We start from the raw sequence: 144,179 nt of genomic DNA, 5'->3' as shown, positions 1-144,179 counted from the left end.
ATTTCCACAGAAATGACAACAAAGAGTACAATAACATTGTTTGATTGAGCAAATTCTCAGCTACTAAATGCTATTTTTCCAGTCACCACCATTAACTATGCATTCTTGCCACTGACGAACAAAAGCCTTAATGCAGTGCTTGTAAAAATCTGTACCAGCAGAGATGACACACTGTTGCTGTTACTGTCTTTGCTGAAATGCACCACCGCCTCACTGTGCTCACATACTCTGCTGAGTCTCCATAAACATTCAGCAAGCATCAATGAATATCGACGTCTGCCATTTTTTCCCCATGAAAGAATTCAGTGACACACCTTTGCTTCATACACACTCCCATGTCAGACACCATTGTGTCAGACTGCCCATCTGCTGCAATCTTTCACACGGCAACAACACGTAATGGAACACTGTTGGGAAAGTTCAAACTCTACTGCCATACCACCAACATCTGCCTCTGACGTTGTAGGCCAATATAACAAAATATAAGGCATTACTTTTTGGATCAGCCCTCACTAAATATATACTATAGTTAATATATGTAAGTAACAAAACTTATTTTAAAGTTTTTTTCTTTTTAAATTAAAACATACAAAAAAGAGAGCTACAAAACCATAAAACTAGTGGGCTATGTGACCCAGTTTTTCTGACAGTAGTGACCAGGCTGGTCTGATGGCAGAGGCTGCAATGCTCAGTGAGCTCTCAAGGGGCTTGTCATAGATTTTTGGTGAAATTTTATTCTTTCTGTACTTCATTCTTGGCAATAATTGTCCACAAATGTATGTACCACCCCATTGTAGTGACATGAGTAAGGTGGAATGAGGTGTGACTGTGAGGTGAGGGGTATTACTCTCTAATTAAAGAGGACTTATAAAAGTCTGGCAAAAAAAGATATGACCAAATTTTTAACTATACATTCCACTTGAAAATTCACAGCTAATGCATTTAGGTTAACTGAAACTGGAGTCACAAATAAACCAAAAAATTGATGATTTTCAGTCTTGAAACCTATTCTCAAATTCCTTTATCAAAATGAAAAGCATGGCTTCATATTCTTCTCTGTTCACAGATCTATGTTTAGCCGGTATATCAAAATGCATGAAATTATTTGCCATAACTTGAGTTAACACTGCCCTCCCCATGCCCTTGTTTCAGGCAGATACGATTAATAGTGCACTGATGTTTGGTTGGTTCTGAGCGGCTGGGCTGCTTGGCAGGAAGAGCTGCTGCCACGATGCAGTGGGGCAAGGGGCAGCTGCACAGCAAACTGGGCTGGGCTGCATGCGGCCAGCAGGTTGGAAATGCCTGGACTCTAGTCTGTTTTATTAATTCACTACTGATACACTATGCTGTTTCACATATCCATACATTAAGATTTATCAGTGAATACTACAGTATGGTTAACAACTAGTCAGTCACACATGAGGTTATGCCCCCTTGATGGCGATGTGGAAAGTTTAGTATAGCTTTCAAACAGAAACAGATCTGATAAAACATATTTAACATGGGAATTTATGTTTGAAAATGTTTCCAGGTGTTTCCTATTGATAGAATATGTTTGGGTGAAACAGAATAGACCTTTATCCACAGAAATACAACACTAAGGTGTTTGAGATATTTATACAGTATTCAGTGCTCAGAACTGATTGTTTCATACACGTTATTTCCCAGAATAAATCACAGAATGGCTTAGATTGGAAGGAATTTAAAGCCCACCCAGCCCCAATGCCCTGCCAAGGGGAGGGTTGCCTCCCCCAGTTCAGGCTTCACAAGGCCCCATCCAACCTGGCCCCAGTGCCTGCAGGGATGGGGCACCACATCTTCCCTGTGCAGCTGTGCCAGGGCCTCACTACATTCATCATGAAGACTTTCTTCTTTATATCTAACCTAAATCTATTTTCTTTCAAAGCTATTACCTCGTGTTCTGATAAAGCACTCCTTGACAAACAGCCCCTTCCCATCTTTCCCATCTTTCCCCTTTTAGGTAGTAGGAAGACCACAATGAGGTCTCACCATATGTCTTGACTCTCTGTAGGGGACTGCGACAACTCTAACACTTGCCATTTGCCTGCTTGATGGAAATAGCATTTTCTCTATCTCACGAACTTGAAAGCTACATCTCACATTTTACCTTCCAATTGAGCAGCAGAAAACTAAACTTTTGAGAACTTAGGAGCTGGACACACTGAGTCCTGAACCCATAGGAGAGCCGGCTCTGTATTTGTCTGGACTTACTCCGGTATTGTAGATTGGGGAACCAGAAAGACAAAGCTTGCAAATTCCATGTATTAAAAAAATAGAAGGCACTATTCTGATGATTTCAAACCATTTTCCCACCTCATTTACTACAGCAGAGGGGTAATACGCATTCAAATATCATTTATTTTTCTTAATTTCAGATCTTCCTGTGGAACTTGATTACAGTTGCCAAAACCTACCATGCTTGTGCGGCACGAAGACACAAACATTTCCACTTTGTGGTATTTAGTTATCTGATATCTTAAGCCATATAGTTAGCTATTAAGAACTTGTGGAAAATCAAGCAGCAGTTGCAGGTACATAAGTGACACCCTAGAGAGCTGCTGTGAAGATACACACGTACCCATACCCAGGCCACACTCCCACTGATCAGGGTGATCCAATTTTGGCAACGTGCTCCCAGATCTACAGTCTCTTTATGGAGCAAGGAGACTTCATTTCAAATGCCCTTGCAGTGACTGGGTGATACCCACTTGTAGCTACAAAAAAAGCCCACACCACACAAAGAAGCAAGGAGAGACAGATGAAAGGATGAAACAACAGGGCATCTCTTTATCAAATCCCTTTGATGTAAAAGGGAGATGTTATAGTTTAGGTACCTGTAGAGACAGAAAAATAAGAACAGAAGACAATAAGAAAACTATCCACTATGTGGAAAAATTAACTGTAGTGGCTGATTCTGATCTTTATTCTGCATTTCTTTGCATTAACAGAACAGAATATGGTTTAACTAGAAATATATCTTATAAGGCTGTCTTTCTTTTTATAACAGCTCAGACATTTTCAACTCATGTACGCACGTCATTTTTTGGCAGCTACAGATGTATCAATTACTTCTCATCCAGAACAAACTCATATTTTCCTAGTAAAACTTTAGAGAATCTTAAATGAAGAGAAAGAGCACCATAATTGTATCTGCCCTTTTATCCAAATTAAATAGCTGAGGACTGCTCAAGTAATGATCAGTCTATACTCATGCCCTGCAGGATGGACAGTCACCCTCACTGGGCTTTCCTGTGGAACATGGGCCAATGCTCATCTGAAAATTCCTGCCCTTTATGCCCTTTACCCGAACAAGAGAACTTCTTACCAACAGGGAGTCTGTTCATTAATATATAAACTTTAATTGAGTGAGGAAGAACAAATCGCTTGATTGCCTGAGAAAGCCATGCTGTGGTAGCTCAGTGAATTTCAGTGGGCAATGATCAAGCAGCTCTTTCAACAAAGGCAGGAACCCTTTTATGACTTTCTAAAACAAGCATATTGTAAATGAAGCACTTCAAACCTCATTCATCAACAAGAAATACGGCCCCATCCCAGGCAAGTAAAAGCAAGATATAAATAAATCCATGTTTTCCTTCTGATGGATACGAACCTGCTGCTGGCACATTATTCAAATTATTTTAGACTCCTTAAAAAATTAAGCCTTAAAATCACTTCCACCCCATGGCCCTTCCAAAATTCTATTTCTTTTCTTCTCAGTGGGGAGAAGTCTGACTTTGTCAGGATGGATACAAGTATGGTATCCATCAGTATGGTTTCCTTCTTTTCCCTGTGTCCAAGAATTGCTGTGGACATGCTCTACGGAAGTATTCCTTTCTCTGGTAAGAAGGAGGTCTGTGGCAGCATCCAGATAGTGATATGCATCCCACTCAGCCAGGATGCTCAGCCCCCTCCCTGAGAAAGCAAATGCTTTCTCTCTATTCCCTGGGAAGAAGATTGAGTGCTGTAGCAGTGGAAATTTCCTTGAGCTTCAAATTGCTATGAAGGGTACTGCTGCCCTGGCTCTGTAGCAGTGCTCTATCTACCAGCCTGGGAATGACTTCAAGAATATGTTTATAATTAGTACATAATGTAGAGTATCAAAGACTGTCTTGTGTACCTTCTGCCTTTCCAACTGTCTTGTCTAGTTAAACTAGTGATTTAAAGTTTCCCAGGGCAATAGCTGTCTTTTTCTCTGCATAGATTGGTGCCTCAGACAATGAGTCTTGATCTGCAAGATTTGAACACCAACACACCACAATCGGCAAGTCACAAGAAATAATTGAAGTGCAAATAAGCACTGAAACATGAGAGGGTGCTGTTAGAAAACCTTGAGGTTTATGTGTCCATCACAATGGTTAGCCAAAGATGAAAGGCCATTTCCCCCAAAGGGCTGAGAAAGGAAAAATGGAGGGATAGTATAAGGGCAAAGTATTGCACTGTTGCCCTGTTCTTACAGTTTCCCAGACGTCTACTTATGGCCAGTGTTGCAGACATATTTAACTAGATTCTTGTCATATGCAGGGCAGAAATATCTCATAAAATATTTCCCTATTTTAGATACTTTTATTTCAGTGACTGCAAAATATACATATATTAAAAAAATATTTGGACTTGGTTTCTTTAGTCTGTGTAGCTGGGCTGATAACTCATCTCCCGTGCTTTGAGCCAGGAAAAGCTGCAGAATGCATGAGAGCTGCTGACCTCCACCCAGTAGCAATGCAGGCTCTACCAGTGTTTCATGTTTTATTTACTATTTGAGCTCTTGTCTACTGAGGCTGAAACTGTAAGTAATGCCAAGTAAAACTCACAATTAACAGTACTTCACACAGCGATGTTCTTGATGTTAATGCTATCCATGTGTCTAGCTGACAGAGAATGGCAGGTTACATTTGAACTGCATTTATTTAAAAATAGCAATGTACTTTAAATAAGAAATAAAACAATGAAAAAGAGTACAGAAAAGTATATTCAACCTGAGCAGCTGCTGATTGATGTCTCTTCCCCCCTAATTTTAGATACTTTCTCTTCTATCCAATTGGTTTCCATCTGCTTATGCACACACTTCTACATCTAAGGTGACCTGACACTGACGTGTTATTGCTTGACAAAGCAAGAAATTTTAAAGCCAGTTTGTGCCATATAGTGAGTTGTCCCATATACGGAGTTTCCCCCCTTTTTGTCAAGTATAATGGATTGCCCAGTGAATGCAGATTCAGTACAGTTGTTAGAACTACAATATTACATGAATGAACTAGAAGAAGATAGCAATTTCATTCAATTAAATTATTGTACTATTTATTATTATTCTATTACTGCTTTCCATTTTTAAACCTGCAGGAGTGAAAATCACCACTGATCGGCCATGTGGTAGGTCAAAGGTGCTCATCCTGAGAATAACATCTTCACAAAGAACTATGGTTCACATTTGAAACCTGCTGGCTCACAGCAGTTAGCTATGAGTTTCAGCAGTTCACAAAGTTAACACAGCCCCTTTCTTGTAGCAGCTGCAGCAGATAGAAATAACAGATTAATGGTTGAAGGGGAGGAGAAAAACGTGAGAACGTTTCTTTATGTCTCTTCAGGGGTATGCTGTGTACTGGTGAAGCCCACTTCAGTACCTTTGGCACCAGTGGGGAGTAATGCATGTCAGGTGTCAGAGCAAACTCAAGATTGGATGCAAGTATGGCTAGTTCTACACTGTGACAAGTGACAAGAGAGGGTGAAACACTGGATGCTAACAAATTGGAAATTCCTCCAGAGCAGGAAAACAGCTCTCAGTGGCCAAAAGCCAATAAGCATCTCTGCTCCATCTAGTCACAAAGCCTCTAACATAAGGACAGTGGGAACAGCAATGTATCTGTTCCTACGTGCCAAAGAACCCACAGGAGGGGGTAGGAAGCGTAACTGAGGCAGTAAAGATAGAGCCAGTATAAATAAACTAGTTCAGAAACTGAGCTTTCTCTAACTTCTTCGGACATACATCAAAGAAATGATTGCTGTTTGTGTCATAACCACAGTCCATCTAGTTCTGCTTTCTGCCACCAGGATCCAGCCTTTCAGGTTGAGAAAGACTTTTGAAAGAGATATAGATGTATACTAATTTATTCTTGTTCTCATATTAGGTCTTTTACTTCTAAAACTCAGAAGTTAGCTTCTGAATAAAGAAAAATCCTTATTATTCTTCATAATAAATCTATTAGCATTCAGTATAGTTGATATGTATCAGTTTGTGTCTTTGCTAAACAATTAGAAAAATGAGAAAAAAGATGTTGGTCTTCTCAATACTTTGTAGTATCAGCAATTATTTCAGCAGCTCCCATGAATTACTTTAAATGTCATGTTAACCCTTGCAGATTTTTCACATATTCCTCCTTTTAGCTGTATGCCATGGAACTTCAAGTAATAAGTCCAAATCAACAACTTCCAAGTTTTAAATTAAATAAAGGCAGCCGCTGTAGCAGAAATGCTAAGTCATGGCTTGAAGCAGTGATTGAGCATCTGGTAGGAAGGTGGGGCCAAGCCAGGGGAGCTCAGGTGCATGTGATGTACTTGAATGACTGCACCTGGTGGAGCCAGGATCCACCCCTTCCCAGACTTCCTTTAAGGGTTGGCAGTGAAGGTAAGGGTATCTTGTTGGAGATCCCTGCATATCTGAGGCCTTCTGAAGATAAGCACTTTTTGTTCTTTTTATCTCTGTGCCTACAACTGTTGCGTTTGAGTAAATCCTCTCTTGTTGTAGCCTAGGATCTTGCTACTCTGCTGTCACTGCTGTGCTTTCTGTTCTGTTATAGCTACTGATGCTTAAATCTACTGAAAGTCAGTGAGGCATTGAAGGACAGGAAAAAAATATGTCTTTGGTTATTAAGGAAAAACTCAGCCAAGACTGAGACCAATAAGCTTTTGTGAGAGGAAAATTCTAAGTTGTGAAGTTAGTGTGATTGTTTTGTGTGTTATTGGGTAACAGGTATTTTAAGGTGAAAATAATGGTATTACAATGCTTCTCTCTTGAGTGACAGGCATAAAAACTTTCTGTGAGAATCCACATCACAGGCAGAAAGGGGGCAACCAGATACAAAGAGCTGCAAAAGCATTAAGAGTTTTCATTATCTTCTTGGGTCAGGATGCTAACACTGATCAGATCTTTATGATTGTATTTGCTTAAATGCAATTTCTTATACCACTGTGCTTTTCAGAAAAAGTCTTAGGTCTTCACATTTCTGGACAACCAACAGCTCTTATGTGAATGAGTTTGTTCAAATATGTAACCACTTTGTTTATTTAGAGGACAATCTTTATTTTGTTTTTCAAATTAATTAGTCAAGAAATCATCAGGAAACCTTTCTATGTATTTTTTTTTTTTCCCCAAATTCATTAAAAAAGGAAAGATGGGGGGAAAAAATGCTGTTTTCCATTTGCATCCCTGACAAAATTTTTTTAGGGGTTGGAAAGTATACGTGAACTAATTAACAAGTTTAAAATGACTAACGTGGATATACACTTTACTTTTGATTTTTCAATCACCATTTTAAGTTGCTTGTTCAAGCTCCCACTGAAGTCCTTAATGATTTTGACACTGACTTTAATGAAGTCACAGTTTGATCCTCTGGGAGCTCACGGCTGTTTCTGGGCACAAGGTATGAAGAAACACGAGGGGAAGTACATGTGTGTTGGTGAGAGCAGGTGGGCCACACCTCTGTTCTTAGTCCAAAAGCTACATACTCAGCAAGATTATTCAGATTCCATCAGGGCTGGGTGGAAAGAGGGCTTTGACAACTGAAGACTTTATAAAAATGAACCCTCTAAAATGTGCACCAGACCATTGCAGTCAAAACTTCTATCTTCTGGAAACAGCTATTTTCTACTAGCAGTACAAAAAAAAATACACCTGATTATAGTGGATCTCTTTGTAGTGGGATTGAGAATAATCAGATGCATGAGCATTTGCTGTATACTATTGGTTTCATCATGTATACTTGTTTTTTTTTTCTCCTCAGAAACAAAATGGTCTACAGTGAAGTAGGAAAGCTTCCTAACTTTTATTTATTTGCTTTTTCTTCTTTTAGTCTAATGACACAAGCCACATGTTAGATCAAAAATGAAGCAGAGTGTGCTGTAGGACAAAACAACACTGTTTAAAATTACAGCACTGTTAAACTACCAGGCTTCACAGGCACATGATTTTTTATTATTATTATTATTTTTTTTAACTGAGCAAGCAAAAGCATTCCTTTTACAAGGAGAAATTAGTTATCAGAGCAAGATCATACAGCGTAGTAGGGGAGCCTGCTGTTACTTGCTGAAATAACGTCAGAACTGAAAGGAGGAGGTATTAAATGTAATTCCCTGCTGGTTGCTCTCTTAAGGCACAGGCAGCTCTCAACTGGAGTTCTGCTAGTTGCAATCAAAGTTTGCCTTAAGAGACCTTTTCCACCATAAACCCATTTGCAGCTGCAGCAGCAAACCACAAAGCTCTTATTAAATTTAGGTGCACTCCTGGAAGTCTTTGCAAGGGAGGACCTTGAGTTCCATTGCTTCTACAGTATGTACGCATGGTCAGCAGGTACAGGGTGGTGATTCTACTGCTCTTCCCTGCTCTGCTGAGACCTTATTGGGACTACTGCCTACAGATGTGGGGTCCTCAGGACAGGAGAGACATGGACCTGTTGGAGCGCACCCAGAGGAAGGCTAAAAAAAAGTGATCTGAGGGATAGAAAACCTCTCCTACAGACTGAGAGAGTGGGGGCTGTTCAGTCTGGACAGAAAAAGGCTCTGTGGAGACCTGATAGCAGCCTTTCAGTATCTAAAGGGGGACTGCAAGAATGAGGGGGACAGTGTCTGTTGTGTTAGGGCGAAAGGAAATGATTTCAAACTACAGGATGGGAGATTTAGACTGGATATAGGGAATAAGTTGTTGTTGGTTTTTTTCTTGTTTGTTTGTTTTTTTACAACCAGGGTAGTGAGGCACTGGTGCAGGTTGCCAGGTGATGGATACCCCATCCCAGGAGACATTCAAGATCAAATGGTTGGGGCTCTGTGTAATCTAATCTGCTGAGGTGTCCCTGTTCATTGAAGGGCAGTTGGACTAGGATGGCCTTTCAGTTGGAAGGGATGATTAAATGATTCTATGGCTGTAATTTCTACTTCACAGCACTGCAGGCTGGCTGAGGTTGGCAGGGACCTGGGGGTCCCAACCCCTGCTCCAGCACTGCCCAGAACAGGCTGCCCAGGGCCACATCCAGGATGCTTTTGAAGACCTCTGTCTTCCTTGCACCCTCCTTCCAGGTGCACTTGATGATGCACTGATGAACGCCTCCTGAACCTGCTCCTCTCCCAGCTGCTCACTCTCAGGAGAGGTGCCGCGACTCCAGCTCTCCTTTCTCCTCTTGTTTAACCTCCCTCCCGCGCGCAGGCTCCAGCTGCGGGCATTGTTTTACCTCACGGATGGCGGGAGCCCGCTGACGCCCCCCCCCAAATCAGTGCCCCAGCCCGCGCAGCAGCAACGGGCCTCTGCTCGGCAACGGCGGCCTCCCGGGGAGGAGCCCTGCGAGCATAGCTGCCCGCCTTCCCCTCGGGGCTACCGGTGAAGACGCTCTCCCCCTCACAGCGTTTATAGGGCATTTTGAAAGCTCTTTCAACGGCTTCTATTTATAGCTCGCCTGTGTTAATTTTAGCTCTCAGCCGGCTCTCTGCAGCGGTAAAGGTTGTCGGAGTGCGTGTGGGGAGCCAGAAAGCTGCTCGCCCTCCCCAGGCACATCTCGGAACAAGAGCTGCGAGCGCTTTCAGAAGGTTGATGAGGGATGAAGGAGCGATAAAATGTGTCAGCCCATCAGATTAAATATTTAGATCTGCTGGGGCTGCTGACAAACATCGTGCTTCTGCAGACGAGCCTCTGTGAATGATGTGGTGGGGAAGCCTGGATGGAACAAACAGAGCGGTGATGTTCACTCAGGAAATGGGCAGCAGAATGCGTCCAGGGCGATATTTCTCTTGGAAGGTGCTATAAAAAAAAAAAAAAAAAGAAAGATTTAGGAAGCAGTAATGCACCCTGTGTGTTCAGTGCTAAGGTTATGATTGGTAAGGAGCCAGTAGGAAAGCAAATTGCTGTGCTGTAGGAATAAAATTCTAGCAGGGGAGTTGGACTTGATGATATCCAGAGGTCACTTCCAACACCCACAGTTTGGTGATTCTGTGAACAGCTGAAGCACAGGTGTCAGTCATAAAAGTGTGCTCAGCTATCAATATCTGATCTTTAACATCTTAGAAATGGGCATTAGGAGGAGGAGTGTGTGTGTTTTTTTTTTTTTTTTTTTTTTTTTTGTGAGAATGTGTGCATATCCTGAAGAATGTCCTCCCTCTCCTTGGGTAATTGAATTCACATTGTGCTTAAAGGGAGCTGCGTGTGTGTAATGAACCAGTGTACAGCCCAGAGCATGGCCGTTCCATCACCAAGTCCGTTATGTGCTTTAAGTGACCAAAAGATGTATTAGATTTTGTATGAGCACTACTCTGAAATTTTCTGCATTTCTTAAAAAAGTGGTTATTCAGATCTGCTTTTTGGATGACGTTATATCCGAAAGAAATTGTTGACAAGTTGTGTCACAGCTAAACTGAAACTGAGGAACTCTCAGTGGATGAATTGCAGGCCACAGTAGCAGGTGGGAATGTCCAAATACCACAGGCATATTGATCACTGATGTGTCTTAGGTACAGTTAAAGGGTTTTAAACATCAGTAGAACGCTGTGGAAAATAGTATAAGCTGCAGAAGATATATTACACCAGTATCCTGCTATATGTTTTACATAGAGTGATGCTGCTGTTCCAAAGTCATCCAAGTGACATCCCCCTTTGAAAGGTGTCTTGAGTATAAGTGGCATTTTGAGCAAGAATGTATATAGAATAAAGCAATAAAGTTGCATAGGAGGGGACTTAAACAGTTTTCTAAAACGTGGTTTAATATTTCCAGCAACTTCAAAAAAATATGTATGCCCAGGTAGTAAGTGGAAGAGAAACTTTATCTCCCTAACAGACTTCAGATGAAACCAAGCAACTACAAACTTTATCTGCTAGCTTTGTGTCTTCTAGCAGATAACAGGTGACAAATGCTTTGAAGGATGGGTACGCTATGTTTTAAATCTCACTGAGGCAGTGAGACCTTTAATTACCCCATGGTTCTGTTGATGATGGTGAAGAGCTATAGCTCATATTCCCTCAGTTATGTTGGTGCAGCAAGAATAACAAGCAACTTTTTTAAAAAAGTATTTTTGTTACTGAAGTCAGCACTTGCATCTCTGAATTCACACCAGGAACAGATGTGATAAGAAGACACCATTTATATGCATTCATTGTTTGGGATTGAACTGTACTTAAGAGAAAGTTGCGTGGAGAGAAGTCTGTGATGAAGAAAATCTCTTTTTAATCTGCTGATTCTTTGGAACCAGGACAAGGTTTTTATGCCTTTTAAGCAGCCATTTTTCCCTTATCAGTCATTGTTTTGATTGAAGAGATGGAAAAAATGAAGTGAGCAACTCACGAAGAAGATATAGAACTGTTTTGAAGAGCTTCGTTTTCAAATACTCCTCTTGGAATCAAGTCTGTCACACAGTTTGGAAATCAGAACCATCCTCTGTGAACAGGTAAGTTCTGATATTTTTATTGCCTTTTAATCTAATGAACAGATTTCTAGCTTCTATTTAAATTAACATATGCTGGCACTCTTGTAAATGAAAAAAGGTTTATTGGAAGCAGAGTGTTAAGGTAATCTAGAAGGTTGAATAAGCAAGAGATAAAGAACACTGAAGAGAAAATTGCTGTTTAGTCTCTATAGACAGGAAAAAAAAGTGTTTTTTATTCCTTTGCTTTCCTTAGACTTAGCTGCTGGTAGGCTGCTGGCCGTGATAGCATTTTGCTTAGATTCCTAATTTTTTTCAATGCTGTAGGAAGATTTTCTGATGACTCTGTTCTGCAGGAAGAAGGCAGTGACAACTTTGGTGCCTGTGCAGAATCTAATCTGATATGCATTTGAGCAATATTAGTTTCACACCTGAAGGGAGAGATGCAACTCTTTCAAAGTGATTTGATCAAAGTTATACTAAATGTTTGGTTTCATCATTGTAGCTCTGCATTAAGCAACATTATACTTCAACTCACACGTTTGAGTAAAAACTTTTGAACTTTAAACTTGGTTATTGTGATATTTCAGTTATGTTGTTTTCACTTTTTCTGGTCAAGCTCAATCAGGAAGCAAAAGTATGGTTCTGTAACCTTCAGTGAAGTAAGTAGTAGCACTGAGTTTGGGGGAGCTTCTATTGCTTTAGGGACCACAGAAATGGGCACTTATTTGGTTCTTAGAGATTTAATTATTTAGTAAAATACAAAGTTCTATAAAAATTCAGAGTTGTTGGATTTTTCATGAGGCAGAACAACTAAACAAACAATTGAATGATCTAGCAGCAGCAGGAGATCTGCTAATGCAAATACTTAGTGGGGTGACTCATAAAAACAAGCCAAAAGAAAAACATTAACCAGCTTGCCCTTCCTTTTCTCTCTCCCTTCCTAACACCCCTCTCTCCACCTCCTCTATCTTAAATGCACGAGCAGATCTACACCAGAAAGTAGGAAAAAACTTCTATGTTGTACGCTCAAAAAGATAGGTAAAGGAGGTAACAGTGAGATGCTATTCCACCTTAAAACCTAGACTGATCTTTGAGAGATGTCCTCTTGCTGTACTGCTGAAGAGGTCTGAAGTACTTCTGTTCTGACTACGCTCTTTAGTATATAGTGCTAATCCTACTATTGCTGAGAATACTGTAGTAAAACAAACATCAAGACTAAACTTTCAAATGGAGTTGTACTAGCAAAATTCTTCAGAGGCTTTAAACCATAATTTTCAGAAGTATAAATATCGTAAGCGGAGACTCTAAACCTTTGGCAATCTGGGATTTTCATAGGAATCCTTCTGCCTTCTTTCTTTCAGTAGACATTATCATAAGCTGGAGGTACTGTACTGTATTTGTAGTTTTCTATGAAGTTTTCTGTGGCCTTACTATTGTAAAATTTCTTTGCAGAAAGCTGCAGTTACATGAGTTTAACATAACTTCTATATCATGAAGTGGTAGCAGTAGTCAAGGATGCCATCTGAATCAGTGTGACATTCAATCTTTAGGTGTAGGCTACTTATAGTACAGGAATTTAAACATACTATTGTCTGTGGTTGCCACAAACAAATCTATCACTGAGGAAGTAGACCATTCCCTTAAGCAACTCTCTGAAGCGTGAGTTTTACTTTAGAGATCGTGCCAACTGCCAGCTCTTATGCTACCCTGTGAACATTAATGGAGGTTGTGCACCTTGCAAATTCAAGCACGCAATAAAGACTGCAGGCTATTTTTCAGACTGTTTTCATCACATTTCTTTTTCATTTAGTATAAACTACATGTTGTGAAAAATCTACATTCTCGCTTATAACTAAGCTAAGCTGATTAGTACTTACAGACATGTTCACATCTGCTCATTTAATTCCAGAATATGTCTGAATGGTGTAATTGTAAGTTACTCTTATTGTTGCTGAAATTTTAAAAGTAATGTCTATCCTTCTTGTTTCTCATCTAATATATAAATAGCCTGATATGCTTCTTGGAAACCTTTAAATTCAGCCAGTGATAAACTAGTATAGGAATATGTTTCTAAAATACATGTTTCCAACCACTGGAAGGAAGTTCAAACATCTTTATCATTAATTTGCAGTAACAATCTAGAAACTCAAACCTGCAGGAAGGATAAAAATATAGTGACTAGCCTTAAATAACTTGTTGACAGAGAAGTTTTATGAGTAAATTTAGCCTCAGTCTCAGCAACTGTGACCGTTTGCCACTCTTTTTTTTTTTTTTTTTGTGGCATTGTACTCAGATGTGTACTATTTCTGCGTGTGCCAGTATAATAGACAGTGTCTCTTGATCTTTCATAGAAGTCTATGTGTATGAATGCAGTGCTGTAAGGAAAAGCAACATTTGGGAATTGAAGCAAGAAATCTATACACCATGCTTAGGAGTACACCATTAACTCATTCTGTAGACTTTTTAAGCAGGGCTGGTAAGTTCTACACGCCCTGAAGTAATGGCACAAATTTGGCATTACAGATATAAATAAAGTACCTGAGTCAGGATGATCCTGTCCACCAGCATATGGAGTATTACAGTAATTTAGTCTCTATGCTGGCTCTCAAGACACAAATTTCCAATCTGGTAGAGACTACCTCTAGGCCCTTTGATAATGTTAGGCTTGGTCTACGGACTTAACACCTTCAGCTGGGTTACTGAAGCACTGCTTTCTATATTAACTGCAGAAGATACCTTTGCATAGCAAAAAGAACTATTAAAGTCTATTTTTTATTTTTTTTTTAAGAGAAAAGCTTGATCAAATATCATTTCGCAAGGTGAGAATCACGTTTCCAAAATTAAACCCAGGGCTCAGTGCTTCCAAACCCTTCACAGTCAAGGGAAAAGTTGCCAACATAGATGCTGATGGATATCTGGGATTTAATTCATGGTAGTGAGAGCAATTCAAGTCATTGCTATCATTATTCAGTAATGTAATTATTTTTATTGATTAGTTTAAAAATAACTATTGTTGAAAATCTTATTAAAAAACTCTAAATCTTAAATTGGATGCAGATGGGTGATCACTGTTGAAATAAAGTGCAGAAGTACCCATTTAATTCTTATTTAAAAAGCACGTTCCATGACACTGCTATGTCATGCGTTACCTTGGCTGAAACATGTTGCTTAAATCACTATGAAGACCTCTTCTCTGAATTGTGCAAGAGACCTGGTGATTGCTTCCCAGCAGTGATGAGAATGAGTTATGAGCCTCTCTGCCTCTTCCTAAAATAACAGGGAATGAATTTCATGTGGGCAAACACTTGACTCATTCTTCTTGGAATTGACAGCTTACCACACAGGACTTGGAGGCTGCTCCATGAACCAGTTGTAGTTCACAGGAGGAAGAAGCCTTCAGAGGAGTTCAGGCACTCAAAGAATAACATTCTTGGCCAAAAATAACCCTGAGCACTGACAACAAATTATATTATTTAAAAAAAAAAAAAAAAAAAAAACAAAAAAAAAAACCAACAAACTCGTTTATTTGTAAATCTGTTGCAGCAACACATACTTCCAGACATATCTGAGAGATGAATGGTACGTCCATCTTTGTTTCTTCACTCTTCTGTTTCCATGTAAAGCTGCTTCTCAGCTAAACCAGGGCCGCGTATGATACATTGCTTATGATCACATGAGCTATGTCAGCTGCTGCTGGTGAAGACCCTTGTGCAGAAAGGTAAGAATGGCTGCCCTAGGGTGGTTGTAAGGATACAGTAGTGACCTCACCTCCACAGAAGGACTGAGAAAAATGAGAGTGAAGGAAATGACAGAAATGTAACAAGGACAGTCCTGCAGTACGGAGAGAATGGTTAGTCTCTATTTGGGGAACGTGGGAAGGATGGGTCTATAGAATGGTGAGTAACAGTGTGGTGCACCCCATTGTATTGTGGGTTTCAGTACTGGTTTGTGTGGACATGTGTGAACACGGGTTTGGGGATGAATATCATTCAGGATGGTGTAAGTAATATCTCTCCTGTTTTGTTCATGCACTTGTGAACTGGAGGTCAACTTTTCACCCTTTTCATCCACTGCTGCTATATGTTCTTCCCTCAGTTCAGTAGCTGACTCTGGGAGAACGGCATGGCAAAGTGTTTTTGGATCCTGACTGACAGGCCTTCTGCTGACTCTTTGGCATGATGTAGGAAATGGCTCACTGGCAGCAGAAGGAATGTGTCCTCCTTGGAGATACGAATCCTTACTTGGATGAAGGAGCTGCTGTGTACTGCCAGCTAGCATTCTTGCTGATTGTTGTTTCCAAATTAAAAAATGATTTAACTCTGTGAGACAATATGTGCTATGAGATGATGCTATGCCTTGGATCCTTATTGCATAGAGAGATAATAAAAAACAAGCCTATCCACACACCTTATTTTCTTCTTGTTCCCTTCTGTAGTTTCTTGCAAGCAGTTCTTCCTGGCAGCTGTAAAGCATTCTTTCCTTCCTCACACTTTTACACAGGGAGATGAAGTGAGTGACCAGCCTGCCAAGGGCAAAGAGAATGGTCTGAAAACATTTGGTGGTAGTGGGAATTAAAGGAGATGAATCAACCATTCCTCAAAGTCATTCCCTGGCTTCTAAAAATATGCGATTCCAGTAGTGATACTACAGAAAGAATAATCTTTCCCACTGCTGGGAACACTTTAGGAATCCCTGCTCCAGAAAGTACACTTAGTATCCTGTCTGTGTGCTGCCAAATCAGCCTTCATTCCAGAGATGACAGGAGTCTCTAAGGAATGAATAACTTTTTTATTCCAGAGTATTAGTACCCTGAGGCTGATCTCTGTAAACTGTCTACAGCTGACACTCCTCTGCACTGGGAAATGGCATTCATGTTGGAACAGGAATGCAGGAAATTAATGTGGTAAGAAACACAATACTAAAGACAACTGTCTATATTTACAGTTGGGCTCTCATTTGTGCTGAGCACTGTTTACCTGCACAGGGAACTTTATAAAGGGATTGTGAAGCATATCTGTGTAAAAGGTATTTAACCAGACATTGAGTACTCCAACTCAAAAGACACACTTTATTGCAATTTACCCATCTAAACAGAGAGGTTGTGGACAGAATTGCTCATGGTACCTTCATGTTGAGGTCCAGCTTGTGCTTGATAACGTAGATGAGCATAAAGAAAACCCCTGTGAGCATCTTCGTGACGTAAAATAAGTTTATATTTTTATATTAGTCTATTGAAAGAAGCATTCTTAGCATAGTTATTTTTACCAGTGGATATTGGAATCAATAAACCTAGGAAATACCTAGCACCATTTGCCATTCTTGCAGATGTTTGGGAAGGATCACTTGCAAACAGTAGATACAGCTTGACATGAAAATTCAATTTGCTAAATGTCTTTAAAGAACACATTGCCCCTGTTCTACTCTGCTGCTATTTTTGTTAGGACCTGTGCATCACCTGAAATTCTTCCTGTCTTAATACATCATTATCTTTGAATGAAAATGAGTTGCTTTCCTTCTATGAGAATGAGAATCTGGGAGTACTTGTTTAAAAAAAATATTTGTACAAATCATAGTAAGACTGAATATCGAGGTAATTTTATTAATATTTCTTTGCTATTAAGTTAGTAAAAGTAATTGAAATGCTGATCTAGGGTATTTGCTAAGGCATGATACCCACTCTATATTCATATAGGTTAAAGCTAGATTCAGCATTAGAAAAATATGAAATTCTTGGTTCTCAGCAATTTTGACATAAAAGATAAGATTGAGCTGCATTGGCTATACTTACTGCCTGATCACAAGGTGTAAAGAGATGATCAAAAAGTTGGCAAGCCTTACATGAATTTGATATGGATGCATGCTAATAAAAATAAATATGTAGAAGCAGGAACTTCTCCTAAAGTTGACTTATTGGGTGACTGTTTTAGCAGGTAGAGTAGAGCAAGAGTTATAAAAAATAATGAGGGTGTCACCTTGGGGAATATTGTATTTGTCACTTTCTGATTCAGGTTGTAAGGTCCTTTCTGTTTATTTTGAATAGAGTCATAGGAAATATTTTTAAAATGAAATCATGCATCCAAGGTAGAAGATGCTGGTATTGTTTTGGTTCTGTTTTCATGCCACATTGGAAATGAGACAGCACTTTGGATGTTGTCCTGAAAAAGAGTAGTCAAGCAATTTGATTTTTACAGACTGATACTGACACTTATTTATGGCCAGAAAGAGTGAGGCACCTTCTATAGCTTTGACTTCTACCCCACTTTATCTGGTGGATTGTTAAATTACTTCTCATTACCTTATTTTCAAAAAGCAGAAAGAGTGTGTACGTTATGAAGATGGAGTATGAGAAATTGAAGGCAGTATCAAAGAAATTAAGTACTTTTAAATAGTACTCAGTATGTAATAACATATCAGACAGCTGGCTCCTGCTCCCTCTGCCTTGCAACAGTTTTCAATTTGTTTTAAAGACAGTAGGACGACCCCTAGAATTTCTTCAATGAAATGTAGATTAAATTTTAAGGCAGCAGTGCTTGATCCAAAATGACTATTTGTGTCCAATCCTAATTTCATGTAAAAGGTCCTATGGTAATTCAAGAGACAAAATATCTCCTTAGGTCCTAAGATCCTTTAGCATTTTAGGTGTATTATTACATCTAAATTCCAGCAGTATGTTGGATGCACATTTTCTCTACTTTTGTTGCTTTTCATCCATTGCTTAAAAAGAATGCTGCTGGTTCTGTCAGCTAAATACTTCAGTATGTGGATGTGACCAAAGAGAAATCATGCTTAATGATATAAGCTAATAATGAATAGCATAGGACCAGCTTGATTGTATAGTTGTGCACACAGTTTAGGAGAATGAAATGTGTGCTCACTTACTGTAGAGGACTGTTGTTTTGTAAGAATAATTTCCCAGCTACGGGAAAATAAATTTTAAATTCCTGGCATGTCTCTTCATCTGAAAATTCAGGGGAATTTAGAGCTGCATGTGAAGTTTGTGGCTTAAGCCCATCTCTGGGGAAAGTAGAAATGTTGATGGAATAAGTCAGGGTAAAACAATGATGGCTCATCCATTTAAAACAAGGTAACGTTATTGCGAGGTATCTGGGAGGATCTGCTGGGAGAGGGGATTTCTGCTGACCCAGTTTTTGTCCTCTGATGCATATCTCTCTGTTCTGAAAGGTAGGCACTGAGCTGGCTGACTTCTGCACCTTTTCTCCTCTGTAACTGGGGACGGACAGGATATGCTGTGTGTCATTCTCATGCTCTGGATCTGATGTCTTCATGCCAGGAATGGTGGCCAGTGACAGTGACCTAGGTCGCTTGTCTCAGCAGCTGCTGAGCCTCTGGCCTTCTAGCGTGGGCCATTTGCAGCTTTCACATCCTCCTGTCCGGTCCTCCAACTCATTTCATATAGCACAAGTGCATTCTGGCTCTTTGTTCTTGCACGAGAGCTTTTCTCACACTTCAGGTGCTGGGAAAAGGGGAGTGCATGGGCCGGGTTTCTTCATGTGTCACTGCCAAGTGCTACAGGTAGACAGGACATTCTATGACCTTATTCTTGCTGAGGGGTGCAGAGCTATGTAGGATGTTTCTCTCCTTCCTGATGCAGATGTACAGTTGCTTTCCAGTGAACTCACTTTTCCTGCAGAAATTTCCATGGCTACAGTGGTATGTAAACTTCAGAGTTGCTCAGACCCCTATTGCAGAACATGCTTTGTACTAAGTAAATTGTGTTGAATTTAGAATCTGCTGGCACTATTTGAAATAAAGAAGAAAAAAAAAACATGGAGAAACAATTAAATATATTGCTTGCTAACTGCACAGAAGATGTATGTGTTCTATTACATCTCATTCTATTATTTTTGTTCTTTGGTTAATAAATATAATAAACATGCTCAACTTAAATACATTACTGCAGGATGCTAATACAGTGAGGATATTGAATATAATAGTTGTCTTGGAGAAATAGTCCAACAGAACAAATGAAAAAATACATAAATAAGTTGGTATGATTCAATGTAATTATTCTGTCTAAAATTTCTAGAGATGATAATTATTACTCAATTCTGTTTCTCAGAAGTCTTGAATAGCAAGGTAGAGGATTGGAGGACCGTCAATGGAGTCACAGACCAGTAAATAATTTAAACCATCTGTACTGAATTTCACTACAGCTTACTTTAAACAGTCAGTTGTTTATGATATGGAAACTCTTTCCTAAAAGCACAGATATTAATGAGTAATGTATTTGTGCTTTATTGAGCTACATATTTGTTCTGATTTGTAACTATCATTATAATTTATTTCAACTTGTTTAGGCTTTGATTACCTGTTATTTGTCAAAAGATTTCTGCAAATTTTATAAGGGGGGAAAAAAAAAAGAAGTTATGGGAAATGAAGTATTTAATGCAAAGCAAGTTTGCTATACTTTCCAGTACAAAATAAAAATAAATCAGTGACCGTTCCATCAATGCAGAACTAATCAACCAACATTTTTTTGGTATTCTTTGATAAAGGTTTCAGTATTGCAATTGAAATCAGCGAGCTTACCTGTTCAACACAATTTTCAGAGAGATTGTACTTGAGCTCTGACCTGTAAATGTATATTCTTTACATAGGTTACTGCTTTTCTGCTGCAAATGCTCGAAGCTGGAGTGAAAAGGTGAAATCGTGTGCACCTGAAGGCATGGTTTTAGCTTTGCATTTAGGTTGTCTGAGTTCATTATAAATGTGGTACATGAACTCTGAAGTAACAGTGGAGAGGTGGACCACAGCCATATGTTGCTGTAAACAGGAGAAAATTTAAAGTATGCTTTTACTTCACAGTGCATGTACCGTGCTCTGTGGATGTCTTCAGTAAATCATTTTTGTTTTTTTAAAAGCAGGCTGCCGTTGATGCTGTTTCTTACTGTTTCTGTCATTTCTGCTGTTGACCATTGAAAGATATACCAAACGTGTTTAATCAGAGTCTGTTATATTTATGCGTATGGCAGATAGCCCTGGAAATTTCCTCCTTAAACCTTTGTAGGGGCTTGTCTTGTTTGTGTTTACCATATGTTTTTAAGGATATTATTTCTAAAGATGAACTTTCTTGAACTTTACAGGCTTCACTGGATTTGGGATTTTAAGCTGTCATTATATTCCATTTCTAAAATACAATTGAAAGAGGCCTGTGCTCTAATCTTTGTATTTTTATGTATGTTCCAAACACCCACTGGAAAACTTCACAGCAATACGTCTAAAATGTGTCCTAGCCTAGAGCTTTTTTGCAAAATTTGCATACAAATTCACAAATATTAGCCACGTTGAGAGATGGTACTCATTTCAATCCCAACAACGCTATGCCAAGTAACTCCTTGTCTGTACACTTGTATTGTTAATTTTTTTTTTTCCACTTAAGTGAAAGGCAGGATAGACGAGTCCTTACACGAAGCTTCATTTCACTTTAAGTTTAGTGCTTGAAGGCTGTGCATCAAAGCATTTTGTACATCATTAGTTTGTTCCTTGCCAGACTTCGTGATACCCACACAAATATTGCCATCTGGTAACTTCTGTTTAAAGCAGCTGTTGTTGGAGTATTCCAGAATTTTAATCGTTATCTAGATTTCTAAATGAAAAGCCAAGACACCTTTCACCTCAGTGCAAACAGAGGAGCTTATTGGATTACAGGGCTGCCCTACAGACTGCTTGTCTCTGCTTTGCCTTTTACCCATCCATGTTCTACTTAGGAGGCTCTCCAAGGTGATAACTGACTTGGCTGGGATAGCTTTCTGCGTATCATCTGCAAGGTAAGGAGTGTTTGCAATTTTGACTTAAATTGTATAGGAACAAAACAGGAGTGGAGAGTAAAAGAGGAGAGTTGTCCACTCTGCTGTGATGGTCTGGGAGTTGTTTGGGCTCTTAGTTTTAAGGCAGCATCCAACTGAATTGATAGTAAATATTATTTATTTTGGTGTAATGATTCTTAATAGCCTTACATTTCTAAAACAAGCTTTCAGAATTTAGGAGGTGTGGGTCAGATTACAATGAAATACTGAAGCAACTTGAACAGCTTTGAAAGAGGTAAAATTACAAAGAACCGGTATGCAGAATAATTTTCTTGGAAAGATGGAAACCATGGAAAGATACTGATTAAAAAAAAAAAAAAATGCAGGAGAGGGTCTTCCACAACTGATATGTAACAGGTGTAAGAATTCTGTCCTCCATTTTTTTGAATCACCAGGAATTTAACTTTTAAGGTACAGAAGTGATTTCGTAGGAAATGCTAAGTGATATAGCAGTGGGAAGTAGTATTCACTACAGACACTGAACTTGGTTATTGCTCTACCAACAGAAGAGTGGATTTTCCTCTAGGGAATTCAGCAATGGTACTTTTATTGCATTTTTTTCTCCCTGTCAGTGGAGTTTTGCCATTGATACAGCATGTAATTGTGAATCATAAGTTGTAACTATAGTGAACAACTGTATATTGCTGAAAATTATAATTTCTCCTAGGAGTCACTGGAGGGGAAAAAGCTGTAGGACTTGCTGCTATAGTAGTGGGTATTATATGGCCCACTATATATTCTTGTCATAGATGAATAATATTGGTGTGGGATTTCTGAAAAACACAGCAGAATGTATCTAAGAAATCAGTGGGTGCATTGAAAGCATGCTTAACATGAAAGAGTTTGTGTATCACTTCTCCATTGTCTGTTTGTACTAATGCCTGAAATTGACAAAGAGAAGCCCGCTCCCCTTCAAAATTCTAAAGATTAAAATTTGTTTCCCTAAATCTTAAAAGCTTTTTTCTATGATGGAGGTGTTGTTATTTTTCACATCTTTTCATACTGGGTGAAGACTGTACTCATCTTTGCCACATGGTGCTCAAAAATCTCCTGTTGCAAAGACTGGGATACTTTACTAGGAACTGCTGCTAAGGGATGTTCTTTGGGAGTGGTTTGTTTCCATTGTGGGCACTGATGTGTGCACGTATGACAAAGAGAAGTGATTCTTCTGTAACTTTAAACTTAAGGTTTTTCCACATTTGTGGCAGTTAAGGAAATTATGTGGGCTGGTTGTCTGGCTGTCCTATGTAGAGCAGGAGATAGATGGGATATGTGTCTCTGTAAATGCTGCATGATATGCCATTGCTGATGTCTTCTGTCATTGGGGCAATGCATTTTCTGTTCCTTTTTGTAATCTGCCCACTCACTTCTGGCAGGGCAGTTTGGATACCCTTTCAATTGAAGCTGTGCTGCTTTTTCACAAGGCATTAAGGAGCTGGATCTCAGTCCTAGGTTTTCACACAGCTATCATCACTGATTTTGTTCAGATGAGAATACAATTCAAGAGTGAGCCACATTTATCCATTTTTATCCCCACAGAAACAGCACAGGAGATGAATTTGGATGAATATTCTGAAACAGTATAGATGAAGACAAATGTTCTCTGTATTCTCCTTACTTATGTTTAATGCATATTATTTATTTTGTAAGCTTATCAGTCCAGGCAAGAGAATGGATTTCTGTAAAGCACTTTGTTTTCCCCCTTCTCTGGCTTCACTGAAGGCAGAGACATGCTGGAGGCACCCACACTCCTTTATGCATATCTACTGCTGTTTATCAATCAGAGCTAAAGTCAGCTCATCAAGGCACTTTGCAACCTTTGTAATTTGCAGTTGCTGGTGAATCTTTTCCCTTCTAGCATATAATTGATGTGTCCCTATTTTATTAGGGATTCAATAAGACATTTTTCTCAAATGTTCAAGTGCTTTTGCTAAAAAGAATAATTATAGCGATTATGCGAAGGAAGGCTGTGAGATGGGGAAAAAAAAAAAAGTATAAAACCTTGTTTGGAAATGAGATAATATTAATAATGCAATTTCCATGAAGTTGGGAACTTGACCAAAACAACTTAAGTCCAGTTTTTGGAAAACTTGAATATATTTTTTTTTTTTAATAAAAAATGTTGAAACAATTGAGAAAATCACAATGCTGATTTTAAACAGGAATTGGCTCACTCGCACTTGAGTAAATTAATAGTTAATTCAGTGAAAGAAAAGATAATTCTGGCAGTAGAAAGACAAATATAAATAGGAAGAGAACCAGCTTAAAATCTTATCCTTCGTGAAGCTCCATGCACATGTCAAGACTGACATTTCTTGATTGTTTTCTGTGTTGGAAAAGACAAAAACAATATGCCTCCCATTGTTTTTTTGTGTGCCTCGAGTGTCATCTTGGTATGAATTACACTGATGCATACACTCTGCTTGTACTAGAAATCACAGCACGTTGCAGGACATTCTGATGACTTATGAGCTCTGCAGAAAGGAAGGAGCCTGCAAAGGCATGGCATTTCATCAGTACTTAGCTTCCCCCAAAAGAAAACTTCTGATGGGCCAAACATAAACAAGAAGCTGTCTCTTTCAAGAGCCATTTGAAATTGAGTTTATATATGCTACACCAGTAGCATTCTGGCTTGTGGATTGAAATTAGACCATTGAAGATGCCTGATTTTATTAGATCCACTTGTATAACATTTATATTTCTGTGGGTTTTAAAATAGATAGGTACATATGACTTTCTGAATTGGATTAGACTATTGATTGATGAAGTCAGATATCTTGCTTCCTACAGTGGTCTTAGCCTAATACTTCAGTACTTCACAGCTGCAAATAACAGTATTCAGCTGTGGCCAATGGTAAAATATTGAAGACAGAAAGTAAGTTGTGCCTGCTCCTATCACAGTTTCAAGAATTTAAACAACCTAACCATATTCATTGACTAATGGCAAACAGTGCCTTACAAATGTAGCTCCAAATATTTCCTTTCCTTTTTAAATAATATAATTATATTTTATAGACTTTTTTTTTTTTTTTTTTTTTTTTTGGTAAAAGCACAGAAATATCTATTGAGTTTGAACTGCAGGTTAGAAAAATGGAATTTTTTTCCTCCCTCTCTCTTACATAATCAAGATAATGAGATATTAACCAAGTATATCTCAAAAATGAGAGAAGAAGAAACTACAGCTTGCTATGCCAAGTGGAAACATTTCAGGTAGTAAATTTTGTTTGGTTGCAAATCTGTTGGCTTGAGCCCTTAGCCACCAGCTATAGATTTAATCAATGACTGGAGTTGGATGAATAATTAAATTTGATCTGTTTTCTTCCAGCTTGTGAAATCAATGCTAAGGTTCCAACTTCTTCACGTATTTATCCACACTGTTCCTGAATCCTTTTAAAGCTGTGCTCGTCTCCCTTCAGGATTATCCCTGAGGGTTCCAGCAATATGATCAGGTCCTGCTTAAATAAAAGCAATCAGGAAGGCTGCGCAAGGGCAAACCTGCAAAACTCAGTCTTGATGTTTCAGTCTCTGGCTTAGGTGAATACAAAAGTGATGTTGTAGCAATGCTGATGTGAATTGCATAGTTCCCATGGACTTTGGAAAGAACATGATTTCTGGTTCCAGTTCTTGCATTTGAGAATGTAAAATTTGGACTTGTTCATGAAGTTCTGAAATGTTTTCTATGCCTGTCTCTATCTCATGTCTCTTGCCAGTCAAATGACAGAGAATTCAAAACTGACTAATGTTACATTATAATCATTTGTACGAATGTTGATTCAAACCTTTTAATATCAACTTTATCCTAAAACTTGAGGTTGGTGTGGTTGAAATGTAACTTTAGTACAAGAAATCAGTTTAGACTTTCCATTTAATTCACGTCTTCCTCATGAAAGCATGTCATGACTACTTTGATGCAGGAGAAACTTGCTGAGAAATGCTGTGATTTTGTGGTGGGGAGAGTGATCTGTTTAGAAGTTTACAAAGTCTTTGGCTGTTCTATCACAGTCCTGTCTCCTGGCTATAGGACTATCCTACATTTGATGATCTTTGTATTTTCAACTTCTGCTTTCAGGTTCTGTCAGACTCAATTGCTTTATGGGTTAATGTGCTTTATGCCTTTCATTCCCTATTAGATGTCAGTAAAAGCCAAAGGGCAATATTCAGTATAATCTATTTTTGAAAGCTGAACAATACTTCCTTTTTTTGTTTCCTTAATGTTTCCTTAATAACTTTAATGAAGCTGTTTCTAGGTACCTTCCGTCCAGATCCCACTCTTCTCAGTGAACACATTTAGCTACTGACATCAAGAAAACAAAATTATACATTTTAAAAACAATCAAACTGTGACAGTTAATGGCGTTGTGATGAAACAGGCATAAAGTGGCCATATTGCGGGCAGCAGAAGGCTGATGTTCTTAATTATTCATTTTCATGCTTTTAGGTGCTTGGATTTTGAATGTAATGTAATAGGTACCATTTTATTGCGTTGTTACATTTAGCGCTTTGAAGTGGATTTTGGAATATGTGTGATAATTTGACTGTTTGTTTTGGTAATCTGGCAATGTTTGGATGAAATGCAAGAACAGTCTGTAAAGTGCAGTGAGCAGGAGGGTCAGAGGGATGTAATTTGCACACCAGTAGAAGGTGCAGCCACCGTAGTTTACAAGAGGTTTGTCATAGAAAACAGGCAGGAAAGCTTCTCTTGTTTTGTTGCCTTGCATTTAGCTTGTTTCTCCAAGTTGCTGCTCCAAGTCGCACAGCAGAGATGGAGTCATCTCTTGTATTCATCCTTACCTCTGTTTCTTCCTTCCCACTCAACGGGACTGTTGCTGACCTTGAAATACATGCTTATGTGGCACAGGAGTAAGAGAACATCCCTATATCTGTATAAAACCTTTTCTGGACTATGGAGCTACTGTGTTAGATGAGGATGTGGGTACACGATCTATTTTTCATCTGACTCTTCTGTCACTTGGTGAATTGGAGAAGAATCAAGTCTCTCTTTCTCCTCCAACCATACCAGTCTGCAACATCTCCTTGTCTCGTAGAAAGAAATTCATGCTTTGAACAATCTGTTTACTGAAAGCAAACTGCATTAAGATCCAGTTGCTTGTAAGTCAGTGGAAGAATTATACATTTCACAACAACTTTGAACCACCTTGTCCTTTTGAGTAATTTGGGTACAGAATTATTCAGATTCACATTTGAGCAATGATTCTCTTCTTTGCATGGAAATGACTGGAATTACTTCAGTTTAGTCCTTCTGTCTTCAGGGCAAAGATTATAATAAGTTTTGGATTATGGTATGAAACTATACAATGCCTGCTGTTTAACTGCAATGGAAAACATTTGTTTTTCATGGATACTGAATGCTAGCATGGATTGTGCTGCTCAGTTCTTATATATCTTACAGACCATTAAATCTGGCATTCAACTCTGTGGGAAATAGAAACCATTTTGTTCCACGTGCTTATGAAGTCATTAGAAAGGCTGAGGTACATCTGTAATAGCCATCTATTAACGTAATTATTATATTTAATAATAGGCAGCTTGCAGGTTTGGATTTTCTTGATGCTGTCAATGAAAGAATTACTAATTTCAGTCCTTCCAAAAGGACAAGAGCTTTTAACTCCCTTCAGATGTAGACGGCCAGAGATGTCCAGGCCATTCACTCCCTCTGCAATACTCTGCTCAGCAGCACTGGGAGTGAAAAGTAGCTGGTAAATGAACGTTTGCTTCAGCCCATTCACATATTGATATTTCACTTGCAAGATTTCTCTCCCCTCTTTAATCCCAGTGCAGACTTTGAGCCTTCTGGCAGAAATACTGAGTGAGTGCTGGGATTGTGAGCGATTTAGGAAGCTAGCCTTGCTCCAGAGATGCTACCTGGTTGGCAGTCAGACTTCCCAGAAGGGCTCATTATCATTCCCTAATGTCATGTTCCCATCATCAAGCAAAACAGCTTAATCTAATGCAAACAACACATGCAAGATATTTGACTGTCTGGTTTCACCTATTTGATATATAAATATTTAAATACTAACTTATGGAATATTGTTTTTCTAACATGCAGCTCTGTGTTTTTCTAAGATGCAGCAGCTAGCCATCTGCCTCAAGTATACAAAAGCACCCATATTTTCTATAACTCAAGTGTGCTCTCATATAATGGGGAAAAAAAATGTTCTAGTTGCTTTCTGAAAAGTGACAGTAAATAATTCCATTTTCATGCTAGGGATATTGAATTAGGCTGTCTCTTTTGAGTGATGCAGTCTTGCAGTCTCCAAATTGATCCTGTCTCTACAGATCTGTTGAGCACAGTGAGTTGCTGCTGACCTAGCTGCAGGCAGTGTCCATCCCATTCCCAGTGATCCATGAGGAAAAGAATCCAGCTCTTAAAATCCTTCCTTGGCTAGGCTGAATTTGGCAGCTTGCAAACATGTGAGTAATTAGCAACTTCAGAAAGGACTGTTTCAGTGCTCTTTGGAGTAGGATGATCTTATAAAAAAAAAAAAAAAAAAATACATATATATGCAGTCAGTAGCTGAAAGCCTGACTAAATCAGGTTGGAATTGAATCGTGTCTCAAATTTCTCCCTTTTATTTCTCCCTTTTATCCAAATTAGCAGCTGTTTTCATGAGCACTTGTTCCTTCTCTTATGTAAGAGGTTATTTCTGAGATCAATAGGATAGCATTCAAAATGGGAATGCATTTCACAGAAACACGAGTTGCTGTCATACTCCCATCCTTTTCCCTAAAACCTAGTACATCTTTATGCCATGCTGTTCCTGTAAAATGGCTGAAACAGTTCTTTTTTTTTTTTTTTCCTTCCTAGATCTTTTATGGCCACAACCTATATTCCATTTTAACATCAACTTTGTGACTGCCAGTCTTGCTACCTCACAGCTATGTAGATTTTCCATGGTGAGATGGGGTGTCTTGCCCTTGGGGGGAACTCCAACTCAGTGAGGTAAAACTGAAGCTATGTTAATTGCATAGTCTACCTTATTACCTTATGCTTCAGCCTGCTCTGAGTCATCTGTTGTTTTCTCCTTCTCTTGTGAAGTAATGATCTGTGCTTCCCTTTGTTTTTCACTTATTTCTGAAGTATTAATAGAGCTTTTTCTTGCTTTTTTTTTAATTGTTGCTACTCGAACTCATTTTACTTCTTAGTCTCTCTGACTCTGTTATTGCATTCCCATGCCATTTCTTTATATGATTCCTTACCTTAACAAAGAAAAACTTACTTAAGAATAGATACAAATTATTTGATTTCTTTTGTAACTTTTGTAGCAACTACATAATTCTTGATATTCTTAGACTATAAAATAGTCATGCAATGTCCAAATTAACTTTGTATCTTGTAAATTCTTGCCACAGTGTAAAGGATTTTCTCTTTCATTTTGAGTTTGTCACTGTTTACTTTCACTGCAGCTGTGGTTGTGTGCCAGTGTAGAATGATGTTCCTACTGTGCAGCCATACCTCCTGTGCCAGCACGGGTACATGAACATCTATGCCTCTACAAACAGCTTTGCATCTAATATTCACAATTCAATTCCTGTGGCTGTTTTTCCCCATGTCTTAGATGGAAGCAAACTCATCAGCTCGATTAGTTTCATTGTACTTGGTGTCAGTGGTGCTGCTGCTGTTATTATGTCTGTGATTTTGTTGAATATAAGGTACATATATATTTTTGACTTCCAACAGTATCAGTAGGTAAGCCTTTCCTAAGTCATTGTATGTCGTTTCTGTAATAGATGTGTGATCCAAGGGCAGAAGTTCAGACAAGTTTGACTCCTATTTCCTAGTTTTGGTGCAGTTAAGGTACCTTATTTGAATCTGTAGGTAATCAGCCTCACTTTAGTCTCACCTCAGTAAAATGATGTGAGATTGAACAGAGAGGCCTTATGGAAGTGGTAAAGATTGGAGACTATTGGTAAGGTGGAATTCCTGTGTTTTTGCAAGGAAGCATGTTTATTTACAAAAGTAGTTTATATTTCTGTCTCTTGAGTATGGGGGAGTTTTTCAAAGTGCTGTTTAGTTATGGGCTTCATTGGGAACAAATCAGTCTGATAAGGTTGTTCTTTAAAAAAGCCTTAACTTTGAGTATTTTGCTGCTGTTATAATTATGTCACTCTTTAACCTGCGTACTTTTTCATTAACCTTATAAATGCTACAGCTGGTATGGATATATATGGAACATGACATTTTTAGAAAATTGCATCTTCACAAGGAAGAGGAGTTGCTGTCTTTAGCTAAATAAGGAGAGCACTGAGTGTTAAAATAAAGATACCCTCAGATTTAGTTTTAATATATATATATATATATTTTTTTTTTTTTCTGGCTTATTTACGTGAAGTCATTTAAGACTTGCTTGCTGAGGTGCTGAATAGTTTGCCTCTGCAATTCCTGTATTAGCATGTTTACAGTTTACGTGTAGGATGAGAGACCTGAGAACTGGGAGCTAAGAGGTAGCAAACAATGTTTTACTGAGTGCTGGTTCACTGGGAACTGATGTATGAGCACGCTACACTGTTTCGGGATGACGTCAAAGAGCGTAGCTGAAGTCTACTGCAGCAAAGTCTGTTTGAGTTTGTGGTGAAGCTGCTGAGAACTGATTATTGTTTTACTTCATCTCACACAGATTAGAGTGCTCAGAGGATGCAAAATAAGCATGGAGTGAGCAGCTTTGCCATGCCCATTTTCTCACTAGAAACTGAGGCCAGCTAGTCCAGCTGAGGAAGTAAGAGTATGTCTTTAGCTCAGCATTTATAGTAACTGATCCAGTGCTGAATGTTCTGTGATATGTGGAGGGACAAACAAGTGTTTCCTGCTCTCCTTTTTCAGCAGCTTTCAATACGTTAGGTGTGAGACAAGCACCTGAACTTTGTTGAACTCTGTAAACAAGAAAGGCTTTTATTGCCTGCTGAGAAGGCAATCTGAGTAATTTGTTTTATTTGTTACAAAGCATCAACAAGTTTATATCTGATGGTGCAAGACCAAAAGGCACTTGAAACCTTAGATGTTTTCTTTTCTCTCAATTCAAGTAGCACAGCGACAACATTCTCTGATACATTAGGGAAAATACTTCCGAATCTGCACAGACTAGGCATACATGTATTTCTACTGTGGTCAAATGCATAGATTGCTATGCACATGCACAGTATGTGAAAGAGGGATGTTCTGCTTGTGGTAAACAATGCTAATTAGCAGTAATTTTTGTTCTAACATTCAATCAAAAAGATAAACTTGGAATTAACTGTTTTGACTGAAAAGGGGTAGAAGGTAAATCTAATCTGAATGTCTCAAAGTATTTTTTAACTGTATTGAAGTAAATGCATTTACAACTGCGAACCCCAATCAACATGGGAAAATAAAGCCATATAAATGGTAAAAATATCGGGGGGGGGGGGGGGGGGGGGGAGGGGGGAGGGAAGCCCCCCAACACTTCATAAAACAAAAAACTTACAGAACTAACTACAGCTTTTTTTTTTCTTCCACAATGTAAAGTTCTCCTCTCTGACATTGTTTTTTGATGGTGGAGGCTGAAGAAACCTTGAAAAACACTTTTGGAACAGGAGAAAAGAGGGTAGGGAGGAGAAGGAAATAAACAATGAGGACAGAATGGAAATTGATGTAAAATCTACTAGCCATAATACTTATTCAATTTCTAGGAAATTCAAGTGACTGCAAGCTGCAGATGAAGAGACAACAGAGTTATGGCTGTATAGTCTTGGATCACTAGTGAGAATTGGACTATTTTATGAAAGTAAAGAGAATTTCATCTGCCCTAATTCTCAGAAGATAACCCAGCAGAATTCCCATTCCTCTAAGAGTTTCAAGAAAACATGTTAGTTTGTGTCTGATGTATAGAGCCTGGATCTCTCCCATCATGGATTTGCACTATAAAATCTTCATTACCCACAACAGATTCAGTTTGAGGGAATTTGTTTAATACATTCCTAATTATCATCAGCACCAAGTGCAGGCACGCTAGATTTATATAGAGCTGTGGCAATTGCTCACAGAAACAAGTTACACAACTTACAGAAAGAACAGGCATATTGTTTGCTTGTGTAACAATCAAATTATCAAAAATGGCCTAAATAGAGAGAATTGATCATCTGAAAGTGTTTTTGTAGATGTGAACACCAGGAAAATGCTTTTGCCTGTGGAAAAAATAAAAAAGATTAGAGCCAAGCAATCGAAACAGAATTAGAGCAGAAATGCACACTGTGGGGAATATCTCTCTTGATAATTTATGCTTTTAGATCACAGTGTTGGGCTTGCTTTGACCATCTTTGATGCTACTTATAATTCCAGGAACTTATTTTTTTGACCCAAAATTCCTGAGACTTGGTTTTCTGTGAGATAGGTTTGTTGGTTCATAGGTGGCAACATTTGAATGTTTTCTCAGAGTAACAGGAAGCTGTGTGAAAAGATCTGTATTGCTTCAGATTAAACAGCAGCAGAGGAGCACTGTTTATTTGAATAGTTACTGTAAGCTATTACATACAGAGAAACTGGGACCTTGTATTGAAAATGCACAATGTAGAAAGCATTTTCTGAAGAGCTGCTTGCACTAGTGACTTATCAGCAAGTGATATACAGCTAAGTCTTGCTGCAAGGCAGGTTTTCCTACATGTTCACCACAGTTGCTCTAAAGCTTAGCTATCAGGCTCCTGGTAAGTATTCAGTTTTAAAGTTAATGAAAAAGATTATAATAATCTTAATTTGTTTGGTCTCTGTCAACTGTAATTCACGTTTTGGGCTCTTCATTGCAAGCAAACAAAAGATCAAGGAATCAAAGAAAAAAAAAAAGGTGTTCTTAAAATGTTTGCCTGACTTTAAACAGCAAGGTTTTAAGCAAAATATTTAATATTTTATAGTTCCTGGTAGAAAATTGTGAGAGCTGGGTATGTCAAACTATTGGGGTATCTCTTGCCGGGACTTAGGTATGGCATATTCATATTAAGAATTTCTGTAAGAATCTTAAGAGATGACATCATATGACTGACCACGAGGGCTGTAGTTGTTTTAATGCTATCATATATGGGTCAGTTTTCAGAGTCTGGGCAAGATCACCAACCTGTGAAATTCATGAAGAATATTCCTGTTTAACTGAATGTGAATGAGACCGAGTCCCCTGTAAGTACTCTTCAGAAATTATATATACACTTCATATATGTATATCAAACAGTTTTCATCTGGGAGAGTTCATCTGTTTGCTGTGAAAGAATTGGAATTATAAGTAGTGGCTCAGAAATCAAGCATAAGCAAATGTTTGTCTACAAATTAAATCCAAAGAGTCTGGCCAGATTTTATTTTACTGAGCATAACACTCCTTTGTTTGTGACTAGGTATCTGTATTTACAAGTGGAGCCATATTCATTCTCTTTAACACTTCTCCATATATTCAGATATTTTAGATGATATATCAGAAATTCCACAAGAAGGTTATTACTGGCATATCATCACATTATTTAAGATAGTGTTGCTTACCTATTGTGTTAGGTGACCATTATGACACTTACATTTTCACAAGTATTGTAACCAATAGACCTGCTTTTCTGTGCAAGTATAAAATTTCTGATTTCTAGAGTATAAATATCTGTGCTATTTACATTCTTGGAACGATTTACAGAAGGTGTAAACAGTGTGCCCTAAACTATTGCCTTCTGATTTGCCTTGGAAAATCCCCATGAAACTGAACTAGGGACCTAGCTATCTCAGGGTTGTCTTTTCTGATCTAAAATTGAGACTTGCATGACATGGAAAGGAAGTATAGGTAGAGGAGATGCAGAATTTAAAAAAAAAAAAAATAAATAATTAAAAAAAATACAGGAAATAAAATCAACCCTGCTGTAGACTCTTATTTCCTTCTTTGTCCTGTTCAATAACTATTGATACAGTTGAGAGAAGATGCTTGAGAGCCTGCTACCAGAACTTGTAGCAATGTAACTCTTCCTTCTTTGAAGAATTGCACATTTTGATCTATTCACTTATAGTAAAGAAGCTGTGATCTTTATAAGCCCTCTGGCACGTTTGAGATGGAGTTATTCAGTCTTTTAGGGGACTCTGGGTAGTTTTGGTTCACATTTCTAAGTGTTTCTTAACTTCTTCAATCAGCTGTCATTTGTAAAGTACTTTGAAGATATGAAACATGCCATAAATGCCATGTATCAGAATTACTAACTAACAGATTTCCTTTTATGTGTGCATTGAGTATTTTGGGCAGGAAATAAAGAAAGAGCACGCACATGAATCAGAATAAGGCATGCTATGATGTGATGACTTGTTCAGAAGATTACTTAAAGAGAGCCATGAAGGGAATGCCTTATCTAAGAATGAAAGCATGGTGACTTCTGAATACTACATCACCAAATGAGGAACCCACAAGCAAGACATAATTTCTACCGTAAGTACTGATACCATAAACTAGTATTTAATTTAGTTGAACTTTGCTATTTGCAATCAGTTTCCATGGCTTGAGGTGATGATGGATTAGAAGGAATAATTAAATTAACTGATTAAATGCCTCAATGGCATATGTATCAGTTATAAATAATGGCATCTTATTTTAGTTCTTTTGACATATTGATAATTTTTTTTTTTTTTTTTTTTTTTTTTTATTAAAGTCTGATTAGACATAAAGTTGTGTATGAGTTGAAGATTTTCTACATCTGAATGGTATTATTTAGGAAAATTGCACCAGTTATCCTGTGGACTATTACTGAGAATGGTTCTTTGGGAAGTTGGACATCTCCTTTGATATAAAGACAAATCTGCCCATAATACTGTGCATATTTATTTCCATATAGCAATGTGATGGTTAAGTTGGAGCATGGAAAGTAGGAAACTGTTGAGTAATGGGTATTTACCCAGATAATCAAATCATACTTTCACATTACTGCATTAATGTCCTGCTTAGATAATATTGGAGGTCCTCCTGTTTTTCCTGGGGAATTATCAGCAGGTATATAAACTTTGGGAAGTTTTCTTAAGACCTGAAGGAAAACCTATCCCAAAAGGAAGAGAAGAAAAAAAAAATCATGCTCTACTGCATAAAATAGAAAAATCTTTTGCAGATTGGGGTATATCAAAAAGTGTGGCCAGCAGATCAGGGGAGGCAATTCTCCCTGTCTACTCTTCCCTGGTACGGCCACATTTGGGATGCTATGTCCAGTTCTAGGCTCCCCAAATAATAATAATAATAATAAAAAAATGGGTCTCCTAGAAGTAGTCCAGTGGTGGGCCACAAAGATGATTAAGGGCCAGGAGCATCTCCCATATGAGGAAAGGCTGAGTAATCTGAGTCTGTTCAGCCTGGGGAAAAGAAGGTGGACGGAGGATCTGATTGATAAATATCTAAAGGCATGTAGGAGGCAAATGGATGAGGCCAGGCTCTTCTTGATGGTGTATAACAATAGGACAAGGAGTAATGGCCTAAAACTTGAACATAGGAAGTTCCATACAAACATGCAGAAGAACTTGTTTATGGTAAAGGTGACAGAGCACTGTGACAGGTTGCCCAGAGAGGTTGTGGTGTCTCCTTCCATGAAGATATTCAAGACTTGCCTACCTGTGCAACCTATTGTAGGGTGCCAGATTTAGCAGGGAGGTTGGACTTATGATTGCTTGAGGTCCCTTCCAAACCCCGCAATTGTGTGATTCTGTGATTTCTATTCTGCTTGATTCAGACAACAATATTGCACCACAGGTTTTTGAATTAGAGATAAGTAATGGAATGTGATGTATGAGTGTTTCATTTGTGAGTAAGGAATGTTCTACTTCTACCTGTCTATCTGAAATCTTTACCAAATATAAGAGTAAACATGATCTCAATATTTTTGGATTAGGGACACATTACTTATCTTCATAATTGAACCTTTAATACCACCTAATGGAAAATGATTATTTAAAGCAGTTCAGTTGTTTACACAATAAGTGTTTCCTTTGGATCACTATATATGGTTCTGTGTTCTGAAAGTGAATGAGATGTGCATTTATTGAAATGCTTAATTGTTCTGAAATTGTCTTTCAAATTACTTAAGTATGGTGCTTTTTTTTTTTTTTTTTTTTTTTTTTTTGAAGGACTACTTTTCCTTGAATTAAGTCCTTTATCGTATATTCCTTTCACTGCTTTAAGGTGTGCACTGTGCATGTAAGTGCTGAGGTTAGAATTACTGTTAAAAAGCTTGACCTATGGTGATTTCTCTTCGTTAGATGCTCCTTCATTGTCTGCTCTCTCCTAGTATCAGTGACAATGTGTTTTTCTCCAGAATTATTTTGACTTTGCTTTCTGACCAATGTTAGAGGCTTTAGATAACCAGTTAATCATTATCTTTACATCTGAAGAATGAGTAGTTTTGAATTTTTAGGAAGCTAATGAACTCAAGTATTGAATTCTGAATACCAAAAACAGCTTCCTCTCTCCAAATAATTTTCTGTTAAGTTTTACCCCATGATCTTAAATGGAACAGAAAGAACTTGGGGATAGAAGACAACTTGGGTAATTTATACTGAAGAACCAAGGCAGCCATAGCACCCAAGTGCAGGTGTTTCATAGCCTGCAGCACTGCTACAGACTGTTCATGACAAATGAAAAATACTTTTGCAGAGTCAGGAGGAGACCTCAAACAGGCAGAATGTAATTACCTAGCTAGAATTTGAGAAAGACTGCAGGATCACCTGGGAAATGAGGTGTTGCTTCCTGTTAATGTTGTGCTGAATGGAAAACATTCTTAGATTTACTATACTGAATAACTTACAGTGCAGTCATGATTTTAAATGCCAGAACACTGAAGAGAAAACCTCAACTTCTTTTTCTGACAATACTGGAGAAACTGAGATGAAAGTCTGGTAGAGAGTAGAAAAAAGGAAATATTTCTGGTATTTGTATTAGTTGTCGTGTTTGAAAGGTAAGGAAAAGAAGTACAAGGCAGAATTGGCAGTTATTGTTTGACCAACTGTTTACTTTGCTAGTATTTTTGCACTGCCTGTATCATGCAACTGCCAGATTGATGGTGTATTCCTGTGATCTTCATTCCATTATTCCATTGATCTTCAAACTTTATAATTTTCTAGATTAGCTAAGGAGTCACACTAATAAATATATGGAGGCATTTGTCAGCCTACTACAGATGTAAGGACTTAGTTTGTAGAACTACTTAAATGTATTTAGGTTTAGGGTATACGCTTTGTGTTTCTCATGGCTATTGGTCAGAATTCTACCATAATCAGTGTTTTAAATTTGGAAATATACCATGTGCAGACCACATGCTGAAAACTGTTTGGGCAAAATAATGAAATGGGATTTGAAGGCATTTGAGTGGAAAAATAGATGGATTTTGTTTCCTAATAACTGTAAGATATGAAGTCTAAAAAGCTTCTAAGCAGTACTGACAAAGCATGTTTGAGAAGTAGAGGCATCACATTGAGATTAAATAGTTTATTAATGCTCTCCTTTTATTTTAGTATGATTGATTATCACAGATAAAATACATAATAGTTTAATTTCCTCATATGAATAACCCCTTCCCATCTTTATTAATATGCAGTCAAAGAGAGGATTTACTTCCTCCATTCACTTCTGTAAGAGAAGGATATTGCTCAATGCTAGCAGGCCAATTCTTTCAGCATTCAGCATGCTATAATACAGAGATCTTCAGTATAATGCAGTGAGACACAATACAACATGAAGACAAATACCTTTTTGGCATCCTTCCACTGTTTTATTTATTTCATGTGTATTTTTCAATAGTGGGGAGAAACAAATATGTAATTTAAAGTAGTCAAGTCCTCTTTTTAGCAATTTCATCTTTTGACACAATACTTACTACATGGAACATTAGAGTGAATACATAGAATTGTGCATGCATCATTTTTTACTTACTCAAAGTGAGCACACCTTTCTTAATGGAGGTCAGAGAAGTCTGGGAGAGAGATGTTCTTACTTCTGTGTTTGCCAGTAAAGATAAAAAGCAGGTTAACAACAAGATGTAATAAACTGTAATCAAGGATTCCACAGTAGTCTACTGCAAGTTTGATTTCTTTTCTTTTTTTTTTTTTTCCCTGCCTCTTCTTTCCTGTTCGCAGAAGTTTAAGTCAGGATCCAGAAGTTTCTTTACTAACAGTTCACAGTTCTGCCCTTTTAAGTAAAAGAAATTTGTTATGCTGTAACGATGGGTAGAGTAACTCAAAATACATCTTTGCCAGAGAGAGCTGCTCTCCATCTGTGCAGGGCACTTAATTTCTCTTGCTGCATGCTCTGTGTGTGAAATAGGATCGCAAAGACAACATCCCCTTGCTTTTGGCCTCCTTTACCTGGACTGAACAGTTCCTGCTCTAGGAACTGTTTCTTGATTTGTACTTCAGTACAAAACAAACAAACAAAAATAAAACAAAAGGGTGAGGAAAGGTTCTGAGAAGGTACTACCTTTTTCCAACCATGTTCCCTTATTCAGTCTCAGATGTGATCAGTGCCTTCTCAGCTATATGAAAAGTTTGGTTGACAGCTTGTAGGGTCAGGAGGTTTCGCTGACCAAGACCTTTGTCACGGTGGTAGGGAAAACAACGCAGAAGTCATATTTTAGGAGGCCAAGGTTTCGAGTTCAGTTTTCTTGACACTGGACTGCAGGGGCTTTCCACTCCCAGACCTCCTTGTAAGACAGAGGATGGCTAGGGTTAGAGCTTTCTGCAGTAAACTTTTTATCTTGCCCCTATCAAACTAGGTCAAGCTGACTTCAGCACATCTCTGCAGTTTTCCATTCCCCTGTTCTTCAAAGAACTAAAGTCCTTTCTGTGCTTTGACTAAAGAAACTGCGTCCACTTCAGTAAAAAGAAATGACAATTGTGACAGAGTTCTAGATTAGTATTTTAATCCTTCTGCTGAAGTGCTGATAATTCATGGAGCCAAATCTTTTTATTTATTTTATTACTCCTCTCTGAAACTTTAGTAATATCAGCCCGCAGAAAGGACAGTTGTCTTTGATTCTTGAAATAAACCCACTGCACTGTAAGGATATTTAATTGACCAAGTAATCAATATTTAATTTTAATTTTAAGAAGTTCGTGTTCTATGTTATGAAACAGTGAGAAGGATTTTAAAAATTGCTATTTGAAATGTCTTTCACATTCTGCAAGTCTACATTCTCAGATCTATAATAGACATGCTGTTCTTATATGAAATTTCTTTGATGGTCCATAATATTTAAAGGAGAAATCTTTCTTTAACTACTATGTTTGTTTCAGAAACACATGAAATTAAAAACAAAGCTCAGGATGCATGAACTCACACGAGGCAACATAAAACAGTAAAATGCCAACTTATGAGTCTGAAGCATCAGTTTTATAAGTTGCTTGTGCTCTTCTTCTTGGAAAAATGGGTATATTTCAAAGAAAATAAGTTGATTTTAAACAATTTACTTGATACATTTGTAGATCCATGATGACACTTTCTGTGAGCAACAACAACAAAAAAAAACCCACCACACACTTGCCTCTATGTGTTTAAAAATTAACCATCACGAAGAATGGTAGGTAGATTTCATTACTTCAGGATATTTCTTCTTGAAACTAATATCCAAAAGAATTGTGATTCTTAAAAATTAAATGTATGTAGTAAAGTTTTAGTCTTCAAAAGTTCCAACTTTGAATTTGGGGCCAAATTAAAGGCTACTAACATCACCTGGAGAATCTTGAGGGAAACCAATGGTATCCCATATTAATTAAGTTTTAACTATGTTAGATGGAAAACACGTGGTCCTGGTTACATATTAAAGCAAAGCTGTTTCTTCATCTTAATTTTGAGTCTGCAGGTAGTTACTCCTAGATTTGAAAGTCCAAAATGTACCCTAATATCTCAGGTTGGATGTTAGATATATTTTATCTCAGAGTGGTAAGGCATTGGAGCCAGGAGATGGTGGAGTCACTGTCCCTGGAGCTGTTCAAGAAATGTGTAGATGTGGCACTGAGGGACATGGTTAGTGGGCATGGTGTTAATGGGTTGATGGTTGGACGTGATTATCTTAGTGGTCTTTTCCAACTTTGATTCTGATTCTAATAACTCTAATATAGATCTAAATTTGTTTTTGTTTTTTGTCCAAGTCTCTTGGTCTCTTGGCAAGTTAGGATAGTTATTTAAAAGCTTTGTTGTGAAATCAAGTGATTCAAAATATATAATTAGGAAACTATTTTGTTTACTTTAAGATCAGGATTAAAATTACAATATAAATGCTTTTTACCAATGATTTGGAGTGGTAAGAGAAACCCAGAGAAGGATAACATTTTTTCCACAAAACTGATTAGTAGTTTGAGAAGTTGTTCCAGTACAACAACGCAGTGGACATAGATAGACCAGCTAGAAAGCAACTTTAAAAACTTATCAACTATCAGGAAAAACTGAGATTATAGGTATACTGGTCTCCATACACAAAATCAATAGGATTCTACATATATGTCTATTGATTGACAAATAGAAGAAGCCCTGTCAACCTCATGTTCTAAGCCAAAATATGTTGCTTATTTCTTACTTAGTATTTTACTTGGACAAAGCCTCACATAAAAGGTGGAAACAATATTTTCATTTCATATGTTCCTTCTGGTACTTAAAGGAGGGCTAAATAAAAGATATGAAAAGACTCCTTATCTAAGAGCATAGTGATTGGACAGGGGTAATGGCTTAAACTCAAACAGGGTAAATTTTGATATTCAGTAGAAATTCTTCACTATGAAGGAAGTGAGGAACTAAAACAGACTGCCCAGAGAAGCTGTGGATGTCCCATCCCTAGAAATGTTTCATACTGGAGGGGAATTTGGGCAGCCTGGTCTAGAGGGAAGTGAACATGGCTATGGCAAAGTGGTTGGAACTAGATGGTTCCTTCCAATCCAAGGCATTCTATGGTTGTGATTCTATGTTCATACTAAAAGTTTCATGTGTAGATTATTTAGGGAATAGTGCTAGATAAGGGAAAATGCCCATTGATTTGTCTTTAGATGTGCACTGGATTCTTATTTGGCAAGGTAAGGGCTCTATTTGAATTTTCTCTGTTGCATCTAATAATCTTTTTTTTTTTTTTTTTTCCCACCGCTGTTTACAAAAACATGGAAATAAAAACTCCTCAGTGGGAGACATGCCTATGTAATGATTTTATCTCACTAATTTTGCTGTTATTCCCTCAAACTTCCTATTTTTCTGCCTACTATTTGCTTTATATTTGTTTACAAAACAGTTTGGTGTATTGTGTGCACCACCAGTCTTATGAAAATGCTGACACCATGCTCTGTTTGCTCAGAATTGTAACTTTATCTCCAAAGTACTCTTATGAGGCTGCTGCAGGATCCTTTCAAAACCTCACTGTGCTCCTGTTTCCTGGTTTATGAGGATAGCTTCTGAGATGTTACCTCACAGCACTAGATGTGAGAGAGTTGCAGAGACTGTGCCTGAGATCGAGAAGTTGACTTTTGTCACATGGAAGGCCTGAGCTCAGATCATATCTCTGCCTAGGAGCACACAGCCTGAGGTTGTGCAAGCCTCCATAGCTCAAAATAGTGGGACTTAACTATTACCAGTCATGTTTGAGCTGCTGTTCTCCAATCCTCCTGCAGAAAAGGAAGCAGATCAGCAGGCTCTACTGACATACTCAGTCCTATTGTAGTTGGTATTTTGGAATATGAACTATGTTTTGCCATCTGTCTCCTGACTCATAGTCATCTCTCTTTGTACTGTCAGCAAACACAAGAGGAAGGACATGAGAGATGGTGATACTCCATAGCTTCTCTTGTTCCCTGAATTTGCCACTTGGATTTGAGCCCTTTCTGGGAGTGGCAATTACTCCTTAATGTGATCCCAAAGGCACTATGCCGTGTTCTTACGACTTCCTGAGAAATGGTCAGATCTCAACTCCAACAAAGACCATTGAACAAAGTAGAAATTAACAGTATTCTTTTCTTTAATCTGGGACATAGTTTTTGCGTTCGCTAAAATGTATATTAAAAAAAGAAAAATAGTCAAACACCATTGAAAGCAATAGTGAAATTCGCTGAAACCAATGTTTTGCTGCAGATGCTTCACTAGGTAGTTTTTCTCCATCATTGCCTGGGTACTGCACACGGACTGAATAATGATGCTTGGGTAGTCTTTTCATTAGCTGCCTAGAGTTGCTGTGAGTCTTGCTTCACTCCGCATAAATGTAAGCTAATGTTAAAGAATTCAAATAAGCTGATATATAACCTATGCCTTTTTACCAGTAGTAGGAAAAGATTAATTTGATGAAAACTTCAGAAGAAGGAATAGTTACAAGTTATATACTCGTCTTTTTCTCTAAAAGAATATATTCTAATATTGCATTGGGAAAATCTGTCCTTTAATAATACATGGAGAAAAATACTATTTTAGCATCAAATAAAATTGTCAGAAAGGAAAAGCTGTATACTACTGATCTCGCAAAACAAACACTCATTCTGCTAATCCTGTGTGCAAGGGGTCTTGGATGTTTATATTCAAGAATCTAGGTTTGCATATGTGTTTTGCACCTGGGCTGTTATTGTATGGTAAGACGAAGGCATGCAGATCAGGAATGAAATTCAGTATAAAATTTTTCTGTAAGATGAGTTATGGATACTACTACTTCTGTAGCGGTCTGAGCACTTACATGAACATGATCTTCACAGCAAAAATATGCTTAACACAAGTGCAAAGCCATGGAAAAAGTTGGTATAAATGGTCAAATCAAGAATTTGTGGAGAAAAAGTATGAAATGTCACTCAACAGAGATATGGCAGGAAACAAAAATGTACCTATACTCTAGAGGCAATGTAGTTTACATACACTGCAGTTTATTCAGCGCTGCATTTTGCCTTAGCCAGCCATGGCCCGTGTACATAGATGTAGTTATACTCTGTACCCTGTCTCATTTGCATTGCTACGGAGTTAGCATCCAGTAATAGGGACACAGGACACATACGGAAGATGAATATCTTCATCCAGGTTATGATGAATAGAACTAGGCAGGAGAAATGCACACCTGGAATAGTGTGGACAAGGCTGCGTTACTATTGTTTGTTGGCATAAATTTGAGAATATATATATGTGTGTGTATTTTGACGTGTAATATGGTGTTTTCCATGCCAGAAGCGAGTTTTTCGGGGAAAAATAAGGCTCTTTGCTCACAGGAAAGCATTGATGTAATTGATATTTCTCATGGGAATCTGCATTTCTTCTCCACTATGGCCTCGGCGGTGCAAGTAGGCTAGTACTTGCTAACACTAGCCTAGCCAAAGCACTAGATCAGGTTGATTAATAATGGTTCTTGAGTCTCCCATGTTCCCACCCCAAAAACCCAACCAACCAACCAAACAAAAAAAAAAACCATAAAACTACATAAAAGAGGACATTTTTATGGTTGGAATGATCTGGCTTCTGGCTACCTGTGTTGTCAGTGCACAAGCTGCTTTCTTGATTTATCTTCAGCAGTTTACCTGTCTCCTTAGGTCATCCTCAGCACCAAAGAAGTCACAGCAGTCTCTGACATCCATTAGATGACACAAAAGAGAAGGTTTTCATTTACCCAAATTAAGAATAGTTCTGAACAGCAAAGAAAATGAATATGGAAAAATCTTGAAATAAACCCTGGCATTTAGATAACCAAATAACCCACAATCAAACCATGCCACTCTTCTTTCCCTTCTCTTCTTTCCTAACTCTATCCACAAACACTTATCTTGTTCCTGCTGATTACAGTTCTGTTCCAGAAGTGGTTGTCCTTTTCACTATCACATTTTTTCTGTTTTACATAGAAAAGGCTTCTTCAGCAATTTCCAAACACGTATTATAGCATATTATAAACAGACATATATTGTATGGGAAAATAACCTTGATAACCTATTCAAAAATCAGAGAAAAAAGTTTTGAGATTATGTTAGAAAGGGCAAAAAAAGGGTTAGTAACATGAAGAAATGGAAAAGGAAGGAAAAGGATGTTCCTGCTTCTTCTGAAATTTGTCTTCAGATTTTTTTACTTTGAGCTTTGACAGCTCACAATTTAATTTTTTTTCAGTCATCTTAATATTTAATCACAGTTTTTAATTATACTGGTAACTTGAGGCTACTTCTTAACTCAGCAATAACTTCATCTTCTATTAATCAATGGCACACATCCTTGGTTTTGACACTTACTTGCTGTAAGTGTTTTGACTTTGGTGGCACACACAGCCCTGGATGCTGCTATTGCCTCTTAAATCTCATCTTCTCAAGTTATCAGTGCAATGTTTCACCCAGATGATAAGTTGGCATAAAGACGTTCACTTTTCACTGTGGTTGTTAGTATTACTGTTGCTAAAAATACAGAAAATCAGAGAAAAAATCTTAAAGTCTTACTCTAGGATACATTCTTATTCCAGAAAATGTTTCTTCTCTTTAGGTTGGAGACGGGATATCCCGATCCCTGAGAACTGTGGATTGCAAGAACATTACATCTCAGTTGTATGACAGGGAGGATTTGGGATTAAGGCCTTGGGGTTTTTGGTCTGTACACCAAATTAACCCAAATTCTAGGGTTACAACACTCATTTTGACAGTGGGATGTGTTGGTTTGTGGCATGAGCCAATGGGTGCAACTTCTGCTGGGATGCAGAGGCCATTCAGCCCAAATCCACGAGGGATCGGTAAATGTTCTGGGAGATGTCTGGTCTATTATGGCTCTGTGAGAACTGGAGAATGTGGCTTATGGGGTTGACTGTATCTCCTGACATTCTGAGACCAATCTCCTGTTTTTGCAGGCAGTGTGTTAGATAAATGTTTTTCATAAACTGACCAGAGTGTTTTATAATGTTAGGTTTTTTTTCTCAGCCTCTTCATTGAGAGATTGTTCCAGAAGCTGGTGCTTTGCATGCTTTTTGTGATTTCCAGCCTAAATTTATTCACAGAATGATTTTGTTTTTATGCCAGCATGATCCATTAGCTCAAAAGGTCTTTTTGATGTGTCTTCACAAAGTAATACGATCTTTTCTCAGTTTCCATTTTGCAAGAATGAGTGAGCTGAGCTTGTTTCCTCAGACATGATCAATCCAGTCTTTTCTGCTCAGCTTTAGCTCAATTTTTATGGAGCACCCATAGCTAGAACTAAGTGCATTTTTCCCACCAGGATGTTTCACCAGGACCCATGGATTGGCATGTAGTGCTCTGATAGCACTTGCTGGCAGAACTCTGCCTCATATGTATTTGTGACACCAGAAAAAATAAATCAAGGAGATGATAGATTTAAAAGGACTTCTAATAAACTGCTTTGAATAGGTTAGAACAGGCCACCTCATTATGTGGCACCTTGTATTCAGAACACACTGGCCAATGTGAATTGCGCTGTTTGAAGGTAGGTCTGAAAGAACCAGTACCGCAGATATATGAGCTTTGGTAGCTTTCTGCTTGGGGGCTAGCAGTTTTGGATTCCTTGCAGAAAGGGGTAACTCTCCCCTTTTACTTTAAGAGACCTGGTGCTCTGAACTGAAGGCAAAGAAGTTAAGGATAATTGGATCTTAAAGGAGGACTTTGTCACTTCAAAAAGGAAAAGTTTCTTAAAAGAAAGATTGGCAAAACGAGCTACCCTTTTCCCCAGTAATCTTGGACCAGAGTCAGTGGATGCTTTTTAATAGCCCACAATTTTAAAAGAGCAATCTAATTACTAGTTTTTGCTTAAAAAAAAAAAAAAAAAAAGCAAAAAACAAAAACACCACCAAACATAAGAGTAAAACTTTGAAAAGGAGCAAAATTGAGAGATGTATTCCTTGTATGTGAAATATGTAAAAGAGGAATTATATAATATTTTTTAACAACTTTTGCTTTTTTCAGGGTTTATTGGGTCCCTATTTTGCAATCAGATTGCAGTGGCATTTGGAGAGCAGGACTGAGAGAGAAACATCAAGTAGGAGGCTGGCTTAAGTTTTTAGATGAAGCAGTGTTGCTTGGCTAGGCTGTAGAGCATGCTTGGATGAGAGTGCAAGCTTTAGAAAGAAAAGAGGTGATGGCATGGTTGATTGGGCTGACAAACTAGTCTTACCAAAAAAGATGGAGTGACAAAGTGAAAAATTTCAACAGTTCAGTTGTCACATGGAGCGTATTTGCAGTAAGAAATTTGAAAGTTTACAGCTGAAGAAAAAAAAAAAAAAAGAAAGAAAGAAAGGAGGGGAATGAAACAATTTCTGGGCTTTCACGGAGCCACTATTTTGTAGAGAAAGAAAGCTATCTGTGGAAAGTCATACCTAAAAGGGAATTAAATGTAGGTATTTTGCAGTGTAGAAGATTGTACTGTGGAAATTGCTCAGATAGAGCTCTCTCAGATGAGTGGAATAACACCTGGAAGATGAGTGGAATTGTTCCTTAGAAATTAGATATTGATACATGGGTCAATATGAAATCTTAAGTCGATTTGAATACAAACCAAAAAGCCCAGATTGTGCAGTGGTGAATTCAGTTCCATAATAGCTTTATACAAACTAAACATAATTGGAAAGTAGTATCTTGAAAACATGGAATTTTACTTATTGTTAATGGAGACAGAGGCAATATAACTTCTCACAGAGAAAATATATAAGCTAGAAGGCCAAGAGCACTCAAAGGCAAAAAGAAAAGCATAGTTTAAAAATAGACAACTAAATGAAGATACAGACAACAAACAAACAAAAATTATATATGTAAGAAAGCAAATTTCCCAAAGAAACAAGAAAAAAAAAAACAGTTGTCATTACTACTACAAGAGAATGCTAAGGAAAATGTAAAAAACAGATCAGAAGTAATTAAAAATATGTGCATGATAAGGAAATTTTCTATTCACTGTATCCATTATATCTTTAGAAATATTAGAAAAAAACGTTCTTTAAAAAGGAGGAAAGTGGCCTGGTTCTATCACTGCACACTGAGAACTGAGTATACAGAGAGCTGAACTGCAACCTGCTAAAAATTTCTTTTCCTAGGAAATAGGGTGTGTCAAGTCACTATTTTCTCATTCTCCTTGATAAAAGTGCACATAACAGCATTTGTCAACCTCAAATCCCTAGTAAGGAGGAAAGGAAAAAGTCAGTTTGAATAGTTGCCGTGCTCTCCATTGAGAATTGATGAGTGACTGTTGTTTGGCTTGGTCCATGCACTAACTTTTAATAATAATAATTGGGTTTCTATGATAGCTTGGTTTTGGATAAATTGGAACTATGCGTGCTTCTTTTCAGGTACGCTTTTTTTTTAGTGTCTGCCTTTTAAGCTTTCATGCAGTTGGCATTTTCTGAAAGCTGTTCTCTGTTGAATAACCAGGGAAACTTCTTAATCAGGTAGCCTACTACTTGTCATGATATGCAGGAGACCTTCCTGTTCCTACACCTCTATGACCCAGTTCTCTTACAGGGAAGCTTAAGCCCCGAGTCTGAGCGTGAGCTATGGCATGTTGCTGCCAGGTACTGTTCTGAGTGATCTGAGCAGGACCCTGAAGCATGCTAAGGCTTGTATGGGAAAATAAATACAGACATGGCCACAGATAATGTAAGAACTGAACTCTTCTTAAGTTTTTAGGCTTCCTTTGAAGTTGATGGGAATTTTCCAGAATAAGGTACGTGTTAAAGTGAAATAAAAATATTCAGTTGTGGCCTGTTAGGACACGGATGCCAGTAGGAAATGGTTTATTGCCAAAATCATAAGCAGCTAAAAATTTGAGGATTAAGGGTACCCCACCCAATTCATTGCTGGTGAAAGTGGTCAAAGGTAGGTAGAAGATGTGAGCCCAGATCTCCTCTCCCATTTTCTGGGTAAGGTTCTTCAGGTGCTGGGTTGGTCGCCATGAGTGGTTTCTTCCAGCTCTTTGTTCTTTCCCATTTCTCACTCCCTCTTCTTTTTTACTTGTCAGGTACTTTAAAAAGAAAGCACCAAAAATGACTTTTAGAATCTGATATGCAAACAGATCCTCCCTTGAGAGATTTAAGTAATAGAATGTGACAGTGCTTGGTCCACTTCTGTTTCAGCTGACTTGCCAAGTGACTAGCTCATAGTAGCTCTTTGGTGACTAACTTTACCCCTATGTTAAATAGAGAGCTCAAGCTCTAGCTTTGGGCTGCATCTGCTATGTTTGAAAGAGAAATAAAGCTTGGTGCATCACCATAAAGCATGGTGACCCTGAAATCACTGCGTTGGCTGAGTCGAAAGAGCAAAGGTGGAGTCACAAGAGATAACAATCAAAACTTGGCTGACTTTATTTACATTACTGTAGTCAGATATATACCAGTATACTGGAATTGAGGAAGCAGGGATCTGCACTGGGAGAAGCACTGAGATACAAACCCTTGCACTATTGCAAGCTGCTGGGCCACGTAATTCCTTCCACAAACTGGTGATGCTCCAAGTCCCTGGCTTGGCACTATACATTCTGTAGTATTAAGTGAGTATGAGGCTAAGGAACATAAAATTCTGTACTTCTGCACACTTGTGTAACAGTATGTCTGTGTTAAGGGAAGAGTTCTGATCTGTGCTGCAGGTCAGAAATTCGTAAGTAGATGCCAGTGGTGTGTTCTGCTGCTTGATAGCTCTGATCTTCATTGCACTGCTGGACTGTGCAAACAGGGTCAGTATTTATTTCATTATTATGAACTGATTACAATGCAGTAATATTTTAATATTATAATAATAACTAGAGCCTATTGCTAGTGGCCAAATGTAGTACGTGCAGGTAATCTGGAAGTATACCTACCTATAGTGTGCAATGAATACACTGAAGGACGTGTTGCTGCAGGTTCATCAGTAATTGTTATATATGGCTTGAATGTTATTAACTTCAAGAGAGACAAGTTGTGTTTTTCCATATAAAGCCTTCTGTTAAACATTCGCCACAGCAGCTATTTTGTGTGTGTTCTTCCCCAAGTGGTCATTTGAGCAACTAGAAGTTCAGCGGTTACTGACAGTTTGCGTTCTTGTCTAAAACCCTTGAATGTGTCAACCCTTGTACACAGCAGGGATTCAAATAGTAATGAAAGTGATTGATGATAAAATGATATGTTTTTTATACTCTTCTGTCATCAACAAACTATTGGGATCAAGAGAACACTGGGATATAAATTAATCTTTCTTGAGTTATTCTAAACAGTCATCTGATGGGACATTTCTTTGATCTCGTGGTTGAAATTAATTAATTCTGTTAATTAATCTGTTTGGACTGATTTAGCAGGAATTTTCTGCATGTTGCAGCATCCTTGCAGGTTTGTCTTCATGCATAACAAGCAAAATCAGTAAAGAAGTCAAAGAGAGATGGTGTGGTGTTTGCTGACTAAGACTGATGATGACTATCAATGATAAATATCTGTAGAAGTGATCAGATGCATTTTGTTTCTGCACTTGGATTTTTCGTTGAAACTGTCACTTGTTAAAAGGCATAAACAGTCCTTGGAGCAGGAACTTGCCCTGCTCTGCCAAGTGAATACAGAATCACTAAGCCAGGAGTGTTTTTTTCTCTCCTTTGCTCCTTTTCTCACCTCACAAATCTTGAATTCTACAGGAAGAATGGGGATTGCTTGAGAGTTGTTTAATGCCTGCTAGATTACAACACTGTCATACATCTAAGAAGATGCCTCAAATCTCATACCATCTTCTTATTGCTCTGTTGACTACTTAAAAGATTCTGATTAATAGAGATGGTAGAGGCTAATTTCCACATGTAGTCTGATTTTTCTGGTAACCAGACTGGATCTTACAAGCTAGAGGACAGACATGGGTTGCTCAGGATTGTCAGAACAGGCTGAAGCATTCGCCATGTAGTAAGAGAATAGGTACTTAAGGTTTGCAGACATCCTGGATTTTTTTTTCTTATCAGTAGCTAGTGTTTAGTTAAAAATGAATTTATTATTACTAAAATGTTAAGACTGAAAAAAAAAAAGAATAAAAATTGATATGATTTGTATGCTAAGATCGCTGTTATCTGCAGAGAGCCAAGAGAAATTAAATTATAAAACATGTCCTAGCTAAATCTCATTTTAGTTAGGGATGAAGGCGCATTTTCTTTTTTGTGTAGCTAGTAGGCACTTGTGCCAAACTAATTTCCAAAATAATGCCCACAGTACTTTGGTCCTGGGATCCAGTCCTCTTGCCTTGGGTCCTGCCATGGGTTAGTGTTTGTTCTGCAAAGATGCCTTTGGAGTGTCCTCCTGCCATCGTAGACTCAGTCAGAAGTCAGCATCTAACAGGCTCTCAAGAAACCTTTTATTCAGTAAGATGAAATATAATAATGAGCTCAGTACTTGGCCTGGGGATAAGCAGGTCATTTACCTGTTTGCAGTAAAATTCTCTCTGCTGATAGCAAAAGAGCTTAAACTTTCTAGCACCCATGTAAGAATATTACCATTTATAACAGTTGAAGTGTAGATCTTATTTTGCACTGGTATGCAGGTGAGAACAACAAAAAGCTCAGTCATATTTCCAGGTGGCTAGGCACAATTAGAGGGCAACATGCGTGAGTCCAGCAATGTGTCAGGAGATGGAGAGCATTAAGCATGCCCTCGTGGAACTGGGCGAGTTCTGGTGACAGGTTCTCACCAGGAGGGTGGAAGATGTATATTTCAATTCCTGTATTCAGAAGAGGTAATTGGATTCCCTCCCCCCATGTTCTGAAAGATTTCTCTTCTCCAGTCATTGCACTATTGCATGAAAAATAGCTGAGGCTTTCCTTTGTTTATGCTTTAAAAGAAAGTGGCAACTGTCTCTACAGTTTACATAAGGTTTGTTCTGCTAGCCTTCCAGAGAAGCACCAAACAAACACCCCTGAGGAGATAAGTAAAGAAGGCCTATTTTCTGGGTCAATTGGGCGTAAGAAAGACATTAGTGCTAAGCAGCAAGGTGGGAAGTGTATTTGTGTCCAGAAGCAGTGAAAACTGAGCCACACAAGTTAAAAAAGATAGTGGTTTTGAGGATCGCAGTTTTGCATATAGGTGCCTCTGCCCGAGTCAAATGTCATGTCTGTGACCTGCATAATCACACAGAAAAAGCAAAAATAGCTGTCACAGAGATAACTCAGAACAAGAGACAAGACAGACGTGCCAGCTACTGTATTTAAGCTAAGTTTCCATGCTGAGTGCCTTGCTTTAAGAAGGCACTTTCTTTAAAGATTCTACCTACTCTACCTTCAGGAGCTGGCTATTCTGGGGTTGTGCTGCACAGCCTTATGCATGTGGCACTTTCCTTAGTATACCCATATGGCTGCTTGTGGGTATATTCATACCCTTTCACGTCTGTTATACCTGTATGTAGATTTGCCAGCAGAATGTAGGACCTACTCCCTGCAACCCTGTAAAGTAGTAATAGGGGATGTTTCCCCCACAAGTCTACATTACTACTCACACTACTATTACTTTAGCAGACTTTCCAAAATTTAATGGCCAATTTTTTGTGAGTATGAAAAACCATCACATCTTTCCTCTAAAATAAAGAAGGAATTTACCAATAAGTCCCAAAGAATATAGTGCAAATCTTCAGCCTGAGGCTTCCTCACTCGCCACTTATGTTGTATTTCTTCTCATGTTCTTGAAGGATAAAGCCTTAAGTAAATTTTTTGAGCAGTAACACCTTAATATCTAAAGTTATTATGAGACGGTACGTGAAAGGCTAGGAAAGCAATAATTTCAGGAATTGACTTCTTTATGGTTCTTCTATTAACTTTTCTTGGTCTGTTTCTTAAATTCGTGTATTTTCTTTTTAAACAAAAATGCATTACTGGAAGTTTTTTTTTGTTGTTTGTTTTTTTTAACAGTAGGTCACTTATGCTGTATCTGTGGCTAATATAAATAATCTAGAAAAAAACAAGTCTGATATAAATAATTTTGTAAAATCTCACTTATATTATAGGGCAAGCAATCTTTTTGAGTAAGTGATTATAAAAATATTAAAGCACAGAGGACTTTAGAAATAGAATAACCTTCATGTCCAGGCAGCTGAAATGTTGCAGAATTTTATAATATTAATATTTGCTGCTTCACGTAAAGAAGCCAAGTAAAGTAACTTTATCACCTCTCCCACTCCTAAATGTGTCTGGTTCAATTTAATTCCTGGGGTATTTACATCTGGGGCATACTATTTTTGCTATCACAGTGGAAAATGTGGGGCAATTGTCCCTCAATAGTACATCTGTTTTCCTTAGAGCTGGACACCAATTCCAATTGGTGTAATCTTCCCTCTGACTACTAAAAAAATGCTGAAACTTTACAAGACAGTGGAATCATTGATGCTTGGCAGAAATGGAAAACAAAACTGGAAACCTTCTTTCTATCAAAAACAAAAACAAAAACAAAAACAAAAAAAAAAAAAGTGAGAGGTTTACGAGTACTTTAAGAACTGAAAGGATGAGGCTGAACCTGTAGCCTATTCTCCTGACAGTACTGACCATAGCTACCAGCCCAGGATTCAAACACCAAGCCCATAATGTCAAGGTCTACACATAAAGAAAATGTCCAAGTGCAGACATAACGAGCAATGTCAATGCACAGTGTATCTGAATGGCAGCTGTTCATTTTTCTTGCTAACACTGGACTGTTGATCTGGACTCTTGTCTGTGCTGTTCAGATAGTACTTTTACTACAGCAGGAAGATTTGGTCACTGGTAGGGCAGGCGATTTTTGGAGATAAGGCTAAGAAGTTGTTTGGTGAATGCCAGGCTCTAATTCTCAGCATCTCTCTGTGATACGAAATTACTTTTTCACCTCTTTTTTGGTGCTTAAATGTGAATCTAGAAGTTATTTTTTGCCTAGAGTTTTCAGAGCTGGAACTCTTGGCTTCTTTAAATTAAATAACCATCACTAGCAACTGCCATATTTTGACATTAGCATCAGTGCACAGCTTAGTTTCACAGTGTGATTTGTGAGCTTTGTGCCTGGCATGGGGGGAGGAAAAAATGACAAAATAATTGAGAAGAGATAAAATAAGATGCCTATCCTTAGAACAAGTAATGAAATTTTTAAAAAATGACTAGCAAATGCCAGTCTTTCTATTAAAAAAAAAAATATCTGTAGCATCTTTTCCAGATACATCTCCATGCAGCTAAGAGACTGCCTGAAAACTAAGCCTCCTGTGCACATTTGAAAATAATTAATATATTTCATTGAAATTTTTTCTTATGGTTACAGTCATGTAAAGTAAGTCTGGTGCTTTTTAAAATGTAAATGATAGTTAATGTTATCCTTTTTCATCTGCTCTTTGTATTCTTTATTTCTGCTAGAAAGTTCTTTCATTATTCCTGCATGATATTTATTTGGTACTGCCTGAGCTATTTTCTTCTCTCTGATTTGTTTTGTTTCTTCTAAAAGTTGTTTGTGGATTACTGTACACAAAGAGCACTAACACTGTTTTAGGTGACTTCCACTGTCCTCTGTATTTTATTTTATTTACAGATTCTTATGCCAAATGTAGATGTTTTCAGAATGCCTTAAAATGTTAATGTGTTACTTTGCAAATATAACATCGAATCACAAGCTATTGTTTAAAAGCAAGCACCTGCTTACTTAAGAAATCCTGACTTTAGAGTTAGTGTGAACTTTGGTCATTCTCTGTCAGGTCTCACATGTGTGGTCTTATGTGTTTTGTTTTCTTTCAAAGTATTCCAAGTCTTTTTTCCATTCTACGGAGGCAATATAGAGATTAGGTTTCCATGTCGTAAGTCATCCAGCTGTGTCATGAAAATCTAAAAGGACAGTTGCATGATTTCTGCTAATGGTTGTGGACAGCCAAATACTAGTTCTAGATATTCCCATTGTCAGTCTCCTATTTTAAAGAGACCACAACTAGCAAAAATGAAAAACAAATGGCAAAATGGCAATTTTGTAGAACATCTGGATGATTACAAAAAAACACACATTTGTAATCAACCCAAAGCAACATCGAAAATCCCTCAAGGAAATTACTAATTCTAAGTAGTAGTAAGTTTATCCTGTGCATAAATAAACCTTAATAAAGGTGACATATGGCAACTCACATTTATCATTGATGAGAATGGCATTGAAAAGTTAATTATAATTGTTGCCTCTGAAGCTGTCCAAGCATAACAGATTTGTGAAAGCAAATATGAAAAAACAGTGGCAGAACATGTGACAAATAAATCCCATTAGATCTGGTAACACGATGCAGGCAGGGAGGAAACCCACTGGGAGATTTGCAAGCCAGTAAAGAAAAATACACATTCACAATATTAATTACAGCAGTGAGTACTTTATGGATTCTAAAACAACTTCCCACTTGCCACACATGGATAAATAGATAAGAATTACTAGCACTGGAAAGAATTAGAGCCTAATTAAAACTGACATCTGAGCTGTATGATAATAGATGGGCACATGTAAACATTTTTTCTATGAATTGATGAGGTGAGCAATGATGACTTTTCCACTGAACAAATAATTCATAACACTGTAGAACAGATACTCAAGGTAGGTAGAACTCAGTAATACATATTCAAATTGCAGTACATAATGCTTAAGTCATTTACAAATGCAAATTAAAAGTGGCCGTGTATTTTTAAGTGTTGCAGGCTGATAGATGCAGTAGTAATGTAAGAAATCTTTAATCAGGTTTGCAATAGCCATGCTGAAGGTTCTTTCCTCTATGGATGCATGCATTTGAGCAAGGGGAGCAGCTAGTGGTAAAGAGGCATTGAGAGGCCCAGAGAGAGCACAAAGTATGAATAAAGTAAGGAGCTTGATGCTGCCCATGCCACTGGAGCGTGCACAGCACCTGCAGCCCCTGGACCTCCACTCTCTCTTCTTGTCTGCTCAAAGGACAAGGGGCTGTATGCCATTGACAAAGCCTCTGACACAGTATTCTCCTGGAGAAGTTGGCAGTCTATGGCTTAAACAGGTCTGCTCTTTGCTGGCTAGAGAACTGACTTGAGAGTGGTAGTGAATGGAATTGAATCCAGCTGGTGACAGTTGTGAGTGGTGTTCCCCAGGAGTGGTACTGGGACTTGTCCTGTTCTGTATCTTTATTGATGACTCAGGCAAGGGGACTGAGTGCGCCCTCAATAAGTTTGTAGATGACACCAAATTAGGAGGAAGTCTCAACGTGCCTGGAGGTAGAAAGGCCCTTACAGAAGGATCTGGAAAGGTTGGATTGCTGAGGTGAGGCCAGTGCAATGAAATTCAGTAAGACCAAGTGCTGAGTCCTGCACTTTGGCCACAGCAAGCCAGGCAACACTACAGGCTTGGGTTAGAGCATCTGGAAGACTGTGTGGAAGAAATGGTCTTGGAGATATTGGTCGATGCTCAGCTGAACATGAGCCAGCAGTGTGCCCAGGTGGCCAAGAAAGCCAATGGCATCCTGGCTTGTATCAGAAATAGTGTGAATAGAAATAGCTGGTAGGAGCAGGGAAGCAGTCATCCCTCTGTACTCAGCACTGGTGAGGCCTCAGCTGCAGTACTATATTCAGTTTTGTGCCCCTTCTTCTGTTTAACTAGACATAGGATGAGAGGAAACAGCCTCAAGTTGAACCAGAGGAGATTCAGGTTGGACATTAGGAAAAATTTATTCTCCAGAAGAGTAGTAAGGCACTGGAGCGACCATGGAGGTGTTCAAGAAACATTCAGATGTTGCACTTACTAAGGAACATGGTTTAGTGGGGTATATTGGTGGTAGATGGATAGTTGGGCTGGATGATCTTGGAGGTCTTTTCCAACCTTAATGATTCTGTGATTATTTCCCCATTCAGCATAAATTCTCATGGCAGGATGTAACTAATGGTTTAATGGCAGAATACAGTAACATGGCATGGCCCTAATGTCATAATTATCCATAAAGAACTGTCAGAGATCTTTTAGTGTCTCTGAAGAAGTCAAGAGATGAGTCACTTTAAGTCCTGCTGAATAAGTAAAAGAAGTCTGAAAATTAACTCAGTAAATATTTCTTCTAGGCTCTCTTGCAGTAAAATAGCACAAGTGAAAGTTTACCCTCAGTCTGGGTCTGTGACTTGACCTGTTTGGAGAAGAGGCAGAGGTTTCTGTTCTCCTAGCAGAGGAAGTGCCCTTTCCTTTCTAGGACAAGATGGTGTGCCCACAACAAGGCCCAAAACCCTTATTAAGGCCTGAAGCCCCTAGCGATGCATTGCTCAATCAGTGGCTCTCACTCTGGCAACACAAATATGTGCACATCTGAGGAGCAGCAATTGCCCGCTGAGGTTAGTGAGGTACTTGCATGCCTGAGCACATACAGCAAAGCTGAATACAGGTATTTTCCAGACTGGTGAAAAGTGGTGTAGTCCGCCTTCTGTGCAGCAGGTACGGGAGGAACAGAAAGTCTGAATTACCACCTGTGTGCCCAAACATACCCAGGCCCTCTCTGAGCCTTCTCCACACTTCCCTCCGGGTATAGCAGGTAAGGAAACCTGTGTTTCTGCAGAGAAACCTAGAGATGGCCTTGTGTTGCAAGTAAGCATGAGGGAAATACCTTCATTGTAAGCTGTGCCAAAACAGTTTCTTGGGGATGCAGAAATCCTTGGCAATTAAATAAAGACTGGAAGCTGGGATGCCTCCTCTTTTGCAGCTGACTGGAGGAGAACAGAATTTGGTGAACCCAGCAGCTGGGCTCTGGAGAAACCTCGTGCTTTGGCATAAAATGCTTTTCCTGGCCTTGAAGGGAGGGGTTGGCTCCTGAGCTGAAAACAGCAGAAAATAACAACAGATAAAGGTATTTTCTACATGGCCTTTTTTTTTTTTTTTTTTTTTTTTTAAACTTTCTAGGGAGATATTCTTTCAGAATAACTACTTTCTTACAAGTGTGCTCTTGTTCTATCAAATCTTAGGTCATCTACAGCTGTTACGTGTATGAATATGCAATTGCTGTGTTTATCAAGTCACAGCAATTTCCTATGCCTGCTCCCCTCTGCTGTGCCTGCTTTTAATATTTCAAAGCACTGAGCAGCTTCCTATAGCCACTCTCTGTGGGTCATGTGGCCATCCCAAGCTCATGACAACAGATTTTTAGATGGCTTCTGATAGTCCTGTACTTTGTGAACCTCTCACATTAGCATGAAATAGATGAACCTTGGTCTTGTAAGCATTTAAGATTTTTTCTTTCAGTTTGTTCATTTGAATCTCTTTGGCACAGCAGCATTTGCTTGCAATGTTGGAGCTCTGTGTTGTAACCCCTTTTATTACTTAATCTTGCCTATGTTAGTTGGTGGTATGCTTTGTCAGTAATACACTGAACTTGAGTGTGTTTGTTTAGAAAAGTTCAGGACTATTACAGGTCTGACACTTCAAACTGTTTGAATGTCAGTTCCAAATTTGAGGTCAGAATGGTCACCACAATATTCAAACATGTGGTGTACATTACAATAAAATATCAGAGGGTGTAACTCTATGGATTAAATACTGGTGCTATATAAGGCATTAAGAACACAGGATTTGCCACATAACATAGCTTTTGTTCTACACCACAGAAAGAAATGCTGTTTTTCTTGCTGTATTGGAAATTACCTGTCATTAGAGGTACCATATGTGGAGCGGTTGTATCACTGGTAGAAGTGAGAATACAAAGCCTAAGTTTTGTTTTGGGCACCTCCATTCAAGAAAGACATTGAGGCCCTGGAGCATGTCCAGTGAAGGGCAATAAGGCTGGTAAAGGATCTGAAACCTGAAATACAGTTCTTATGGGAAGAGCCTCAGGGAACTGGGATTGTTTAGTCTGGAGAAGAGGAGGCTCCGGAGAGACCTTATCACTCTCCACAAGTCTGTGAAAGGAGGTGCTGTTGAGGTGGGTATCAGCCTCTTCTCTCAGATAGCAGCGATAGGATGAGAGGGCATGGTCTCAAGTTGCTCCAGAGTAGGTTCAGGTTGGATATTAGGAAACATTTCTTCTCAGAAAGAGAGGCTGCCCAGGGAAGTGGTGGAGTCACCATCCCTGGAGGTGTTCAGGAAATGTTTAGATGTGGCTTTGAAGGATGTAGGTTAGTGGGCATGGATCAGGGTTGGGCTAGATGATCTCAGTGGTCTTTTCCAATCATTTTCTTAATGATTCTGTGATTCTAAATCCACTCTAAGCAATCAGTGAGCTCCAGCTGAGGCCTGTGGCTGCGATCATGAGAGGTAGAAAATACCAGCCTGTTCAAAGTAGATATTTGAGATGTTTCCTAGGTAATTAATTGCAATAATTACTTTCACAGGCCAGCTTTCATCTGTTAAAGGCAGGGCACCAACACAGTTCTTCCTGGAGTAGATCTCTTCTGCTGCTCAAAATGGCTCCCACCCGTCTGGTTGTATGCCTTTATTGAAGCCTGACTCAACTCTGCCAAAGCTGTTGGGAGGCTTCCCACTGCTTTCCAGTTGTAAGCAGTAAGTCTGAGCCTTTCTCAACATTTAATAATAATTCCTCCACTCAAGGAAAAACAAAATTGTATTCCAAATATTTAGATTGCTAAAGAAAGGCATGTAGTAGTATTTTCCACAATATCTTACACAGACTCAGCTCAGTGTGCAGGAAAAGGCTCATGCCTGTGTTCCCATAGGATGCTAGAAGAAATCGTATGGAACAATTCTTTTCCGTGAGCTAGGATCAGAGTGTTTACATACACTTGTGACTGAGACATCATTTTGCAGGAAGGGTGGAAGATGATGATCCTTTCTGTATAAAAAGAGTTCCAGCTTGAATCTGTAAGATTCAGAGGGCTGGCTTCTGGTGCTTTCTTGAGTGAATGAGCGTTAGGGTGTAGGAGCAGGTGTTTTGCTTATCTTCTGTTGTTTGAGGATTGGGACTTACATGACTGAAGTCCTCCCTGTGACAGAGGGACTGCTTGCAGTGAGATTTCCTGGGCTGGGCCCAGCACCCTGTTAGTCAATGCATGCTCTTCTGGCTGTGCTGGTGGGACAGGGAGCAAGAGATGAGGACTCTGGCTGAGACACAAACACAGAGCTGTGGGCAGGCCAAGAGGGCTGGTGTGATTGATACTGCTAAAATGGGAGTCCCGAGGAACTCAGCATTGCACTCATTTATATTATGTCACATTTATATGGAGACGTGTTAAAATAAGTGGCTTTTAGAAGCATTTGCTGATGGAGCTGCTGATTTGAGCAGGATTATATCCCATTAAGCACCCAAAGAATGCCTTTGGCTATTTTGCAGACACAACCTCTGGCGTTAGATCTTGCGACCTATACCCATTTGTTACCATGACTAATTTTTGTACCTGTGTGAGCTGACTTTTTAGAGAGCCGTGCTTAGAGGCAGATTTTGGGTCCTCCTGGAAAACGCTCTCCTGCCTTTTAGGTAAGTTCATCACCTCAGTTGTGGCATAGCCACAGATGACTGGGAAGCGGAGATTTAGCTTGTGGCTAAAACCGAGGACAATTCAGGCATCTCGGTACTGGAGCCCGCGGCTCTAGCAGCAGTTCCGATGCATCCATCGGGCTAAAATGGAAGCGGGTGGGGGGACGGCTGCCGTCCTCTGTTCCCCCGTCACATCCCGCAGAGCCCGATGATCGGCCCGGCCCAGCAGGGCTCAGGACTTGGCGGAGGGGCGCCGGGGGTGCCGCTCCTCCGCCGGGTGCCCCGCCGCCCTCCCCCGCGAAAGCTCCGCGGGTCCCCCTCCACCGCCCCTGCGTCGTCCGCCCTGCCTGCGGCGGAGTGTGTGTGTGTGGGGGGGGGGGAACAGCCCCACAAAAGGGCTCGGGCCGCTCCGCACGCCCCCGGGCACACAGACACGCGCGCACGCGGGCACGCACGGACACACGCGCATGCACATACACGCGCTCACACGCATGCACACACACGCGCACACACACATTCACGCCGCTATGTGCGATGCGCGATGCGCGGCGTGAGGCACCTCGCACGCCCCGGGGCCGGGGGGAGCCCGCGGGAGCCGCGCCGCCAGCCCGCCCGCCCCTGCCGCTGTCGAGCCAGCCGCCAGCCTCCTCCTCTCCCTCCTCTCCTTCTCCTCCTTCCTTTGTAATTTGCGCTAACTGTAGCTCCCCGAGCCCTGAAAAAATGCCTGCCCGTGGAGCGAGGAGAGGGCACCGGGTCGGTAAATAAGAAGTGAGTACGAGCACAATGGCGTGCCTCCCCGCTCCCAGCCCTGCGGATGCTGCATGCGCTTTGTACCTTGCCTGGCTGCCCTCCCCTCCTGCCCTCCCCGCTCCCGGTCCCTCGCCGCGCCTCGCCCCCGCCCCGCGGAGCATCCCCGGCCGCGGCGGCTCCCCGGGCGCCCAGCACCGGCCGCGAGGAGCGGGCGACGGGGACGGCGGCGGTGCCCGGTGCCCGCTCCTTTGTTCGCCGCGGCGGGGCCGGCCGGGAGGGAACGGCGTCGGCACCGGCCCCGTGGGCTCGGGGGTCGCCGGGGGACAGCGCCGGTGTCCTTCCCTCTTGCCGGTGCCCGGCCCCACGGCAAGGCGTGGGGCGCGGGGATGCCGTGCCCATCCCCGGATGGGTGAGGTTGGGGGTGTCGGTGGGGTACGCCCAGCCCCCGGGGGTGGGCAGCGGTGTGCGGGGCGCGCAGCCTTCGGCTGTGAGCGGGGTCAGGGTGAGCCGTCTGCTCGGGTGTGGGCAGGCTGTATGGTGCCCGGGGTCGCCTTGGCCTGGGCGGGGGGCTACCTTGCTCACCCGAGCCCCACTCCCTGCCCAGGGGTGCCCCTTCGTGCCGGTCAGGTCCCAACCCCGCAACATCTCCTTCTGGCTTTACGGCTGGACTCTTCCCACTGACTGTGGAGAGCGGTGTTGCGGCCATTTGAAATGTAATTCCGAATAATTTAAATATAGCTTCTGCAGTCAGCTGCCGTGGCCATCATCCCACGGGAGACTTTAACCTGCACTTGATGTGGCGGATTTTTTTAGTTCCCGTGTAGTTGCTGGTAGTCACATGAGTTATAGAGGTACTTGATAACACACTCAGCTGCTCTTTTCCTAACCCTGTGGGTTTTTGTAACTGTAAATAAAAATACACACTTTAACAAATGGTTGACTTTTCCTGTAAGTACACGTGTGTCTTACTGGTATTTTCTGAACAGTTTAATCAATATGCAATTAACACTCTATGGCCGGTATGAGGAACAGTGTCTCGTTTTCATGGTTGTGTCTGGGGAGTTGCAAAGTGATCGTGCAACTGCTACAAGAGGGCTCTTGTTGGAGCACAGGACAGAATAGGCACAAGAAAGAAGGATTTGTGTTTTTATGCTACTTCTGTAACGCTGAGGAAATACAGCCGGAAAGCTGCTTAGCAGTGCTTAAGGCAGCAGAGGATGTAAAGAATCTCTGCAGTAAAATGCCACCTCACATGAATTTAAAGAGGTGCAACAGCGTAGGGGGAATCTTGCATTTTGCAAGCAATTGAGTGCAGTAAGGGGATGTAGACACAGAACATGTTGCAAATGTGCACAAGTGTAAATGGATAATACTACTCTGAGCAATAGAGTTGTAACACAGTTTGGGGTTTAATTGAAAGATTCAACTCTGTAAGAATTGTAGTTGGAAGGAGCAGAATCTCTGCAGTCTGTTAGTGAAAAGGGAGCTCAGTGAATGTAATCTGACCAGCCCCGTAAAAATTAACTTTCTTTTTTTTCTGTTTTGCTAGTGGCGGCACCTGACTTGCTGGATCCCAAATCGGCCACTCAGAACTCCAAACCGAGATTATCATTTTCTACCAAGCCTACCGTGCTCTCTTCACGGGAGGAAAGTGATTCAGCTATCAATGTTATGAAATGGAAGACAGTCTCAACAATTTTTCTGGTGGTAGTCGTGTATTTAATAATAGGAGCAACAGTGTTTAAAGCCCTGGAGCAGCCTCATGAAACCTCCCAGAGAGCCACCATTGTGATTCAGAAGCAGACATTCGTATCTCAGCATTCCTGTGTGAATGCGACAGAGCTTGATGAACTGATTCAGGTAATCCTTACAAAATCCTTGTCACTGTGCCTTAGAGGAGTGATATATAGCAGCACTGCAGTGGTGCAGGGGGAAAACTCTTAGCCAAGCTCCATGTTGGCCAAGCAGAGTAACAAGTGGTGAGACCTGGAGTTGAGCAATAGCGTTTTCATGCAAAGCCTCATGGTGGAAAAGCTACTGCTATTTTTAGGTCCCGTGTATTTGGTAGACAGCCTTTTCATTGAAGCCTCCCATTATGGCAATTAAATGATTATTAATCAGCAATATATATAATTAATAGTTCACAAAGGAGTTGATTCGTGCCTTACTAGATGTGTCAATATTTGAGAAGCGCAATTCTGAAGAAGAAAATACACCATCCATTGCCTTAAATGAGTTCTAATTTACTGTGATTGTATCAAGCTAGCTTTTCTCTAGCTGTATGTTTCTTTTTATTGATTCAGTTTTAAGTACAGGAAAGCACTATGCGCTTGCTGTTTTGATCTTAATTCTCAATTTTCTGCACTTTTTAAAGGCACATACCCAACTGATGTAAATCAATGTGTTTCTACTAACAGAACTTTACCCTTGCAGGTCACCTGGCTCAGAATAATAGAAAGTAGTTACTTGCAGTAGTGCAGAACTGGATCTAGAGCCTCATGAGGCCCTTTCCCACTTAAATCCCAGGTGTCCGTATTCTGATGGCTGTCCAGTGGTGCTGCAGGGATTAGGGAGGGGTGGCCAAAAATTCTGGCAGTGGGAAGATGGACCGAACAGCCAAAGGATGGCCAGGATCACTCCCTTTGTTCACTGGGAGCTGTCTGGGGAGATGGGAAGAGGGAGATGAGAATGGGGGGTCACTCAGGTGCTGCAGAACATGGCAGTGGCCTGTGCAGCATGGCCTTCCAGAGGTGGATTTTAACATCAGATCTGGCGGGGTGTTTAGAATTTGAGTTTAGCCACATAGACCAATCTGCCTTGAATATAGATTTTTCCAAAAGTGGCACCCTTTAAATGACTGTCTAGCAATTCCTATCTCCGTGTGCCCTGACTAGGCATGCCTGAGGAGGTGCTATTGGTATGAACGCTTTCAGTGCTGTGTAAAAAATGCATTTCAGTGGTTTTACCAGCAGAATGTGAGCTAATCTTACAAAGAGATATACACACACTTTCTGATTAAAAATAATGTCTTGTAGCTAGCGTAAATATCCCATATGAAATTTTTAGGTCAGATCCAGCACTGGTGGAGATAAAAATAGAAATATTGAAGCAATATTATCTTACATCATCTACGAGATGGTCCTTAAGGCAAAAAAATGTTGAAATTTGCTCTTGAGTACTTAGATATTTTAGCGTTAATAATTCCCTACCCAGCAGCACAGATTGGTAGTAGAAAACCACTTCATCAGCATTCAAAGTCCATTTGATGTTATCTGTAAAATCAATGTGAGTTTTGGCATGGTTATCAGTGCACAGATTCCATAACAGAATTAGTTTCCTTCTTTGCTAGTGATCTTTGTGTGGCCAGGAAAGACAGAAGCCTTTGAGGCTCAGTGGGGGACACAGCCTCCCACATGTGAACGCAAGGAGGTTTTTTTGGGAAGAACTCGCTCCTGCTTACTGATGGGTAAATATAAAGTTTAATTTTTGCTCCATTCTGCTGATCAGACCCCCTCCTCAGCACTATAAAGACCAGGGCATGGAGGTAGGAAGGCGCTGGTGTTTGGCTTACCCAAAACAAGATAGGAAATCTGTGCTAAAGCAGCATCTCAAATCAATTTTTCCCAGCCAAGGCAGCTACCATGACCATGGGGGTCAAATTACTTCTCACTTTGTCACAAAAAGCTGAATTGGTGGAAAACATTCTATTTCCCAGGGCTAATATCTGACTGTTAGTATAGGATAATGCAGTTTACATTGGATGTCTGGATGATTAAAAATAAATAATATGTGTGAAGAAAAATAAATTATATCTAAGGAATCACTGAAAGATACAAATCTGAAAGTGAATAGGTGCTACTGTAGTAGGAAGCTGGAATGCTTAATGTATGTGAAGAAAACTACAAATCTACAGGTTATAATGTCTTTAATCGAGTATTTACCTTAAGTCAAGCTATAATGAAATTCATTATAAACTTTTCCTTTCAAACTTAACATTCTGGGAATTCAGGAACTAGTTTATGCTAGTCATTGCTCAAGGTGCTTATCATACAAGGCTCTTTCAGTCCTCACAATTTTGGATCTGCCACTGAACCCATTTGAGCATCCCAAGACTCCGAAGGGACAGTGTGGTCTGTGGTGGCTAAGCCAGGTGAGCAAGTTAGGAAAACTACTTTGAGAGAGCAAATTCAGCCAAAAACATTTGTGCAAGTGGGGTGAAAATCCAATTCACTAGCACACCAGGGCCATTTCCTTTCCATCATCTTTGCTAAAATCTTCCCTTTGCCCCAGAGCTGATTACAGCACATAAAGTTGTGAGCTTTTAGAAATATATGGAGGACAGGGAGTTTTCACTTTCTGCATTCTCCATCCTTGTGGGTATTATTTTTTTTTAACTGGTCACCCAAATCCTTCCTGCCTCGGCAATATATACTATTGCATATATCCCAGCACACAGAGCTTTACTGTTTGGGTTTTGATTTCTTGAAACTATGTATTTTCACACTAATTGTGTGGCTACTCTAAGTGTACTCAATAGGAATTATACTTTCATATTATTGATATACCTATGAAACGGGTCAATGGAGAGCTTCTACGCAGCCCAGAGAAACATGCAAAGAGAACAAAATAGTGTTCTGCAATTGGTGGGCAATCAACTTCAACCACCTCACAAAGTCACTTGAAATTTCCTTTTAACTGTTGGGAGGTCAGCCCAGTCAGCATCTGTTGGCAAAGAGGTGGTCTTCATGACCTCTCCTGATTTCCACGGTCCCATGCTGCAAACCTCTTTCATTGCAAACTGCTTCACTTCCTTGCTGCCTCACTGTAATGAATACACCTGAAATGAACAACAGCAATGTGTGACCCTGAGACCTGATTTCCAAAACGTCTTTTTTTTTTTCTTTTTTTTTCTTTTTTTAATTTCATGAACACTTCCATTTAGTACTGACCTTAAAATGTGCACAAGCCAAGTTGAGGATATCTACTCACACTAGAGACCATTTTTTTTAGACAATTTCAATGCCTTTTTCTGAGGCCTGAAGCCAATATTAACAACAATACTAAGTGGATCACTGTGTGCTGTAGTGCACAGTGTTAAGAGATGCTGTACGTATAATCTACACCTAAAGAAATATCCCATGATTTAATCTTGTGGACGCACAAACATTGCCTGGGTGAGTCTGATTCTCATCAACTGATCAGCAAGCTCTGTGTTAAATGTGGGCTTTTCAAATTTCAGCTGGAAGGTCTTGGAAGGGTCTCAGTTATTAACTGATAAGGAAGTGTTGGTTTGTTGAAGGTTATGTATTGTATCTCACATTAGAAAGCTGTAAAAGAGGATGTGTCCAGAAACTTTGCTACTAAGAACTCTTGTCAATTTTCATGGATGTTTTTTCAGTGTCTCTATCCATGCCCACTCACAGCTTGGTCCTGAAATGCAGCACAGGTGACAGAATAAATCCGATTTTTTACATCTGTTGGAACAATGTTTTTTTCTCATCAGTGAGATTTTGTGACAGAAGCTGATAGAAACCTGGGAGTAATCCAAGGAACAATAGAAATTAGAGACTTAAAAAAAAAATAATAATCTCTTAGTTGAGCACTTATATCTTTAACTATTTCATCCTGGTTTCAGTTCTCTTTTAGTGTGTGGACTGTTCCCTCTGCTAAGCTTACTACTAAACTTTTGAAAATGTTGGAACCATTTCCAAACTCAGATGCACAAAGTACTGCCAAGTACCTGGAAGAATCTCCTGCTGTGTTCATGCACCTGTGCATAGCAGCCACCGTGTGTGTGTACACCTGCTGAGATCATGATGTGCTTTGGGGCTAAGAGTTGGTCTCTGGGGACAGGTGAGCCGGACTGAAGTTCTTATCCAGCAGCTCTGTAAAACTGCCATTCCTACTGGTACATACATCTCATTCCCCCTCTGAATTTGTTGCCCCCCTAGAAATCATGTTTTTCCTAGAAAGTAAGGATGTGATTAGTATTGTGTGTCATGGGCTGTCCTGGGAATGAGGTGAGCATTCGTCCTTCTGCCAAAGAAAGTTGATTGGAAAACAAGAAAAGAGCTTTTTATGTGAATAACAGCTAATTATGTATAACTCAGCAATTACCTGGTTTAGTGTTGGCCTTTATAAACCAAAATGAAAAAAAATCCACTTCTCCCCAAGCATCTGATTGTGTTTTGTATTATCATAAAAAAATGGAAATTAAGAAAATTTCAGTTAAATTATTTTAATTATCTAAAGCATCCTAAGAAGCTGGTGTGCATTATTTTAGATATCTCAGTTACTTCTCAAACTTAATAAAAAAATTAAAGATACTCTGAAACTAAAGTTAATAACAGAAAGTAACCAATTCTTGGTTCTTTTAGCAGAAACATTCATCAAATCTGTTTATTCTGAAAACCCTAACAAGTGGAAAAAATAGTATCAAAATTAACAGGATGATCTTTTAGTGTGTTCCTTGTAGTGCTTGTGGTTTTTAGAAAGCCTTCATTTCAGACTCCAAGCAAGCTTTCAGAATGGTGCACCAAACTGTCCCAGCAGTAGAGGAATTTGTAGAGTTTAAATCCAACCCCTTTTGGAGTATGTGGCTTCCTCTGAAAATTGAATGCCCACAAAAATGTTCTTACATTTTTAGAAGAAATAAAAGAATTAATGAGCTGCCAAAATTAGCTGTATTGACCTCTATCCCACGAGTTCATCTCTTTGAGCTCTGCACAGGCTTTGTGGTTAACATGAGAAGGAAGCTGTCTGGGTCAGGGTCCATACAGTTGTGTTCCTTGACTACTTCCATTCTGTGTTTGCATGTACTGAATTCTGTCTTTACTTTCTATTCATCTTTTAGGCTCTGAATAAGACTGAAATGTCTCTTCTCTTTATCTTTCTGGAGGAAATGTTTTTTTTTCCTTTATCTCTGTGGAGGAAAGCCCAACAGTTATGAATGACATGCAAGCTGTGTTTCATTCATCACCAGAATGTCATCATGGCTTGTGACATGATTAATTTATTGTTAAAAATATTTTACTTCAAAATATGTATTTTCTGTGACTTTATTTTTGTAGCTTGAATATATTTTTCATTACCGTGCACCTCCACCAGTAGCTGATATTATATCTTTTTCATAGGGCCTTTTACAACTTGCATTTTAGCCCCAGGAAACTAATATAGCTGCATCCTCAGAAGCATGTTGTTTTATTTCAGCCAGCTAAGCTCCTTGAGCCACAACCTCTCAGATCACGTAGAAAACTGTTAAAATAATGTAAATCCTTCTTTCTCTCCCAGAGACTAGAAGCTTTTTGAGCTACCTGTATAATTTTTTAGAGATAACAAGTCAAAGATATGCAAAGATTTTGTTTTCAGCTAAATCTGACATTTATTTATACAAATTTTAAATCTATTAGCTAAGCCTATTAAGCTTGAATGAAATTTTATTCCTTCTTTGAGTCACAATGTTGACAGACATTCTCAGTCCTGTGGGCTGCAGCCTGTGGGTCTCTTAACAGGAATTTTTGGAGGTAGTCTGGCACATACCAACTCAAACCATAAATACTCTTTGTCTCTATATTTTGCAGTTGCTTCTGGTCTCCCCAAAAGGGAGCAGGAACCATCCCATCTTGGTCTGGATCCTGGCCTGCAAAGAAGCAGGTGCTTATCTTTCATAAGCCTTAGAGCTTTGGAAAGATTGACAGGCTAGCATAAAAGAAATTGATGTTGCAGTGAATTTTTTTTAGCTGAGGATCCAAAATACCATTGCATCAGTTTTTTTTTCTTTTTTAAATGTACAAGGCCATACTGCTGCATTTTGAACATGAACCTTATGTCAAATTGCAGCTACCAGTCCCAGAGCTGCCTGCTAGTAGTATTGATTAAGCAACATTAAATTAATGACTTTTAAAGCAGTTAAAACTTGAGGTACAGGGGCTGTAGTTTTTATTGTTACTCTGAGCATGTGTCAGGCCTCAGCAAGAAGTCTATCCCTCAAAAGCACTTGATCTTATGTATTCTTATATTTAAATACAGAGATAGTCCTAGCTGGTGAAGAGAGATTCTGCTGCTTTTTTTTTTTCTCCTGCTGACCCTGCATTATGCTTGGAAAGATTAGAGTGGTGGAAAGGTGATACAAGAGCAAAATGGCAAAATGGTCAAAACAAAGAAAGAATAGTCACTCGTCTTCAAAGATCAAGGCTTATGGGGAAAAACTCCACAAGGAAGGGATCTCCAACCACAGCACCTTCCCCAGCATCAGTCAGCCCTTAAATAAGGTCTAAGAAAGGTGCAGCCAGCTTCCACCCCTTCTGGTCACACAGCTGGATTGCCTTCATCTGTGCTTCCAGGGCTGAGCCGGTGCTTTCCTCAGGTGATCAATCAGTGGTTCAGGCTGTGACTCAACAGTTCCCATATATACTGCTAGTCAGTATTCATCCTTGGACATCATGCCTGCTTCTTTCTCATCAGAGAAAAATATTCAGGAAATATTGTCTAAGCTATTGATTTATTAAATCAAAAACCTCCTGGAGGCACCTGTGATCTTAACCTCACCCTGATCTGCCCTACACAGATATCCACCTGCTGTGGTTGGGCCTCATAACCAGAAAACAGGTAGGCTGTGGAGCCCCTAGGGTGTGGGTATGTCCTGCTCTGGATTGCTCCAGTTCCTGTTGTGCTCTTCCAGATGGATCTCTTCCTCTAGCTCTGCTTTCTGTACTGAGGGACATGGGTTAGTGGGGAAATGCTGGTGGTAAGTGAATGGTTGGACTGGTGATCTTTGAGGTCTTTTCTGACCTCATTGATTCTATGATTCTGTAATTCTATCAGTTCACAGATTGGGGAAATTTTTGCCAATCTTTCTGTTGCCTTGGGACCATTCCCATTTTAGCGTGCTGATAGGATAGGTCCCTCTTCTGTAGCTATTTTCTTCATGCTCATTAAACCTAAGGGAATTTTTAAAGCACGCGCTCTTTACCCCTCATGAGCCTAAGTGCAATACAGATTTCTGGAATAATAATAAATAGATTTTTAACCACCCTTATCACTTCTCTGTTTGAGCAGGGTAGTTTGGGGTTTGGTCTCTTGAATGATATATTTAGTTCAGAGGAACAGTTTTCCAGGACCCAGAACCTAGCTAGTTTGAATGCATCTGAATGACAGCTTTTGTCTTAGAGAGGGTGGCAGCTATGAGTCACTGGTAAGTCAATTTTCCTGAGCAGCTGTCTGAATAATTCTGCCTATCTTTAATCTCAAGAAGCAAAGTAAGATCCTCATCTCAAAATGTGTACATACACATATGTATATATAAATGTGTATATATGTTATATATAAATGTGTACACACACACACACAGAATTTTATATATGTATTCTGTTGATTCTACATATTTTAAAATATAAATGTTTTTCAATATCTTCCTGTGTATCTTTAGCTTAAGAAGATTGTGAACTTAGGGTGTAAAGAGCTTTTTGACATGATGAGCACTCCAGAGCAGATTACAGTCGTAAGTTAGACAAACGAAAAAAATTACATCAGTCATAGAATTACAATACAAACATCGTTGCATTTTTTTTTCAACAGTAGGGCTCAAAAGTGTAATCTTTGAGAGAGTGGAGAGTAAGTTGCTAAGTGTTAAAAGCATCCGAATGTGTCTCTGAACAAAGAACTGGGATTTCCATCCTCTGCAAACCAAAGGTGAAGTGCCAGGTGAAGGATCTGAGCAGTAGCTGGACAGCATGAGGTGTATGGTACACGGGAGAGAGAGGGAGTGCTCTTGTAAAAAGGAAGAATTCCAGGAGGAGAGCTGGGTTTCCAAAAAACTATGAGGCATTTTTGATTTTTTGACACTGCTTGTTAAATGATTTGCAGGAAGTGTAAGGCAACTCCTGACAACCTGGGGAACAGAAGAGTGCATACTCTGTCTTTTATCAGCAGTATACTTTGCAGTGAACCTATTTTAATTTTTGGACAGAAAGGCTGAGAGTTATGAAGTGTTTTGTTACATCATTTCAGAAAAGTGACGTGACTGGTACAAAAACACGCATTCAGTGCCTGATGGAGGACAAGAAGGTGAGAAAGAATTAGTGATGCCGGTTTGAGATATGCTTATTTCTGTGGGAGACTACCGGCGGCTGTCGTCCTCAGTTTATAACCTCTCTGTATTTGTTGTACTGAGGATCCCAGTTTAGTGGATGTTGCTCCATCACCAACAGGCTTGCTTTTGTTTCTCATCTCCATTGATTCCTTGCGGGGTCAGAGGAACAGAGGTTGAAATCCCTGACCTAGGAGAATTGTCTTCTACTTCCCCCCCCTCTTGCCCAAATAGCTCCTTTTTGAAAGCCTGATTTATGTGATAATTTGCAAGGGTAGGTCAGTGTGGTCTCAGTGGATAGTTTTCTGCTTGAATAAATCATGATGTGATAACGCAAAACTACACAATATATTTACCAGAAAGTGTTTCTAAATTATATGGGAAACTGGCATTGAATTAAAATCAAATTTAGTGTTGTTGCTCTCATTTTCCCTGTGCTCCAATTTCAAGCAAACAGCACAGGGTGAATGCAGGCTTTATATGTCTGTGGCTCAGTTTTTGAAAGTAGCATGAATGCCTGGCCCATCTGCTCTGCAGTCAAGCATCTCCTCTCTTCTCTCTGATGTTCTACTAAAGCTTATGCCTGGATAGGGGTGTAGAGCCAGGTAGTTTGAATGTAGTGTGAGTTAATACCTGAATGCACCTCATGCTTATATTTCAGATACAGTACAAAGCGAGCCTAAAGATCCATGTGATTTAAAAAAAAATGGGAATTAAGTTCCTAAAGTTTAGATACTTAGATACTCAGTTTACTGTCAAAAAAACCTCTGCATTTCACAATTGTGACGACAAATAAAAGCAAGTGGTGAAAACACTAATACTTTTGTGGCAAGCATATGATATTATTAAAATGACTGCACATAGAGACCTTGATTGCATGCTGTGTGCTGGGGGACCTCTCCTCTGCTCAGTCCTCAGACATCTCATGCAAAACAACTGGTAGACTAATACACTCAGGGAAGGCAAGGCAAGTGAAAGAATCTGTATGGCTTAAGAATGAAAACTGTCCATGTTCCTATAATAAAGCTAAGTGGTTCTGTAGTGCTGAAGTAAAACCGAGGTTTAAGTCAGAACCTAGTTTGCACAGGGGATAATAATAAGAAAAACTAGAAAAATTGCCTCTAAGGCTGTTACTGAACTGTATTGCTGAAAAGAAGAAATTCCCATCTGAAGATCATGAAGTGTTTGTTGGCCATTCCACACTAAAACTGTTTTTAAAACTGTGCATAAGTTGCATCAGTAAGGTACAGAGAAGGTTGATGAGAAATACTGGCAATAGAGAAATACTGATATAGAAGATTCAGTGAGCTTATTTAAATAGGTAAATAATTTGTTTAATAAGAAATGGTTTTTAACTTGGAGAAGAGGCAGGTGATGGGTCTATAAGATAGTAAATTTCTCTGATTAGACAAATAAGAAATCTCAATTCAGTGTTTCTCATAAGATCTTTATACAGTTTATGACAAAGCACATAATAATCTCGAAGAGGAAGTGCTTATTTTTTAAACAATCCAGCAGCAAGTGCTGAACTCATTGTCACAATGTGTCTTGGCTCCCAAAATACATGTAGAAGACTCCAAAAGTAGTGAAATTTGTGGTGAAAAGATCCACCCCGAACAATCTTAATACCATGCAGCCTCCCACTCAGAGTTCCTAAAGGTGCTAGTCAGAAGCTGTGTGAAGAGAAAGCATTGCTTGCCTGCTTGCCCTGACTCTACATTCTTTTCCTAATTAGCTGTTGGCTGAAATCAAAGACATAATAATGGCTAATTGTCTTTTGTAGCCATCTGTTATGTTTTGTCAGGCCTAACCCAACAGAGCAATTTTGGGTTAAGCTGTTTCTTTTTTCCTTTAATTCTGTAGTTGTAGTATAGTGCAGTTAGGAAATGCATAGCTTTAATGGATCTTTGATTGCTTTGATGAGCTCGCCTTTCATAGAGAAGGCATTGATGTTGTTTGGCTTCAAAACTTTATGGAGATGATATAAAGTTCTGAAAAATTTTTACATCTGTATAAAAATGGGTCATCTTAGACTGCCTAAACAGGTGCTTTGCTCTGTATAGGGCATTCACACAGTATGCTGAACTGTAATAAAACATGAATGGTTCTATAAAATTATATTGATCCAGCACTTTACCATATGATGTCCTCACAGAAGTGCATGTTCCCACTTGCAGGTACAAGGATTTATGATGAAAATTCTTAGTTCTCTAAAATGAAACAGTACTCGAAATGTATTCAGTAGGCTTCATAATGCAGCACACTAGGGTATGTAAGTTAAAGGAATATCTGTATTGCGTGAATTCCAAAATCAGTATAAGGGCTGGTTTCCATATGGGGCTTAATCTGATATGTTTCTTTCTAAACTAATGAAAGCACTTGCCAGTACTTAGAGTTGCCAAGTTGTATGTAATGTATGAACACTGAAGAAGTATTTTTCCTCAAACTGAAAGGAAAATTCAACTCTCTTCCCCTTCCCTTTCCCTTATTCTTTTCTTCTTCTTCAGTAGGACTGAATATTCCACATCTTGGATGTCTTGCTTTCTGGTATTTCAAAGCATTTTAAAATGAAAAGTTGAAGGTATAGAAGGTAAAGCAATGCAAATTCTATGTCAGGTTACCCCAGTGGGCTTTCTACTGACACCCTGGGTGCTGAAAATGGCAGTGGCATCCTCATGGTTTCAGAGATGGCTGCTTTGTGCATCTGAGCTTTGGCAATGGCAAACTGGAAGCGGTGGATTTTGGTTGAGATCCAGTCATGGAAAATCAATGGCCTGGTGATTCCAGCATTGATGTTTTGTCATGTCTATCCACATTAACTGACTTGCACGGGCACTATTTAGAAACAAAAATCATTTAACTGGCAAAATATTTATCTATTTTCTGATTGAAAAAAAAAATATTAATTCTGCAAGATAGTCTTCTTTTGAAATAGTAAAACAATTTCAGAGGGCTTCACTCAGAGCAGTTTCAGAAACCAGAACAGTGGGGTTTCTGCCCACACACAAAACCATTCTGGTCTACTCTGTTGCTGAATGCCTTTATCTGCAAAGTCATTTTTGGACAACTCACCAAGATGAAGCTATTTGTTAGTGAAAATGTTCATTTTAGCTTTGCAGGATTGCTCCCTGTGATGTTCTTTTGTTAAACACTGATTATTATTATTATAATGTTCATGATTATGAAATAAATCTCCTTTTAAATATTTATTGCAAGTTTAAAAATATGTTTTCTTGACATGTCGTGTTTAACTGAATTGCTGGTGTATACCTGCAATGGAGATAAAACAGCATGGGAACCCTCTTTTTGTGATAACAATGTAAGTAGGTGACACTGCCAGTATAGAAAATATTTCATATTTCTCAACATTCTGAAAATGTCATAAATGTCATCCTTGCTCATTTCAGCTGCTGGAACTGATTTTTTCAAGAACAATATTTATGAAGTATGTAGTTGTATAAATTTAGAGAAGTACACATTTGGTACTTGACCCTGGATTTGCTATTGATATAGTGGAGGTTTTATGTAATTATACACCTTTCATTACTGAATTATCTATTTTAAAGAAATATTTTAATTATTTGGAGTTCATTTGATCTAAAATGATGCATGGTGATGTTTTTCTTGGAGTTTTAAAATGAATGTGTTTTAAAAAATATATTTGCTTCACTAAGTCAATAGAATAATGTTTTGGGGAATGTAACTTTAAATCTTTGTCTAATGCACATTTTTCTTCATCAAAATGTTACAACAGTAAAAATAGTTGCGTTTGTCACCTAATTAACATGACTCTTGTAGATTTTGTGGATTTTGTGTTCATTTTGCCTTAGTAGTGTAAAGCTTGCAGCTCACTGACATGCTCAAGTGTATTCTGAGCAATAAATCCTAGCCTGGCTGAATGACAAAACTTGAGCAGCTCAACACAAGTCTTTTTGTGGTTTATTGCTTGGGTTAAATAAATTACTTATCTTAATGTAATGTATATTAATATCAATGTTTCATGAATATTGACAAAAATCTTTTTAAACTTGCAGCAAGTAGTGGCAGCAATAAATGCAGGAATCATACCTTTAGGAAACACATCTACTCAGATCAGTCACTGGGACTTGGGAAGTTCCTTCTTCTTTGCTGGCACTGTTATTACAACCATAGGTAGGACACAGCTTATTACCTTTTTATAGTAAATGAGCTGAATCTCTTTTGATTTCCAATGTGTGCATATATTTGTCAATGGTATATCTTCCAAATCTTCTATTTATTTATTATTTTTGAACTAGAGTTATTTTTTAGTTTCAGGGGCAGAAGTGAGAGCTGTCTTTAAGGATCCCTAGCAGAGTAAATAGCTCTGCAATAGAAGACAAATATTATTGTAGATTTCTGTGAGGTGATTAGAAGAGGCTATGGAAACATTTTCTTGGGGGAATTTGGTCAACTGTGTAATTATAAGTGTTAAATAGGGCATGATTTAAAGCACATGTGCGTTAAACCTTGACTGAGATGTATGGAATTTCAAGTCTGTATAATCCGACTTTATGTTGTTAAAGAACTAAGGTTTGAGTAAGATAACAACATGGTAAGGATTCAGTTCAACTTATTCAGTTATGAACACTGTGTTGGTGGGCAGATTCACATCCAAGAGCTTACTCTCAGGCTTCTGCTGCATTCAGGAAGGTCTAAAGCTGTCAGGTGATTTGACCATGATCACAAGCCCACTGAATTTTCTGCATCCTTTCTGCACATCAGAGCCACTGTCCCTCTGGGTGTGGTGTGAGCAGGAACAGCATTTGACCTTTCAGTTTCTTCCCCTTGACTAGAATATAGTGCACATGGTAAACAGTTCAACGGTGCGGTATAACTCCCAAGTCATAGAATGGGCATCCACAGTGGGGACTGGAAATTTGAGGAAGAAATCAGATGAAAAAACTTAAGATCTACATGTCTAAGTAATGTGTAAGGAGTTGTGATGTTGTGCAATTATTATATATGTACAATTTATATGCATATTTTGATGAAAGGTGTGTTCTTTTTATGTACTTTTATTTCTTCTTTATGTACAATGCGTATGTACTATTTTTTGTATGTTTATATACCTGCATGTCTATATGTCTATATATATATATATATGTATATATATATATATATATATGTATATATATATAAATACTGCATGTATGTGAAATATTTTTTTCACATCCAGAGTAACTAAGCCACAGTTTAGTGACAGTGAAGAGTAAAATTCTGACCTTACTGAGGTTTCCAGGAAACTCACCGATTTTTTTTTTTTTTTTTTTTTTTTTTTAAATATTGAAAAATTTAATTTTATCCAATTACATTGAAGGCAAGCAAAAGCCTTGGAAGGATATCTTTACAATCAATCTCATTACTGTCTTCTGACAGCATGAAGCTTGACATTGTAAATTTATTTTCTATTTTAAAACTTCATGTTTATTAGAACTGGCAATACATTTTGCACTTCACTATGGTTTATTTCTAGATTTTTTACTCTTCAGGATATTTTAATTAGAGCATGTCATTGTAAGTGTCCATGGTACTGTAGAAAGTGCTTAATGTTTTCAGTTGTGGATAGGGATAAAAAGTATGAAAAATATTCAGGGACTTAATTAATTCAAACATTATTTTAAAGCAGTGAAACATTTTGTTTCACATTTTATTTCATTTCTAAATAGAACTTTAAGGTCTTTCAAAATCAAAATGTTTCCTGATTTAATTTATTGAACTGATTCTACCAAAACATGTGTGAGTCCTGTGTGGAGAGAGGGCCACCTGCAAATGGATCCAGCCCTGTGATCCACAGTCCTCAAGAGACAAGATAACCCAATAGGAAATACATTGAAAATTAATATTTCAGGTCATTTCTTCAAACCAGAGTAGTCAGAATCAGGTCACACCAGGCAACTGTAAATATGTATTTCAGGTTTTTTTGTGATACAAAACATGAGAAAATGTAGGAAAAAGTCTTCTGAGAAATATTTAGGCATTAGAACAGCAGTGCTTTTCATCAGAAAGCCTTCTGATGAGACTTTCTGATCAGTTGCAGTTTTGGGCTTTTGTTCTTAGGATCTCTGGACTGTACGTGTGCATTGCTAAACTGCAATAGCTGTATTGTCTTGCTGCTGTGAGCCATCTTCCTGGTGGTTCAAAGGGCTTGTGATATGACAGAAAAGTCAGCTGTCATGAAAAGCCTTTGGAATTGTGGATCTCCCAGGATAACAGCAACAGGCCTAACAATTGACTGCGTTTTCCCTTACTCTTTATGATATGACATGTCATCAACTGCTTTTGTGTTCAGAACATGATCTTTTCATATCTGAGTAGCCTTTTGAATGTGAAAGCATTCCTTCCAGCTTGGGGGCATATGTTTATCCTACAACTTGATATTTCAAATTCTCCAGAGTTTAAAAATGCAGTTTATGAGCATCTCTAGAGAATTGCCATGAGTTTCAGTCAAACGCTACAGATATTCTGTGAACCAGGACATGACCTTGTAAATTCATAAAACAACAGAAATAATTTGTAAAAGTGATTTATAAATATGAATGAAATCTTCAAATACTATGTCCTTTAGACTGAATGCCTCAAATAAGTACTTGAATAGAAGAAAAAAAAGATTGCTTCTCTCCACAGAAAATGATAGCTTTCCAGTGTTGCGGCAGATTCTCTGGATTTCTAAACATCTTATTATTATGATTTCTCTGTAAAGCATGCTCCTCCTGCTGATATCTCACAATCCAAGACATTTCAGTGAAACCAGTAATTTATTTATGGATTATATTTTTTCCAAACCCTTCTTCAATGACAGTACCACTTGCATCCCTAAGATAATTGATTCCTGGGGAGAGAGAATCATAAATAGAACTTTAGCATTTACCTAAGCAACAAGTTACTGTTTTACAGTTATTGTTATTATTGTATCGTAGCAATTGTAAGGTTTTAGGTGAAAAATATTGACCGTGTATTTTGATGGCTGTTGGCAGCAGTCCAGAGTCATCTGGCCTTCTCTCTGCTTTGGATCTCCTGGGCTGCTGAAGAGCTCTTGGATGGTGACTTGTAATCTGTTGACAGTCAAAGCCAGTTAGCAAAAGCAGAATTAACACTGGAGAAAGCAAGAAATGATTAGACGTTGTATTGAGGGATGTGGTTTATTAGGAAATATTGGTGGATGATTGGACTGGATGATCTTAAAGATCTTTTCCAACTTTGGTGATTCTATGATTCTATGAATGTTAGTTAGATGTTTCTAAAGATGTGAATTTAGTTGAGAGGTCAGAGCCAAACACTGTCACATGACTCCATTTAATAGAGAAGATACTTGATAGCTTTTTATACCGAGTCTGAGTAGACTGGTTTTGGCTTTGCGTTTGCTATTGTAGAACAGCAGAAGACTTGTTTCAAGAAGTGACCAGGCTGGCTATGAGTTTGGTTTACTTAGATGTTTTCACTAGTGATTTTGTTTCTAGAACAAACATGGCTCATCTTGACAAAGAACTGTGGAGCACTGTGATTACTCTGTGTGTATGGAACGCTTTCAGATGGTCCCTAATAGGGAAAAGAGTAACAAAGAATAATAGGAGTGCTGACATTGTTTATGGAATATGTTGTTGGATTGTTCACTGGGATTCTGTGCGTGCTGCTAAGCTCAAAATATACTTCTTTTTTTCTACCAGAAAAAACCTTTATTATTTGGACCAAATGTCCAAGGAGAAGAAAAAAGAGGATTGAGAGGAAAAGTGTGGAGAAAAAAAGGGTAACTAAATAGTAAAGCTGGAGCTAGTGCTGAGGAATTGTGGAAAACAATCTTTCTGTCTCACCTTTTTATTGTAAGGGCTCATTATTGCTTCTCCAAGTACATTTTTATCCTCTAGATTATTTTCTTCAATAGATAGCTTAATTCGGGAACAGGCAGATAGTACCCTCTCTGCAGCAATTTGTATTTCAGGTCCTGATAAAGCTTCCTGTTAGCAACAGGGTAGGAAATGAAACCCCTCTTTTTGCAATCTAGAAAAACAAACAAACAGAAAAACAAAGTAGACCCACTGAGGTGTAGTGCTTAGTGATCTCTCTCACAAGTGACTGCTGCTCTAGCACATAAAAAATGTCAGACACTGTATCATGAAGACTCCTATAGATCTTCATTTGAAATAGCTGTACTATTTCTGCTTCTACTCCAGCCAGTCTGTACTGACTTTTTCAAGCATCACAAGCAGAAATATAGCAAAGGGAACTTACTTGGATTCCTGGAAGATAGAGTATCTTGAATAGCCGTTGTGAGCATGTCAGGAATGCCAACAACCTCACCAGCAGCTATAGTTTCCTGGAGCACGTCTTTTCAAACAGAGCTGTGTCTACATGGAAGTGAGTTCATGGAGCTTTGTGAGTACTAAGCACAAGGATACTTGGCAGCTGTATTGGTGTCCAAGCATAGTTGTTAATAGCTTCCTACAAATCAAAACGGGAAGAACATATCATTCCTTTTTGTTCTTTTCCCCTTTTTTTTTTTCCACCAGCTGTTGAATTTTGAACCCAGACTTCTCATTGGCACTTGTAGCTGGACCTCTGGTCTAGTCCAGTTATGTCTGAGTTTTGCTTAGCTTTATATAGCTAGCTATGGAAATATCGCTATGTTGGTTGGATCTGAAGCCTAGTAACTATTACAAAGTGCAAAGGGATGTGAATCTATTTTGTTGTTGTTAAATTAAAAAACAATAAATGAAGGGAACTATTTGTGAATATTTGTTTTAGGGAACAGTTGTGAACTGCAAGCACTGGAACACTGAAAAATGCTTAATACATTTGATTGGAAATCTGAATTTGGTTTTTTACTTTGAGATTTGCAATTAGTTATGCAGTTTCAAAATGCAATTCCACTGTAAGGAATATCTTTTTTTTCCTGCCATTTTCCCATTGCCTGCCCCCAGGCTTTTCTTGTGAAGTCAGGGTATTTCATAAACTATTATTACGTTGCTTATTTATTTAAAAAGAAAATAATCCTGCCACTAAATCTGTCCCTTCTGGTGCCATTTCACTGCATTTTTGAAATACAGAGTATAAGAATAATGCCTTGATAACTAAAATATCCAAAATATATTTGTTGTTACAAAAGGATAAATATTGTTGATAATCAAAATGTATTACCTATTATGTCAGATTATCATGCAGGTAAAAAATTGTAAGTGATGCTACAAAATGTGTTCCCTTAGTTCAAAAAAGTAAGGAGTATCAGAAACTGATGTTAGAATAGTTTTTGTTTGGTGCTTTGTTTGTTTTGTAGCTGCATTTGCCACCAAGGAAGAAATGTTTTTTTCTGAGCTTTTCATGTGGTGTCACATAATTTCAGTGAAACTATCAGCCCTTAACTGTTAAGTCTTCCTAGAAACTTGCTCTCCAATAACTCATAAACAAAAGAAAATTCTCAGATTATCTGAAATGCTGTTTTTAAATCAGTTTGAACTAGCTGCCTCCTAAAACTTTTGTATGGAGATATGGATTCCTGTTTCAAAAACTTCTGCCTTCAGACTTTCTTTTTAAACATTTTCTGTTGTTCCTCCGTAAGAAACCCACATCCACCTACATTGAGAACCACATTTTGAGAACTGAAGCAGAACAAAGCCATGGGAGTATTGCACCTTAGTTATTTCCAAAAGCAGAGGCTATTGAAGATGAGCTTAAAAAATTCATTTCGAAAGATATCTCCAATTTGCTGATCAGAATGTAAATGCTGGTATTTCTGTGGCTTGTGTGAAAGAAAGGGAAATGAGGGAAAGCAAACGTTAGAATAAAGTGCTGGTGCCAAGGTGATGAGAGAAGGGTAACAAAAACCTCCTGAAAGTAAATAACATAGAATATATTTACCCAAAAAGTATTCTGGTGTGCGATTTCCCCCACCATAGCAGTGTTTAGAAATACATCTGGGACTACGGCTTATGGGAGCTTAGTTGTATGGTGGACATTGAAACGTAATGGCTTTTGAGGATCTGTTTCTCTGAAGAGTCATCAACTCAAAATCATCTTCTTTGGCTTCTTTTCCAAAGCAAGTAAGGTTTCATTGAAGTAGAGTCACAAATGTTGTCCTCAACGTGTAGCCTGAACGCATGTCCAAATTTCATATAGCTCTAAGAATGGATGTATATAGGGGAAAGCTGAGTATAACCAGCTGATAAGACCAGCAGCAGAGCAATGCAGAAAATAAGTGATTAAGAGTTATGATCTGGTATTGCTGGGGAATGAGATGAGAGTGATCCTTCCATTATTTACTCTGCCTACCCAGGACTGCACTGAAAGCTTTCGCTGTCATACAGTGATTTCATGTCTGCTTGCAAAGTGTGTTAAATATGTATGTCTCACCTGACTAAATGTCAACAGAGATGTTTGGTTTAAAAATATCTCTCAAAAATCTCTTCAGAATTCCTTCTTACTCTCAGTTAGTGCTGTGCTTACCTTCCCTTCCCCACACTGTGGCTCTGAAGAAGCTTGAGCTAAAATTGTTTCTTCGTCTCTCTTTTTTCCAACCTATTTTTTCTCTTGTAATTCTTTTGTTGCTCTTGTAAAGAATCTGACCTATTGGCTGTTATTGGTTGTTGACAAATACTGGCTCACCTGTGGATTTGACACCAACTTTCTCCAAATATTTCATCTACTCTGAGCTTACTCTTTTTCAGAACTGTAGAGACTAAGCAAGATTTTTCCCCTTAATTATTTCTCCCAGGCAGTGAGCAGAGAGTGTATTACCACTGTGCCCTCAATTTTCTCCTGCATTTGTTCAGACAATGCAAAAGAGGGTTTATCTGATCCTGAGGGTGAGGAAATAATAGTTAGACTGCATGAGGTTCCAAGGCAATAAATTAGGATAAGATTGCTGGGAGTAACAGAGCCTGGAAAGTGGTTTTGGAAGGACCGTGGTGAACAGCTGAAAGGAAACTACATTAGATGAAGAGGTCAGTCAGAATGATATTGAGGGGTTGTATATGAAAAAAGGCATGAGCTGAATGAGAGAAAAGAAGGTGAGCCTCACTGACCCAAAAGACTGAGACCAAGAGACAGAAAGGATCAAGTGTTCCCAGTGCATTCCGAAGTAGTCAACAAGATATCAACAATTGTTGAATATCTAGAGTTGGGAGGGACACACGCATATCACCGAGTCCAACTCTGGGCTCCACACAGGACCACCCAAAAATCAGACCCTCTGTGTGAGAGCGTTGTCCAAATGCTTCCTGAACTCTGGCAGCTTGGGGCCTCTTCCACAGCACTGGGCAGGCTGTTCTGGTGCCTGGCCACCTTCTCTGAAAGTTAATGAATGCAAGTTTATGAGATGACGAAGATTATGGGAGCTTTAATTGCATATATAAAAACTATTTTTTCTTCTGGCCCCTTTGTGACACACAGGTGTCTGGTAAGTTGGAGGCACTTGCATGTTCTGTGGGCCATAGACCTGATACTTCTTGTGATACTGTTCAAATTATTAACTATATTGGGAAAGCTTAGGGTGATACAGCATCTGAGTAGTATGAATGTTCAAGAGAATTTGTTGACCTGGCGTGGTTTAGGAGAAGAAATTTTGCTGTAGTTGGTATGAAGTGATGCTGTATCTTGAGGTAAGGTAGCATCAGTGATGTTCCATATTATCTTTCTTTTTTTTTTTCATTGTTCTTTTCGCATTTTTTTTTAAGTCTTTTTATCCCAATTCATAGAACTAAAAACTACTTCTTTGTAAAATTGAGTTTGCAAAGATATTTGTACTTGGAAAACTTTTTCCAGCCACCTGGCATGTTTTCAAAATTGATGTGATTTCATTAAAACATGGCTTTGTCAAAATAACCTTTTTATTTTCACCAATAAACTTCCACCCATGCAGCACTGATGATTTTATTTTAGCGTGATGTCTATTTCCTTGCATAGCAAGGAGTTGTACCATTTTTACAGTTCAGTGTTCTTGCACATTCTTAGCTCTTAATCTTCCTTTTCCTCAGAAATTGCAAACAAATTCCTGGCTATCTAGCTTTCTATCCCTTTTCTGTATCTTCAACAATTTCCTAAAAACTACACTTAGCACAGTTCTGTTTAAGTCTTGCTATGAAGTGAAAACAACAATTTGTCAGTTGTGACACAATCCCCAATTTACACTGCAAATGAGCACTGAAATTTTCACAGCTTACTCTGTTAAGCTAGTGTGCTAATGGAACTGGATTTTGTTTTCTTTATTTAGATTTCTCATCACCAACTGATCATTGTAGAGTTTTTGAGCCTCCCAATCATGTTCTTTTTCATTTCCAAGTTATAAAAGCTTGTTGCTATCAATAAAGGAAGGGCTGCCAGGAAGAACCGCTGAATACAGTTACGCTCTTTGCACAGTGTTAGGATGAATGAAATTATTTCCTGCTTTCCTTTTTGTTTATTTTTATAATTGCATCAGAAATGGTGCAACTAACCACAAGAACCTCAAATCCTGTACGCGAACAAGAACTACGGGATGTTGGAAAATTCAGGAAAAAAAAGTAAACTTTTTGTGCTTTATTTCAACTGAACAAGAAGTCAGAAAATTGGAACCACTGAATGTGTAGTGGATAGAGGCCAAAATAAAAGCACCTGTATGCTTTTATGTATGCAGTGTGTACATCCCAACAGAATGAGCTGTTTGTAAATTCTGCTTTAAGTGCGTTAAGCTGTTTACCATGATATGCTACTTTGTTTACAGCTGTTTGCACTTTTTAGTTGAGTTACTAACCAGAACCAGCTTTTGAAAAGGGAAGGGCAGCCATAGTCAATACCAGATCATTTATTTTTTTGTTTATTTGTTGTGTGACTCCACAATATATTTTTAGCATGTTGGGCAGTAACCTTTATTGAAAGTTAAGCTGACCATTTCAACTGGGATTTCTGCCTTTTCTAATCACCTTAGAAAGCAAGCACTTATTCAGGTGCCTTTAGCAAAAAAGTTTTGGGTTCTGAAAGTTTGAATGTCTCCCACTGAGTGCCTTTGCAAACTGGCCAAAAGGTAGAAAGGTACATTCTTTCATATTAGAAAAGGGCCTACCCACTGTATGCCTTCATCTGTTGCTTGTTTGTTTTATCCTGTTGACCTGAATGTAGGTAGTAGTTGTTTTTTCTCTTGCAAATTAAGATCTGAAAAAGATTGGTTATGTTGTACAGAGGCTGTGTTTAATGCATAGATCGTGCACTCCCGATCCCCAGGTGTGCCTCTGGGTGCTCTGCCTGGCTGGCTTGGGGAAGTAATGAGTGCTCACAGAGAACAGCTGGGGCTCGGTATTCCTTGCTTTACTTACTGTAGAACTAGCACCTAACAAAGATGGGTCAGTTGGTCAGGGTAGGCTTTCTCTTCAGTCAGTTGCATACTTGTGAACTGGGCTGGAGCATTCCAATCACTGTTGCCCACGTACTAAGCCAGCTTTCAGTAGGTGTGCTTGCTATATGCACCATTGAGGAGATATATTTGTAGGCTGCATCTAGATTGGGAAGATGTGGTATGAAAATATCTAAAATGCTGTTGAAGGAACTGGCAAACAAGTAAGGATATTAAGTTAGTGTATTTTGTAGACATTTTATTAATCTGGAAGTGAGGACTGCCATGAACTTGAGACTGTTTAAGTTCAATTTGATTACATTCCTCCTTGTGTAAAACATGCTTTTTTGTGTTACTTTTAATTGTAGCAATGGCTGCAAATGTCCTGTGGAGCAGCATAGGACAGAGAACATGCTTCTGTGAAGTTACAAAATGGTTTTCAGTTCTATTTAAAATAAAATATATACAGTGTCTGTAGTAGAAAAGCTGAGTCACAGCCTGAAGCAGTGATTGAGCACCTGGTGGGAAGGCAGGGCCAACCTGGGGAGCTCAGGTGCATGCGATGTACCTGAGTGACTGCACCTGGTGGAGCCAGGATCCACCCCTTCCCAGACCTCCTTTAAGGGTTGGCAGTGAAGGTAAGGGTATCTTGCTGGAGATCCCTATGCACCTGAGGCTTTTTGAAAGTAAGCAGCTTTTTTTCTTTATTTCTGTGCACACGGCTGTTGTACTTTAGTAAATCCTCACTTGCTGCAGTGTATGTTATGTTTCAGTAATATTTTGAAGATATTTACTTTTCTTCAGAGTGTATGGAAGGGAATTTGTACTGACAGGCTAGAAGGACAAAGGTTTGTTAAAGAAAGCAGTTGGTAATACAACATCTGATGTGTTGTGCCACGCATGCAACAGGGAGTAAAACAGCATTAAAGCATCTCCTGGTGCTTTGTAAGTATATGTATATGTTATATACATTGAGAGATTTCTACATATTATAGACTTCTCCTATTTTCAGTGTGTTGGTTCCATTACAACAATAACAAAAAGCCACCAAAAAAACAAAACAAAACAAAAAAAAACCACCATGAAAAACCAAAAGGGAAACTGGTAAGAATATAATCTTTTTTGCAACATCTGGATCAATCAGTGGAACTGTAAGCAAAGCACAACGGGTGCTGCTGCAGGCTTGACTTGCTTGCATCTCAGTTTGGGTCAGGTGTCTGTATTTTTCATTAGTACCTTTTTATGTTCACGGTAATGTAGATATAATCGTGTGTAGTTTTTCAGAAAAAGAGAACAAAATGTTTTAAAAACTGATTTAAGCTGCTAATGCAAGTGCAGTTAAGTGAAAAGGATATATTCTGATGACTTAAAAAAGTATTTTTATTTAAGAGGAATTAGGTGGTGAACAGTGCAGATGAGTCTGTGTTTGTCAGCTGCCTTTTCCTGGTAACTGATTTTGACAAATGAATCCTTCAGTGCTTTTCCAGGTGTGGATAAAATAACTTGTAACTAACAGAAAGATAACTATCTGCTGCGTGTAAACTAATGAACGGTAAATATATGGGGTAGTAGAACTATTAGCCTGTAAAATGTATGATAAGTAGTGTTTTGTTTTTGAGGTGTTCTTCTGTGAGAACGTCTTGTAAAATTTTAGTCTGGAGTTTGCACAAGAGGGTGATGAATAATGTAATTTTCTTTTAGTTAACTGATGTTTTGGAAGTCACTCTGTTCTACCTCAGGCTGTCTGATTGGTGTGTTTTTGTTTTTCTCTTTATTTATTTCACAGAATTGTAGGGGTTGGAAGGGACCTCCAGAGATCATCGAGTCCAACTCCCATTTTTCATTTAGTTTGCAGGAGAAGCAGTGAGCAGTATTGTTTGATAGTTAATAAGAGTTTAGCTTTGGCTTTTAGGTTCTGCGGGGAGAAATCTGCAGACAGTTTCACCATTGTGGCTTCATTAGAGATGTGCTTTTCTTCCTGTTCTGCACGTGTGGGATTCTGATGTTTTTCTTGCTGGACTGGTAACCAGGGCCAGGATAAGGGATTACTTTGTACAGACATCTTTATGTTCCACACAGACTGTGTGAATTTGATCCTCACTTGGTGGACAGGAATTTGATGGTAATTGTGGTGTGGTGAAAAAGTGAGGATGTCACCTGCAGCTATCTTTAGTCAAAACCACCTGAAATAAGTAATTCACTGTGTGTGCTGTGTGCATGGAAGTATCAGTTTAATATTTGGTTAACTAGATAGGAACTGTCCAGGAATGTGAGTAGGAAAAACCTTTGCTGCATTTTATAAAATGCTTTAATTCTCAAGATTAGAATTCTAATTCTAAACTGTTTTATTCCTATAAGCTTTGAATTATACACTTTGAAATAAGTGTTTCTTATCTCCCAGAATATCTTGAGGATGTCTCAAATTGTAAGAAAAGAATTGTAAGAAAAGGGAGTTAGCTATGTCACCTTTGGGTCCTCTCTGGTCTCTGATGGCTGGACTCCAACTGTAACTACTGAATAATTTACTGCTGTCATCACCTCTTGCTACAGAGGTTTTCTTAAATCTCTTTTACTTTCTCCTGGCGTGTAATCTGAATTAAATACTTATCAGGAATGGCTCAATGAAGCTTGCTGGGCTGGCAATCTCTTTTCTGTAAGGTTGTACAACTTATTTTAGTCCACAGAAGCTTGCTTTTGGTTAAATAATTTATTTTGTATCTTAGTAGTTTGTTAACCCTTAAGAAGTTTCCCCATATGAAGAGACTGCAGGGCGGGGGGAAGTTATCTCTTTACCTGTGGTTGCTGCTTCTTCTTGTCCAAATTTAGACTACTTTAGTTATTTCTTTTCTTGTAGTGCTAGCCATAGTGAGAATTATTTATTATCCAGCAAATCTTCCAGCCTTCATTCTTAAATTATGTAATTGGATCATGTGTTGGTCATGACTGTCTGTGTTCTTTGGGTAGTATGGCACAAAAGCAGCTATGGGGGAAAACATGGATGGACCACCTCAGTTCACATGCCTTTGAGGCTTTTTGCTGTGTGTTGCTTCACAGCAAACAAATGATTGAGGAACCAGCGTGGTGCTTGCAATGTGTTGTTTGAATCCCTTGACTGTTCTCCTCCTTCATCTGTCTTGCTGATTTAGACCACAAGCTCTGCAGCTGTAGTACCAACACGAGCAAGTATCCCCGTTGTCTGTATTGATCACTTTAACTGATGACACATTAGATGATACCACACAGTATATAGCTATAATTGCTAAGTGTAGTCATGGAACCAAGAAAAATTCCTTCATCAAGGATCCATATAATTGCGTAGACTTAATCTAATTCCACATGATAGTTGAATAATAGTTTAAAAAACAGCCTAGTTTAAGAAGACTGAGATCTGTTTTCCAGTATAATGGTGTATCTTTTAATATTGCTTGATAATTTTTTACTTAAATAAGGGCAGGTGAAATCAGAAGCTATTAGAGCCTATGACTCTGCTTTTTAAGTAAGTAGCATTTCCAAAGTATTTAAGGTATTCCCTCTAGGAAACAACATCCATGATTCTAATAGCTCAAAAAGGTCTTTGATTACATACGGCTAGCACCCACTCTAACATCGCACCAATTTGACCTGCTGGCACTCTGAGTCTAATTTTAGATTTGCTTTTTGAAATCTGCCAGTGTCATCTCTAGGTTAAGCCCTTTCTCCTCTTGAAATGGATCTGAAGATGCTAATTCATGCATGGCAGTGCTCCTGTGGGAGGCAAATAAACTTCTGCTCTCTGGCTTGCTCTGTTCTTTTCTTCACATAAGAAAGAATGGTGAATGTGAAAGGATATAAATTAGAGAGTATAAACCTTGCTCCACATTTGGACTCTACAATTGGAAAGTGTAATTCTTCAGCCTGAGGAAGGAGAACCTCTCTGACCATGTATCTGTTTGCTCTCTGGGCGAGCACTGGCCGCAAAAAATGTGATTACTAGATCAAGAGTCATTATCTGATTCATTGCTCCATTATACACCATCGTGACTGAGAATTTTTTAATTTTTTTATATCTCTTTATGAACTTTATTGATATTCAACAGAGCCCCAAAGTGATATTTTCTTATACTGCACAAAAAAAAAAAAAAAAAAAAAATTAGTTTTGCATTTTTCTGAAATGCTGTATTTTTCTGTGAGGTGATCTCTCTCCACACAGATAATCTGCAAACCTATAAATTTGTAATGGCTTATGACAGATTCTTATTAAAATATATATATATATATATATATAGTTCGTCCTTGTAAATAGCTTTTAAGTCTGCACTTGCAATTGTTGCTGGCAAAATAATTACCCTGAACTTTGATGAATCTCTGAATGCTAATTAGTAATTGTTGTTGAATTGTTCAGATTTTTTTTTATCTATAAACATGAAATACAGATTAGATATTTAGCTAAACTAATAATCCCTTTTGTCTGAAGATTCGGAGAAGTCAATATTCTATACTCTTCATTTTTAATCCTGCAGCCTTGAAAATATACTTTTCTAAGGATTGGATGAAAGGAGCAGTGGCCAGCATGACTCTGCTGCAGTAAACAAAGAAGGAATTGGTGTCATCAGAAATGCACGCACTTTAACTGAGCAATTGCTGCTAGGAGGGTGGTAATATCAAAATACTGTGGAGATGCTGAAATGAAAGGATTAAATATATGTAAGTTCTGCAGAAGCTGTGGTGTTAGCAATAGTGTTTTTGTTAGGTCTGGCAGAAAGAAGGGGGGAAAAAACATCGGTCTCTTACTAAAGTAGCTGATTTTGAGCTAGCACATGGGGCTTGATACCAACATTTTTCTTGCTTTTTACTTTTGTAGATGTATTGCAGTAGCAACAAACATTTGCATGGACAGATTCATTACTTGAATGTGAGAGGCTGAATTTTATGTTGAAGGGTACAGTACAAATTTGGGATTTTGTGCAGTACATTTCATTGGTATGAAAGAACATGACTGTTGCAGGGAGTAAGGATCGTGCTCCATTTGAAGGGCGAAGATGCAGGAACTGCAGTTGGCAGATGAATCAAACTCCAAGATGTACTAGAGATCATAATAGGAAAAATAATTTAGAGTTCTAGGTTAGGCTTTCTGTTTCATGATGATGATTAGAACTAAGTAATGAACCAATTACTTTTCTATAGAAAGAGAAAACATTTGTAGGGAAATGCACCTTACTAGAGGCACACAAAACAGCTGGAAGAACAGAAAGTTTTTTGGGCATAGCTGAGGAAGGCCTCATTTACCCTAAATATTTTTCTTATTGTGGCAAATGCTCCACTAACAGGCATTACGTTTTTTTTAAATCGCAGTATTTCACTATGTTCTTCAATTTTTCTAACTGTGGAAGTGCTATTATTATGCCTTTCTAGAACATGTTTGTACCATGCTGGAAATACTCAGAAACTCATATCCCCACTTTCATAGTAAAACACTTTAAAATGTTTATTGTTCTTGCTTAATTTTAAAAATGAGATTTTCATAATGATACGCTGCTGAATCATCATACAAATATCAAGTGTAACACTGACAGTGGAGTTGTGGACATTCATCTGTGCTCCTCATTTCTCTCTTTTTCCAATCTTTAATTACATTTCATATTTGGATATTTAGAGCATCTCAACCTTAGTGATTGTCCAATATTTCTCTGAGTGGTAATTTATAGGGACTAATTTGATAGAATTGTTCTTTCCATAATCAAGAGATCAAGTTCAGAAAAAGTAAATTTAGAGAGATGATTCATAAAAGATAATGAAGCATTCAATATTATTTGTCAATCAAGACAAATCACATTGCATCAGCTTCCACAGTAGAGACATCCTGTCTGCAGGCTCTGGATAGCTGAGAAAGCCTTGTCCTGTACTCTGTCTAGCAGAGAAAGAAACAAAATGTCTTTCCCTATAACTGTCTGTAAAATGGGTCTTTTCCCATTGCTGATCCATATTCAGGTCTCATCAAGAAGTTTTATCTAATTTTTCTGAGATGAACCATCTGAATATTTGGGTAGCGTTACACTCTTGCTCTTTTTGAACCCTACGTTTGATAAAAGTGTGTGCGTATATATGTGCATGTAACATCATCCATCATGAAAGCAGCCTGACAGTCTTGGGCATATAAGTTCCCTTCTCACCAGGATGCATGCAGCAGTAGGCTGCATGCCTTTACTAAGGATCCATGCTGTGATGAGTTTCAGAAAGGCAACGGATGGAGGCACTCTGGATCATGTTGGATGGCGCCCTGGGCAGCCTGAGCTGGTGGGGGGCAGCCCTGCCCTTGGCAATGGGTTGGAACTGAGTGGGCTTTAAAGTCCCTTCTAACCCAAACCATTCTGTAATTCTACATCATGACAGCTTGCCACTGGCTGGCCATTCTCTCCTTCAATGGTAAGATAGCTTATGTGCTGGGTGTAAAGGTAGAACTACGTTATTGTCATCCTGGCATGCATCCAGTTCAGAGTTCTTCAAAACAGAAATTGGTGATCTACTTAATGCACATCTCTATACAGCTGGGATATAGGAATGATGAATTGAAAGCTGTCACAAGATGTGAAAGCTTACCAGATGCTTGTTAGAACAGCGTGTTGTTAAGTAGTCATGCAGAAACAGGATGGAAACTGCAACAGCAATCCTCTATGAAAATGCTCCCACAGATATTTTTATTAACTGGAGCAAAAAAATAAAAATAAAAAAAAAAAGGGAGAAGATGGAAAAGCAGCTGGGATGGTGAATACTTGATTGATGAAGGACTGTTGGATACAGAATACTGCAAAGTGTGCTCCAGCTCTGAGGAGCTGGAGTTATGTCTGTGTTATGCCTGCCTCCGGCATATGGCTTTTGGAGAATTTGCAAAGAGGAGATACCTACTGCAAGCATCAAGCTGGAATGTTCTCTCTCAGCTGTCTGGAAGCTCAGTAGGCGTTCTTCATCCTGTTCTGTTTGTTCTCTTAAGCTTACTCTCTCAGATGGAATCTTATCCAGTCGTGAACTTTTAAAAATAATAAATTTGTGAAAGATGTGGTTAAAGCATTGGGTACTGAGTCTAGAAACATCTGTGCTTCTGACTTCAAGAGTGTGAGAAGCTTCTGTGTGACCTACTGTTGTGGTGGAGTGATGATTCTGAGGGCAGAAGATGATGTGCTTGTTTTGACCAGTGGATTTAGTGTTTCCTAGCTCAGATTTTTCCACTCTATTTCTTCTTTTTTTTTTTTTTTTTTTTTTTTTTTTTTTTATGTGATAGTGGTGTGTACTTTCTGTACTCATGATATTTTGTGTTTTCTGTGGAGTGTTCCTGGTTAATACAAATCTAAATACATCAGAAAAAATATTTTAAAAAAATCACTTTCAAACTGGTTCCATTGTGAAGATAGTTTTACTGAAGCAACCACTGTGTTACACAGTTTTACAGTCCACTACTTCTCCAAAACAGTGCCATTCTAGTTTTCTCATTTAAATATTGAGTATATCTTGATACTGCTTCGGTGCTCTCTGCTCTTCATTGTCCTTTTATGTACCTGTCAAGATTCTACTTTTTAATGGAAATAATGTTTCTATTGACTTAGTGCCTTTCAGAGCATGCAGGTTCAACAGTCAGCTACTACTGATGGTTCAGTTGTTGCCCAAGCCTATTATATTTTAAGATGCCTTCCACCAAATCCAATGACTTGGATAGATGCATAGTTGCTGCCTTCAGACCTCTGTTATACTTTGAGTGCAGCATATGCTGCCTCAGCTAAAAATGTAGGAAGTCCAACCTGTTAAGGTTCATCTGCACTGAGAGGTTTCAGGTCTATCGCTTCAACAGTGAAATGGTCTAATTCTTGTTGTTATGTTGTCACAGGTGTTCCTATGACATATCTCAGCTTGCTCAGAGATACTAGGATTTAAAATGACCTCAGAGGAACACCAAAATATATCTCCAGAAATATATGCCTTGTATTTAAATAAATAAATAAAACTAAACTATTTCGTGATGTTTGGCTACAATACCATGGGTCAGTCATTTGCTAGGGAGAACTGTGTAAGAAAACTGCATACAATACATACAGTGAACTTTAATGGATCTACATTTTGCGAGGCTTGCAAGTTTGTTGTGCTTCTCCAAAGGGGAGGAAGAGAGTGTGGAAGCACATGAAAGAAAGCTTGCTTAGTAACCTCAGGTGAAAAACTTATCCTTTATTCCTCCTGCTTCTGAATTCCTCTCTTATTCCAGCCTTCTCAGTCAAGAATTCCTGTAGCACTTGGCTGGAAGATTCATTATTCCTCTTTAGTGTTGAATGATAACGAAGGACAGGAGGGTGATGCTGGATGAGGCCAGAAACAATGATGCTGATGGTAAAATCTGATGAAGAAGTGGCCGAAGCTTGTCGTTTGTGCCTATCTAAAATGCTTTGCAAAAAAGTGGCCTCTTTAAGGAAGAGGAGTGCAGTTAGCAGTGTGTCTAATTTTCTTTTTACAGCATGAACAATATGGAGGAATTTCAAATATCTTAATTTGTTTATAAGTGCTCTTAGGGAATTACCTGTGTTGTCATATTTTTAATTAAGTTTATTACAGAACTTCCAAAGACCAGAGTATATATCCAATTTGGAGCTTTTTTTTTTTTTTGCTTTTTTTTTTTTGCTTTTTTTTCCTCCATGTTAAGCTAAAGAGTTTTGCAGTTTTCTTAAATTTTGCATATCTACTTGGGAGTGGTGGGGGATTAAAAGGAAGGAGATGGTAAAAGAGAAACAGCCATTTCAAGGAATGTGCAACTTATTTTTTCCAATCCTAAAAATTTGATTAGGACACTTACAGGTCGGCCCGTGTCCTAAGATACTGATGTCCAATAAGAGTAAATCTCTTGTTTATTTGTTGCTTAAATATCTTGTTTGCAAGGAAAAGATGATTGGAGAAAACCTCTGTCCTAAAGATGTTTGTGTGTGGAGGCCATGAGCCATCTGTATTTCCTAGCTTAAACTGTTCAATTGAATGTTCAAGGTTCTGGATTCTCGACTCATTGAAACTGACGTAAGAGGGCTGTAGGAAATCTGGTTGTGCACTAAAAAACATTTAGAACTCTGTAGAGTTTACCAGTGGTTATGAGAACAAGGCTGTATGACGCAGCTGAGGCACCACTGTTGTTTTCAGAAGAGAGGATGCACTGAAAAATCCCATGCTAGCATCTGTTAAGCAGGTTGTATTTCTCCACTATAGACATCAGATTTATAATTTTGCGGTTCTTCTGATAGATGAAAATAAGCATCTAGAGGCTACTGTTCAGGAGGGAAGAAATAGCATTGAGTGGCTTAGTCATATGCAGTAGACAATTATTTTTTTTTTTTAAACAAGCTGAGAAAGAGACAGTTATTTTGTCTATAATACTAAACACAGTTACCTCCCATTCACAAAATGCTCTGCTGGGTTGGGAATTGGATTGGCATTACCTATTTAGTAATTCTGTGGATCAATGCAACTTGCTAAATGTGTAGTTAGAATTGCCCATATTTTTTTCCTTTGTATGTGTGTCAATGCATGCATCTGAAAATTTGCTTGTCTGATGGAAAATATTTCACCTTTAAGATTATCTCAAAGAAAATTGTAACAGTATCTTGCACTTATGGTTATTCTCATGATTTGAAATTTTCCATTGGGAAAAATCTTGATACAAGGAAGGTGATTCGTATGCTCCATGAGAAGCAATGTACATGTACATGTACCTGAGCGTCTCAAAATTGAGGTAATTGTATTTTGGAGCTCTACTTGCAGAATTCTGCATCCAGTATGTGGGGTTATTGGCCAATGTTATCTACCCATGATGAGAATTCTGCCTTTTAAAATTTGATTCAAGTTCTGGATGTATGAGTCTGTCTCTCTGAGTGCAGGGTCATTATTTGGTATGTTTATTAATCTTGATATTTTGCCCAATATGTGTGGATTCTATGTTCCTTATTGTTCATGTGTTTATTTCGCCCATTATATGTAGAAAACAGAATTGTTCACAGTTTAGCCTTAATATATTTTTGGAAAGGTGTTTCTTCTTTAAATAAACACACCAGCACGCAAGTAACAGTTGTATTTCTCAAACACTTTGATTTAGTATGATCATCTGGAGCAGTTTTCTCGATGTGAAGGTATATCTGTTGTGCCTAATTAATTATTTTGTTGCTATGTTATGTGAGTATAGTACGTGGAAGAAATAGGCTGCTGTTATGTAGAATACTGTGTGTATTCTTTAACCTGTTTGCAGGAGAGCCCTAATCTTATGTAATAGGTTGCTCTGAAAGTAATGCCTCCTATTTGATTTCCATGGAAACTACAAAAAAAAAAAAAAAAAAGTGCAAATGATAGAGCAAATTTGCAGCTACAAAACACTGTTTTTCAACAGTCACCGTCATTAACTATGCATTTTCACCAGCAATGAGCAAGAGCCTGCATGCAGCACTTGTAAAAATCTGCATGGCTGTCCAGATCATGGCTTATCTCTCACACCACTGTTGCCTCTGTTGAAATGCACCGCCCACTGCCTCACTGTGACATCCACTATTTGATGTCCAGAAATGTTCAGCAAGTGTCAGTTAATGTCAGTGGGTGACATTTCTTCCACATGGAAGAACTTGCATACCTTTGCTTCATGCACACTTCTATAGCGGAAGCTACTTTGGATGCATGTAGTGCTCCAGTATTTAGCTATGAAATAACATAAATTGCCAACAGTTCTATCTGTGACTTCCATTCATTGGTTTGTTATTCTTGCTATGTGAGTGGTGGCAGTATATTTTCTCTTATGCTTAGGATGCTGATTTCAGGAACACAGGTATGGAGAATCTGCAAGTCCCAAAGCTTCATCCTTTGGGTTAAAGCTGATGTCTGTTTTCACACAAACAAAAGCTACTAATCTTGTGGTCTTTTTTGGGTGGAATGACTTCTCACTCTAATGCTTGGGATACAGTGGAGTTTTCATTATTGGCAATTTGAGAGTTCAAAACTGCTTTTGTGTGTCTGTGTTGATATTCAGGACGGTAAAATACCATTTATGTACGTGATCACTTAAAGAAGGGAATCACAAGGCATACACTAGAGAATCCCACTGAGACTTTGGTGATTAAAAATAGATGTATCAAAACTTAGCTTTCATCTATTATTGATCTGTGTGTATGTAAACATGAAGAATTCATTTGGTTGCTCTAAAGAGTCACAAAGCTATGCTGAAAAAACAAAGTGGCATTAAGCAGTTTGTCTTCTGTTCTTGTGTCTGTAGACGAAACTGTAAAAAAAAAAAATATATATATATATATATATATATATATATATATATATATCCCTACAAGTTCAGTGTTTCACAAGTGTTTCTGATCCCAAGAAAGATGTGTTGGTTAGAGCAAGACCATCTTTAGACTTTAGTTAATGATAATTAACTTTTTTGCAAGTAATTAGTTTGTTACAATTGAAGAATTATGGTGCTCACTTGATTCCACTGCACGCTATTCATTCAAGTAATTGTAGTAGAAACAAATGAGTTTAGGCTTTATGGGATTTTTCTTTAGAAACTTTCACTTTTTTTCCCAGTTACGTTCTGCTCTGCTTCCTTTAGAAAATGAGATCCTGCTTGCTAAAGCAACTGCAGTCACCTGTTTTATGAGTAGCAACCTTTTCAGTGGTGCTTCCTTATGAATTAAATAGGAGGCAATGTCATTTGCTTACATATTTGGAAACTGGCTATCTAATTTTCTTGTTCAAGCTGAATGAAAAGAAAGTACTGTGGTTCAGGAAAAGTGCATTTACTTATTTTTTTGCACTGTTTTCCATTTGGTATTATTATATAGCTTTTGCAAATGTATTTATCAGCTGTACTATTTGCCAATAAATTTGAAGACATTGCCATGCAACGTATTTCTCATTACAAACTCTTCAGCATTGGTAGTTTTGACTGTATACGTGTGATTCTTCAGAATCATGTATTCCTAAATGAGTACAAAACCTTTTGGAAGAGATAGACAAAAATAAGTTGTAATATTCTTCTATTTAACCTTGAAGCCTAATGTCCGAATTTTCACATTGTCCCATCAGGATGCCATGTAGGATAAGCACAAATGCTTGTTCAGGATGGAAATGCTTGCAAACAATAGTTCATTAAATAATAAGGAAAACAAAAAAATATGTATGTAAATGCCTTATGTGTCTTAAAGATCCAGAGACTGTACATGAATGTTGTTGCAGAATAATTCTGGGATGGGGAGTGAAGCGAAAAAAGATCCACAAGAAACACATTCATTTTCTGAGAAATGTTATTTTATATATATAAGAGGAGAAAATTTTAAGAGAGTGCTGCTTTATACAGGATTTTTTTCCCAAATATAATGAAGAAATTTAAATTCCATTTATATTTGCTATTTAGAACTGCAATGACTAATAATGGAATTCTTAATAGCTAAAATATTGAAACATTTCCTTCAACTAAAGGTGAGACTAAGCTACTATTTGCTAATCTCTGTTAGTAATGGATTAGTGAAACCTTCAGTGAAGGTAATTGTCACATTCTATTTTGCAGTGCTTTAATAACAATAGAAAATATCAATCTGTTACCTGCAAAACAAAAGCAAAAAAACTATTAAATATTACTTCTCTTACCTCTACTTTACTTCTTAATTTTTAAGGTTTTATAAGGTCATAGGATGTACACCTAATGTAAGCATCCTTTTTTCATACCAGTAGAGCTGTTTGAAAGTCATTAGGACTTATTGTCCTTAGATTGCATAGCTCGGTTCTTTTCATATCTCTATAGGCTTTTATAGGAAGAAACACGGCATCATTTTATTTGGGAAATTATTTTCCTTGTTCAGTTTTGCCTTTGCTGAAAAGAGATGTTGCTTTTACAAGATCTACTGACACTTAAGAGGAGATGGGGGTGGGGGGGAGTGGAGAGAAGCAAATTGGTGCTTCTGTGTTCTAAAACTGGTGTATGAGTAAAAAGGTTTGTAAAGCAGGAACTAAATCATAAACAACCTCCTCCTTTTTTTAAACACCCTTTCACCCCCTTCAATTTTTGAGTAGATTTAGCTGGTACAATTGTTCTAACTCATATGGTATTGCATCTGATTTCAGAAGGTAATACACATCCCATAATCCAAGCAAAAGTCAATTGACTTTGTTTATTGAGCTGGAAGGCTTAGTCTAAACTAAATGTTCATAGGCTAGCCCAGGGTTCTGGAGGGAAGAGAAAAAGTAAAATGATAGTTGGGAAATATATTTACACATGGTTCATTTTTATATGCATTTATTTTAATGTCTTTTCTTCCATTTTGAACCGAAATGAAGGATTATATCAAGTATGAGGCCTTTACCTGAAAGCAGTATTCTGCCTCCTGATGTGTTCTGTTCCATTTTGAATTCTTTCCCTGTGTAGGGTGAGTAGAGATCTCTGAAATATTGCCCTCATTTTCATATGGAAATGTTTTAACCTGTCATAAGTATCTAAAAACAAGGTATGAAGGAAAGCATTGCTCATGGTTTTTGTTACTGGCTGAAATTCCTGACTATTCTAAGTGATACTGGTGTCTGTCAAAGGCAAGCTTGGCATGGAAACCCCCCAAAACCTTGCAGTGTACAATAGTGCAAACTTTGGAGTTTATTTTGCATTGCATCACTTTTTTTATCAGTTTACTTCGTATAAAACTGTCACTCTGAAATTATTTATCTGTTGGGGACTTACGGTTAGAAGCACAGACTCTTATCATGTATTTCTGTTTGTTCTTTTCTACATTTCTCCGTCTTTGCACTTCTTTTTTTTTCCCAAAGAATGATGTGAGACTCCCCACTTTGTGAACTTAGCAAGTGGTTTGCCTGAAGACAGAGTTGTGCTGGGCATTGATAGGGTGCTGCTGAGCCACTGGATGCTCAGGTCCCTCCTGCTGGAGCATTTGCTATGGGGAAAAACACCTGTACTTACATAGCTTAAGGCTTCTAAAAACTGCACGCTATGGAAGTAGAAAAATTAAGCTTTACTCCTCTGAAGGATTGTAAATACTTTTGCAGTCTTGTTATTGCACTTTCTTTAATTGTTAGGATAATGGCATTATCATGAAGTAGTTTTTTGATGTGCAGTATGTAGTTCTGGGCAACTAGAGAACCTGTGACAGAATGATTTCCAGTGCTGATTTCTGCAACATCATGATACTGCTGGAAATCTGGTAAGAATTTCATTTGATAAAGTATACGTGTTTTCCAAATTTGCAGATATAAGTGCTGGCAGCATGTGTATGCTTTCAGGCTTTTAAATGCTTATTGAATAGAGATAAGATTAAATGTATTCTTAAAGATAAGCATATGCTGACTGCTGAGTCAGGAATACAGCCCATAAATATCATGAAGTCAGTGGAAGTTACTATGTTTTGTTTTCTAAACTTTTTTTTTTTTTTTAATCTTGAAAATCCCTCCTTTCTGCTTGCTTTACTAAGCTTAAGTAATGGTGCAGTTGGATAAATATGTGCAGTGCAGGATGTTCCCCTTCGTGGCACTTCCCATCCACCCGAGTCTTCCAGCCTGCTCAGTCTCCTCCAGAATTTCTCTGCCTATTTGTGATTTGGGGCAAAGGATCTGGATATATGGGCTGTGTGTATGTAGATTATCAGAAAGCAATAAATATAGAAGATGCCTCATCTTTCTTTTCTCTCAGAATTAAAGCTGCCAAGTATTTGTGTTTTTGAACACTGAACTGGTGAAACTCCTTTTAAGCTAAAAAGGGTGTCTGAAGAAAAGTGTAATGCTACAAAGACATTTGCAGCTTGTCTTATCTTTACTAGGTCAAATCATCACCCATTCATTGTGGCCAGCTGCATCAATTGAACAGGTTTGGAACTCAGAATCTGCTGATTGTAGGACTGAAATTTTTAGTTCATCTTGGAGTTTGATATCATTGAAATCAGAATATCTGTGCTGAAAACTGATGGCACAGAGCCAGTTTCACGGGAGAAATTGGATACTCTCATATTTGTGAATAGCAGTGCTCCTGGATAAAAGGGCGAATGGTGGAGACTTTACATGTTTTAGCTCTTCATTTATTGCTGTTTGTTTGCTGTAGTCCTTAACTTGGTAAGGACTTGATAATGCATTTGCAGTGCTACATATCGTAAGCAGCAAGAAAAGATATTGAAGAAGGTTATCTTAGACTTCCACTGCAGTCAGCACCAGAAACTTATTCTGTTTATAAGCTTTTGTCAGTATGTTTGAAGTTCACTATTTTTCACTGATTGCCTATGTCTGTGTATTATATTAATACATTGATGATGTTTATGTATTTGGAGAAGAATGAGTGTTATGAGTTACAACTCACAGAGGAAGAGAACTAAAAAAGGGATGGAAGTCCCACCACTGGCAAGAAGCACTTCGCCATGCAAAGTGACGTGTGAATGAATGAGGTACGCTGTACCAAGAGGGAGAGCTACCTGAAAGGATGTCTAAGCTTTTAAAGAATTTCCAACAATTGTTACTCAGTTTCTTCAGAAATTTTCTTAGCAACCATATGTGTTTACTGAATATATCAGCAACTACTGCATTTGTACTGAAATGTTCCTTGCAAGGCTCCTTCGCCTGTAGCACAGCACTTCTTGATTTGAAGGAAGCTTACTTCCTGTGAATACCTATAGCCCGTTCTTTTAAAAAGTTGCTTTGATTTGATTATTGCTTCCAGGGAATGCAGATGAAAAGAAACCATTTAAAGGAGATTAGACTCTGTTTTGTCAATTTCTGAGTATTACACTTTTTATTAACGTCATTGTAGGTTTTCCTGTTATTATCCACAGTTGAAAAGGAGATGGTAATGGAGGCTTTTTTTAGGCTTGAACCAGAACACAAGAACCTTCTAAATGATATATTGACATTGTAGTGACACAATTATAGATTAATACTAAAAGCCAGAATATGTAGGTTGGAATCCAGATAATACCAAAGGGAGTGCTTTGCTGACCACTGATATTAAGTAAATAGCAGTACTGTGTGACAACATCTTTCCTGAGTCATTGACTGAAGCTATTAAGAGAAATGGCTTTTAAGAGCTATGGTGACTAGTACAGAAATTATGTCTAACTTGAGTAAGATGGATCTCCAGTTTCATAACTGACCACAGTTTGAAATGGATGTACTTGCACATCTGTTACTGCATCTGACCCTTCCATGTTGGGATTAGATCAATTACAGGCACAAAAAATTCTCTTGGTCATTATTCAGCCTTCAAATTATTTTGTACTGTACTCTTGAATATGTGTATATGTGCATGCACATAAGCCTGTGCAGGAAGGAAAGGCCATGGATGCAAGTATTCTCAACAGTTATCTGATTGGGTTTGAATAAATTCGTTGAAGGTTCTCAGATCTTAGGTGTCAAACTTCAGCTAGTTCAGGGTCAATGTAAAGTCACTGTGTAGTCCTTGGCCAGAGACTCAGTGTAAGTTAGGGACCTAAGTGCTACAGTTCTGGACTTCCCTGTGCTTCACTTATGTGTTTATGAAAAGGGGAAATATCAATTTTTTTTTTTTAACTATTTAATAATGTTGGGAGGATAAACACATGGAAGACCTGGACACATCCTCATGCTGAACTTAAGAAGGTCATAAAGAAGGTGGCACATTATCTGTAAATGTGTATGTATGTGTGTATGTGATTGTACACTCATAAAGCATATTTTGGAGGATAGGGCAGAGGTTGAAAGGAAAGAGTGTGGTTAGAAAGAGAATAGGTGATTAAAAAACAAACAAATGCAGTAGTTACTGTGTAGTGAACATGAAGGTGTAAGTTTTAAATTTTCAGCATTATCTGCAGGGATTTCCACAGAGCCAGTGTGGGTACATAGGTAAAATCTTCTTGTTTGGTCACGTCCAGATTAATATTTCTACTAAAAGAAATCAGTATCTGTGAATAAGTGTGCATCTTTGCCTGGGCACTGATGATGAGGCATATATTATAATCTCTTGAGTCTAAATGGCACTCCAGGAGGGGGAAAAACCATCTCAGCTAGTAGAAATTTGATGAGATATCTTTTGTGCAGATTCCATCAGATAGCTCCTGAGGGCCCAGAAAAAGCATATTTTGATCCCTTAAAATCAATATGACATTCAGTATCAAAACACATGTTCTCCCTTTCCAAAGGGTAATCACTGTAATTGAGCTGCACAGTTGGGCTGGATGTGAACCTGCAGCAGTGTGGCCACCTGCTGCATGGCAGCCAAGTTGCTTGGATCTGACCACTTGGTTTCATAGCAGGAGCTCAGCATCTCCTCTGTGCAATTTATTAGCAGGTGCCCTGCTTTGCCTAGGAATTATCAGTAAAAACACACAGGTTACTCCAAATGTAATGCCTCCTGCATATTTCTGTAGAAACTACAACAGATACTTCAAAGAACACAATAAAACTCTTTAATAGAGCAAGTTCTTGCCTACAAAGTGTTATTTTTAAAATTAGTCACCACTATTAGCTGATTGACACTGATGAGCCGATTGAGATGCTCTGCATTTTGTGGTGTGACAGCTGTGTACGACCATCCAGAATATCTTGTCTTTCATGTCACAGTCCCCATTGCTGCACGGCACTGCCTACTGCCTTACTGTGCTCATTTCCACTGTTGGGCCACCATAAACATTCAGCAAGTGTTGATGAGTGTCAATGGGTGTAGTTTTTTTCCATGTGGAGGAATTCACTGATACAGCTTGCTTCATCTGTACTCCATATCAGGCACCATTTTGTCAAACTATCCTGCCGCTGCCATCTGTCCCATGTCAACAACATGTATTGGAACATTGTTGGGAAGGTTCAACTTCTCCTGCTATACCACCAAAATCCACCTCTGACTTAGTGGGTTGACATAATAAAATAGGAGGCATAACTTTCAGAGCCACCACTGTATATTCATCAGAAGTCCATTCTTTTAACACTGCATTCTAAAAGTCTGAGGTCACAATGAACTATAGGGGAAAAAGAAAATTCTCTACTTGAAACAGAAGATGTTTTTTTAAAATCAATTTGCAATCTTTCTTTTTTTAAGGTGTGAATGCAAAGATGTTCTTATTTCTAGAGTTGAACAGAAGTGTGTCTTCTCAATTTTGAGAGAAACTATTGTGTCATCAGAAAAACTCTGGGATAGAAGTTTCAAGCACTTTCTGATTTTTCTCAAAACCTAAATGAATGAATTTGTAGTTTGTAATGTATTTGTAGTTGCATAATGCTACTAATTTCTACTTAATAGCTGATCTGTTCCCGATAGAAAAATTAGACACCTTCATTTTCAAATATATAAAAAGTGAGGAATGTTGTGGGGGGAGTAGGAAGAGTAATTCCTATCAAAGTCTCTTGGTTTTGTTGGTTGGCTTAGCATATACCTTTCCTTTGGGCTGTATAGCTGACTATAGGATTTCCCAAAGCTATCTAAACTTGAATCTTGGAGGTTGTAAGAGTTGTGGTGCTGAAACCATGGGGCATGTTATTTTGGTGAGTGGAGCAGTTACTCATATGGCCATTGTAAATGCATTATATTCTTTATTCTGCAGGCTTCTTTTAAAATGCATTTCTTGTCTACTACACTTGTCAGAGACAACATAACGCACAAATTCCATGCGTGTGAGGGGTGTGCTGGGCATTTAGAAGGATACGAAAGGGGGTTGGTGAGACTAGAAGGGTAGATCATGGTCCTGGTTATGGAAGTGTGTTGGGGAAGGACAGCATGAAGACAGCACTGATGTTACCTGGGGGAAGCTGACCCATTCTGCAAGGTGAAAATTGCTCTGCTCGCACAGGAGAGCTGCAGGGCCCATGGTTTCTTCTGGGCACCAGGCCTGGAGGGAAACTTTCCTTCAGTTTTACTCAGCAGCAGAATTCTGCTGCCTTTCCTAAGGAAGAAATGATACTTTTTTTTTTTTTTTTTTTTTTTTTTTTTTGCAAAGCCCTCAGGAATTACAACAATAGTGTGAAATATAAATATGCTTCCTTTCTCTTTAGATAAATGATGGATTTGTTTTCTGCTGGAGAAACCGGGAGAGTAGAATGTAAGGGCAATTTGGGTAACTCGAGAAGTAGGTTGCGGTGTGTGGCAGCAGGCTGTTACGAAACATGTTGCTCCAGGAAGTATGATTAACATGTAATGGAAGCTCCTTGGTGTATCTGTTCGCTGAAGCGCGTCCTGTCATGACAGTACTGTAGCTTGTACAGTGTGCAGCAAGCAGCTGGGTGGAGATGGGCTGTACCGCCTGCGGAGTGTTATTTTATCCAGTAATGTGTTAGTGAGGTTTGTTTTAAAGAAAAACTAATAATACAAGACTTTCTTAATGTTTTTTATGGAAGAAAAGTAACAGTTTGAAGGTACAAGTGGCCCAATCCTTACCTCAAACAAAATATACCTGTGATTTAGAGCAAGAATACACAGAGCTGAATGTGAACTTCTTGTTCTCGTAGTGATTAGCAGTAGATGAGAAGTATGCTGTAGCAGTAATCATCTATTGTAATAGCTTTGGGATGCACGGAAAGTGCCAGTTTGCTTTATGAAGTAAAGCGAGAAAAATTGTCTGCTTGACTTGTGGTTGATTGGGCTGGTATTTTGTCACCATTATGGTACCATTTTTGTGGAGCAAGTGAATAATAACGTTCTTAAGCCAAGAGAAGGGAGAGCTGTTTCCAGATCCCCCAGTACAAGTTTTATAAATCTGGTGTTTCCAGACTCTGGTTCTGAATCGCGTTAAGACTCTGCAGGAATTACACTCTGGCAGCTATTCAAGCTCCTGTTGCTGCATAAACAGAGATATTTATGAAAACAGAGTAGCTTGGATCTGTTTGTCCCTTTTGGTTGGTGATGAGCTAATTTTATTTTAAAACTCAAGGGTCTTTCCTGCTTGCTTCATGAAGGCACAGAGTGAACTCAATGGAGCTGAAATTTCCTGAATTATAACAATCAGTAATTTTAGCCCTGGCTCTGGTTTAGGGAAGAATACTAGGTTATCCTAAAGACATTCTGACTTTAGTCACCTGGACTGAGTCAGGTTCTTGTCTTGATATTACTGCAGGGAAAATTTATGAGTTCCAGGGCTTGTAGCCAATGATTCCTATTTCACATTGCTTTACATGGCTTAGTGGCATGGTGGTGATGGGTTGATGATTAAATGATATGATCTTAATGGTCTTTACAACCTTTATGATTCCATGAGTGTATAATTTTGTCCTTTGTTTATTTTGGTAAAATTTTAATAAAAATCCATTTCTCCCCACTTTTTTAACCTAATTAAACTGTTGTCATTATAACATTGCATTTATTGTTATCACAATTAGCAGTCCTAAGCAGATACTAGGGCAAAATATCTGGGAGTAAAATGTATTCAAATCATGTTTTCTTTTTCTGTAACAAAATTGAGTGAGGGGCAGTTCTGTCTCCTGTGTGCAGAAGAAGTTTTGACCCAGAGCTTTTCTTTAGCCCACCTACGTGAGAGAAGGAAAAAAAAATTAAGGTATTATAAATAAGTTTCCTGAAGGGAAATCCATTTTAAACTCGTGTGCTCAAAATAGTTAAATAAAAATTCTGAGAAATTAGATGTTCATTGAATGTGCTTTGCATTATGGAAGCTTACGGTTGGTGTGCATCAATAGTATGCTATTTTAAATACAAAACTGACATTGCAGGTTCTCAATAGAGCAGATAAAATCTGTAAAATCTGTCAGATTTTTCAAAGGAAAATTGGGTGTTCACTGAATGCTTTTAGTGTTTTTATGAAAAGTATATTTTATGCAAAATTTAATATTAAAGACAAAAACTGAGACATGGATGTCTCAATTATGTGCTAAAATATTTTGCTTTTTATCTTCTGTACGTTCTTTTCTACCAAAAAAAAAAAAAAAAAAGTAATTCCTTTAAAAGCTTTTGCTTAATTTATCCATAGAAAATAGTCCTTTTTTTCCCTTCATGAGTTTTCCCTCTGCCCTCCTTCACAGTACACACTGTTGTTCTGAACAGCGGAATAATTTCAGAACTCATGCTGTATTATTACTAATGCCTTACTGCTTCCCCAGTAAGGCATTAGTAAGGCATGAGTAGGAAAAAACGCCTTTGAATTGAAAACAAAGATGATGCTCCTGAAACACTGCGACCTTGGACAAATCATTAAACCCCCAGTGTAGGGGGATACATCTGAGGGCATGCCACATGCCTACGTTCATTGTATTTTGGGTTCCTCAATTTAAGTGGAACAGCAGCAATAGAGGCATCACAGGCATAGGAAGGGTGTAATTTTTACATGATCAATGAAGACAGAATCATTTCAGTTCTCAAATAGACAGGATCCTGGATTAAAACTGTTTATCTAAGTTCTGTTTGCAACTGTATCAACGTGGGGCTTTAATAATGAGAACTCAAAGCAATTTCATTTAATTTAGAGATTTCTACTTCGTTCATCCAAATGGTTTCTTTCAGGCTGCTTCACTTTGAGAGAAGCATATTCTAAGGAAAACTGTATTTGTTTCAAAGCACTGCAGCCTTCAAATTACAAGCCCAGTTATGGGCATTTACAGGATACAGAGGCTAAGGCACATCTTAACCAAATGATGCTAACTGTATCTAGTAGATGTGGGAAGTTGTAATTTATAAATATATGTGTATATATAATGTGTGTGTGTGTATATATGATTTATTTTTCTGTTGAGATTTTGTTTCTCTGTAGTATGTATAGAGTATTAAAAAAAGTGAATTGTACAGCAGTTTAATTTTAGTTCAAAGAGAATTTAACAACATATTTTCATTTGATTTTTTTTTCCACAATGTCTTCTGTGTTATGTGGTTAACCTAGTAGGACTTGTTTGCAACTGTTCTGTTCCTGTAGTCCTTTACAAATGTGCAATGTAATACGTGTAACTTCTTTTTAAACATCTCAAGTTGTTTGTAATTTAGGCTTTGGAAACATCTCCCCACGCACACAAGGTGGAAAGATATTCTGTATCATCTATGCCTTACTGGGAATTCCCCTGTTTGGTTTTCTCTTGGCTGGTGTTGGAGATCAACTAGGGACAATCTTTGGAAAAGGAATTGCCAAAGTAGAAGATACCTTTGTTGTGAGTATGCTGGCAGATTGTTCTAAATTTAGCATGTGTAATGCACAGGGTACAGCCCATCCTTGTAACCAGATGTCTAGAAAAGGTAGGGAGAACATTGCAAACTCTGAACATGTTGAACACTGTTTATTGAGAGTTGGGTATGGTTCAACATTTCCTATAATAGTGATGGTTAGGAGGAGCAAAACATTTTATTTTTGTTTTGCCCTTAAAATGCTCCTACCTTGCTATGATGTTTACCTTCAAATGTAGTGCAGTACGTGGTAGGAAATCACTGGCATGGGGAAAAGAGGGGTTGAGCTGTAGTGTTGACTTCTGGTAATTACTGTTCCTTTGCATTGATTCACAAAGATCTCTGGTGTCTGAGTTTAAAACTGCAGTTCTCAGAATCAGATGGCATCATAGGAGAAGAAATGCTCACAGTCTGTAGACACGAATATTTCCAGATTTACTGGTCTGTAACTGCTTAACGCTTTGCGTGTTCAGGGTAGCAGGATGGCCTAAATGGTACAGAGCCTGCTGTCACTTGCCTGACATTGGACTTAAGGTATGTGCAGCTTCAGATAAACTTAGCACAGCATGAAGGTTCATGTCCTTCATTTTGTCGGGCCTGTGAATCTTTAGTTACTCCATGCAAAGTGGCACAGCCTAAGTGGAGGAAGAGACACAACAGACTTATGCATATATTGATAATGTTAAGCTGTAGCCTTAAGAACCAACTACCTAAAATTATAGCAAAGGAAGTTCATTTCATACACAGTAGTTCGAAAGACAGTATTAACAAAAAGCACATTTTTTTAATTTGAAATCATCAGTTCAAACCCCAATAAGTTGCTGATGAATAGCAGCAATTTTGATTGAGATTTGGCTAAAAAGGGTAAGAACGTTCCATGAGCACACTTTATTTTTATCCTTTTCACTTTTTTATTATAATGGAATTTCAGTTTTTAAAAGTACAAAATCTATCAGACCAATTTGTTTGGTCTCTTAGACTCTTGCTCGCAGGGATAATGGATTTCCTTTTTTCTTTTTTTCTTTTTTTTTTTTTTCCGTTCCCTGTAATATCAGTATGCATACAGCAAGAATGCAGCAACCTGTCATCAGCCCTTCTGTTTCTGTGTGAGCATTTGTGGAACCCACCTGGCACAAGTTCTGGGATATTCCAGAATTGCCAACCATCGTTCCAAATGCATCAAAGCTGACAGTCAGCTCTGCACACAGTTCCCTTGTCATAATTCGCCAGTTTGTGTGGATGAGCTGATTGAGATGCTTTTCATTTCATGGCATCGTAGTAATTTGTGGTTATCTGGAACATGGCTTGTCTTTCACGTTGCTGTCACCACTGCTGAAATGCACCACCCACTACCTAACTGTGCTCACATCCACTCTTGGGTCTCCATAACTGTTCAGCAAGTGTTGGTGAATGTCACTGGGTGCCATATTTTTTTTTTACATGGAGGAATTCAGTGACAAACTTTTGCTTCACACACACTTCCACATCAGAAGTCATTCTGTCAGAAGTCTCTTCTGGTGCTGGCTGTCCCACAGCAACAGAATGTAACGGAATATTGTCCGGAAGGTTTTTTCTCTACTGCCATAATGTCTCTGATGTCCACCTCTGATATAAAGGGCCATGATTTCATGGGAGGCATTGCTATTGGAGCAGCCCTCATATTTGATTAAAGAGAGAAATACTGTTAAAATCACTATTTTTAGTCAGGTATTTATGAATGAAAAAAGCAGACATCTCAAGTGCAAACACTACTTGAAGCTCACTCAAATACTTAGCCCTCATTCAAAGCTAGAGTGATCAGCTGTTAACATCAATGCGTGTTACACACGCCACCCACCCAGACCACAAAGCCATTCGCAATGAAGAGTAAAGAGCTATTCTGCATTTCCTGCTTCAGAATGTTTTCTAGGATAGTCATGTTTGCTTTGAAAACACTTTCAAATTAAAACCATGCTTTGATTATTATTTTTTTTCCTGTTTGAGAACTATAATGTGCTCACATTGGGTAATAGGTGCTTATGTATGGCAGCACAGTTTTATTAACAACAGTTTCTTCTTTTTCCCCTTCTCTTTCTTCCATAGAAATGGAACGTGAGTCAGACAAAGATTCGCATTATTTCAACAATAATATTCATACTCTTTGGCTGTGTGCTGTTTGTTGCTCTTCCTGCAGTTATATTCAAGCACATAGAAGGCTGGAGCACACTAGATGCAATTTACTTTGTTGTTATCACTTTAACTACCATTGGATTCGGTGATTATGTTGCAGGTAATTTTTTCTCATAACTTTATCTTATAGTGTTTTGCACAGTTATATATGTTTTGCTTTTATGTTATTTGTGGGTTTGGGGTATAGACACAACTCTGTGGGGGGGGCTGGTGAGGAGGTGTTTTAGCCCATCTCTTCCAATTTTACCTTTCATCATATTTGTCTCAAGTCCTTTGAAGAACCTCAGATCATGTTGCAAGCTACAGGCAGGAGGTGGGACTGTCTCTCTCTATGCATCTTAATTCTTTTTCTCTACTGTATTGTCAAAAAGATGCTTTACCTAATCCTAGATTATCTTTGTAGTCACAGACTGTGAGGTATGCAAGAATTATGGTGTTTTAGTCTGCTGAACATTTTTACTTTAGCAGGAGTACATTGCTGTGTCACATTGCTTTGTTATACAACACAGTTTTTGTGAGCATCTTTGCCTTTCAACAGATTTTTCCAGATTTCTGCTTGTATCACTGAATTTCTCTGTTACTGTTGTACCTTTCTGTGCTTTGTTTGCTATGTATTTGTCTTTTTATATGTATTTTATAATATAAGAAGAAGGCTTAGCATATCCCATAAATGACACGACCAACACTTGAGAGGTGCCTCTCTCCCAGTTCTGGTGCCTTTGTGTCAGGCAGATGTAATAGAAATGAGCTTACTCCAGCTGATATCAGCAGTGGGATGAGGAGAGAAGTGTAGGGCTAATGTTAGTGAGCTATTTTGCTGGAGGAAAGCACAGATCTCAGACATTCGCATGATGTGAGCATCTTCCATGTCCCATCTGGAGTTACTGCCATTGTGTGAGTCCAAGTGCAACCAGCGTTTGAGTCTTAGGCCCAGTAGCTTCTAGTAACTATTTTTGTGATGCTTCTATATTTCTTTTGAATGTCTCTGACTTTTTTTTCTCTCTTTCCTCGTATTGTTTTTCTTACTTTGATTTTGTTTTCAGGAGTTTGTGGTTTGGAACAAATTCTGACTTACACCAAATCAAAAATGTATGCTGTTTCGAAGCAGAGTCTGGGTGCTCTAAATTTTCTCTCCTGTGGGGCATGTGTGTGGCAGGGGATAAAAATAGTTGTGTATGAAGACCTAGTGATATTTACTGTAATACATTATGTGAAATAGCCCATTTGTCTCTAGCTGGAACACTGAGTACATTCATCGTTACTCTCATTATAAAATTTCCACAGATTTCTATTTGTAGACCACTTGATATCATAATTTGTTTCTACGTTGGTTTTTTGGTTTTTGTTTTTTTTTGTTTGTTTGTTTGTTTTTTTAATTTTTACCAGGAAACACATTATCTTTCTATTGAATGCCCTTGAATTATGTTGCTCTATACCTCATGGCCTTTCATAGTCTTTAAGCATATTTTTAGTTCTGAAATTCTGCTGTAATGGTGCTATCAAAATGCTGTGAATGTTTTCTATTTCCTTTTAGAGCAATTTGCACAAGACTTGTACTAAAATGTTATTGACTTAGAGATTCAGAGTGTAGGAATTGGATTTGTACTTGTAATGAAGATGCTAAAGAGAACAGGTTGAGACCACTTCTATCATTAGAGGCTAACATGGCCAATGGATTGTATTTTGTCAGAGACAAAGTTGACAATAAGTTCATTGACTTTCATCTTCTTTGTGTGGACTAATGTGCATTCTTATCACCAGAGTACAAGACTGATTTGTGCACTTGACAGGTTGGAGGGAAGGGATACCATCCAGAGAGGCTTGTGCAGATTTGAGAAATGGGCCTGTGTGAACCTCATGAAATTCAAGGCCAAGTCCTGCGCCTCGGTTAGGGCAATTCCAAGCACAAATACAGGCTGGGCAGAGAATAGATTGAGAGCAGCAATCCTGTGGAGAAGGATTTGGGGCTGTTGCTTGAGGAGAAGCTCGATGTGAGCAGACAGCAAGCATTTCCAGGTTGGAAAGCCAAAAGTCTCCTGGGCAACATGAAATACGGTGTGACCTATAAGCCAAAGGAGGTGTTTGTCCCCTTCTGCTCTGTCCCCACCTGCAGTGCTGTGTTCAGCATTGAGGCCTCTAGCTTTTTTAAAAGGATTCTGCAAGTACTCAATAAAGCTGGTAATATTTACCTGAATAACTAGGTTTCCTTATTAATTTTGAGAAAGCATCCAGAATCTATTGCAAGTTAACAAATTAGTAAGCAGACTTTATGATTACTGACCTGCTTTTTTTCTTTTAGATAAGTCGTAACTACCTCACAGACACTAAATGTCACTTGTTTTGTTACAGACTTCATCCAGAACTCTATCGCTTAAAAACATTTAGAAAAGCTGAGTGCCTTAAACAGAGATTAAGCAAGTGTATAGAGTTACCCATGTAATGGGGTAAAAGGCTGTAGGGTAGAACATAAGTATTTCATCTGACAGAAGCATCTGAATTTGTTGTGGCTCTAGCATATGACATTTTTGGGTTTTGATTATTGGTGGTGGGTCATGAAGCAGGAAGAATTCCACATCGGTCCACTTCTCAGTGCCTAGGTGGCAATGCAACTGAAAAAAAAGTCTCAAGCTGGCATTAATTTAGTTCTTTTTATGATTTTTTTGGCTGAGAAGGCATGTTTCTTCAATAATATTTGAGGTGTAAATTGCCGTTTTCTACTTAGAATGACAGTCAAAACAAGAACAGAGTGGTAGGCAGTGGCACTTCAATTTGTGATTATAATGGAGTGGACTTCTAGGAAAAAATAAAGCATTTGGCAATTCTTGTAGCATATTGGAGCTCCGTGGGATATTTCATAACTGTCAACTTCATAAAGTTCCCTCAAACAAAACAAAATTCCAAACGATTTAAAAACTTCAAAATATTTTGGTAATTATCATATTATCTTTCTGGGAACCATCATCCCAGAGGAAAACCCATGTTTTCAAGACCTACATAGGAATGTTTTGGTGGTTATAGCCTGTACTGGGGTTAAGAGATTTCTTCCAGTATCTGTCACTTTTCACTAACATGAAGTGAGCTGCTGCCTGCCTGGCACCACTAGATTTGAAGCCTTGGAGAACTTTTTTTTTTTTTTTCCACCAGCAAAACTCTTAAGGCAGACATAAAAGGCTGATCATTCAAGGTACAGGAAAAGAAGGGAAAAGGCGAACAGGTTTTGTATTCAAAGTTCAAGAAAATACATGGACATTATTCCAAAAAACAAGCTTAATATTTTTCTGTTTTTTTAAACTGGATACTTTTTTTTTTTTATTTATTTTTTTTTTTGGTTGATGGGGTTGATTCTTTGGCATGGGAGCTGAATTTTTAACTTTTTTTTTTTAATTCCTGTATTTTCTCATTATTATTATTTAGGCTTTTTTTGTAATTGAAGAAAGTTTACCATTCTACTTTCTCACACACACACACACACACACACACACACACAAAACTGTTCTAAAGGAACAGCCAGGATTCTCTCTTGAAAATCATGTCATACTAATTCAAACACCTCTTGTTTTAAAGAAAAAAAAAAACACTTTAATACTACAGAAATATCAAACTTATTATTAATGTTCTGTAAAAGAGGTAAGTAAGAGTTTTTCATATCATGTTTTTTTGTTTCTTTTTAGTGTAAGGAAGTTGCTAACCGAAGTTAGCAATGAAGTCAAAATATGTACAGCATGACAATATAATGTTTGTATGTGCAGTTAAATCCTTTAACTGGAGTTCAAATTGAAAATTATTGCATACGCTTCTAAAAGAGAGTCTAGCAGCTATCAAATACAAAGTAGATTAGATGCCTAAAAGTTGACTGAATTATATGGAGATCAGAAATTATTAATAACATATGAGTAGCGTGTTTCACAGTGGAGCATAATGATATTTCATAAGGTTAAGCAGTAAATTAGTGCAATTAAAGTGAGTCTCTGCTTTAAGAATGTCTTCTGAAGTGTTCTTTTTCCTTTGATCTGTGATTTTGAGAATATTGCTTTTTCACTGTTTTGGGTTGTAACTGAATTATGCGTGTTGCCATTTTAATGTGTTTATCTGGGTCTGCTCAGCTGGAGATACAGTTTACCCAGAGCACTGATAGATTTAATGTCACCAAAGTGGAACGCTTCACCTACTTGTCAAAGCAACCCAGACACTGTACTCGCTCCTGCTGGCATTGCGTCTTTTTGGCATTTAGAAGTGCTCTGTCACCTCAGCATTTCACATCTGTAATAGGGGCTGTCTGCGTGAACCATGCAGACTACTTTAAGCTTGAGTCAGTATGCAGTATCTCTCTTGACTTCTGGGTAGGGCAGCATGGAATATAGTTGCTATCTTATAGCTGCGCTCTTATCCTGAAGCGTCTCTCCATTTTCTACTATTCTATTTGTTCACAAATGTAGATACTGCCCAAAAGCAGTGATGTGAATAAGTGGTGAGGGGTATTCCTCTCTGGTAAGAGAGGGTTTATAAAAGTCTGTTAAAGAGATGTGACCAAATTTTTAATTGCAACTCTATGCATTCCATTTGAAAACTTGTAGCTAATGTATTCGACTGAAAATGGAGTTGCAAGTCAACCAAAAATACTGATGATTTTTTAGTCAATCTTAAGCCTATTCTCAAATTCCTTTATCAAAATGGAAAGCACAGCTTCGTATTTCCCTGTGTTCACAGGGCTGTGTTTAACCAGTGTAGAGAAATGCATGACTTTATTTGCTGTAACTTGAGTTAGCACTGCACTGTGCACAGGGCACTGATTTCAGCCCAGGAGGTGCTGATCACACACCAGTATTTGGTTGTTATGAAGTGACAGTTCCACGCTGGGGCTGAGCCATGCTGCTCAGCAGAAGAGCCATCACCATCATGGTGTGGGGCAGGGAGTGGCCACACTGTGAGCTGGGCTGGGCCACAGGCAGCCTGCGAGTTGGGCATGCTTGATTTCAGATGTGTTTGAAGTGAATTTCATCTCTGTGCCCACAATTTGTACTATTGATATGAAGTAATAATGACTTTTACTGGTCTGGAGAGCCAAGTTTGGAGTGAACCAGAAGTTTTCTACTAATATGGAATTACAATACTCTGTACCAATAGCTTTTTATGTTCTCTACTTACAGTTTTGAAGGAAAAATGTGAACTAAAAACACTTCAGAGAAATAATTTTTGGTTAGTTAGCTTTAAAAAGAATAGGGAAAAGAATGGCATCAATAAAGGAAAGTTTACTTTATATAATTGTTTTTCATATGTATAGAGAAAGAGTTATCTCAGGGCAAATATCCTTAAATATATTTTTTTCTCCATGGTCTTTCATTAAATTGATACCTCCCCCAAGGACTCCTTAAAATTCATGAACTAAACAACTGATAAGCTGTTCTAGAGCGTTTTGACTACTCCTTGCAAAAGTTGGAAAGATTAACTCCTTTAGGCATGGCTAGATGGGGCCATCTCCTGGTCAGAAAGCAAAGAAAGATATTGAGTATCAAGATGTCCTAACTCCTGACCTGGTAATTAACCTTGCTATAAATAAATTGGATTGACATGGTGAAGGGAATGCTGCCTGCAGACCGATATATTTGATCTCTAGTTTCCATTTATAAACTTTATACTCTAGAAGTAATTTGTATTCGTATTGTACTTCCTTGTGCGCTATATAAGTAGATGAAGAACGTGAACTAAGGAGTGAGGTTCATGGATGGCTCCTGATAGAGTTCTGATGCATCATGGTAATCAACAGCTTTTTGAATGGCAGCAGGGGAAAGACACGGGTAAATCCTGTTTTGCTGGGTTGGTATGAAGTGGCTGTTAACAAATTGCTTTATCTGGTATTTGGTTGCCTTGAAGTGTGGTGAACTCAAACTTTTGCAGGTAGGCTGTCTTCTATTTCAGACTGTCCTGTAACTGCGCAGATGTTAAGTACCCATATTTATTTATTTATTGCATTATGGGTTTATCTCTTAGGCAGTTAAACCACTACTGCTTAACAGTTTTTATTGATGAAAAGACTTGATATGAGAAAAGTAACTTCTGTCTATGAGGGCTTTCTCACAAAGATAATAATCAGTAAAATTTGCTTGTAACCTGTGTGATGATTAGATAACAATAGCAGGGAAAACTATTATTTGGCATGAAAGGGGGGTAAAGAGCATTTTCCTTTGGCCTTTTCAGTGGGCAGAAATATGAATCGAACTTCTCTTTGCAGCAGCCCAAATGAAGGGTATGATTTTATTTAACAGGGTATAGCTGACTTGCAAGCTTAAGGCTTGTTTTATTGTACTGTGGGATGTGAAATATGAGTTAGTTTGTGTTGTCTGAGAGCTCTGGATGAACATAACCTTTTTTTTTTTTTTTTTTTTTGTTCTTTGTGGGAAATTATGCATCTGTTCTTTATAGCTGTGTTGGACATAAAAGTTCCATTACAGCATCTCTGAAATTTATTCCCCCCCTTTTTTTTCTTTTTTCACTTCAACACTTGGAAGAAAGAAAGTGTCTGGTTCTTAAGGTAGTGGGATTCAAAAAAGCTGCCTTCAGCTGCCAACTGTATTATCTCCATTTTCTTGAGTTCAACTCAAGTCCCTGTAGACTGATTTCTTCTACTGTAAAATGGAGATGGCAGTGTCTGACTGCCCAACAGGGGCACTTCTCAATGCTGGTGCTATTCTTTACTAGAGTTAAAGGACTCATGTAATGGAGATGTGTTTCTAAGTCCTAGCAAGTCAGATTTCTCAATGTTTGAATGTATTATGTATTGCAGAACAACACTTCAAATTTAGTACAGCATGCATGTTTGAAGAAGGTGGGAAGTTCTTTCATTCAGGCTATCCACAGTAACCTCTAACTTAAATAATATCTCAGAAACTGAATCAATTTCTCAGTGTTCATTTTCATTATTTGAAAGATTAGGAACCATTGTGTACAATTTGCATACTACTGCTGATCTCAAAAGTTTTTCAGCGACGGGGGAATTTAGACTGTGATGTCTTAACAATGACATATTTTGCTATAAATTTTTGCAGTAGTAAGAAAGTGGAAGAAATAGGACTTCTGGAAAAGAATTAATTTTAAAATAGTTTTGCACCTATAACAACTAAATGTGCTCTATTTTTAACTTCATTGTTTTTCAGGAGGATCAGATATTGAGTACCTAGATTTTTATAAGCCAGTGGTGTGGTTCTGGATCCTTGTTGGGCTTGCTTACTTTGCAGCTGTTCTCAGCATGATTGGAGACTGGCTAAGAGTCATATCAAAAAAGACGAAAGAAGAGGTAAGAACATTTCCAGAATGTTGCTTTATAAAACTTTATAAGTCAGGTGAATGTATAACCCCTTTTGCTCTTAGGGAATGGGAAAAAAACTGTTTCCGTGCTAAGTATATGCCATAGCACAAATTGAATCTTTACTTTAGCCTAGTCAAACATTCTGTGATGTGTTTTTTTTTTTGTATGACTGCATATGGATTTAGGTAAACTGTCTTAAATTAAATGTGTATGCACATTTGTACCTGACTTACGGAAGAAGATTTTCTAAAAGAATTATTCTAAATGGGAGAATGAAGTCCTTAATTCCTGAGACAAAAATTATTCTGCTTTGATTGTTTCTCTATGGGGTGTGAGCATAGAAAGAAAAATAAAAAAGCTCTAGAAATTTATATACAATATACCTTTCACCATCTTATAGTACTAAGAGAATAAGTCTTTCATATCTTGTCAGGTATTAAAATGCATTACTTAAATGTGCCTGGGTGTATTTTACTAGATTATTTTCAGCTGCATGCATAGCTATTTGTAGTAAGGCGTGTTGTTTTCAGTTAAAATATACTTCTGTATATTCTGTATATTGTAAATATGTATTCATCATATATAATATTTTACTTTAAATGTTGTCACTTAAGAAAATGTTCTGACTTCTCAAAATGTTAAAGGATAAGTAAAATTTCCTTTGGTTACAGCTGGCACGGTTTGAGCTTCATTAGAAGCTTTATAAATAATTTTTGTTTTAAGCAATATATCATTTCCCTCTGCTTCAACTTCAATTCCTCTGCACATATCAATTCATTTGTGTTAATCAAATATAAAGAATCTTTGTTGCTACTGTTGAATGAATGTGCTGGTTACTGTGCCTGCTACTTATATTTCTTTAAATTGTCTTCCTGGCTGTAGGGTGCATCATCAATGCTTAGTTGTAAACTTGACAAACTGTGAGTTCCAAAGACCTCACTATAAAGAGTAGTTTATGCCTGTACATCTTCACCTGTTATGGGCTCGCTGGGCCCCTCAGGGTCCCTGCTTCCTCCTAACTATAGGGGAGCAGTGATGGTGGCAGTAGGCAGGATTAGTAAACCCATTTTGTGAGGTCAGTAGGGAGAAGCATCCTCTTTGCTATGCTGCGAGTTCTTACAGCTAGTGAGAGTGATGCAGCAGGCATGTTTTAAGCATGTTTTTACTGAGAATTTCATAAACTCTTATTCCCATAAAAGAATAAGCAGCTAAATAATGAGAGGATGTAGCTCTGAAGCAGAGCGCAATGTTTATTTGATCCATTTTATTTAACGAGTATTGGAACTGATCTTTTGCTCTGCAAATTTCAAAGGATATTTATAGTTCACACAAGTAACTTTACTAATGACATTCACAAATATGAAGCAGCAGTTATAATGTGTTTTTATTTGCAAATTCAACAATATCCAGGTTCACAATCTTGAATTCTGGATAAACACAGTGGGCAACTTTACCATCCAGCCTGTATTATTTCCACTGTCTGCAGGGAAACCAACAGATCACGTCAAACGTGATTAGCTGGCATTGTTGAAATTTATTGTTTTGCACTTAAGAAATAAGGCCACCTAGCCCGTGCTTTCCTCTGCATGGGGAAGGAGTTGGACAAGTACACGTAGTATTTCCCTAGTGCACTCTCTTAGAGTTTAACAGTTCTTAGCTTGGAGCATTTCCTAAGCTGCATTTATTTCCTAGGTTCTTGGAGGGAAAAATGGCATTATGACTAATGCACTATAACTTGGGACTATGAAAAATGCCCTGCTTAGGCTTGGTTCTGTTGCCCTTCTTCATACACTAGTGGAACAGTCTAGTTCTTCACGATACTTTCTAAAATGAATTTGGTCTTTAATCTTTCTTTTCTCAAGCTGTTCAATTAGACAGAAAGATATCTGGATAAGATGCTATCTTGACTACATAATTGTACATAGCACTGAGGATCTTAATCTTATTTAGAATCTCTCGTTATCCATGTTATTACAATGACAATATATTACCAAAGTGTCGATTTTATAATGTCTTGGGTTTTTTTAATACTGTAGATATTTCAACATAGACTCATTTTGGATAAGCTTTAAAGAAACATGAATTTAATAGAGTCATGGGCCTCTTTAGCATATAAAATATATAATACTATTTATATGAAGCAATACTCCATTTGCCAGGTTATGCAGCACAGTGCTATGCCAAACTTTCCTCAGGCATCAGGAATGTATCTCCCATTTCCTCTTTCCACTCTTTCTCACCTTTGTAGCCTAAACAAACATATTCATTTTGTCTACAGAAAGGAAAGCCTCATTCTTCAAATATAACCAAATTCTCTTGGCTGATGCAGGTATTCAGGACTTTGCTGTAAACAAGTGTCTCATGTGTTTTAGGTTAGATTAAAGACAGACATAACATAATTGGTACCATTTGTTCAATTAATCATATCCCTCATGTTCAGAAGTGTTCCCCTGCTTTTTAACCCATTGCTTAAATGTGTCTGAGAAAATCTGTAGCAGAAAGAAAATATTCTGGCAATAGATGCTACAGTATCAGAAATGACTGAGACTGATTTGAGAAAACTGGCAAAGCATAACCTTTGTGCTAGTTAGAAAATAAGAGAAATTACTTCTGGATTCTGTGCTGATTTTGTAGAAGGGAATTTATGTACAAGTATCCTGCATTCTGCTGACAGATTAACTGTCTGATTAACAGAAGCATTGTGTTGGCTTTACAAGTAGCATTTCATGATTTAAAAACTGCTGCTCAGCTCATCTTTGTTATCTATCAAGGAAAATTCGAGTGAAGAAGCCAAGGCAGTTCAGTGGAAATTTAGTCTTCTCTGTGCCAGCAGAAGTCAGAGGAGACTAAATTTCATGTATTGCCTGTTTTTTCAGTTAAGCTTAAATTTATGATGGTCTGTTCCAGATGCTGTGGATGCAGATTATAGCAGAACTTATCTGTAGTTCTGATAGTAGAAGTGCAGTGGAAAATCCTAGTCATAAGCATGCCTTTATACTTTTTTTTTTTTTTTTTTTTTTGAGGTAACTTTCTATCATTGGGGAAAAATAGCTCGTTATAACCAGAAGAAGCCTTTATCTGTAAAAATGAAGTTATACACTGAAATCTACTGAGAGATAGAAGCTGAGGTAAAATCTACAAGATCATAGTGAATGGATTTTTAGAACTAAAGCAGTTAAATATATTTCAAATGAAACACCTGACTGTGGAAGTTGTCTTCAGTCAAGAGACTTTTACTTGCTGTGGGTATCAATGTCCACAAGAAATAAGGTTTTATGTAGGACTTGTGGGATTTGTGTTGTAGGTTTCATGCAAAACAAACAAACAAACAAAGAAAAAAAAGAAATCTCCACTAGCTTACCCCTTTCAGATACAGGAGAGAGCAAATCAATCAGTAGTGATTGATAGAGTTGATTTCTTTTGGTCCAGTTTTGAAGGCAGGTACCTCCCAAGCTTATTCAATTGTACTGGATGCCAGAACGGAGACAGAGGATGCAAGTGTTTAGAAGCCCCTTTGTTTCCTTCCCCTGAACAACCAAAATTGAGCTATATGACATGTTTTCAGCAATAACCTCCTTTGTGCTTCTTTGTGTGGCCTGAAGTAAAATAAAAATAATAATTTTAAAAGTGCTAGTGTAGAGTATATGTTGTGAAAGGAATCCTCCACGATCCAAGGAATGGGCATGTTGATCATGGCTATCACCTAGTATCTGTACACCTGTTCATGTTTCCCTGTTTTTCAAATGCAGCTTTATTGCTCATAAAAAAAAGATTTACATAAGAGTTGGTGGTAATAATGCATTTCACTGTTTCAGCAAATTAAAAAACCTGTTTTTTTTTTTCCTTTTTCCAGGATAGGGCCAAAATGTTTGTCAGATGCAAATGGAACTGAGATTTAAAAAAAAAAAAAAAAATCTGATCAGCTAGTCTTTGATCCACTATAATGCTTTGTTTTTATATTAAAATCCAAGTAATCAGCATGTCTTTTAGTTGCTCAGGTGGTCTTGGTTCTTGAAATAGTCCTGAGAGTTTTGAATGCATCAGATGAAGGGAGAAGTGAAAGACAAGTAGAGATAGAAGTGGGAGTTTTAGAAGCATAGATCTGCTGCTGGAAGCAGTTCATGCAGTAAGATAGATGAAGTGTCAGAAAGTCATTGGAACATGCTGTGTGCTATAATCATAAGTAGGCGATCTGTCTCTGAAGTTCAGCTTTAGCTATACTAGCTTGCCATAAACTCCCTCTTCTTCATTATTCTCTGTGCTCTGATTACTCAGAGAACTATGAAGTCTCCTGATTTTAGTCTCTTTGAAAGGTAATATTTCAGCAGGATTTTTCATCACATTTTTTGCCTCGGTATGCAGCAGCTTCTGAATTTCAGTATGTCCTGCAAAAATGACTTCCCAACCAAGAACCTTAGTCACTTAGGCTATACATTTCAAATTTTTATTTTTAAAATAAGGTTCCTTAAATAAATAAACACCCCTTTGGCTCACAGTATTCCTTGTGAAACTTTAGTCCAGACTCCATTCAAATCAATGAAGGTGGAATTAATCTCCACTGTAGAGAGTAACTTCTGACTTAGTCATCTACATTGCCTTTAGTTAGTGCAAGGAAATGGTGTTTCTAGCATATCCATTTCATTTTAAGACATCTACTGTGTGAGATGAATTGCATCCTCTACAAGCAAGTTCTCTTTGAATATCAAGAGTGTTAGACATCAGCTCTGTTTGGACAAGTGATTTTCATGCTGGGTGTCCTTCTTTTGAACTGAATGATATGGATCCCTCTTTAATGACCAGGTCTAAAACTTCATGAAAAATAGCATACTCACTCAGGAAGCTCAAGAGGCAAATGTTATCTTTGGTATTTATAAACAATTTGACTCATCTGAATCATCACTCTGTTTAATCTCTTTGGCATCAGCAGCAGACCTGTCACTCATGTCTGTCAAAACAGAATTAGTCTTGTCATGATGATACCATGGATTATTGCACTCTGTAGTATTTATTGTCTTTTCATTTTACTGTAGCTTAAGGTTAAACATATGGGTCCCAGCCTTAAGGGAATATGAATCCATCTTTCATATCCACCGTGGGAGGACCTTAAATGTAAACTGTATACATGGAATGGCATGGTATCATGGTATCTCTGTCTTGTAATATTACATGTATATTAAAAAAATATTATATGTATATTAAAAAAAAAAAAGTCAAGTCTGACTTCACAAAACATCTGAGCTACTCTTTGCTGAAAATACTGGCCTTCTTTTACCCTTCATCTTCCCCTGGCCCCCTTCCTGGTTTCTCTGCAGTACTCTACACCTGATTTGGCAACAGCTCTGGTGCTTATTTGACTGCATAATGAATGGTCTTTAGCTTGCTGGAGAAGTGCGATACAATTTTGCAAGATTTCAGTGAATTGTATTGGCCTTGCAGGCAAACAGGCCTCAGAACCTGCTCAGTGAGGGTGATGACTGAGATTTTCTTCCAGTGACAAAGAGCTTGCAGTGTGGCACTTGCACCCATCCACTGAGTTGGAGATGTAGATGATTAAAATAGCTCTACAGCCTGCTAATCAGACGCTTTATACAAAGGCGTGAAACCACTGCTGATTCATTGTGTATTGCTGATCCCTTGCAGATTGCTTTAAGCAAGATGGAGCAGCTTCTATCAAGGAAAACAACTCGGGGCTTTTCCTTTTTGTAGAGACAAACAAGCCACCACCAACAACAACCAAAAAAACCCAACAACAAGGCCAAAGGAAGTTTCAGTAGTGCTAAAATGCATCCATTCACAAGCTCAAAGTATTGGGCAGACTGACTTGGTGCAAGCCTGTTCCTAGAAAGTGCTGAACTGGAGAAATATTTGTGGGAGGCAGTCGTAGCGTGAAAGCAACTGCAAGTGAAATCCTTTTACAAGGCAGTGATTAATGGGGGTGACACGATTCTAGGATGCGCCAGCAGGCGGTTGTTGAATTTCTGTAGGAACACGGTGTTACAGCTACAGATGTTATTGAAAGGAATATTACCAGAAAACAGTCCCTGGCTCTGTGGCCTAACATTCAAGGGGAATGCAGAGGGCTACAAAAACAGCAAAGCAAGAGAAGCCTGCCTAGGTTTAAGAGTGTGCGGAAATGCATATTTGAGAAAGAATTGCAGCATTCAAAAAACTGTTTTTTTCCTACTAATTTGAGTCAGATGGGAAAGAACACAAACTATTAGGTCATAAAATACTGCCAAACCTGAATCTCAACAGGGCCAAAAAACCCAAAACCCCACACAAACAAAACTTGCAAAAAAAAAAAAAAAAAAAAAAAAAAAAGTTCCCCAATAAGATAAAACATGATGATAGCACAGTCCCCTCCATAAACTTTTTTTAGTCTCAGACAAATGGTGGTCATGGTGTCAGAAGGAAGAAATGGCTGACTTGGTTTTGAATTAAATTTCATCTCCTTCCAAAAACTGACTGTAAGCTGTCCTGGTGGTGTTCTAGGTCCTGCCATAGCAAGAGTTTCTATATTAGTCACTCTTTTGCAAGTCCATGGTTGTATTATGTGCAGTACAGAATATGAAAGGACATGTTTTTCTATTAATCTTAAGTGAACTAGTCTGCTAATAGACTTTCACACTTCATTTTTTGAGATGTCTTTCCCGAGCTTTCCGTACTTCCTATACACTGTGTTTGCTTAAATTAGCCTCAGATTCATCACACAACACACACAAAAGTAACATCTCTGTTGTTATCGTGCTGGTATGGTCCATGTTTATATCCCACCTCTTCGTTGAGGATTAAAAAAAAAAAAAAAAGCCTTTTAGTGATGGCTGTTTTGTTTTTTTTTTGCATAAGTTCCACCATATCCCAGACTGATGCTGGTGTGGTGTTGATTACAACAGAAATTTTAAACAAATACAACTCTTAACAAAGTGGCACTCTAGGCATGTTGTCTGTCAGCCCCAACTCTTCCCCAGTGCTCCCCATTTCCTCACTGTGCTGACATGGGAGGGATAAAATGCCTTCAGGTTGAATTCAACCAAGCAGTAATGACGAGAGCTATCCCCAAAAATTAAAACTAGAGCAAATTACTTACACTTCATAATAAGATAGAAATTAATTAAAAAGATCAGTCATATCAGCGGTGTTTCTCAGAGTTAATTACACATGAAGTTTCCTTGAACGTGGGTTACTGTAACTTATATTAGGAGATCTTGATTTTCATTTTTATTTTTGAGACAAGATGTAATTGATCCTCTAAGTTACTAAGACAAAAGTATCTGTGATTTAACTCTACTGATAGTGATATTTAGTCTGGAATCTGTTCAGCCCACATCTTCATGATTAATATTCCTGAAGGCTAACTTTTTAAAAACTTTTTTTTTATGGTAATCTCAGAGCAAACATCTAAGTTCACATATGCTAGCTCTCCTGTGGAAGTATCACCAGACAAAGCCAGTCCAGCAGAATAACCTTGAATCTTCAAGAAGCTGTGTTGATAGTGAGGAAATTGCATTTTCTAATAATGGATAAAAAACACTGTAGAAATTATGGAATATTTTTCTGTAGAGGGAATGAATTGTAATGTAGCTGTAATACTCAAGTTGTGAAATTAAAGTGGAGATTTAATATTTCACAAAATATTACCTCAGATATTAACATTGGGAATTTTAGGATTAAACAATTTTTGGTGAGACCTGACCCTGTAGTCACAATAACCATCCTATTCTTAGTATCGAGTCTACATTAAGCCTTTTCTTTGTTCTTTTTAGTATAGCACTGTGAGGAAAAATAAAGTAAAACCCAGTGAACTTACTGAAGTCGTCTTTTTCCTGTGGAAGAAATTTAAAAGACAGAGCCTTTCAGCTGCTTGTGACTTGGATTTCATTATGCTTGTACTAAAATTCTTAAAATGTTTGCTATTTCTGGCCACAGCAAAGTCATGGGCTGTAGAGTGTAGACAGAGAATAAATGTTGTCCTGAATCATATTAAAGTCAGCCGATAGAGCTTCACGTTAGCTTTGGTAGTTTCTTGTGGTTAATAGAGGTGGGCGTCATTCAGTTCCATCAGGTTGAGAGAGGTTGGATAGCTTTCTGAGGTAGATGAGTCAACTGAATAAAATGACTGATTTTGTTAAAAGGAGATGCTTACATTTTTCTTTATGCTTGAAATTTTATTAACAAGATGAAATGCTACGAATGGAGAGAATCAGGCCAATAGTTAGTGTACAGTCATCAAATGTAACTCTTGTAACTCTATGCAAAGAATTGACTTATGAACAATATGAGGAATAGTTCTGGGGCAGTACCTACCATAGGAGTGTTTATATTTCTGGGGAGGGAAACAAACAAAAAAGGTAAACAAAGGAGGAAAAAAAAGCCCAATGCATGATTTATTTTGATCTGTTTTTGCCAAAGGAAAAAAAAAGTATATTGTAAGCTACCTGTTCCTATTTAGTTGAATTGGACCATGATAGAGCAAAAGAGCATTTCTGTATCTGCCATCTGTCATTATCTCCATGAAATACACTCCCACAGATGTCTCCATATATGCTTCTCCACAACAAAATAATCAAAATTCATGAGCTGTCTGCATTCCCTTTAACTACTGTGGTTTGTTTCATCCAAGGCATCAGCTGCACTCATGGAAGTTGTGGGTGAAAGCAAACAGACGTTGCTCACTGGAATGAACTCACAAATGTTATTTGTTGAATGACTGAATAATCCAGTTGCCAGTGGGAGAGCATTTCTGACCACTGTGTGCAGAAAAATACCACTGTCTAAGTAATTTAAATGTTACTTTAGAAGATAGCAATTTTACAAAGTAGAATCTTTCCCATCTAGTACTTGGCTTTGAAAAAAGGGTTTAATATACCCATCGGGGATACCAAAGGAGAGAAGAAATAATGCTTTACTTGCGACATTCAATTTGAAATTAAAGTTTGCTGTGTTAAAGATGTGATGTAGAAGAGTTCTCTCTTACAGAACTGAGTCCTGGGAAGAAAGAAGGAGCATAAAATAGTGGTTACATACCTGGGAAAGCTCAGCCTAGACATCTCTGTACAGTCTGTGGTCTTTCTGTTGTATTTTGCTCCTGTCTTGTTTTACCTTTAAAGACAAGTAGCAGTCTTCTCTACTTCTGCTACAGGGCAGTGAGGTTTGGATGTTCTCTAATAATGCTATAATTAGAAATATTAAGAGCAGTATTCTGGGGATGGGAATTTATTTAATTGAACTATAAATTCTTAAGATGCAGGAAAAGCATGGGCTTCAAACAAAATGTCTGTCAAACCTATTTTTTTTTTTCTATTCTGCAAAAATGAACATACATTTGTGGCCAGCGGTAGTTCAGGCAGAAGGAAGTGGTGTTTGCTTACCCAGGACTGCAGGAAAATGAGAAGGCAGAGAGACAAACCTGCCCACAGAACCAACCCACCCAGCAGCTGCATTGTTAAATACATCAAGACTGTCTGTACCAAGTTATTTTTTATTTCAGTTTTTAGGTGAGACTTTCTGAGACAAATTTCTGAGAAGGCTTGGATGAGTTTCTTGAAACCTAAGACAAAATGTTATGTACTCTACTCTGCTGAGTGCATAATGTGATATGTACATGCTCTTTCTAGTTTTGTTGCAGAGTAGCAGATCATGGAGAGGTTAATTGGTTGTGTTATTCTGAAGTAATAGGAAAGTACTTCGGGGGGGGGGAAGCTGAGAAATTGGAGAATGCATTAGGTATAAATGTTAGAAATCATATACTGAGGATCATCTACAGCATTAAAAGTATCAGTAAGGACAGCCACTTTTTTTTTTCTAAAATAGTCAGATGGATACTTCCTGCTCAGCTGCTCCCTCTTTATTTCTTTTTTCTTTTTGGTTTGCACTAACATCACGGCCATTCTAAATTGTATGCAATCTGTATGCAAAAAAAAAAAAAAAAAAAAAAAAAAAAAAAAATTAAAAATACATTTAGTCATGATTTCTTGTATAACATATGTAACGTCTATTTTTACAGTTTGGTGCTCACTGCTATAGCTTCTCCCAAGCATATCAGATATTTCACCTCATGTATGTCTCTCCAGGCAACGTATCTTCTGTCTGTGTAAACACAAGTAGATCAACTGGTTACACTTTCGTATTGGGGTTTTCCAAGCAAAGTTAAGGAGAGCTTAGAACAGCGTGTATTCAATTTGGTCTATTCAAGGAGATATTTCTGCTTTTTGTTTGTTTTACTACAGTTGTGACTTAATTCAAAGTATGGACTATTCACGTGTAATAGTTATGTGACTTGTATTGTCCAGATTGCAGTTAATAGGTTGTGTGTGCTTACTGAGAGATGGACAATTCTGTTTGTGTTATTTGGCTATCTGTTCATAAAGTGTCCAGAAAGGTCGCCAAACTCCAGACAAATATGGAGAATTTCTTCATATCAGGTTCTTCAATATCTTCAAATTTTCTTTTTTAATTGGTGGTGATGAATATTAACAGGGAAGAAGTTGATCTTATCAGTTCATCAGTGATACTGGCTGAGAGGCTTGGCCTAGACCAGAGTTTTAGGTTATTATTAATTTAGATGTTTGGGTTTTGTTTTGCTTTGGTATCTTTTTTTTTTTTTTTCAGGAAAAGTGAAAGAATGCTTATTTATTGTCCTTTTTTTTTTTTTTTTTTTTTTTCCTAGTTCCATTATATTCAGTATATTCATCTTTAAATGACATTTTTGGTGAGGTCTGGGAACTCTTTGGTCATTTAGAAAATTCATGCAGTATATTCTGTGTGTATATATGCATATGTATATACATATGTATATAAAGAGGCTTTAACAGGATTAAGTAGACATTTCATATTTATTCAGATGCTATTTCTCATTATGTTCTAATAGAACACACATTTTGAAAGACACCTTACAACATATATTTAGAGATAGAGGTCCATCTGCAGAGGTAGCTGGAGGCCAGGCAGTCTGTACTGGGCAGTGAATTGAATCAACGAATGATGTTTGAGTGAAAAATGTCTAGTGTTTCATGATGATGTGTGCTATGATGAGGAATATATATATTTCTCGTTCATATGTCTTGAGAATTTGTCATTGAGTCCTGCAGATACGGGTCTCATAAGGCAGTAGGGTATTGCTTCATAAATAGCTGATAAAGTTACCTGTTGTTGATGTTCAAGGCACATTATTAATGGGTTAAAGCGTTGCGCTTCTTGTGAAATCACTGTGGATATCTGACATCTTGTAATCTGATTTGGATTTTGACATTGAGGAAGTCAATCCTGGAGCTGTGCTAATGGCTGAGTCCCCATTACTGGTGGCGTTTCTGTTCTGCAAGAGTTAGAAAAGGGCAACTTCACCAGGCTAGTGTTACTTATATCACTGTGATTTTCCTGTTACTTCTGAAACATGTAATTCAATTTAGCTTTATGTAAGGTATTTAGCTGTCAATAATTTCTGTGACTGAGACCATATCTTTGCATCATGTTTCCCAACTATGTTATCATAATATCCAATTACAGTGACTGCAGAAATTAAAGGTGTGTGCTGTAATGGGGCAAGAGAATTTGAGGAAAGTAAACAAGTGTTACAGTAGGTATGTAAGTTAAGATTTTTTCTGAGCAGCACAGGCAACTGGCATTTCAATCACTTTGCATAAAGCATTTTGCGTCTATCAGCCTCCAGATGAAAAGAAGCAATAGGAAGAAATGTCATACCCTAAGGACAGAATGGACCTGCATGTATACAGAAAGGTCCCTATGGATAAAGGAAGGATCAAATTATTAGTTGCTTATGTTCACTGGCAGTTGAAAACTGCATATTTCTATTCCTGTGACCTTTTCTGCTTAAATCTGTAAGTGCTATGGAATTAAGAGTTTTATTCTGGAAGGATAACATTTTTGAGTGCATTTTAGTTCACACAAAAGCCAGGGGCTGAAAGCAATAATCTTGGGGCACACACAGTTCACACAGCACCACCTTGTTTCTCATGCTGTGCCAATTACCTCTGTTTTACTAGGAATGTATTTCAATTCTGCTTAGTAACAGCACTGCGTTTTTATTATTTTTTTTTCCAGTGATTTTAATATAGAATTGAAATCCTGCCAAGCAGCATCACAGCTCTGATATATGGGCAGATAGGATTGAGACCACCATGTTCACGTTCCATGTCACCTTAACTGGAAAATGAGTCTGTCTCTAAAATGCATATTAATGATGTTCTCCATCTAGCTGCATAAACTTGCTTTCCAAAAGAAATCTAATTAGAACCTACCAATTAGCTATCCTAACAATCTGAAAAATTTCCAGAATAATTCCCATACATACAAGTTAAAATAGAGTAGCTTTTCTAGTGCAAGACAGCTCCATCATCAACATGTGAGGTGGACTGCTGAGAGAGTTCTGAGCATGTACTAAAGGTTACCTATACTTGATTTTGTCAGAAGCATGGCCAGCTGTTTTTCATTAGCTGAGAACACACGGGAGAAGTGGGAACTGGATCCACTACCAAAAAGAAGGTCATAGGGAGGCAGTTCAAGATGCTTGTGACTTCCAGTAGGTTGCCAAGACAGTTTTAAAACTACTGATCTAATAACATCCCTTGAATGTGATTATCTGCAATCGCAGAGATGTGTGCATGAGCAAAAGTCTTACACAGCTGGAGAGGGCTACAAATGTGCAGGGTAAAATAGCTGTATATGGGCTTTTTGCTCCCCTAGACAGCAGCATGCTCCAAAATCTGAGCAGTTTGCCTTTAGGAGAGCTTTAGAGCAGCACAAAGCTGCCCAAGGGTGTCAGTGCACTGATACTGCTTATCGTACTTTTGTTATTTGTTTACTACAAATAAAACCAGTGCAGCAGCTGAAATGTTTCAGCAGTGCAGATTTCATTATTTTCAGATCTGAAGTGCAGTGTGTCTGATCCTAATTGCACAATTTAAATACTAATAATCTTTCAGCTGGGCGAATCCTCTGTGTGTTACAGATAATAATCCTCGTTTTAGAAAATACACATAATGGGTCCACATTAGTCAACTGCGTAATTCACTGAAGCTGAGACAAATGTAATAAAATGACCCCTGGGTAAAGAGCTTTTTGTTTTGTTTCTGGAGGGGGAAAGTTTTTCCTGAAACCCCGTCACTCCTGAGTGAGCTGATAATTTTTTACCTTCATTATATTCCTGTTTTCCACTGCACTGCAAAGCATGAATAAGCCTTTGGCCACTCTTCTCTGATGGCTTAGCCCCGCATTTCTCTTTGTTAATTTGTATTTGATTTCTTTGCTCACCAAGTCCAGGCTTGCTTACTGATGATTGAAATTCTGGACTGAGCAGTACCAATTAGACTAATGTATTTAAGAAGGTTAATTCTTCTAAAATGCTTTTCTTTGGAGTTGTATTTATCAGCAGTCTATCTCCCCTGTGCTATATGTTCCAACTAATAAGCTGCCTACAGAGCCAAGATTTAAAGAAAAGCAGTCTATTCCTTTTTCCCTTATAACAAGATATTCTCCCCAAAACGTGCTTCCTTTAATTACCTGTGAAATTTAATATAGTAAGTGTTTGCTTAAAACACGAGAGAGAACATATAAATAGCATATAATTGATAAGGTTGTCGTTCACCTCAGACTATTATATGGGTAAGCTGCCAAGTCTCCCTTGTGCCCTGTCCAAGGAAGATGATAATTTGGGAGCCTGTGCCAGCAACTGCCTCCCTCCCCCTCCTCAGCCATACCCTCACAGCCTGGGCTCACAGCATGTTCTAGCTTTCACAGCACTGAAATGCAGAAATGGTTGGTCAAAGTTACAGTGGTTTTAATGAACTTGATCAGCCTGTATATTGACAGACTCTAAGGCAAAGATGCGTAGAGACAGGAATGTACATATGTAGCAGGGATATACAGACCTAGAATCACAGAATGGTTTGGGTTGGAAGGGACTTTAAAGAAGATCTACACCTAAACCCCTGCTATGAACAGGGACATCTTCTACTACACCAGGCTGCTCCCATACATACATACATTCATTAAATGATAATGACTGTGCAAACTAGCACCTTGCTGACAACCAGGCTGGAGATCCATGCCACCCTCCAGCTGTATGGTGATAGCACACAGTGCAGCGTGCTGACTGGCAGCCTGTGTCACCTTGGAGGAAGCAAGGTGGTATACAGACATGCTGCTGACAGGACTGAAGCTATTACTGTGTTGGCACTATGTCTGAGCAAGCACAAAGAAAGAGAGAATACCAGCAGCTGATGCTTTCTTTTAAAAAAAGCTTTTCTGTCTAAATTTAGAAAGTTCTTTGCCAAATCTCCTAGGGATCTTTCCACAGACAGTAGAAGTGCTCATAAATAACAACACACAGCATTGCCTGGGTTGCTGGGGTTTCAGCATGCCCTGACCAGCTGGGCAGTGGGCAGCTGTCAGGGCTCTGGAGCTCCCCTCTGTTGTTCTCTGCCTGTAATTCAGTAACAAATTTCAGTAGAAAAGATTTTTCTTTCTTTCTTTCTTTCTTTTTTTTTTTTTTTTTTGAATTGCTATTAACTTTTACTAGAGCATCATTTTTTCTTGTTGCTGTCAATGAAACAGCAAGTATATGGGATGAGAAATCAACCATCGCAGCTCTCTGCCAGCCAGCCCAAAGCTGCATTACTTTCAAGCCTATGAGGACTTTAAAGTCCTCAGCCCTATTATGCTGCATATTTTTTCTTGTTTTTGCTGCAGGTAGGGGAATTCCGAGCCCACGCTGCAGAGTGGACAGCCAATGTCACCGCGGAGTTCAAAGAAACCCGAAGACGCCTGAGCGTGGAGATCTATGACAAGTTCCAGCGGGCTACCTCCATCAAAAGAAAGCTCTCTGCTGAGCTCGCTGTCAACCACAACCAAGACCTGACCCCCTGCAAGAGAACCCTGTCAGTCAACCATCTCACCAGTGAGAAGGACCTCTTGCCCGCTCTAACAAAGACAGACAGCATTTACATGAATGGTTTGACACCGCACTGTGCAGCAGAAGAAATAGCTGTCATTGAAAATATTAAGTAGCTGTGACGTTGGGTCCCAGTCCTTGAGAAGCTCTTGGCTTTTAGACTAGCCATACACCCTTTTTTTCTCCACCCTGTCAAAGATCAATGCTAATAGCATTTTATATGTGTGCATGAGTTCCACAGAAACTGCAGTCCAGAGTTACCATCGCATCTCTTCAAAGACACAAAGATGAATGGCACTTCTGTTATCGAAAGATGCTGGAACACGCAACGTCTTCTGCCTTTATCTGCCCAGACTGTTTTTCACTTCTCCAAATGTGCCATATGGCCTAAAGAATGAATCACACTTGTTTATGGTAACAATGTAGCTTTGAGGGATCAGTCCTTAATATTTCAGGGTCTACCTTACTGAGCCTAGGAATGGACCATTTATGGACTACAACACATTTGTAAATGGCAAGAAATTCTTATGCAGCCTTTTACCTAAGAAATTTTTGTCAGTGCCTTATCTTTTGGAGAACCAGAACCTCTACAATTCCTGTATGTTTTCTTTTCTTTTTTTCTTTTTTCTTTTTTCTTTTTTCCCTTTTCATTTGAGCTTTCATTTTTCTTGAAATGATGGTGTTTTAAAGGTGTCTGCATTGAAGATACCAACCAGCATGAATGAATGCCAAAACTCAACAGTCATCAAATGATGTCCTTAGCTCTGAATTTAAAGGCACTGCAGTTTTGAAAGTTGCAAATATGTTCCCCGGTAGAATTTTGTTTTACTCAGGTCCAGCTGATATTTGTTCACACTGACTTGGAGAACCTGCAGATCCTCTTTAGGTGTTATTTTTTTCAAGAAGTGTTCAGCAGATTTTTTCTTCTCTGTGTCAGATGTACCAAAAAAAAAAAAAAAAAAAAAAAAAAATCAGCTTTCTATCACTACATTATTTGGTAGATGACAAGCAAATAAAGATGGCTGTTTTGAGGAAAGGCAGGAGAGGCTTTTAATTGCTGTATTCCAATAACCGCATCCAGAAACCAATGCAGCAAAATACAACCATTTTCAATGAGATAAACCTTCTGCCAGATATTTGCTGTGCAGCGAGGATCTTAACTTCCTCCTTAAGTCGCACCACACACCATATGATATTTTACACAGGAACCCTGCTGGAGTGCTTTCCTGAATGTCACGCTGTACAGTGGCTGCCTGTGCCGGAGCTGTGACTAATATGGGAATGCGACTGAAACTGGTATCACTGTGACTCCATACATTTCCAATAGAGATGGCTCTGAATAAAAGTGCAGGCATGAGGAAGAGCTGAGAAATAGCACAATCCGAATACTGATGATTGTTCAGACAGGATAGGCTGATGAGAAGCAGATCTAAGCCAGACTATGGGTTTTCTTTATTAGTTTTAAGAAAACACATTAACTTTAATTTTATATCCTCTGTTTTGCTTATAAGTGTACGTGAAATTCAGAAGAAATGCAAGATGGAACGGATAACTTTATGGTTTTTTTCTTATATTAGTCTACTGTAACATGGCTGTACATAACATGAATTGAACAGGCCTTAAAGAATAATTTAGGCTCTGTGTAAATTAAAAAGAATGAGACTTTGCTGATTGGGCATGATTCAAGTGGCAAATCTTACAGCATCTCTGACCATTAGATAACATGCAAGATATGAATGTTAATGTTTTTGGATGCTTAGCTTGTTTTCTAATAAATATAAGTTAATATGTAAATTCAGTCAATTCAGTGTAAATATCAGTCAATTAACATTTATAGAGAGTACGCTTTTAAAATTAAAGAAATTCCATGAAACAGCACCGAGCAATGCTCTTATAACAAAGACCCTCGTCTCCCCAGCACAGTGTTCTGAATGTCCACATGGCAAGAGTTTGTCTTGCCGTGTATAAACTGTGAATTGTAATGAAAAATAAAGTTTTTAATTAAAATAAGCTTTTCTGAACCTCCTGCTTGCTGTAACTGGAATGCTAAGAAATCATTTGTGAAACTGATTTTGTGTTTTCACTGGTTAGAGTATAGCAGCTTTTCACCTGCTTTAATTCAAGCTAGTTTAGCAATAAAGGCTTGACTCATCCAGCACAGAAATATTCATATATATTTTTTCTTAATATTAAAAATAACGTTCTTTGGTTGCTGTACTTGATTTTGTGTTTCTTCCTATTTTGTTCAAAAACGTGGCAGGACCAAGTTCAAATTGTCGTGTGCTACGGAGCAGCAGGTGATCTCTGTCCTGTCAAGTGGCAGTGATGCAGGATGCCCCGGTGGTGGTAACCTCCTGCAGTAGTATGCACACCAGCAGCTCTCAGGGCAGTAACCTGTCACACCAGAACAGTCATTTCTGCAGTGGGTGGTTTGCAGCAGCCTCTCTAAGCCTCAGCCAAGGGAACATTAGCTTGCAAATGTGTGGTGGGTAAGTAAAGACTGAAGCGTGCTGTTTTCTTAAATTGTTCCAAACAAATTGTTCTGATATGGATAGGACGTCTCAGTGGCTTTTGGACCTGATTTTCATAAAAAATGATCTGCTAATGTTTAAAGATTATTGTTTCTGAAAGGAGATGTTTATCTCTTGCATCTTTATGAAGGTGGTGAGGCCCTGACACAGCTGACCAGATATGCTGTGGTGCCCCATCCTTGGAGGAACTCAGGGCCAGGTTGGATGGGGTCTTGCGCAGCTGAGCTGGGAGGCAGCCTTGCCCATGGCTGGGTGTGGGGCTGGATGGGCTTTAAGATCTCTTCCAACCCAAACCATTTTATAATCTAAGGTTAAGTCATTGGATCCTTACTAATTGGTTTATTTCAATACACCAGCCTGTAGCAGTGATTGCCTATGTGGTTTCTTTCATTTTAGAGAAACTGGTCACCTTAGGACCTGCTGAAAACAGTATATTATTTCAAGACTCTATGACAGTGTCTGTGATATTGGTATAGATATTTGTTAAGTCCACTGAGCAGTTTCTTACCTTGATTCTTGCATGTGATTTATGGGAAAAGAACTGTTAATTTGTATATAAAAGATTACTGTTTTGTTTTTTTTTTGTTTGTTTGTTTTTTACTTTCTTATCTGATCTGAAATATTCTACCTTATCAAACTAAAATAGATTAGATTTGGCTGTTTGGAACAAAACATTAGCAAATGCAATCCTGAATTCATAGTTTTAATAACCAGAGAAGACACACCAGTTCAGATGGTGTAACTAGATAGTCAAATGGGTCTAGTGCCATTAGCATTATTAAAAAACTTTTTTTTCCCTCTCCATGTACAGTGATAGACATCCTAAGGATGGCAAAGTGAATTTATGAAACTTAGTGACATCTGTAAAGATATTTCGTTTTCATTCTTGTAAAAGCAAACTTTTGAATTTAAACCACATCTCTTTTGTGCTCTGGAAATCACACATAGCTCTCTGTATTTTTTTTTCCTATGAATTAGGACTTCTTGAAATTCCACTTGCCACCTCCTTCCTCTCACACATACATGGAGATGTTTCCCGATGATTAAGATGCTACTACTACTACTATGAAAATGATATTTCATTCTGGTAAAGGTTTGTTTTCTCCTGCTCCATCAAGCAAATACCATTAAAAAAAGTAATTGACAATCCTTTTTGAATGAGAGATAAGTTTTAGAACATAAAGATCTTTAAAGACAGTTTGCCACTTTAAAAAAAAAAAAAAGAAAAGCATTTATTTCTCAGTGTTAGAGGAAATGTTACATTAATAGTAATGGTCTGGAGTCTGTTAAAGATGTAGCTAGTTTCGGTTGGCTGTTGCTTATGTTCTGCCTTGTGTAATAATCCTGATTTTTTTTTTTTTTGCTTTTTCTGGAGTACTTACTGTTCTGACAAAGTGCCCAAATTGTGAGTTTGGTTAAATCCTCAGTTCTTGGATTGCTGTGCATGAAAGGCAGGGAGATTGAGTCACAGAGAATGTGTTCTGCGCCCCGTCCATGCTGACGACCATGGGAAGAGCTTACTTTTGTATTCCTCCTCGATGACTTTTTTAGCTCAGGGCTGGCAGTCCCCCCATTTTACAGCAGTTGGGCAGCCTTGTGTCACTGGCTGAGCTGCAAATAGCCTAACAGCATCAAACCCAGAAGCTCGCTGAATCTTATGAACATCCCAGGCCATGCCTTCCTCTCTTCACCCCTTCCTGAATTATTTTCTGCCACAACAGGAGAAAAATTGGAGAGTAAAGCAGAAGTGCTAAACCTCTAAAGAGACCAGTCTTGAGCTGAAATGGACCTTCCTTAATTCACTAGACAAACCATGACACCAGGATGGCAGATGGGAGGAAATCTGGCCTGTATGTTTGTTTTGAGCTGTTGTTCCTCCAGCATCATTTCTACATCAGTGATCTCTAAACAGGAATACAACATGCCCAGTAGAAGAAGAAAAGGAAGGCTGCTCTACTTAGTCAACCCTTCATGATCATTGCAAGTCTATAGATGTATATAAATTTCTTTTCTGTGATGGTAAATTTCCTGTCAGGGAAACTATGTATAATGTTAAAATTCAGCAGTAATATTTCTAATAAATTGCTGTCATACACTTATGGGGTAATTATCTTCTCTTTCCTACCTTGCAGTATTGTTTGAAAGGAAAGGATTTTGAATATATAAAAAATATACATTTTACATGAATATGTCAAAGTAGAATAATTATTTTGTCATAGAAGCACGTGCAAGATTTTTGGTTGTGTTGCCCTGCAGATTTAAAAGAATAATGCGAGCTTCCTGTGAGCATTATGTTCCTTTTGGGAAAAATGAAGAAGAAGCTGGTTTATTAGAAATAAAAAGCTGTTGAGCTGCTCATAGACAAAAATACTGGTTCATATTTGAGCAAGCATTCTGTGCTTTGCCAAATTCTTACAGCTGTGAAGAACCTGTGCAAGAATTATTTACAACAGGTTTTTACACTTTCAAAACTCCGAATATGTCAGTTCTAGGCCATTGTTTATCATGCATTCACACACTTTCTGAAGAATCTGTTGAGCAAGTTTACAAACAGGTACATTGTTATTACAGAACATCATTTCATCCTCTTATTACAAGAGCTGAGATGGAAGCTTATACAGCTTTTTATTCTAGGCCCATATATATCTGTACTTTCAATTTGTATCTATGTTGTCGTGTAATCTTAAATTGGCAAAAAGTCCACTTTTATAAATTCAGTATGTTTTGTGTTAGAGTTTTCACAATAAAGCTCAATTTAAAATGAGTATCTTAGAAAACCAACAGACATCACAACATCTTATGAATTACAGAACTCTCTACATTTGCAATATATTTTTTTTGCCTGTTTTAATTGTTTCTGAATGTTCAATTGGTGTTCTAGTCTAGCTGGTGTAGACAGAACATGGTTTGTAAATAATATGGCATGGTCATGCTGCTGGTATTAGATTTCATATTGCAGACTTTGAAACAATACTTTGTGCTCTGAACCATTACTGATTAGTGTTAGTAGTATTCATTAAGCACTAAACTGCTTTTTCAGTGAATGTCACAGGAGCATTTATGAATGTCCTTAGTGAGAAACTTCTCAAGAAGGATTTACTTTACTAACCCCAGTTATTAATTCTAGCTCATGCTCACGTGTGTAGAGTCAGACCTCCATCCTTCAGTGAAAGGCATATGATATGCATACATTAGAGATCCTAATGGGAATGTACTATTTGTCATTAGTAAAAATAATCTCCTGAAGATGAGCTGCAGCCTGAAATGATTGTTTAGTTTAGTTTAGTGATAGCTCTTACTTTTCTTTGTTTTTTTTTTTCCTTTCACCATTCACCACCATGAATCAGGCATAATTTGGCATTATTTGATTTGAAAAAAAAAAAAATTAACATTTGGTTATTTCCACTGTAACGTAAAACATAAAAGAATTGAGAAGCAATAGGAAAGATTAATTTAATCCTTCAAATTAAATGGTGGATTCTAAGTTTTTGAGAAGAGATGTATCATTCACACTGTGTGTATTTCAGTCTACTTTGCTCCAGAGAATCAGAGACAAACTTTGCTGGATAAACAGAAGTATTGATCTATTTGTTAAAAATTCTCTCACGGGGTCATGAGTACATCAGTATATTGTTGGATCTGACTTTTATACTAGTCAGAGGTCTGCTCTTTCTTTATATGGATTTTGCATTTTACTCATAAGCTTTTGTATTCAATATTAATGCATGCTAAAGTAGTGTAACAGAAGCTCGTTCTTAAAGTTTTGGGCTTACTTTTCCAAGAACATGGTTTTCATTTAATGTTTTTTTTCTACCATGCAGAAATATCCTGATAGCTGAGTCCCAAACCAGCAAGGATATCTGAGTATTACTGGAAGTTCTGGCTTTGAAAGGAGTGAATATGGATTGTGCCCACAGAAGGCAGAGGGCAACACTGCAGTGTGCAATTCACAACTAGAGCCCTCTAGATCTCGTGGGAAACGTGAACAAATGAAGTTCTGCTTTAAGTAGCATGGCTGCACTCAGCATATCCTTCCCTGTAACGTATAGAGCATTTAGTATACCTTCTGTTACCTCTGCCTTCTCTGTAGCAGGAGAAAGGAAATTTCAGAGATATAAGGGCACTTCGTTGTGCAGTTTGCTGGATATTATCCTGAGCTGCAGTTGAGGCCCTTCTGGACTACAGAGTGAGGAGTCATAAAATCTGTGAATACCTTGGTGATTTGCAGCAAAAGGAGGATTAAAAATTAGCCTCCAGTGTGAAAAGTGGAAGTGGGAGTAGTATGTCATGTACTATTGTGTGCTATATAAAGTGGAGGTGGTACAGGCACAAAGGCCTTTTCATTTTGCAGTGTCCTTAGAGACTGTCAGAAGAGAGAGTGCAGTCTGCATTATACCAGCTTACTCTTGTTCTTTTGCAGTGCTTTTTCAAGCTCTGTATGTGCACCAGCTATGAGTGTATCACACTCTTCTGGTGCAAGCTAAATAACAAAGACTGGAGAGCTCAAAAGGGGATGAAATTGCTCTCTACAACTATCTGTGGTAGTGAGGTGGGGGTCAGCCTCTTCTCCTGGGTAACTGCGATGAGATGGTAGGGAATGGCCTCAAGTCGCACCAAGGGAGGTTCAGGTTGGACATTGGCAAACATTTCTTCTCAGCAAGTGCAATGAGGCACTAGCACAGGCTGCCCAGGGGGGCAGTTATTCAGGTGTTGTGTAGCTGGAACATGGCCTGCTAGACAATATTGGTGGTAGATGGGATGTCTGGCCTAGGTGATCTTAGAGGTCTTTCCCAACCTTAATTATTCTATGATTCTGTGATTCCATGAAATTCCTCTCTTAGTCGTACTGTACAGGTAGAGTAAGGAGGGGAAAATGACTTTTCAATACAAAGCCCTCAGAACAGCGCTGTGTAACAGAAAGTGTTGTGTAGAAGTGAATTCCCATCTGCTCTGTCAAGGCCGCAGTGCAGGCCGCAGTTCCCTGTTGTCATTGCAGCTGCACACTGCTGGCCGGCTTGGCCTGCCTCATAATGTGAAGGACTTCAGTACAAAGCAGCAGCAGAAGGTGCATGAGGTTTCTGCTTGTGCAGGCTGAACATATGAGAAACCGTTTTATGTAAAGTAATGAAGAGAAAATTGCTCTAAACTCTCACTGCTGCTTAGCAATCATGGAAGAAAGGTTTAGGCCTTCAATTAGACCGCATTCCTGCATTTGTGTAATATTTTAATCCTGCTCCATAGTGACTGGGCAGAGCCTACAGCAAATAGTAAAGGACTGCAGTGGAGAATATTCAGAGCCCTTAACTACTTCCCTAACACTTTCCTCCTTTTCCTCACAAATCCAAACCCAGGCGCTCTGTACTGAAAAACAGAATGCAGAAATGCATAACTAGCTACAAAGACAGCATACTTTCCTTTCATTCTCTCTTTCAGTTTTGTTTGTTTTTCTCACAAAGAGATTTCCTAACGGATTTTCATGTTTTTTAGTAACACCTTACATAATAGATCTAACTCAATGAAATGAATTCATGTACTGTATGCCTCTGGCTTGCACATTTCTGGTCCTATTAGAAGGAAATTACAATCTCAATGCAGGTGGAACGGGTTAGTTATGAAAATAACATAGGGTATATGTGAAAAGATCTTTTTTTTCTCATTTCATATGCCAGAAATTTTGAAAGAATATGTTGCTGTGGAGATTATGGTGTGACATGATGCATGGAGAGGACAATGTGATCATGTGCAGGCCTCCATGAGTTGCCATTTCCTGCGGTGCTTTAGGCAGCTGTTGAAATTGCATGCAACTGCAATAAAGCTGTTTTCCTGTCTGTTCCAGCTTCTCAACTTGTCTGCCTGATGGTTTAGCAATTGGGCAGTGAAAAGGTCCTTGAAGAAATTTGGAAAACTAGAAAGTCAGGTTATACTGAGCAGAGAAGATTTAGAGTTTGGGGGTAGTCATAGCGATTACACCAAGTTTTCAAGTATTTATAATGCATCTGTGCTGTTTGGGGGCTGTGCAAGAGAAGTACCTTGATAACTGAAATATCACTACAGACACATAGCTTGGGTTTGAAACTCCTTTACAAAATCTTATTCTGACTGAGAGAAAAATACTAAAGTGGAGTTCAAAGTAGCAGTGACAATTCTCAGAATAGTAATTATTTCAGGAGTTTCTGACTGCTAGGCAGTATTTCAGCCACATCTGAAGAGATTGATCCTTAACACAGGTGCAGAGCATTACACATCAAGGTATCCAGCCCTTCACACCCGATTGTGTATTCTTCCAGCATCCTACAGATTATGTTAAAAGCAGAACTGAAAGCCGTTAGCCTGAAAAATCACTTGCCACAGAATTGTTCCAAACGGCTCAGAAGAATTCCTTCTTCCTCAATGTTTTCTGAAACTCTTCAGTGTAGAAACTTTTGTATAGGGATATGTCTTTGAAAAGAAAATAAATATCTTGAACGCACAGCACAGAAGGCATACTGCATTGCCTTTGTTTCCCTGTTGCTGATGCATATTATTGCCATGTTAATAGCATGTGCTTCCCCTTGTGCTTGACAGAAAGATTTATTTTTGAATTAGCATGCCAAAAAAAAAAAAAAAAAAAGAAAGAAAAAAAAAGAGTAGTTGTGGAATAACGATAACACTTTAATCCTTATACAATGCATTTTAGTAGGATGATTTGTGGTTCTGTAATGAATTAATAGGATCACTGTAGTGGTAAGTACAGGAACCGCAGATAATACATTAATTTTGCTTGTCATGTTAATTTGAGAGTACTCTAAACATCTGTCTAGTCACCCTAACGACAGGCATGGAAAATCAGAGCCAGCACAGGGGTCTGGTCTTCTTCCCAGAACAGAGCTGCTGGCTCACCAAAACTTTGTGCTTTTGGGCTGTAAAGTGGTACTCAGTAAATGTCAGAATTTACTGAAAGTAGGCAGCCCATGGAATACAGCCTTTTGGAGAGAGCATAGAAGAGAATAGGTTTTGGACCTACATTTCAAGCTGTAACAAAGGTTACCTCCTTATTCTCTTTCATGGCAGATGACAGGAATTATTAATTTACTAAAAGCTCTGCTGCCAAATTTCAGCAGAACAGTGGACGTGATGCTGCTTTGATAAATGAGGTGGCCAGATTGCTGGAGTGCTTCAGAGATTGTTGTCAAGAGAAAGCTGAGTCCAGGGACAGCTACATGAAATGATAAAAAGTACAAGAGAAAAGGTAAAAGGAAATCTTTGCTTTGAGCACTGCCTCCAAGACTAGGAATCCCAGGAGGAAGAGTCTTGATTTTTTTTTTTTTTTTTTTACATCAAATAATCTATTGCTAAAGGCAATATAAATAACTCTGCTTCCCCACCAGAAGGCTGTTCAAGAGACGTCCTTCCACCTGTGCAAGACATCAGCCCACAGCCTCACCTCTGCATCTGACTGCCCACCTGTCTCCTTCCAGAGCAGGGCAAAAGAAGACAGTTTCTACCAAACAAACTGAAGAACTGGGAAAGAAAAGAGGAATATAATGTTTGTGAAGATAATTTCAATACTGTGTGCCTCCTTCCTAAGGATGAAATATGTTGCTGTAATGCTTGGCCACAATGGAGCACCAAAAATGAATGTTTTCTTGCAGTTTCCTCTCATTTTCTTGTACAGTTGAACCTCAAGTGTAACTGCTTTGGCTTCTCCAACCTCCAAGGGTAATGCTATCTTTAGAAAAAGTGAGAGAACAAGAATATTGCAGGGAAGGGCTTGCTTTAAATCAGCCATTATTCTTAGTAAGCACTAGAAAAAGTGTAATTTATGCAGTGAAGGGGAGCATAATAAAAGTGCAATTAACTGTAATGATGTTGCTAATATGACTGAATGTTCATTCATCTTAGCAACTGAAGCTACAAAATCAAGTCACTCATATGGAGTGTATGTCTATTGACAGCAGCTACATGCTCAGCAGTAAATAATACTGGCAGAGGAATTAAGTGCTCTGGTAGCTAACAGCAAGTTAAAATGGAGCTCTGTTTGCAGGAAATGAGACACAGTAGATATTTCCTCCAGCAGAGGTAGAAACACCACAGCACTTCCTACAGAGCACTTTCAGCTCAGTTGCTGGCAGCCCCAGTGCTCTGCAGCCTCCTGCGATGTCTGTGTTTAGGTTGTCCAGAGGTCTGGCCACAGCTTTCAAGCCACCAGAGGAAAACAAAAGCTGTGGTACCACTTGGCAGAAAGGAAAAATGGACTGAAAGAACGCTGCTTTGGCAACTTTGTGCATATAAATTCATTAAGGAAAGGTGATGATATATTTAAATTTTGGTTTGTGAATCTTACGGAGATTACATGAAAAGGGAAATTATTTCCAGTGAAACAAGTAGAGATTTGGATTGGATATAAGGAAGAAGTTTATTACAGCCAGGGTGTTGAGGCACTGGCACAGGTTGCCTGGAGAAGTGGTGGATGCCCCATCCCTGGAGACACTTGGAGTCAGGCAGGGGAGGCTCTGAGCACCCTCATCTGCTGTGGGTGTCCCTGTTCAGTGCAGGGGGAGTTGCACTAGGTGGTCTTAAAGGTCCTTTCCAGCTCAAACAATTCTGTAATTCTGTGATATGAGCAAAAGAGATGAGCTTGGTATCTAGTGATAACGGGCCCATTTTGCATTGGGCCATTTCTAAGCAACCATTATGCAATTGAATTCTGAATGTGTTTGAAATTCCCTATCTACTGCCATTGCTTGTTTGCAGTAGAATGAAATTAACATGCATTAAAACTTCTAGCCCTCTGTTTTACTATATTACAGATTTTTTCTTCTAGTTCATAAGGCCTCAAGTTTAAAAGATCAGACTTGTCTTAAAAATATATAAAATGACAGAGAATGAGAAGAACAGAGACTTCTAATCAAATGAAGGAATTCTGAGCTTTTCAGCTAATGTGAAAAACTAATTACTGAGGTGATACTTCACAATTGATGCCTTCTTTCAGTATAGCTGTGAAATTTAAGTCCAATAAGAAAAGTATGTACCTAAAAATAGTCAATACCAAACCTAATTTTCCAGCATTTTGCCCCCAGTTAGAGACCCAGAACCCTATGCATATAACTAAGGTCCTGGAGCAACACATCCAATGCCGCAGATCAATACAGAGGGGCCAAAGGCCAACATTTCAGCTGCCCACAATTAGAAAAGCAACATGTGGCTCTACTAATGAGGCAGGGAGCCAAGGTCTGACTGAGGTCTCTTCTAAAATCTGATATAATGTACCAGGGTTTGCTAACATGCAGAATTCAGTTTCTTTCAGCTTCCTGTTAGAACTTTCTATTTAAATGCAATTAAAAAAGGGATGTTTTGTTAATAGAGGCAAGTGTTAAAAAGATCTACCTGGGATTGCTGAGATGTACTTCTCCCCATCCTTAAGCTAATAATGGTGTGTGTTTTTTTCATCCCAAAGCACATAGCAAGTGTAGTCAATGTGAAGATGAGCAAAGTTTTACTACTTTTCCTTTTTATGAAATAGCTCTGAGCCAGCAGCATTTTGGGAAATAGAATTTCTTTAGTTGGAAGGGGTGAATTCAGTTTTGGGCCCCTTGCTATGAGAAAGATTTCAAGGTATATCCGGAGAATGGAAAGCTGTGAATGGTCTAGAACACAGCTTTTATGAAGGGCAGCTCAGGGAACTGGGATTGTTCAGCCTGGAGAAGAGGAAGCTCAAGGTACACTTCATCACTCTGTACAATTGCCTAAAAGAAGGTTGGAGAGAAATGGGTGTTAGGCTCTTTTCTGAGGTAATGGTGATAGGATGAGAGGGAAGGGCCTCAAGTTGCTCCAGGAAAGGTTCAATTTGGACATTAGGAAAGACTTCTCTAAAAGAGTAGAGGGGTATTGGAACAGGCTGCCCAGGGAGATGGTGGTGTCACTATCCCTGGAGGTGTCTAAGGAAAGGGTGCTTAGGGACATGGTCTAGTGAGCAAATTTGATGGTAAATGGATGGTTGGATAGATAATCTTGGAGACCTTTTCTAACCTTAATAGTGCTGCAAACTCTGAAGAAAATTTAAACCACATGACAACAGGTCAGGCTGCTAAGGTTGGACCTTTATTTCTGCTTGCAGCTGTAGTGGTGTGCAACAAATCATGGAGATGAGAACAATGCCCTGCTGCTCAGGTGCAGGTTGATTAGTGCTACACAGCTGAGCCTTGTTGCTGGCCCATTTAAAGCCAGGTGATGATGAGGTAATCTGTTATAGGTATGGAAATGAGCAGCTCAGTGAGTTTTCAGCCTGAGAAAGGTCCCTGGGTTCCAAAAGGCAGCTCAGCTCTCAAACTGCAATGATCTGGGACCTGGCTGCTAAGCCACTTTCTGAGTATTCAGCAAAGAGAGAGGATTCTGCTGCTGGGGGAGAGCAAAGGATGTACCTGAGCCTAAACCCTGCTGCTGTGCTTTGGCAATTCACCTTTTGATAAATGTTTGAGCTACTACGCAAACAAGGTAAGAGAAAAGTCTTGTGCTAAAGCACAGTGATTCTTTCTTTTTGGGGGGAGGGGCTGAGGGGAGGGGAAGGTCTGCATGGTTTTATAAAAGAAGAAGTGGTACTAGACTTGAGTATTTAGAACAATACTGAAACAATTAAAGGAAATGGATGTAATCAACTGAAAAAATATGAGGTTATGTCACCCTAGCTGTGAAAAAATGGAGACTTGCTTAACTATCTATACCTATCTATATGTATGTATGTGTATGCACCTAGTGTCTAACCTCCCTTTCTCTTTGCGCTCAAGATAAATACATATTCCTTCTTGTTTTAAGGCTTGCCTCAGTAGAGCTTCTGCTTTGATACCCTCTTTGTATTGACTGCATCTTCCACCTTAGCAAGAGCTGAGTTGGGTATGAGATGTGGGGCTGTGCTTGGATAGGCTGTGAACTGTTTGTCACTTTGTTCTTAAGTAGATGCACAAGGCATTTTTGTGTGGGGTCCAGCTTTGATGATTGGTTGACTACAACCTGGAGGATGGCAGCAGTGTTGTACCAAATCTTATATGCTATTACGTTTAGGCCATCAACAAAATAGGCATGTTTTTTCAAATGAGAAAAAAGAAGTTGCCTGAGGCTGAAGGAGCCTTCATAAGCAAGAATTTTGTACTAGAACAGCTATTGACTCAAAGGATATAAAATCTGTGTTATGTTTAGTTGTCACCAGTCAAGAGGAATCCAGAGAAGTGAAAGAGACTTGAAAGCTAGTGTTCCCACTCTGTCATAAACAAGTGGTTCTGGCCAGTCTCTTGGACATATGCGTCCTAGTGTTGGTGGAAATAAGGGACTGTATGTAGATGAGATCTATGACAAAGCACAAATGGGTAAAGTGGACGTAGAGATAACGGTGAATGTCATCTTCCCTTTCCCTGATGTTTGAAGCATTTTGTTTCATTGATGTTTCTATGTAGCAAACGTATTCTCAAGTCAATTGTGTGTTACTGGTAAGCAAGTAAGAGGTTTAAAGTTTCTTGCTTCAACCGCTTGATACCTACTCTAAAGCTGCTGTGGTCCCACTAAATCCTGGGAAGTATTCATTACTCTGAAATAGCAAAGGTGATACAGCATGGCTTTGAGATGTTAGCTTTGTGCAATGCAACTTCAGCAGGAAGTTGACTGGGACAAGGTCTGGAAAAGTAACTTCAAGCACCTCAAAAACAGGTGTCTAAAAGTTGCTACAGGATTTCCTCTCATTTTGAAGTCAGGAGTTGCTCTCTATTCCAAACTAATGGGTGAATGCACCCTCTAGCAGTGAGCTTCTTCTGTGGCTAATTCTGGGGAAACTAGGGAGCATGCCCTATTAAGGTGGGCAGTTAGCAAGATGGTGAGGTGACGAGGACTTGGTAGTTGCTCTGACAGATTTTGAAGCCATGGAGGTAAAGCTGTGTAAGCTGTTGGTAAATGAAAGCTGGAGGAGGGTGTGAGAGCTGTGCTCTTCTTTTGGAGAGGGCGTTGCAAACGTAAGATACTTCATTGCACAACTGAGCCACAGTCACGGGCAAATCCCTTCTGTGTGTCAACAAAACTTCTTGAACTATAAAGTTGTTAGCAATATGATGTCCTTATTTAAAATATTTAGAAACTTAATAAATGCTTCTCCTGTTAATTTTTAAAAGATCTGAAGGCTTTTTGTGTATTGGAGGCTTTAGATTGCTGGTCTTCATTTCCAATCCCACTTCATAAAAGTTTCTTATTACAAATGCATTAGATGACATGCGTACAGAATACCTGAAAGTAGGACTTCAAAAAGTATTTCAATTGATTAGAACAGTAGATGCAGAGTTGTACTCCATAAAGAAGTGAAACTGAA

The 144,179-nt window shown here is 38.4% G+C and overlaps 1 protein-coding gene across 1 annotated transcript; it reads left to right on the top strand.

Annotated features, from left to right (window-relative positions):
* Positions 1-33,840: 33,840 nt before the first annotated feature.
* Positions 33,841-129,439, top strand: KCNK2 (potassium two pore domain channel subfamily K member 2; the record flags this gene model as incomplete). The annotated part of the gene is made up of 7 exons (XM_079532980.1): positions 33,841-33,874; positions 61,013-61,323; positions 73,585-73,702; positions 104,773-104,933; positions 107,029-107,215; positions 114,267-114,406; positions 129,122-129,439. The coding sequence occupies 7 exons, from the start codon at positions 33,841-33,843 to the stop codon at positions 129,437-129,439; spliced, it is 1,269 nt and encodes a 422-aa protein (XP_079389106.1).
* Between the last annotated feature and the right edge of the window lie 14,740 nt (positions 129,440-144,179).

This window comes from Tetrao urogallus (genome assembly GCF_951394365.1).
Source record: "Tetrao urogallus genome assembly, chromosome: 2".
Taxonomy (NCBI): domain Eukaryota; kingdom Metazoa; phylum Chordata; class Aves; order Galliformes; family Phasianidae; genus Tetrao; species Tetrao urogallus.
Note: the sequence above shows the minus strand (reverse complement) of the source record. Positions and strands in the feature narration are given on the sequence as shown.